This window comes from Mesoplodon densirostris, chromosome 12 (assembly GCF_025265405.1).
Source record: "Mesoplodon densirostris isolate mMesDen1 chromosome 12, mMesDen1 primary haplotype, whole genome shotgun sequence".
Classification (NCBI taxonomy): Eukaryota; Metazoa; Chordata; class Mammalia; order Artiodactyla; family Ziphiidae; genus Mesoplodon; species Mesoplodon densirostris.
This window is the reverse complement of record NC_082672.1, coordinates 19,994,774-20,138,952: the sequence shown is the minus strand read 5'-3', so window position 1 is coordinate 20,138,952 and position 144,179 is coordinate 19,994,774. Positions and strand designations below refer to the sequence as shown.

General features: G+C 38.2%; 1 protein-coding gene across 2 annotated transcripts; it reads right to left on the bottom strand.

The window, feature by feature from the left end:
- Positions 1-42,260: 42,260 nt before the first annotated feature.
- On the bottom strand, positions 42,261-111,905 carry EPM2A (EPM2A glucan phosphatase, laforin). Of its 2 annotated transcripts, XM_060114938.1 has the most exons (4): positions 111,542-111,905; positions 82,050-82,224; positions 50,858-51,099; positions 42,261-43,051 (listed from the first exon to the last, which is right to left on the bottom strand). In XM_060114938.1, exons 1-4 carry the CDS (start codon positions 111,840-111,842, stop codon positions 42,774-42,776), a joined length of 996 nt encoding a protein of 331 aa, XP_059970921.1. In that variant the 5' UTR covers positions 111,843-111,905; the 3' UTR covers positions 42,261-42,773. The 2 variants fall into 2 exon arrangements, with proteins under 2 accessions (XP_059970921.1, XP_059970924.1); XM_060114941.1 differs by lacking the exon at positions 50,858-51,099 and having other exon boundaries at positions 42,767-43,051.
- Positions 111,906-144,179: the final 32,274 nt, after the last annotated feature.

Sequence of the window (144,179 nt, the reverse complement as noted above, 5' to 3'; positions counted from 1 at the left end):
GATAAACCACACAGGAGAGATAATATATGGTCATGATTTGTCCAGTAGACATGTCTGTGAGCAAAGAGCTCCCTGAGGACAGGGAGGTTGTCATTTTTAGAATCCAGAGGCAGGCAGAATGTGTGGTAAAAGGAGGTCATCCTTAAATCCTTGTAGAATATAGAAATGAATTAGTCTCAATCAGTCCCAGTATGAATTAATTTATCTTATTTCTGACAATCAACAACCTATCTGGGGGCTGGTTTGGTGAGAAACAGAGAGGAAGAGTAAATAGGAAATGCCTAGAGCCTAGGGAAATATCAAAAAAGACCAGGATTGAGTGGATGGTCCTGGAAAGCCAATAGACATCCAGAGGCAGAGGATTTGGGAAAAAAAATAAAGCCAGGATTCATCCCAGTTTCTATTTCTTGACTATGTGATCTAGACAAAGTCTCTTAGCTTTCTTAGTCTCAGTTTCTATTATAAAAATAATAGAATTGTGAAAATTAAAGGTAGCATAAGCCTATATACAGCTAATAAATAATGGATGGAGATTAAATTGTAAGAATGTTAAATGATTTATAATAATTATTACAGTTATCTTCAACATCATTAGTGTCAATAAAGAAAATAATCACGTCCAGGAAAGAGAAAGTTTTTTTTAAATGATGGTAGAAGGAAGACAAAGAAATTTACTCTCATAATTTTGTCTGGGGGCAGCCTCTCTTTCCAATGATACTTTATCCCCAAAAAAGACGGTCTTTTAACAAGTAAACACCAAATCAATAAGGTAAATTAGTTGATGCCAATTTCATAAGAAGCAAATCCTTTTGCCACGATTAATCTGAGACTGATTTACATAATCATTACTTTAAGAAGACATTATCTACTCTACTCTCTGTGGTCATAACCCAGACTCCTAAGATGTGTAATTCATAAAACTTTGCAATCCACCTTGTGCTGAAAGAAGGAAGCAGAGGACGAGTAGGAGGAAGAGGCTTGATTCAATTGTCTCAAGGAGACAGCCCTGAGCAACACAAGCCCCTGAAGTTTGAAAGGCAATTGAAGGCCACTCCTGGAGCATTAAAATCCATTTTGTAGGGGGCTTCCCTGGTGGTGCAGTGGTTGAGAGTCCGCCTGCCGATGCAGCGGACACGGGTTCATGCCCCAGTCCGGGAAGGTCCCACATGCCGCGGAGTGGCTGGGCCCGTGAGCTATGGCCGCTGAGCCTGCGCATCCGGAGCCTGTGCTCTGCGACGGGAGAGGCCACAACAGTGAGAGGCCCGCGTACAGAAAAAAAAAAAATAATCCATTTGGTAGGCTTTTGTGCACACTGAGTACTTGTACAACAGGTACACGGTGCTACAGATAGACCTTAGCCTTGGAAATCATCCCAGAAGACAACAGGGAAATTCAGCAGTGAAATTCATCTGGAAAGGACAGTTTGCTTCAATTGTAGCTCTCCTCTCAGTAAATCATTTCTGTTCAGGGTGCATTCTACCAACTTAGAAGCATCTGATGCAATTCACACTTTTCTAGGAACTGAAATCATCAGAGATGTCCCCAAACTTATGAGTCATAGAGCAGTCGTATAATAAACTGGATCGTATTTTTCCAGTTGTTCAAGGGACATTCAGATCAATGTTCTAAAACAGGGTTGGGCAAAGTTTTTCTGTAAAGGGCCAGATAGCAAATATTTTAGGCTTTGCAAGCCATACAGACTCACCTCTCTGCCTCTGTAGCACAAAAGCAGCCATGGACAGTACGTGAGTAAAAGGACATGGCTGTGTGTTTACAAAGACAGGTGGAGGACAGGAGTTGGGCCACAGTCCATAGCTTATCAACCTCTACAAAATCCATGTCAACATCTAAATCATGCCATAAAATTACATACCAATTTATCAGTCTTTTTGGTTGGAAATTTTTTTCAAAAAACCACGTGATTTTTTTACCAGCTTCAAGTAACTTCAGTGATTTAGAGCTAAAACTGTAGTAGGCACTCATCGTAGATGATCAATAACTACTCGTTGGATGAATAAAGAGATGTAAATCTTGTAAATTTTGCCTTTAAAACAATTAGTCTATTTGAGAAATATACTTGTGTCTTTGACCTCACAAGCTTTATGTTCTTGATTGTCTAATTTTATATCTTAAATTTATCCTTAATACCATACTATTTCAGAATTTCTATTCTACAAAAATAAGATGAAGTCAGGCCAAATCAGTATTATTGAATGCCCAACTCTCTTCTGTTGCTATTACCCAGAATCTTTTTTTTTTTTTTTGCTGTTTCAAAACTGTCATGCATTAAGAAATATCTTGACAAATAAACATGTCTTATGTGATATTTTACATTTTGACTTAGCAAATGAATTTTAGACCTAGCGTGTCCCCAGGTTAAGACTTAGAGTGAACAGATACTTATAGAATGTGATTCTGGAGACAAGAAGTTTCTCTCTTCTTGCTGATCACAAAGCTTTACATTTCCATGATCTGGCAGTCAGGGCCTGAATTCAGGGGAGGTAAGAGAAGCTCCTAAGGCACTAAATCTAAGAGACACTCACTCTCAGTGTTGTGTGAGCATCTCCTTGAATTTTGCATCCAAGGCACCCACTTACCTTGCCCTCATCCAGGCCCTGGCAGCAGTCATTTGGGATAAAGCCCAGAAGAATCCAGTTAACATGCAAAGAGTATAACACGGTAAGTCATTAACAACCACCTGATGGAACTAGCTTATTAGATTAGAACCAACCCCACCAAAAGGGTTCTTAGGAAATGGGGCACTGAACAGGTCAGTTTTGAGGAACAGAAAGAATTTGAAAAGGTTTGAAGCCTATGGCACTGCCCAAGGCACAGGAAGTGACCATGACTGAGAAATCATGATGGATGGGGTGGGGCTAAGGAGGCAGCCTGAGAAAGAAGAAGTCAGTCGATCTCTGAAAAGGACACGAGAGTCCTGCAAAACTCAGTTTTGTGTGTGTATAAGTATATATATATATATATATATATATAGTATTTTATGTATATTACCCATGTGTAATATATAAACTATACTGTACATACACATACATATACAAACATGCATATACACACATGTATATATGCACACACATAGGGTATGTGTGCACGTGTGCATATGTGTGTGTGCATTTAGGGGTCAGAGTGGGAAGTCTTGCAGTGGACACAGAGGTAACAAATTCCCATCAAAGCCAGGACTTACATTCACAAGGAAGGTGACCCAGCTAACCGGTAGCCCTTTAAATTTCCCTGAAGCTTATTTCTGGGTTTGTGCCAAAGGAAGGGCTTATATCATCACTGCTACTGTGATATAGGCGTTGAGCAGCTTTCAGCCTCTTCCTCTGTCAGTGGGCACCTCTGTCTTAAGAGAGGGCTCCCTGATGAAGACGGCATTTGGATGCCACACTTTACAGTTCACAGGAGACTTGTGTGCTTTTCTTCCTTCTCTGACTTGTCTGAACTTTGATTTTTCTGTTTACTCTAAGCCTCCTCTCTGCCTGGGTCTCATCTTCAGCCTTGGCCTCCAGCTCACAGCATTCATGGATTGTGTCCCCTCTCTCAGCTTGGCATCCTCAGACTGGCCACCCTTTGTAGTGGAATGCCCATTTTATGATCCCAAAAGGTAAAGCCCATGGTTTTTTTTTGTGGTACACGGGCCTCTCACTGTTGTGGCCTCTCCCGTTGCAGAGCACAGGCTCCGGATGCGCAGGCTCAGAGGCCATGGCTCACGGGCCCAGCCACTCCGCGGCATGTGGGATCCTCCTGGACTGGGGCACGAATCCATGTCCCCTGCATTGGCAGGCGGACTCTCAACCACTGCGCCACCAGGGAAGCCCAAAGCCCATGGTTTTTTGACTCACCTGCTGCTCGATTCTGCTCCCAAAGTGTCTTATTCCCAGCACATGGCACTAACATGTGATGCTCATGGCTACATGGCTTTATGTGGTGACTAGATGCAAACGAGAGGTCACAGCAGGGCCCCCAAACAGCTGTGACCTCTTTGTGAGCTCAGAGGAGGTGGCTATTTATGAAGCAGTGGGGAGGAGATGCCTAGGTAAGGAAAAAAACCAACATGAACTAAACTATAGATTCAAATTGGGACTCCTGGAAAAATATGATCCTAAAACATGTACCTGCCCCCCTGCCCTCACAGTTCCAACCCCCTTCCCAAGCAGGGCGGCTGTCAGAGCCCAGATCAAGAGAGGCTGCATATTTGCTCTCTGAGCCTGACCAAAGCCCAGGGACCCAGGAAAGAAAGTCCAAGGGTGAGCAGGAGAGCACTGCTTTTCCTGGAAAGAGGTTGGCCCCGTGGAATCCACATAGCCCTGAAAGAAGGATGGGTGTCAACCTGTCTGAATGGTCCTGGAAGGACTTTCCATCCTTCTTGTCCCTGACAAGCTCTGGAAAAGCAGAATAGGTGAGCTGAATCCTCTCTGCTCACGAGGCAGAGAGACAGGCATTAACCATAACACTGTAGGAAACAGAAATCAGGAATGGGGGGCACACTGTGGATCACTGCTGCTTAAGACTTGAACCCTGGAAAACACTGACGTGCTTAATAAGGAGAAGAATATGCACATCTGTCCTTTAAGTCAGTGTCAGTGAATTCCATTTCCATGTAAGCATGAAAGCTCCTTGAAATCAGAAACAATGAATGAATGAATGAATGCCATAGAAACTCCACAATCTGAGGCCATCTTTTCTTAGGTGGGTGAGTTTTACCAAAAGTTATCTGCATAGTACATCTCCAAGGAATGTATCAGTGGTATAATACAAAAGGCAATGACTGGAAATTGGGGGGCTTGAGTGTTAGTCCTGGATCACCGTGAACAACGTCTTATCTTTGTCTGCTGATATTCAAGCTCCTGAAAATTGGGGAATTTGAACTAGAAGAGCTCGAAGCTCATTACATTTTATTCCTTTCTGAAAAATTGTTTTGGTTTAAAATAGAAATGCTAAACAACACATTGGACAGTTCCTGGATTGTTGGTGGCCAATTCTCTTATTTAGGTATGTTATGTTTGCACCTGACTGACTTGTTATCTTGAATTTTCTCTACCTCACTGTACAGGTCCCAGTCCAATCTCTCACTCTCTTACTGCCCCTAACACCTCTTTCAAGGTGAGAACCAGAGTCTCAGTTGTCTGCTGAGCGGTGATCTCACCTTGGCTGCCATGTTATCTCCTTTCCTAAGCATAAGCCAGTGAAGGTTATTGAAGGTGAGTTGCCTTTATATGGCCTGAGAGTAAGAAAGCAAAGAGCCATTACCAACACCCTAAACAGCAAAGAACATTCTGCAGGTACCTCAGGCCACCTTTCAAAATGCTAGTCAATCTTTTGCTTTTCACTGGGGTCAAAAGTAACTACTAAACTTTCACTCTTTTACAAGATGAGCTTCTCTGAGGTGTTTTAGAACATGGGCTTTAGGCTGTTGCCTGGAAACAATCCTAAAGGCAAGAGTAGCCCAAGGCCTGAAGAGATCTGGTAAATTAAGAAAGAAAAGTGCCTGCTGCCATGTCAAAGTCATTCTGCTTTAGTAGTCCTAAAAGGCCAGTGAAAATCCAATAAGCCGAGTCTGGAGTCTTTTCTTCCCTAGAAATCACAGAAGAGTGAGTTGACTTTGGTGAAGGGAGACATGCTGGGTACACTTTCCATAAAGCCTCATTAATGAGTTCATGCTGTCCTAGACTCACGTAGCCTTTCACAGGCATCATCTTATCCAGTGTCCTGATGGTCAGGGGACTGGAGCAGCCGGAAGATCTCGGCAGCTACTTAGCAGCATCCTTGCACGCAAGCTCTTCTTAAACGCGGTCCTGACCCAGAGCTTACTGTCTCATTGCATGGGTCGATATTTTTTTTCTTGACCAACCTATTTTTGAAAAGTTCTCTTAGAACACTCTTCCTTAAGAACTGAAATTGTTTCTAGGTAACTTTCAAACACTGGTTCTCACTCTCCCGTAGATTTTACCCTGTTTTAAATGGGACAGTTAACACTAGCTACTGCAACAGACAAGCCCCCAAATTTGGATGACTTAAAACAACAAAGGTTTATTTCTTGCTCAAGTCCAGTTCAGGTTGGAAAGCCAGCTCCATCTTAGAGCTCTACCATCTGGAGCGTGTTGCCAAGGCCGGATAACAGAACTTTGGTGGCAGCAGACTAGCTGTTAGCACTTCAGTCTGTCAGTGCCAACACATCTGCTCCAAATTCATTCCTCAGAACTGCAACTGACAACCCCCAAATCTGGATGCCTTAAAAACTGAGAAAAGAAGAAAAGCACTAAATGTAGGAATTCAGTGGGTGCCAACTGTGTCTGTCACATCCTGTATCCCCAACCAAGCACGCTGATGGGAAGGATGAGGCATGTACCTCGATCTGATCCATCACGGTGATATTGAATCCTGAAACCAGATTGTGTAAGGCATAGCTCATGCTTCTTTGACCAGGCAGCGATGGCCCAGCGGTCATTCCTTCAGAGTCTAACATCTGGCCTTTGTCTCTGTGCCGTGTCCACAATATGTGACTTTCTCCCAGAATAGGCTGGGCGTTTAGAGGGCCTATAGCAGTGCGGATGCCAGCCGTTCACATGTGTTGTTGACTGGAACACTTGAACCTGTATCTCCAGACTCAGAGATTAAGAATTTGACAGCATGAAGCAAGAATGTCATGTAACTGCGTCATTTTAGGTTAATTAAAATTATGTTATCCGTTCTGCATTTCAGATACTTCCAAGGGGCTGAAAGTGAGATGATATCTAGGAAATACACATAAGATTTCTCCAGCAGGCTGAAACTCTTATTGTGTCATCCCACTCTGAAACGGGAAACTGACACTCAGAAAGATTGAGTAAATGATCTGTGTTTACATGACCTATAAATGGCAAAGCCAGAATAGGAGCCCGGGATCTGTGACTTCTAATCCAGCGCCAAGTGCTATGTTAAGGGCATGCCAAGAACTAGATTACAATCACCTCCAAGCTTTCTCTTTTCAAATGTCAGAATACCAAGCTGACACTGCAGGGAAGAAAAAGATAGATAGCCAGGCCCTCTCTGATAATGGCACGCGTGGTGTCAGCATCAGGGAAAGAATAGGCAGTGGCAAATGCCCATTTAAGTCATGCAGAAATTAGTGGCATGATGAGGACAAGAGGCCTCTGATGGAATAATTGCTTCCCCATGGGGTATTCAAGCAGCTCGAGTCTGCCAGTGCCCAGACTATAAATGAGTTTGACCTGGACGTGTCACCGCAGCCAATACAATGGAATATGAAGCGGGAGGGGGCAGCCACAGGCATGGTGTTTTCGAAACCAAATGATATATGAATTGCTGAAATGCTGTTCAGGAAAATTTACGCCTCTTTAAAAGCTTTACACTTGGAGGAAGAAAAGGCAAAATGACACTTCAGCACTGACTCTGCCCTGACTCCTGCAAGGATGGTGTAGTCAACATTCACTTTTGTAATAATAGCCTAGACAGGTAGTTTGAAAAAGCTGTTGTTAAGCAGCCGTAACTTTTGCAAACATGTTTTATTCTTCACTGGTACTAGAATTATTCCATGATAGCACCTGGGAAGTGTATGATGCTGTGGCGCACGACTACTGAAGAGACAGAACATTCATGACAACACGGGACCTTGTAAACCTCCAGCAGGTCATCCTGCAGCAGCAGATTACAGAAGCTTTTGATGAAAATTCGCACAACCTTAGTGGCAATGGCAAATGCATGACAGAAAACAAATGGATTGATTTTCATCTCTGGCATTTTCATAGTATCCTTGCAATCTCAAATAGCTCTTGATCATTCTGGAAGGCAAAGTAGTTTCATTTGTCCCAGTTCAAAAGCATAAATTCAAATGCATTATTTAAAATACCCCTTTGACTTTTGTAGTCCCTATCCTTCTATGCAGAGTAATAATTATTTACATTTGATAGTTTTTGCACGTACACAGCCAGATTTAAAAATTTTTTGAGCCTCATACGGTGCTTTTAAAGTAGATTGGACAGATATTATTATCCCCATATTTAAATATGAGGAAATGTGAGACTCAGAGAATTTAGGTACTTTGCCCATGATTACACAGCTAGCAGGAAATAAAACCAATATTCCTAGCCAAGACTCACTTCCTGCTTCCTTTCAAAAGGATACAAGACTACTAGCCTCATTGTTACAATGTTTACCAGTCAGACTCATTTAAAAAAATTCTCCTGGGAGCATAGATTGTGTCCAGTGCTCCCAATACCCTGAAACAGCCCTGAGGGCATCTGAAAACAAGGTGATTGAAGATACAGGATCTGAGCCTGGAATCCATGAGCACTGGGGGCTGCTTCTGAAGAACCCTTACACGTTTACAAAACATTAAGTCTTGTTCATTTTCCTGAGGAAAGAGCCTCTGACTTTCCAAACTCTTCAAAAACTTAAGAGCCAATACTTCAAAAGTAATAGGAATATCCTAAAACAGTATTTCCCAATCTTTATAAACCTTCCTCTCTTTCATGAATCAAAATAAATTAAGAAGCATAATAAAGAAAAATCATAAATAGGACATAGATCTGCTTTGTTTTTAAACTACATGCATCATCCTACCCTCCAAAGATGTTAATATTTTCTTGCTCTCCATCCCCTCCCCATCTCTCCCACCCCACAATTCCTGCCCTGGAATAAGGTCTCCTCAGATGGATTAAAACTACTGTCCTCAAATTTAGAAGCAACACTAGATGGGGAATGGAAAGAATTAGTAATTATGGATTTCTGGGCAATGCTGCCCTCTTCTGGCTGCACTTTCTTGTCTTTTGTTGTCCGATTAAGGAGAGATTAGCTGGGGAGAGACTAGGGGCCAGATTTAGGCAGCAAGAAATATCCTCATCAAGACAACATAGCAACAGTTTACCCTAATTTATGAAATAGCCAAAGCAAAAATGTAGCAGTTTAAAAGCTAATGCACAGGCATAAATAGCAGTTCTTTTTTTAAAAACAACTTTATTGAGGTACTGACATGTAATGAACTGTACATATTTAAAGTGTACAATTTGATAAGTTTTGATACATGTAAACTCCATGAAACCATCACCACAATCAAGATAGTGAACATATCCTTTATCCCCCAAAGTTTCTTCATCCCCCTTTGTAATCTCTCCCTCCTGTTCCTTCGCAGCCTCAGGCAATCACTCATCTGTTTTTTATTTAGATTTTCTAGAGTTTTGTATAAGTGGAATCAGTCATACACTATGTGCTCTTTTTTTGGTCTGGCCTCATTTGCTGAGCATGATTTATTTTGAGTTGTTGGATATATCAACAGTTTATTCTTTCTAGTGTTGAGTAGTATTCCACTGTATGGATATGCCACAGTTTGTTTATCCATTTACCTATTGATGGATATTTGAGTTATTTTTGATTGGGGGCTATTACAAACAAAGCTGCTGGCAATGTTCCTGTAAAAGTCTTTGTATGGCTTTCATTTCGCTTGGATAAATAATTGGGAGTGGAATGACAGGATCATATGGTGGGCGTATGTTTAAAATTTTAAGGAAGTGCCAAATTGTTTTCAATTTGTTTTCAAAAGTGTTTGCACCATTTATATTCCCAGCAGCCTTATATAAAGTTCCAGATCTTTCACATCCTCTCCAACGTTGGTATGGTTAAATCTTTTTCATTTTAGGCATTCTAATATGTGTGTAGCAGTACTTTATCATAGTTTTGATTTGCATTTCCTTAATGGCAAATTGTATTTAGCATCTTTAGTGCTAATTTGCCACTATCTTTGGATGATCTTCTTTGGTGAAATGTCTGACCCCAAATTTGCCCATTTTTTAGTTGTTTGTTTTCTTATTGATAAGTGTTGTATTCTTTGTATAGTCTAAGTAGAAGTTCTTTATCACATATATCATTTAAAAATATTTCCTCCAGTTTTGTGACTTTTCTTTTCATGCTCTTAATAGTGTCTTTCAAAGAGCAGAAGTTTTAAATTTCATGAAGTCCAATTTCCCTTTTCTCTTTTTTATGCATAGTGAATTTGCTTCCTATCTAAGGGATTTTTGTCTAGCCCAATGTCACAAATATTTTCCTAATATTTTCTCCCAGGAGTTTTATATATTTAGTATTTCTTTGGTCTATTGTCCATTTTGAGTTAATTTCTTATATGGTGTGAGGTATAGATCAATGTTTTTGTTGTTATTCCGGGACTGTTTTTTTTTTTTTTTTTTTTTTTTTTTTGCCTATATACACCCAATTGTTCTAGCACCATTTGTTGCAAAGACCGTACTTTCTCCCCTGAATCCCCTTTGTACCTTGTTGAAAATCAGTTGTCATATATATATGTGAGTCTATTTCTGGACTCACTATTCTGGTTCACTGATTTGATTGTCCTTTTCTATGCCAGTACTACACTGTCTTGATAACTGAAGCTTTATAGTAAGCATTCATGTCAAGTAGTCTTAGTCTTCAAAATTTGTTCTTATTTTCCAAAATTATTTTGCATTTCCTTATGAATTTTAGAATCAACTTATCTATTTCTACCAAAAATAATGCATGTTGGCTTTTGAATAGAATTCCTTGAATCTATAGAGTTCTTACATGGAGAATCAACATTTTAATAATATTGACTTTTCAAGGCCACAAACCCTGTATAACACTCCATTTGTTAAGGTCTGTTTTAATTTTTCTCAATAATTTTGTAGTTTTTAGAATACTAGTTTTATATGTATTTTGTCAGATTTATCCATAAGTACTTCATTTTTAGTGCTATTGTAAATGAAACACTTTTTAAATTTTAGTTTTCGATTGTTCATTGCTTGTACAAAGAAACAATTGATTTTTGTATTTTGATTTTGCTTTCTACAATATTACTAAATTATTAATTAGTTCTTGAAGCTTTTTTGTAGATATCATCAGATATTCAACATAGATGACCACGTTGTCTAGAGATAGCAACAATTTTACTTTTCCCTTTCCAATCTGCAGTATTTTTATCAAGTATTTTTTTTAAATACTATCCTTATTACACTGGCTAAATCCTGCAGTACAATGTTAAATAAAAATAATGAAAGTGAATATACTTGTCTTGTCCCTGACCCTGAGGGGAATGCATTCAGTCTTTCATCATTAAGTTATAATGGTAGCCCAAGTTTTGGTAAATGTCCTTTTTTTATATTAAAGCTTTTATTCCTATTTTTCTGACAGTTTTTATCAGAAATCGATTTTGGATTTTGTTAGATATATTTTTTGCATCTATTGAGATAATCATATAGGTTTACTTTTTGCTTTGTAGTACGTGAATTACCTTAATTGATTTTTGAATGTTGAACCAACTTGAAATTCCTGGAATAAACCTTACTTAGTCATGATGTTATACTCCTTTTATATATGATTAACTCAATTTGCTAAAATTTTGGTTAGAAATTTTGTATCTATGTTCATGGGGGATATTGGTTTATAGTCTAATTTTTCCTGTTAGATCTTTGGTTTCTTATTGGAGTAATGCTGGCTTCATAGAATGAGTTAGGAAGTTATTCCCTCCTTTCCAATTTTCTCAAAGTGTCCCTGTAAAATTAAGAATATGTCCTTAAAATTTTTTGTAGAAAATAACTATGAAGACATCTGGCCCTGGAGTTTCTTTGTGGAAAAAATTTTACTTACAAAAATCAATAATTTAATTAATTAATTCTTAATTAATTAAGATTATTGGTTGTAAATTAATAAATTAAATTATTCTATTTAATTAATTATAATATATTCTATATTATTATTAAATATAATAATAGATTATTCAGCTAATCTATTTCTTCTTGCATGAACTTTGGTAGTTTGTGTCTTTTAAGTAAATTGTCCATTTTATTTAAATTGTCAAATTTATGGGATAGAGTTGTTCATACATTTCCTTTAATGCTTTTAATATCTGTAAGAATTTATAGTGATGTTACCACTTTCATTCCTGATCTGATTCATTTGTTTCTTTGATTTTTCTGATCATTCAGGCTAGAAGTTTATCAGTTTCACTGATCTTCTCAAAGAAACAATTTTGGTTTAATTGATTTTTGTCTGTGGTATCTCTGCTTTCTATTTCATTGATTTCCAATCTAATTCTGTTACTTCTTTTTTTCTGTTTACTTTAGGTTTAATTTTCACTTATGTTTTTAGTTTCCTATAGTGGAAACTGAGGTCATTGATTTAAGATCTGCTTTTCTAATATTGGCATTTGGTGCTATTCATTTTCCCCTAAGTATGATTTTAGAGTCATTCCACAAATTCTGGTGTACTGGTATTAAGTTCAAAATGCTTCACATCTCTCTTTTGATTTCTTCTTTGACCAATAGGTTATTTAGAAGTGTGGTGTTTAGTTTCCAAATATCTGGTAATTTCTCAAGGATTTCTTATTGAGTTCTAATTTAATTCCATTGTGATCAGAGAATATATCAAAATTTTGCACGACCCGAATCTTTTTTAACTTATTGAGATTTGTTTTATGGCCCAGAACACAGTCTACCTTGATAAATGATTCATGTGCACTTGAAAATGAATGTTCTGCTATTGTTGGATGACGTGATCTATAAATGTTAGCTCAAGTTGGTAGTGCTGTTTGTGTTTTCTACATCCTTGCTGATTTTCTGACTACTTATTCTATCAACTATTGAGAGATTGAAATCACCAGCTATCATTGTTTGTTTCTCCTTGCAGTTCTATCAGCCTTCTCCTAATGTATTTGAACCTTTATTTCTAGATCCATAAACACTTAGGATTGTATTGTCTTCTTCAGTAATGTCTTCTTGACCAATTTACCCCATTATTACTATGAAATGATCTTGTTTACCCCTTGTAATATTCCTGGCTCTGAAATATACTTTGCCTGGCAGAAATACAGCTACTACAGCTTTCTTTTGATAGTGTTAGCATAGTGTGTATTTATCTGTATTTTAACTTTTTACCTAGTAGTGTCTTTCTATTTAAAAGCCTTTCTTGTATGCAGCATATAATTGGGTCTGACGATTTTGCCTTTTAATGGGATATTTAGGTCATTTACATTTATTGTGCTTACTGATATACTTAAGTTTAAACCAAGCATCTTGCTGTTTGTTTTTTAATTGCCACATTTGTTTCCCTTGTCTCTCTTTTTCTTCTGTCTTTTGGATTAAATGAATTTTCAATTTGTTTTATCTTTTTTGTTGGCTTATTACCTATTATTCTCTGTATATTTATTTCTGTGGTTGCTTTAGGTTTACAGTAGACATCTCTAACATATAATAGTCTATATTTTAGTGATAGTATACTACTTCATGTAAAATATAATAACCTTACAGAATACTTCCACTTATCTTTTACCTTGGTCTTTAAGACTTTTACATAGGTTATAAACCCTAGACCACATTTTTATTAATTTTTTAGAGTCAATTTTTTTCAAAAATATTTAAATAATAATAAAAAGTTCTTATAGGGGCTTCCCTGGTGGCGCAGTGGTTGGGAGTCCGCCTGCCGATGCAGGGGACGTGGGTTCGTGCCCCGGTCCGGGAGGATCCCACATGCCGCGGAGCGGCTGGGCCTGTGAGCCATGGTCGCTGAGCCTGTGCATCCAGAGCCTGTGCTCTGCAGCGGGAGGGGCCACAGCGGTGAGAGGCCCGCGTACCGCAAAAAAAAAAAAAAAAGTTCTTATAAACTTACCCCGTGTATTTACTATTTTCAGTGCTCTTTATTTTTTTTTTCCATTGTTTTTATTAGTTTCTGCTTTATAACAAAGTGAATCAGTCATACATATACATCTGTTCCCACATCCCTTCCCTCATGCATCTCCCTCCCTCCCACCCTCCCCATCCCTCCCCTCCAGGCAGTCACAAAGCACCGAGCTGATCTCCCTGTGCTCTGCGGCTGCTTCCCACTATCTATCTACCCTACGTTTGGTAGTGTATATATGTCCATGCCTCTCTTTCGCTTTGTCACAGCTTACCCTTCCCCCTCCCCATATCCTCAAGTCCATTCTCAAGTAGGTCTGTGTCTTTATTCCCGTTTTACCCCTAGGTTCTTCATGACATTTTTTTTCTTATATTCCATATATATGTGTTAGCATACGGTATTTGTCTTTCTCTTTCTGACTTACTTCACTCTGTATGACAGACTCTAGGTCTATCCACCTCCTTACAAATAGCTCAGTTTCGTTTCTTTTTATGGCTGAGTAATATTCCATTGTATATATGTGCCACATCTTCTTTATCCATTCATCCGATGATGGACACTTAGGTTGTTTCCAGCTCCGGGCTATTGTGAATAGAGCTGCAATGAACATTTTGGTACATGTCTCTTTTTGAATTATGGTTTTCTCAGGGTATATGCCTAGTAGTGGGATTGCTGGATCATATGGTAGTTCTATTTTTAGTTTTTTAAGGAACCTCCATACTGTTCTCCATAGTGGCTGTACCAATTCACATTCCCACCAGCAGTGCAAGAGTGTTCCCTTTTCTCCACACCCTCTCCAGCATTTATTGTTTCTAGATTTCTTGATGATGGCCATTCTGACTGGTGTGAGATGATATCTCATTGTAGTTTTGATCTGCATTTCTCTAATGATTAATGATGTTGAGCATTCTTTCATGTGTTTGTTGGCAGTCTGTATATCTTCTTTGGAGAAATGCCTATTTAAGTCTTCTGCCCATTTTTGGATTGGGTTGTTTGTTTTTTTGCTATTGAGCTGCATGAGCTGTTTATAAATTTTGGAGATTAATCCTTTGTCAGTCGCTTCATTTGCAAATATTTTCTCCCATTCTGAGGGTTGTCTTTTGGTCTTGTTTATGGTTTCCTTTGCTGTGCAAAAGCTTTGAAGTTTCATTAGGTCCCATGTGTTTATCTTTGTTTTTATTTCCATTTCTCTAGGAGGTGGGTCCAAAAGGATCTTGCTGTGATTTATGTCATAGAGTGTTCTACCTATGTTTCAGTGCTCTTTATTTCTCCAGTTAGAAGCATATTTCCATCTGGTATCGTTGTCCATCTAATGAACTTTATTCATTACTTCACATAGTGTAAGTCTGCTACATTACTATAATATAGGTATCTGTAAATATTTTCAAGGATTTTTTTGGTATAAAATTAAGTTACTTGGAAACAGTTTGATCTTTTGGGGTCTTGTGTTTAAAATATTTCAAGCAGGATAAGAACAACCTTTAGTCTAAGGCTAATTTTGCCTCATTACTGATTGCAAATCTCTTCTATGTACTTACCCAATTTCCCACGAATTATTAGGTTTTCCATTCTGGTTAGTAGGAACAGGCACAATTCCCAATTTTGCATGAATGCTTGAAACTTTCACATCTCTTCTTTTTCTCTTGATCTGGTTCTTACCTCTTCAGTACTCTGTCCTGCAAACTCTAGCTTCTTTAATCAGCCTAAATCCTCAGTCCATCTCCTGAACTCAGGGCGTCTGTTTGGCTTCCTAGATTCCCCCTCCCTGGGCTGCAGCCTGGAAACTCTTTTAAGGCAGTATTCTGGGGCAGTCACTGGGCTCAAGCCACTTATTTCTCATCACTCAGGGTCATTTACCTTCATTACCTGATGTATAGTGTCTTGACTATTTTTTCATGTATTTTATCTAGTGTTTTGCTTCTTTAATGTGGGATGATAAATCTTTTCTGTTATACCATATTCACAGTCCTTTTTTTAAAAAAATCTTTAGTTTTTTTTTTAGAGAGAGCTTATTCTTTCTATATTTTTATATATATTTTTTGGCACTCAGAATGGGGGCTTGCCCTCAGGGAAGAAGCAACAGAATTTAGGTGTAATAGCAAGGGGTTATCAAATACCATAATATCCCTTCAGAACTATTTATGCTTTGAAAATATATTAACTCTCTGTGTCATTAGGCTATAGCCCAGGCATCTATTTTTTGAACAGCGGTGAATGCCACTGTATTTGAAGATAAAGTGATATGGTAAATTATGTACAAGATACACACTCACAGATCTATCCCTTTATTTAGATTTTTGTATGATGTGGAGACAATCCTTTGCCCCCCAAAATGATCTTTCTTATTTATTTAGTAGTAATTTCTAAGCATCCTCCACAGCCCTAACCCAACTTCCAAACAGAAAAGTTTAGAAATTAATATGATAGGAATATTTCCAGATTATTCCCAATCCAAAGAAATGCATACTGCCTACTCTATCTGAAACAAAACTCCAAATGAACTCTGATGGTCTTTAATGCCAATCTCTTTGAAAGACTAATCAGTAATAAATCTCTATCCTTTGTAGTATGGCTCCCAAGTGTACTGAAACATTACCAAAACCTTCCTAATTGCCAAATTTAATTAGAGTTCTTAGGTTAGGTTTTTTTTTTTCCTTTTATATATGACTTCTTTGAAGTATTTGAAACCCTTGCAAATTTTATCTTCTTGAAATTTTCTTATTCCAATCACTTTTCTTCTGGTTCACTCTCATAATATCTCACCTAGACTATTACAACAGCCATGTAATTATGAAAGGCATGAAGTAATTGGTAACAACATAATATAGTAGAGTATAGAAACAGCCAAATCAGGGATGTCCCATTTTGAAAGAAATATTCCCACCTTAACATGATGTTCTTATGATTAATGAGAAAAGTAAACTCAATCCATATTTCTATTTTGTCCCCATTTTATTCAATAAAGAACTGTATTGCACATGGCTCAGAATATATGAATTACTAATATGCCTCAAAGTGTTATTCCTCATGCAGGGAGAGGAAGAGTGATTGCCTGATGTTTACTCTCAAATACACACTTTATAATCCACAACAGAGGACAAAATATTGAGAAACAAGTTGCGCAAGAGTGAAAAATATCCTCTGCACAGGCTGCTGTGTTTACTCGCCTGCTGTGATCCATTAGCAAAGAGCTGTTCCTTGACTTCTGTAGATAAGAATTCTCTCAGTACAGCAAGTTGGGGAGAGAAGGGAGTTATTTTTTTTTTCAAACTGGTGAAGCTATGCCAAAAACATATTTGTAACTCCTTGCAATGTATCACACAAAATGAGTACCCAATTAATATATTCTAATTGTCATTACTGAGCATAATTCTCAATTTGCCCAACTCATACCATTCCCAAGAGGAGAAAAAAACAAGAATTTGAGTAAAGGAACTTTTGATGAGGTATAAAACATAACAAGATATCTAAAACCTTGAGGGGTGTGCCATTTCTCTTAAACAAATCCAGTTTACTCTCTATAATTCAATTTATCAAGAGATTTGAAAATGTTAGTGAAATCTCATAAATAAAGCTTCTGAATTAAATATAAATTATATATGCACAGATCAGATAGTAGCCTGTTTGGAAAACTGCTTACAGATTTAGCTGTCATTCACTCTGTTGCAAAATGTATTGAGGGCATGCTTATCAACTGCTAACAATGAACACCAAAAACCTCAGGGTAAGTTTCTCTGATGAACCATAATGAATTACACAGATGACTGGAATGCCTTAATAATGTGTCTTCATTGCCAAATACAGGATTTTTTAGACTTCATTGAGTATAGTATTGACATGTTTATCTTCTGGGAAAAAAATATAATCTCACAGTTTAACATTCTTTAATATTGGAAAGAACCTAATAAAAAGCATAAGTGCTGTAGTGAAATAAATTAGTTTTACTTTAGAGGCCTATATATTCTTCATTTAACAAGAATGGACAAATCATGCAAATCATGAATTTATTCCTAGAGAACAGAAGCTAAATTCCTCATGTAGGACATGCTTAACTTGGAGAATTGAGTTATTTCTGAGAAAGTGCCTTCAGGAATCTTTATTCAATTTGAAAGTAATTCAAATTTGGGAAAAGTTTGAAGTATGAAAGTTTTAAAATAATCATGTTAACTATCACTTATTGCTCTAAGTTGGTTTTCCTTTTGTATCATAAATGTATATATACATCCCCAGGTTATTGCTAAAAAATAATCATCAGCATTATTCATTTATTTATTCACCAAAAGATTTTTGAACACTTACTGCATGCCAGAAATAGTGCAAGATGTTAAACATTAAAAGATGACCAAAATACAGTCTGTGACTTATGTTTTATAGTCGTTAAACTTAAACTTTTAGTATCATAAAGAAACAGGTAAAAGACTCAGAAACAATGCATTGTGACAAATGGATTGGGTCCATCAGGATACAGAAACCACACTGTTATTTGAACAAGGAAATTGTACTACAAGGAATTATTAATTAGGAGATTAAAGAGAACTCTGAGGGGTCCACAGGTAGCAGATGCAAAAGCTACCACCCCCAGGCTAAGAAAGAGTAGAAAATATGGAAACTAATGACTAGGAGAGGACCTTGCCCCCAACCAAAGCCGAGATCTAGCCCTCTTCGAAAAGGGTATGTCTATGACAGGAACACAAAATCTGCTGCTGACAAAGAAACTTGCCAGAAGGAAAGGGACAGTGCCGTTCCGTAGAAACAGCCCATGTTTTGGAGTATGAGGGCAGCCTGAAGTTGGTTTACAGAAGCAGCCCATCACTGTGAGAAAGTGCGGATGGGTCAGACCTACTTGGAAGTGGCTACTGGTGAGGTAAGAATGGTCAGAAATGGAACTGCACAGAGTATTTCATTATTTCACTTCTCATTTACAAATGTGCCTAGTTCCACAAAATAATATATTTTATGTGTAAAATCCAAATTTTACTAGAGAAATGGAAGCTGAGTCTCATTGCTGGGGAGGGTATGAAGGGTATGAAGGGTATCCAGGGGACCTGGAAATAGGCTATCTGACATAGCAACAAAACAGATTTTATAAGAGATGTATTCAGTGGAGATTTGTCTAGGAGCAGGATGTGTAGTGTTGTGACTGTCATCCTTTTCAGAGCCTCTATAACTCTTAAGTAGAGCTTACAAAAATAAGAAGAAAAAATAAAGAATGATGATGAATGATAAGTGCAATTGGATTTCATCTGAAACTAAGTGAAGGGTCGAATTTCATGTACTGATTGATGTTAGGCCCAAAGAGCATCAACTTGAATGGGTGAGAAGACCGCTAATATCTGGGCTACTCAAGCAATGCGTGGTCACTGTACAATTCAAATTTTTAAAAGAAAGAAGCATGACAAAAGGAAAACAAAACTTTCAAAAAGCAATCCCAACTTCCAGTTTCCATTCTGACATGTAAAGAGCTTAGAAATTGTCACTCCCATCCTTAATATTAAAAAAAAACAAAAACCAAAAAACAAAACTCAAAACCAATGACCTCCATCAGAAACTTGAGGTCATACGGCAAACTGCCGCACTGAAGACTGGAGACACAAGAGAATACAGAAAACCACAAGTTTTCCATAATTTCTTCCAGAAAATAGAAGCAGAGGAAACACTTGCTAACTCGATCTATGATGGCAGCATTACCTTAATACTACAATCAGACAAACATCATAAGAAAGGAAAACTACAGGCCAACATTGCTCATGAACATACATGAAGAATCTTTAACAAGATATTAGCAAATTGAATCCATAAATACATAAAAAAGATTATACACCATGACCAAGTTGGATAAACATCTTTGTATGTTTATTTTTGTGTACTTATTCAATTATTTCCTTAGGATAAATTCCTAGAAATAGAATTGCTAGATTACAGGGTGTGCATATCCTGAAGAATTTTAATGATTATTATTAAAATTACCTTCAAGAGAGCTGACCTAATTTTTATTTCCACAACAATAATCTAAGACAGCTATTTGAGCTTGTATGTATCCTCTCTGGTGATTTTGTTTTATTTCTGTTAGGTTTTCTCCCAAGTTTTAAAATAATAATTTTTATACAGTAAGGATTTATAAGAATTTTTCATATTTTGTACCTGATTTTTCCTGCTTTGTCATTTGCCTTTCAGCTCTATTTTTTATTACATTCTTTTGATATACCTTTCTTCTCTGACGTGAGAACCATCTTGCTTTGGTTATGGAAGTGATATATTACCTTTAAATTTCTTTAATTTTTATAGCTACTCAGATTACTTTATTCTTTCAGATTGAGTGTAAAATCATGTAATAAATTCTCTGAACGTTTTACATTGATTTCAGGAAGGTCCCCACCATGCAGTGGGGCATGGCTGTACCCTCTCCAATGAGGTCTGAATCTCATAGTAGGGAAGAGGAGAGGAAGGTGGAATCTTCCATATTTGTTTCTTCCTTGTGTGCTCTATCTCAGCCCTAAAGGTAGGTATTTCTCCCATGTCCATTACTCTTATATTCCTTAGACTTTTCTTTCAGGAAGCCATTCCTATACCAGGATGGTTATTAATAGTTTAACTTTGCCTAGAAGTGCCTGAAAACTATATAAACACACCCCATTAAATGTAAGTTAAATACCCCAACTCCACTGAATCTCTGGGGCCATTTCAAAACCATCTGACACAGGAAGTGTGATGGAGGGGAAGCTAGAGTAAAAGAAAATAATAGTCTTAATTTGTTGAAATTGAAGTAGTTTACTTTTCCAAATTTTACAAAAATATGTGACCCAAATGAATACATTGTCATACCCAGTGCGTGGCAAGTGAGTGGCCTTGAGCTTAAGCTTCAGTAGCTTCATGGTAATTCTGCCTCTACTCTTAAGACTTCAATTTTGGAAGGCTGCAACATAAAGACGTAAGCTCCTCCTGGATTTCTGTTCAGTAGAGTGGCCAGAGACGTTCTGGTCCAGGGACAGACCAACAGAAGTCTTCCTGGTGGCATACATGTGCCATGTTGGTAGTCCACTGTGCGGTGTCCATACTTGGCCATGAAAACAACAGCATCTCTGCCAAAGCTGCCCAGTGGTGCAACTGGGACATCATTTCTGGCTGTGACTCCCCCAAGCCTGTGAAGCTGCCCAATACGCCTTAGTGAACACCTTTAATGCACAATGAAACTATCTAGAAGAGAATCCTTTATTTCTAAATAAAAGAAAAATTTTAACTTAACTGTTAAAAGTCAGTGAGCCTGACCCCTTCAATTTGTGGGTTATCCCAGAGACTAGATGAGAGGGAAGCCTTTCCTGAACCCCCAAGCTAGTCAGATTCTTTTGTTATGTGTCCTTCTAGAGATGCATTCAAGGCACTAATTTTAGTTTTCATTATACATTTTATGCAATTAGTTTATTGACATCTGTCCCCCAAGAGACTAAGAATCCTGAGATCAGAGACTATGTCTATTTTACTTCACCAGTACTTATCACCTGTAGGTGCCCAATAAATGTTCATTGAAGAGAAATAAAATCACTTATCAAATGAATTCATTCTTCTGCTTTTATGCTTTCATCCTGCACTTGCCTTTTTTTTTTTTTTACCATATTTAACACATTCTGTTGATATTATCTATTTACTGGTCTGCACACCCTATTAGAGTATAAACCCCTAGAAGTTCAACATTATTTCTCAATTATTTTAAAATCCCCAATAATTACTCAATAAATGTTTGTTGAACTGATCTGTGCCCTGAATTGGGAATTAGTATTTCTGCCATGTATATCAGATGGCTTACATAGCCTCTTTGAGATTCAATTTTTTTTTTATCTGTAGAGTGAAGAAGTTAGAATAGAAATAATCTCTTAGGATCCCTTCCAATTAAAAAAGCTTAAAGTTATATGACTCTAAATATAAAATACATTCTCATATCTCAAATCACTAGCAATATCTTAAGCAATTTAAATGAGAAAAAAAAGGCCTTCAGGGTAAATTTGAAGATGTGGGGAGAAATTCCGTAAAAATATAGAGAATAGAATTTTGTCAATTATTTGATTTTTACTCAACAGTAAAAAACAATAAAATGTTTATAAACAATAAAATGTTTATTCACAGAAGCCAAATTGGATAACCATAAAGAGTTTATGCTCTTCTGGGGCCATGCAGAAAAATCCCTAAAATGTGTGTGCGTTTTTTAAAGCTTATCATTTTAGGAAATAAAGTAGTTTGTACTTCTTGGGAATTTGAGAAATGTGATTATGCCTGCTGGGTAGTATTACTGTACACAAAGATTTAAAAGTTTCCTTTAGGAATTTACTATTATACTCAAGGAAAATATAGTAGATATTTGGGCACATTGGACCATTTAACATAACTCTTTTAACAAATGTGATTTCTGGTAAAGACTAAAACATGTATATTTGAATGATTCTGTTTTAGCTTTTACCCTGCTCTTACAAATGTAAATTCTATATTGAATCGACACAATGCAACTACTGGAAAATCTGTTTATCTTCAAAATAAATAATTTATTTAGTGGCATTTGCTCCAGAGCCTGAGAATAATTTTCATAAATCAAATAGTTCATCAAGATGTTTCAAAGAGACAGAAAAGGCATTTTGAGAACTGGGTAAATGAAAGTAGCTGCTTTCTCATATCCTCATTAAAAATACATCCCTTAATCAACAAGATTACTTCCTTTTGTAAGAATAGAATAAAGTATATTACCTCCAACACCTTCCAACTTCTACTTTCAAATGACTGTGTGGATCTAAAATATAAGTATGTAGAAAAAGATCTAAGTCTGAGAAACAGTAATGAGGACCACTGGTCTCTAAAGATGAACTCAGCTAGACTGTCAGAGTATCATACATTTCACTGCTAGGGATTCATTCCTTGGGGATTTTTGCCATGTGGAAGCAGGTCCTTTTTTGGTGTCTAATTTGGGGGGGGGATCACTAAATATATCAAACTTTTACTATTCAATCATATTGCACCTATAACTTAGAATACTGTCAGCCCAACCATGAAAGTAAGTCACAAGCCGGAAGGAATATCAGTTAGATTGGAGAGATGAGGAGAGAGGACCTATAACCAAGTAGGGCAGGCCTAGGGGACCAGAATGAGGCATCTCTGCATTCATATTGTGTCTTATTGGTATCACTAGGGTTGGGGAGAGGGAAGGAAAGAACAGAGAACAGTAATGGATGCTTAAAGGAATAGCAAGATTATGGCAAAAGTTAAATTTACAACTTTGCCAGGGACAGATTTTATGTTTCGTGGTCTACTTATCAGAAAGTGGCTTTGACTGCCAACCTGGAGTTCACCTTCCTTTGAGAGACCATTCAGTATTTCTAGCAAAAATAACAACAGCAGCAGTTATTCACAAGTTATAACAATTATACCAAAATGCCATACATGGTAAGTAAAATACTCTTTGGTTTAGCATGTTCTCACTTGAGTATTTAAAAGTATTTTTTAAATCTTTTATAGAAACATAGAAAAACATACTCTAAACAGTTTGGGCACTACTCTAACTTTTGATATCACCAACCCCCAGTAACTGGCCCTGTACTAGGACATGTGTGCTTCATAAGCTCAGGCTCTTCCATTAGCCTCTTCTCTGAAGCTGGGATGCTAAATAGGAATGCTTCATTCTGAAGTTCAGCCACAGTGGAAGGTAAGAGTACGATTATGCAGACTGCAAGTGTCAAAAAGGAATATATATGGCTCCTATATATGGCTCGGAGGTAAACCAACATCACTGTAATTCAGGAAAACTGACACTCAAAAGAGAGTGTTCTCAGGCAGAGAAAGACACATTGCTTACTAATAATGCTGGCTTTCCAGATACAAAAAGGGAGTGGTAACCTTGGCATCAAATTTCTGTATCGTAATTTACCATTTATGTACATTAAAATTAAAAAGATTTAAAATTAAAAACTCCATGGTCAAAAAGAAACAAAAAATATGCTTTCAGATTCAGAAGAAATAACTCAAAAAGTGATACATCAAACGACAGCATATTTAATATGGTTAAGAAGAAATTGTGAAAAAAATAAACTACAGGAAACTTTCATCACACCTTAGATTCATTGATAACCCTAACTATTCATCATACAGCTTTTTATCCCATGGGATACTTCTCAAACCAGGTGACTAACTATGGAAATTTACTTCTGCCAATTGATTATTCCTTTAGCAATCATCTAAATTCTTATTCAATTTCATAATCACCAAAGAGAAAAAGAAGAAAATTAAAATCAAATCCAGGGACAAAAGTAGAAAAGTTTGACTCTACATGAATAGAAACCCAATTGTTTATGGTTCTTGTGTCCCCTTCTCATCTATTTCTGTGCCCTGCATGAACTTCTGGAGGCAGCACACATGTGTACTTTAATTTTTCATTTCTTAACTGTGTAATTTATTTTATTTTTTAGACATCGTCATTCTTTTTCCTCACTGGTGCACTTCTTATACGTAGAAAAAATCATACTCAATACCTTGGTATAAATAAAAAATATATATGCTTTTTAAAGCATGTGTTTACATTTGATGTTAATTTCTCATGTTTAACTATTTTTATATTATATTAAACTTTTATGCAGAAAGCATTTCTAAATTATGAACCAGAATCCATTTGAGCTATGCCAAGACATAAATATTTGCTTCATAGTTTTTTATTAACGATTTTAAATGCTATTTTTCTATTTAAAAAACCATGTCTACAGTTTGAGTTGTCTTCAATACAAATTTAAAAATTAATCAGCTATAATGGCAATGTGGCATAGTGATTAAGAGTGGGGTTTGTGGTATCACAAAGCCTGATTTTAATTCTGCCTCTAACACTTTGAAAGTGTTTTACCTTACAGAAGGTATTAACCTCTCTGTACCTCAGCTTCCTCATCAGCAAATGAGAACAATTGTAGCAACCACCTCAAAGAATTGTTATGAGCCCTGTTCATTTAAAGCCATTACTGTTACTATTGTGTCTAGTGTCAGCCGAGGAGATATCTTGGTATTGTTTTCACTATCATCCCCAAGAATCAATTCTGCACTTATAGACACATGATGCTTTGCTAGACACTAGGTACATGAGTTCATCAATTGAGTCCTCTCAAAACCTGCAGACCCACACATGTGCACACGTACACACATCCTGCAATAGAACGGCCTGTACCAAACTCTGAAATAACCAATTAAGAACATCATCTACAGATGTGCTCTGCTGACATCAGAAACAGGTCAAAGGTAAATGGGAAGGGGTGTGGAGATGCCCGTGGAAGTCCCTGGGAATTCTCCATTTCACAAAGAAAAGTACAGATCCCCTCTGGTTAATGGCTTCATGGAAGAGCAGTGACAGTGACAGTTTAAGAGAGGAGAGACACAACTGGGTGGATTTGAAAGAAAAGAACCTTATCTAGGCTTGCAAGGCTGTTATCTTAAAGACTTGGCATTTGGACTGGAATGACTGTATCATGGGAGTTTGAGACAATTTTGTCTAACATGATTAAAGACTCACGAACCAAAGAATAGAAACTAAGGAAATGAAGTTCAAGGCTTGTCCCTGACAGGCTGTGAAACACGGTATGTGGATCTTAGAGTTCTGAAGAACATAATCAGCGGCAAGACACTATCAGGCTTTGTGGGGAGATAAGCAAGAGCATTTTAGGAAGAACTTCAAGGGGCTAAGAGATGGATGAAGAAAACAATGCTGACCACAGGATGACAGTGAGAAGTGCAGGGCAGCTGTAGGCAGAGAGTCCGGAAGGAGACTAAAATTGATCAAGATACAAAATTAAAAGTACTCGGGACAGGTGGTAAAAATGTGGGACAGATACGAGGGAAAAGCATGAAGCAGAATAAAGTTTAGTTTAGCAATAAAATGCATGAACAGAATGCAGAGGAGGTGAAATGACACTAGTTTGTGGCTTGAAATGGGAAAGAGATGATGATGACACAGCTGATTTGATTGACAGCAGGGTGGAACAGAGGACTTGAAGGAAAACATAACATTGTCCTTGAATCTTAGCTGACATGGGATCTCCATCACAACTCATCCTATGTTCAGGGAAATATAAATCAAGAGTGTGAGCAGGCAAAAGGAAAATTACATTTGTATTTCAAAGTTCTTGATACCATGTGAGGTCAGCACTTACTATCTAAACTCGCTGCTGCTTCTCCCCTTTTCTTAACCCTTTGTCTCTATCAGTTACCCAGTAGCGGCATCTGGCCTGTACAGGGGGAAGACAGAACCTAGGATTCAAAGGTAGTTTTATGTACACACAGACTGAAGCACGCATGCACATACATACACCTTCCAAAGCTAGAAAACAGTATCAGAATTAAACTTAAGAAGCTATTTCATTAATGCCCTTTCCACGGTGTTTTCTTTGGTAAAATGACTTTTGCTTTCTGCACTTACTCATATAAAAATATCTTTGTTATTCCTTACATTTGTTTCACACGTATCACTTCATAAACAGTTGAATTATGGAAAATAAGAGGAAGTGTTCACAATACCTCCTTAGTTGGTCATCTCTCTTCTCCCGTGGTACTAAAGAAAGTAGTATAAGCAACACATTTTTAAACAGACAGTACAGAAGAAGTGCTGCTCTGAGGGCCCATTTAAGTTTGATGTATTTTCAGAGAGCCATAACACAGTGCTGAAGAAATAGATGCAAGTGGGCCACGAAGAAAATAGCAAAACAAAAAGTTACTCTCAGAATGAGCATCTGAGAGCCAGCTCCCATCCTGAGCTAAGTACCTCCACTTCAGCATAGACAGCAAATAGCTAATTAACATAAATATCTAATTGCTTTAACAGAATAGGCAGTAAATTATATTAAAGGGAAAAAAATAAACAGCAGGGAAAATAGGGAGAAAACTACTCAGGAGATTATTTATTTGAGAAATGTGATTATACTCACAAGTGTTCTCTTTACTTTACTTGGCTAAGACACTGTCTCAGCAAACAGCTCTCATCCTATGAAACAGTAAAAGGAAGCAAGTTCTCCCAGGGAGAGGGAGGGGATGGTGGTTAGCCACAAGACTAGGTAATTAGTAAAATCCTGGCATGTCTAATACAATTGCCTTGAGTAGTGTTCTGAGTCAATTAATTGATCTGATATATTGCTTAGCTCAAAGTTAAAATACCAAATGAATAGGTGAGCAGGACTTGACCAGTCAATATACCTAATATAACATAGCCCATAGAACTGTCAGCCAATAAACTAGAACTGTGTCCAGGAATGATCAAATTTAAATTTGCTTTACTGACACCAGACTGGATTTTTGTCAGAGATGTTTTAAAGTGAAATTTTCATGAATTCCGAATAAAAATTTTACGTGGAAAATGCATGGAGAAGATAATGATGTATATTCAATCAAGACAATTACATGAACTCTAAATGATTTCAGGGGTTTATTCTTGTGGCAAAGATGGCCTCTTCTCTCTTGCAGGCTATGACCCTCTTTTTCCTTTAAAGTTCTTCTCATTGGAGAATCTATCCACAGCTCATTCCATTTGGCCCCAGATATGTTATTCTAGTGTTCCCTACACACATAATGTGGACCCCTGCATAGCTTCAGAAGGTTTACACTTATTTTTTATCTGTACATTCATTCATTCATTCATTCTTCATTCATTCCTTTACCCTATCTTCTACAACATCACTAGGAAGGGGCACGAGCCAGTTGAGTGTTCAGTTTTCTCTCTGAACACTGTAGAACATTTTTACTGTCCTCTCAGGTCCTTTGGTTGCCTTGGTAAGTGACAATTTGTAGCTGTTTAATGTTCAAGGGAAAAGAGGAAATTGAAAGTTGACATAAATCACTAATTAGAAGCACAGATTGTTAACTTTGGAAAGGACCTCAGTAGTCATAGGATCAAGTCCTCCATCCAGGAACGGACCCTCTTTAAAATATTTGTAGAGGGGTTTTTTCAACTTCTGGTTTAAAATCATTTAGTGGCAGGAAGCTCATTATCTCACAAAGCAATCCGTTTTACCATTTTCCAATTCTGTTTAGAAAGTTCTTCCTTAAAGGAAGCCAAAACCTACTACCCTATAACTCCCAGTCATGAATCTTTCTTCTGCCCTCTGGAGCAGCAAGTACAAGGTACTTGCCTTATTTATATGTCAATTCTTCAAATATTTCGAGTGTTACTTCTTTCTACAGTCTTCTTTTCTCCAAGTGAAGTGTCCTAAGCTCTTTTCTATATATTTTGATAGTTACATCCGTTTAACAAAGCCATTGTATTAAGTGAAAGTCCAAAATGGTGCCTGGATTACCAAATTCATTGATTAGCTCTAGTAGTTTTCTGGTAGCATATTTAGGATTCTCTAATTATAGTATCATGTCATCTGCAAACAGTGACAGTTTTACTTCTCCTTTTCCGACTTTGATTCCTTTTATTTCCTTTTCTTCTCTGATTGCTGTGGCTAAAACTTCCAAAACTATGTTGAATAATAGTGGTGAGAGTGGGCAATCTTGTCTTGTTCCTGATCTTAGTGGAAAAGGTTTCAGTTTTTCACCACTGAGAACGATGTTGGCTGTGGGTTTGTCATATACAGCCTTTATTATGTTGAGGTAAGTTCCCTGTATGCCTACTTTCTGGAGGGTTTTTATCATAAATCGGTGTTGAATTCTGTTGAAAGCTTTTTCTGCATCTATTGAGATGACCATATGGTTTTTCTCCTTCAATTTGTTAATATGGTTTATTTCATTGATTGATTTGCATGTACTGAAGAATCCTTGCATTCCTGGGATAAACCCCACTTGATCAGGGAGTATGATCCTTTTAATGTGCTGTTGGATTCTGTTTGCTAGTATTTTGTTGAGGATTTTTGCATCTATGTTCATCAGTGATATTGGCCTATAGTTTTCTTTTTTTGTGTGACATCTTTGTCTGGTTTTGGTATCAGGGTGATGGTGGCCTCGTAGAATGAGTTTGGGAGTGTTCCTCCCTCTACTTTATTTTGGAAGAGTTTGAGAAGGATAGGTGTTAGCTCTTCTCTAAATGTTTGATAGAATTCGCCTGTGAAGCCATCTGGTCCTGGGCTTCTGTTAGTTGGAAAATTTTTAATCACAGTTTCAATTTCAGTGCTTGTGACTGGTCTGTTTATATTTTCTATTTCTCCTGGTTCAGCCTCAGAAGGTTGTGCTTTTCTAAGAATTCATCCATTTCTTCAAGGTTGTCCATTTTACTGGCATAGAGTTGCTTGTAATAATCTCTCACGATCCTTTGTATTTCTTCAGTGTCAGTTGTTACTTCTCCTTTTTCATTTCTAAATCTATTGATTTGAGTCTTCTCCCTTTTTTTCTTGATGAGTCTGGCTAATGGTTTATCATTTTTAGTTATCTTCTCAAAGAACCAGCTTTTGGTTTTACTGATATTTGCTATTGTTTCCTTCATTTCTTTTTCATTTATTTCTGATCTGATCTTTATGATTTCTTTCCTTCTGCTAACTTTGGGGTTTTTCTGTTCTTCTTTCTGTAACTGCTTTAGGTATAAGGTTAGGTTGTTTATTTGAGATTTCTCTTGTTTCTTGAGGTAGGACTGTATTGCTATAACTGTCTGTCTTAGAACTGCTTTTGCTGAATCCCATAGGTTTTGGGTCATCGTGTTTTCATTGTCATATGTTTCTAGGTATTTTTTGATTTCCTCCTGATTTCCTTAGTGATCTCTTGGTTATTTAGTAGTGTATTGTGTTTGTATTTTTTTACAGTTTTTTTCCCTGTAATTGACATCTAGACTTATAGTGTTGTGGTTGGAAAAGATACCTGATACAATTTCAATTTTATTAAATTTACCAAGGCTTGATTGTGACCCAAGATATGATCTATCCTGGAGAATGTTCCATGAGCACTTGAAAAGAAAGTGAATTCTGTTGTTTTTGTATGGAATGTCCTATAAATATCAATTAAGTCCATCTTGTTTAAAGCTTGTGTTTCCTTATTTATTTAAAGCTTGTGTTTCCTTATTTATTTTCATTTTGGATGATCTGTCCATTGGTGAAAGTGGGGTGTTAAAGTCCCCTACAATGATTGTGTTACTGTCAATTTCCCCTTTTATGGCTTTTAGCATTGAGATGCTCCTATGTTGGGTGCATAAATATTTACAATTGTTAGGTCTTCTTCTTGGATTGATCCCTTGATCTTTATGTAGTGCCCTTCTTTGTCTCTTGTAATAGTGTTTATTTTAAAGTCTGTTTTTTCTGATATGAGAATTGCTACTCTAGCTTTCTTTTGATTTCAATTTGCATGGAATATCTTTTTCCAGCCCCTCACTTTCCATCTGTATGTGTCCCTTGGTCTGAAGTGGGTCTCTTGTATACTGCATATATACGGGTCTTGTTTTTGTATCCATTCAGCAAGTCTATGTCTTTTGGTTGGAGAATTTAATCCATTTACATTTAAGGTAATTATTGACATGTATGTTCCTATTACCATTTTCTTAGTTGTAGGCCTTAATTGTTATTGTAGGTCTTTTCCTTCTTTTGTGTTTTCTGCCTAGAGAAGTTCCTTTGGCATTTGTTGTAAAGCTGGTTTGGTGGTGCTGAATTCTCTAAGCTTTTGCTTGTCTGTAAAGGTTTTAATTTCTCCACCAAATCTGAGTGAGATCCTTGCTGGGTAGAGTAATCGTGGTTGTAGGTTTTTCCCTTTCCTCACTTTAAATATGTCCTGCCACTCCCTTCTGGCTTGCAGAGTTTCTGCTGAAAGATCAGCTGTTAATTTCATGGGGATTACCTTGTATGTTATTTTTCTCTTGCTGCTTTTAATATTTTTTCTTTGTAGTTAATTTTTGATAGTTTGATTAATATGTGTCTTGGCATGTTTCTCCTTGGATTTATCCTGTATGGGACTCTCTGTGCTTCCTGGACTTGATCAACTATGTCCTTTCCTATATTAGGGAAGTTTTCTGATATAATCTCTTCAAATATTTTCTCAGTCCCTTTCTTTTTCTGTTCTTATTCTGGGACCCCCTATAATTCGAATGTTGGTGCATTTAATGTTGTTCCAGAGGTCTCTGAGACTGTCCTCAATTCTTTTCATTCTTTTTTCTTTATTCTGCTCTGCAGTAGTTATTTCCACTATTTTATCTTCCAGGTCACTTATTCCTCTTCTGCCTCAGTTATTCTCCTATTGATTCCTTCCAGAGAAGTTTTAATTTCATTTATTGTGTTGTTCATCACTGTTTGTTTGCTCTTTATTTCTTCTATATCCTTGTTAAACATTGCTTGTATTTTCTCCATCCTATTTCCAAGATTTTGGATCATCTTTACTATCATTACTCTGAATTCTTTTTCAAGGAGACTACCTACTTCCTCTTCATTTGTTTTGGTCTGGGGGTTTTTACCTTGCTCCTTCATCTACTGTGTATTTTTCTGACTTCTCATTTTGCTTAACTTAATGTGTTTGGGGTTTCGTTTTTGCAGGCTGCAGTTTTGTAGTTCCTGTTGTTTTTGGTGTGTGCCCCCAGTGGCTAAGTTTGGTTCAGTGGTTTGTGTAGGCTTCCTGGTGGAGGGGACTGGTGCCTGTGTTCTGGTGGATGAGGCTGGATATTTTCTTTCTGGTGGGAAGGACCGTGTCTGGTGGTGTGTTTTGGGGTGTCTGGAAACTTAGTATGATTTTATGCAGCCTCTCTAAGGGGTGGGGTTGTGTTCCCGTCTCGCTAGTTGTTTGGCATAGGGTGTCCAGCACTATAGCTTGTTGGTCGTTGAGTGGAGCTGGGTCTTAGTGAGACGGAGATCTCTGGGAGAGCTCTTGCCGATTGATATAACATGGGGCCAGGAGGTCTCTGGTGGTCCAATGTCCTGAATTCAGCTCTCCCACCTCAGAGGCTCAGGCCTGACAGCTGGCAGAATAACATGACCCTGTCAGCTACATGGCTGGAATAGCTGGGCTCTGAGTTGTGTGTTAGCCACTGCCCTGTTGTAGCTCTGTCTCAACTATCTCCAAAGGTCACCCAGATACATTGGATTATTCCACCATTCCTCAGAACTTGCACATGCCAGTCTGGGATTTGTAGATGTCCTCCTGATACTCTTCCCTGAGATACTAATTATAGGCCCATCAGTCAAAATTATGACCTCCAAAATAGCAGGCTTTTGAAAGTCAGCTGAAGGTACATGTGTCACAGGACAAAGCCTGCATTTATGTTGGTGAGAGATATGCTAACAGTGTTGGTTCTCTTCAGTTCAGAGACTGGGACAGTCTGAGCCTTCATGTAGCCAAGTCAGGAGCAGCTGGCCAACGGTCCCCAAATGATAATATGTTAGATTCCAAGAAGGCTTTCCGCAGCACCTGAGCAGTAGTCCCAAGCAGCCACTCTGCTCAGCTGCAGCACTCTGACCAGGGAACTCGGTGAGACCCTCAAACGAGGATTTCTGCTGGCCCTAGAGCCTGACTTGCCCACCCAGGCAAAGAGCTGAGGAGGGCGTCTCCCGGCTCCATCTCACCAGAGGAGCGGACACCTGGAAGCTGTGCAGCCAACAGCGCTGGAGCTGAGAGGTGGGTAGGCGGGGCTGACAGCCTCCTGAGAAAAGCCCGAACCACATGGAGGGTTCTGGTGCTACTGCCCAGGTAGGGGAATTAATTCAGAGCCGAGGCTGAGAGTCGTTCCCAGCCTACCCTGCCTGGAAAGCCTGGCGTTACCCCATCCGGTCCTGATAAGGCAAGTTGATGCAGCTGTTTTTATGCTCAACAGACTGTATAGAGGAAGAACAGGTGTTCACATCTCCATTGATTATAAATGAAATTATGGAGATGAGGCAATTTGTTGGATTAATCAGAAAAAGAAAAGAAAAACACAAAAACACATCCCTCCCTCTGTAAAGTTTTAGACATACAGGAAACTTATGATGATGACCTGAATTCTAGCTCATCCTTGCTTAATCATAAGAATGCATCTATCAATCAAATCAACACATAGGCAGGAAGACAATCTGTGGGTTTGAGACAATCGTCTGATATTTGTGTCCATGAGGCAAAGTATAAAGGATGATGCTATTTTTAGAGTATCTTCATTTCCAAAATATGTAAATTTATCCTGAGACATATATGACATTTCATGACATTTCACTTTTTGACATTTACACAAATAGTATTCATATTCATTCTTTATTGAGAAAGTGTTTTAACATGGCAACTATTTTATTTGTGTATTTATTTATACCTCTTTCTCCAAAAGGAATTAAATATGACACATTCATTATTGTTTGATAATGAATCAAACAATATAACAAAATGAAAATAAAATTTTAAGTAAGAAAGATGAGGCAATGGAGTAAAAATGGGTAGAAAAACAAGGCAGACCATAGAGTAAATTTAGTTCAAGAAATTTGTACTACATAATCCTAATTGTTACTGAGAAGAGGAAAACAGTTATTTGTAAGCTTCACACTTGCATTAAGTATTTTTTATTGCTCAGGAAAACAAGAACTGTGCCTAATTCCTTGATCAGAAGGAAATTTCTTCCATGAGATCACTCACTGTGAGAATACTGTGCAGTGCAATACAATCAATAATATTCTTAGTACACTTAGCAATGTATTTCATCAGGCTGTTCTTTTTTGATGCCATCAGTATTAGCCTATGATGGCAAACCAAAAGGGGAATGAATGAATGCAATTTTCAGCAAGAGACTAGGTTAAAAATGCAATATAAAATTTTATAGAATCATGGCTTTCTGCTGTTGATATATATTTGTTATGATTTAATACCATTAAATACTAGTGGTATACATAGAAATGGATATTAAGCAAAAAACAACAAAAGGAAGCCTCTGATAGTACTTTTCAATAAATTACTCAATCATTAACTTACATGAAAAAAAGTTATTCTGAAATGTTTTCTTCATATTTCTCTTAGGTTAAAATATACATCAGATCTGAGCACAGGAGCTGAAGAAGTATTTGGCTTAAATGATATCTGAGAATGTGCAAAAGCCTGTGTTGCTAAACACTATTTACAATTCCTACCTAAAGATGTTATAGTGCAGTGTGTTAAGTGCTAGAAGAGCAGCCAACGTGGGTCCTATGAAAATGCTGGGGAGGAGCAACCTTGGGGACCCACGAAGACATCTCAGAGAGGGTGACCTTGGAGAATAAAGGAGGCCAGACATACATGGGAGGGAAGAGGGTTCCAGGCAGAGGAAAGAGTATGTGCAAAAACCAGAGGGTAAAAATGTTCATAGAACATTGAAGTAATTCACTGTGACTGGAGTGTACTCTTGGAGGACAGTTACATGAGTGACAAGAGAGACTGGAGAGAAAGACACGGTCTGGATCATAAGAGGCCTTATATGTCCCAATAAGAACTTTTTAACTTTTTCCCTAGAACGATGAGGAGACATTGAGAAATGCTGAGCAAGGAAGAGACAGTATCATATCTGAATTTTAGAAGGGTTTCTCTGGTAGCCACATAAAGAATGGTCTGGAAAGGGGTAAGAATAACAGTAGGAAGATAACTCAGAATGTTTTAATAATCTATAGCAGAGCTGATAATTGGGAGTGGACATACTTAAGAGATATTTAGGAGGTATAAGTAAAAGAACTTGCTGAGTGATTAGAGGGATGGTGAATGGGAGGAAAACGGCAAAAATGACATTCAATCTTCTGACTTGAGCAACTGGGAGAAATATGTTGTCACTGTTTGCCCAAAGGAGAAAATGTGGGAAGTTCAGCAAAAGAAAGAAGACTTCATTTTGTGGCACGTTGAATTTGAAAGCTATCCTGGGAGATGTCCAAATAAAAACGTTCAGAAAAAAAATTGATATATGGGCCTGGCACTCAAGAAAGAGCTTTAGAATTGAGATTTGGGTGTCACTGGTATAGATGATGATTGAGAAAATTCTGATTTAAAATGGCAAACATGCTATCCCTCCAGATATCTGAATGGAAATTACAACATAAAATTTGAGGATAGAAATCCACCTGCAACAATGAATAGAAAAGTTAAGAAGGATGACCAGCAGATAAGACATTTCATCACTGAATGAGGAGATGCTGTACTGCAGGAAGATGGGCAATAATGTGCTCATTGGAACCTTGAGACTCACTGAGCTTAAAGTTCTCAAATATAATGGAAGTTGGGAGATACAGAAAGGCAAAAATGAGATGGGGTGGTAATTATAAGTCTGGCGATAAAGAGTATGTCCTCACCAACATTTGCTTTGCCCTCCCTAACAATCAAAAAAGAGTTAGGAATATAAAAAGGAAAAAAGAAAGAATATCTAAAACAATTCATAATTATAATTGTAATAATGTCAACAGGAAGGAGGGATAAACACAAATGGCTGTAGGTCAACATTAATGTTCTTTCCTTTAAGGAAGATGAAATAATTAAAGTCAAAACTAAAAGCAAGAAAGGAGAAAATAAGGCATAGAAAAAGCAGAAAGATTTTGAAATAAAAACTAAACAATAGAAACAAGTTCAAATATATCAGTAATCATAATAAACAGAAATGGCTTAAGCCCCCGAAGCATGTGAGGTGCTGGGCAGACATAAGCTTTGTTTGAATACCATTCTAAATGAAATGGAGGATACTTATCTTCTTTGTCCACAGTTGGTACAAAATCTTCACTGCACTTATCTGGACCATGAATCCATCTTTGGATTTGTCGTTTAACTTTAAGAAAGCAACAATAAGGATCTCTATTAAATGAAAAATATATTCCATTTTCTTAAATAATTATATACAGCACACTAAATTTTATTCAGTGAGTTCTGAGTTTTCTCTCACTAGAAATTGATGAAAGCCTTGATAGGTGTGACAATGACAATTATCTGTTCTGTTCTGTGCTAGGTCCAGCTCTTTACTCTTTCACTGTCCTGTTTCTTCTGAATTTCTTTTTTGTAATCCAAACCACTTTGATGCTAGGCCAGACCATTTAATACTAATTATTTATAGTTCGCGTTTTAAATGACAACAATCTTACCCACTGAATGCTAAGTAGTATTTCCTTTAGTAATATTGGTATAATGTCTGATACAACTATAGTACAAGAATTCATCCTGCCTGTTACTTGAATGGCCCAACATTTTCTGTCTGCTTCTGGCTATTCTTTCAGCTCTCTCTGGATTTTCTTCTTGGGTTTCTGTCCTTTGGGCCAAATGATAACTTCCAGATCATATTTGAGCTTAAATCTTTTCCCCCATTAGACATATTCTGAGATATTCTATAGCCTCTAGCTACAGGAGCCCAGAGCTAGTCCATGCCTACTATAATGTAAACTAACTACATATTTTATGTTGACACTAAATTAATGCTAAGGAATCAAAGAAAAACAAACAAGATTAATGGGACATCTTTAGAAGGTAATAAAAGAGCTGCTCAGTAGAAGACTAATAATATGAAACACACAAATACATTTTTAACAAACTCTAAATGATCTCACATAATAATAATAGCTAATAATTCAACCAAAGAAAGTTTTGAATGTGTTTTGTGTTAGGGTTTTGAATATAAGTTTTATTAGATTAAAAACTTGGTCCAGGGCTTCCCTGGTGGGGCAGTGGTTGAGAGTCCGCCTGCCGATGCAGGCGACGTGGGTTCGTGCCCTGGTTCGGGAAGATCCCACATGCTGCAGAGCGGCTGAGCCCGTGAGCCATGGCCGCTGGGCCTGTGCGTCCGCAGCCTGTGCTCCGCAACAGGAGAGGCCACAGCAGTGAGAGGCCCGCCTACAGCAAAAAAAAAAAAACCCAAAAAAAAAAACTTGGTCCAAGTTTACCGTGTAAGTGTTCTAGTACAACTAGAAACACTGAACATTGTCATATGAATCATATTTTAAAGTTTCGCTCATCTAAATTACCTACTTGAAAATTCTACTTTTAAAATGTGAAAACCCAATTCATATGTTAAAGGGCTAATGATTCCATTTGTGAAAGTCCATTATTTTTACTGCTTCGTCCTTTACATGCTACTTTTTTCTTTTGTTTCTTTTCTTCTTTAAAAAAGATAAAAAACTTTATACTCAGTATAATTTATGTCTAAAGGTAGGGAAAAGAAGTCATAAACTTCAAATCAGCCCAGTCCGTTTAATTTTTCACCATCTACTTGGCTAGATATTAAGATTACCTGGCTCACATAAGGTGTGGAGACTATCTGAAGGTGTAATCCTGCGGAGTATATTTATTTATTGCCAAGAGAAATGGTGAGTTTTCAATATCTTTCATTTTGGGTTGGCTTTCAGTTAGCTAGGTAAGAACCACTACTCAAAGGACAATAACTGTAAATCACAAATATAAAAATGTTCTAAGTCTACGAAATTCATCACAAACTACTTTCCTCTGTAACATTTTCAATTGCAGATCATCATTTAAGAGCTTCCATCTCTCTTTTAAGAACTATCCTCTGAAACCCAGTAGTGAAAACACTGCTATTGGGCAATATCCCAGTAGCAGCAAATATAAAACATAAGCTGTTTAAGTGACATCAGAAATCAGAATACATTTTAATGCCACAAGTTATGACAAAAATATTTTTTTCATAAAACTAGAACTTATATATGGGTAATGAACCAAATACAATGCCTTCAGCTGTAAGCAATAGAAAACCCAAATCTCTGGTTTATACACAAATAAGTGGTCACACACAACTGAAGTCAAGAAGTTGGGAGGACTTCAGGTTAACTTATCTAGTAACTCCAGCTTCACCACTTCTCTTTTCTCTCCTTTTGTGTTATTCTCAGGCTGGTAGGAAGATGGTTCCACAAGTCTGGATCACATATCTATACAAAACAACCGCCAAAGGAAGAAAGAGCATCTCTTCCTGTAGTTCTTTCTCAAGAGGGAGAAAACTTTACCCAGAAGCCCCCAGAAATGCTTTATGTATGTCAGGGGCCCGTGTTAAGTCACGTATTTTTCCTGAACTCATCTCTATTACCAGGGAAATACTTAATTTTACTCAACTCTGTGTTCCTGAACCAAGGAGGAAAGTGTTTCCTGTCAAGTGTTTTTACTGTGACTGTGGCCTGACATTAGGCTAAACTGGTAAAAACAGGAAACTCAGTCCATTCTGATCTCTTCTTCCACATTTCCACTCTTCTCCAACCTGCCTGGTTTTTCATTCACCATAGTCTACTGGAAGTTGTTTTCTGTAGTGTTATGGTTTGAGTTGCATCCTCACCAAAATTCATATGTTGAAGCCCTAACCTCCAGCACCTCAGAATATGACCTTATTCAGAAGGAAGGTCTCTGCAGTGTAACTAGTTAAGACAAGGTCATACTGGAGTAGGGTGGGCCCCTAACCCAATGTGGTTATACCAGTCCTCATAAGAAGGGGAAATTTGGACACAGACACACACATAGGGAGAATACCATGGGGAGATGAAAGCAGAGGTTGGGGTGATGCTTCCACAAACCAAGGACTGCCAAAGATTGCTTAGCAAATCACAGAAACCAGGTGAGAGGCCTGGAGCAGATTCTCCCTCAGAAGGAACCAACCCTGCTGATATATTATCTTGGACTTCTAGCCTCCAGAACTGTAAAACAGTACATTTCTGTTGTTTAAGCTACTCAGTTTGTAGTACATTTTTATGAAGGCCCTAACAAACTAATACATGTGGTGTGCCCAGAATTCATATAGGCGCTTCTCCACCAAACCAGGAGTGAAACTGTCCTACTTGCCTTAGAATAAAGTCACATTTTCTTTGTGCTTTCTTATCTGTCAAATAGGGATAATAATAATATTTACCTCGTAGGATTTGCTGGGAAGATTAAATAAGCTCCCAAGTATAGGTAAAGCACTTGGAGAATAGTACAAGGACCATATATGCTCTCAATAGCTACTAGCTATTCTTGGCCTTGACTCATTAAGCTATGTGCCAAGCTCCATTACAGGCACTGTAAGTACATCACCAACAAAACAAATACAAATTTTGGCCTTTATGATTTTTACATTTGTAGTGAGAGGATGTAGAGAATAAAACAAATAAGAAGATTATGTGATACACTGGCCAGTAGTAAGTTCCATGAAGAGAAATGAAGCAGAGAATGAGAAGAGGGAGGGCTGGGATTGGGTGTGGCAGTTTTCAGTAGGGTGGTCCAGAGAGCCATCCCTGGAGGAGGGATGGGAGTGAGGCATGTGCTCACCTGGAAAAAGACCATTCCAGGCAGAGAAAAGAGCAAGTGCGAGTGCCCTGAAATAGGAGCCTTCATGGAATAAGCAAAGAGCAAGAAGGCCAGTGCGGGGAGAGCAGAGTGAGGTGGAAAGCTGTAGGAGGTAAGGTCAGAGACATGACAGGGGACCAGGTTGTGTAGGTCCCTAGAGGTCTTTGGCTTTTATTTTCAGTGACATGGCAAGACTTTGGAGGTTTTGAACATGGGAATGATATGATCTGACATACATTTTTAGAGGACCCTGGCCACTGTATGAGAATGGTAGAGGCAGAGGGAGAGGGAAGGCAAGACACAGGCAGACCAGGTAGGAGGCTGTTTCTGAAGTCCAGTCTAGAGATCATGGTGGCTCTACCTAGGGTGGTTTGGGGGAAGAGGTAAAACATAGTCAGGCTATAGATATTTTAACAGGAGAGGTGACAGGTTTTCCTGATGGATTAAATGTGATGTTTGAAAGAAAGAATGGAGTTTAGAATGTCTCTGAGGTTTGAACCTGAGACTCTGGAAGCATGTTTCCATTAACTGAGTTGGGAAAGAGTGCTGGAGTAATTGGGGAAGGAAAGAACAAAGTTGTTATTGTTGTTCTTCTTCTTCCCTTTATTATTATTGTTGTTGTGATGAGAGGTAGCTTCATCAGTCCTTCCCATTTTATTCTTGGTCCCATCTCCTATCAGATTTTCTCTTTTTCCCAGCAGGTAATAAACCTCTGTGCATCCCTCCCCTCTATTTGGTCAGCACATTACATCAAACTGGTCCCTTTTCCTACTGTGATCTAGTCCCAAAGAGAAGTATTATAGATGGATACTGAGCATGACCCTCTATCCTGGGAACATAAAACTGACCCTAATTGCCTGTTTCTACACACACATCTTCCTTCTCAATTCCCCCAATAGTATCGCTATGAAAGAAACCACCTGCTTTTTCTTCTTGGGGAAATTTCGCTGCCCTTTGCTTTTTCTCATTTTAGCCACTTTTCTTCCACTTACTCTAGTTTCCATTAATCTTCCCACCAACGCTTCCCCACTAACTAATACTGTCTGCTCTCACTCCCATGAACTTTCCTAGGACCCCTCAATACCGCAGTAAATCTCCTGACCTATCTCCCTAGCTCATCCCTTTCCACCGCCCTCAACTAAAGCTTTTTGTGGCAGGAAGAGTCATTTGAGGTCTCTGAAACTTAGTTTGCTCCTCTGGAAAATAAAGCAATTAAACAGATTATCTCCAATGATACTTTCAGTTTTAACTTTTGATCAAACTAACTCTACGTTTAGCTATTCAGTATTCTTTCATGTGTGGAAGTTCTCATTTCCTAGCTAGCTTGTCCTCGATGTTTCCTTTCATTACTTCTTTATAGGTTCCAAAGTCCTAACCACATTCTTTCATCATTATTTCTTAGGCCAAGCCAAGTGGTTTTCACCCACACCTTAATGTTGGTCAAAAGAGTGTTTCTTTTCTTAAATTTTTCCTAACATTAGCACACAAAATAATTGATGGATAATGTTTCAAGTCTAAAAGAAAGTAAACTTATTGGGACATCTCTTTACCCTGAGTGAGATCTTATGTTGTTCTTTGAAAAATCTGTGACTGGAAAGTTTTGTTAACGCCAGTGACAAGCAGCTAACGGCACAATATCTGCTTTGATTTTCTCTGACACACTCCTGAGCTTTCCATCCTCACTTCTTTGTGGTGCCCTCACCTTTGACTTTCTTTTGTCCTGTAACTGCCAATTTTGATCAGCTAATGAGAGTGATAAGGAAAAAAACAATCTAGCTCAGCCGAATGCCTCTTTTAATAAATAAGGAAACACAGTTTGTTCTTCTGGATTTCAGACTAAATTAACAACATTAAAAAAAATCCTGTACACAGAGGTCATTTTTAATGCTTTTATTTAGCAAAAGTTGCAGGTGATTTTGAAATACATTGGACATTCCATTCACTGAGGATGAGAAGTTTTTCCAAAACATTTTCAATAGCCTAAACTGATTTTGTCTATCAAAGCAAAAAAGGGGAAAATCCACCGCAAAAAAGTCTTTCTATGGTGGAGGTTACGTAGCTGGACTTTGTAGACATTAAAGAAATTCTCACACACACATTTATATAATTAGTTAGAAATATTCCATTTTTAAGATTAAATTTTACATAGCACATTATGACTATGGGTTACTCGAATACCATAGTTATTTCTACTTATTTTTAGCAAGAGAACTAGACTTCACATTACCTAATCCTGGCTTATAAATTTAACTTTGTAAAATTGTAGGATACATGTGTCCTGTATAGCCTTCTCTGCCCAAATTAAATGCCATTTCCTTTGAGTCCCAGTTATAAGATGCCTCTCCCTCCTCTGAACTCCACTGGGACTTACCTTTCATCCTTCTTATACCCATGCTTCCTAAATCAGAGTCTCTCATATCTATCAATAAATGTTGATGGAAGAAAAGGAGGAGGAGAAAAATAAATAAGCATTTTAGTTTAACAGAAAAAGTACGGGCTGAGTCAGACAAACTTAGTTTTGTATCTTATTTCATCTATTTATTCACCATGTGATAGAGGACAGTTGATTTAATCTCTCTGAGTCTTAGTTTCCTCATCTATATAATGGAGATAATAAAATCTCCCTCATAAGGTACCATGAAGATTACATTAAATAAGATTTAAAGCATCTAGCACATAAGAAGTACTCAATAAAAGTTACTTCCCCTTCCGTATTCCGGCAAATCATTACTAGTTCAATCCTGCAGTGCACCTGATTGAACATAGGGCTTTTTCTAGGCTATGAGCTTTTTGAAGACAACATCTTACTAATCTTTATATTTCCTATAGAACCCAGGATAGTGAGCTGCATAGTCTGGAGGCACAGTAACTGTGTCTTGTATTAAACTGAGGAATAACGCAGGATCACTCCTAAACTGTGGAACAATTGTCTGTGGACTTTGGCACTTGGGGCTCTTTTGGGAATACAGCTCCTCTTGTGAGCTATGTATGGCTCAGGCCACTCTGGCCTTGAGGCAGCCCCCATGGTTTAAATTAGGAAAACTACTTTCCTGAATTCTATGGTAACTGATCAGAATGCTGTTCCATTTCTTACTGTAAAACTGCTGCAAAAAAATCGACCTTCCTCTGACAGAGACTGAACTTTGTGCTGGCAAAACCACAGGTTGTGTTGAAAAAGCACTGAGTCAAATAAACCTGGGTGATAAACTCCAGCTTGTCCCTCACCAGCCATGAGACCTTGGGCATGCTCCCTCTGCTTCCAGAGCCTCAGCTAAAACAAATAGAGATAATAATGCTTCTGAGGCTGTCACACAGGGTTGTGAGTAGAGATGGAAGGTGAGGCCTTGGAACACATTTTAACAACCATGAAGCAGAATGCAAAAAAAAATCTAGAAAGTCATCGCTTTGGGTCATATGAGGCTCTTACTTTATCATAGCCTAGGCTCCCACCCACCCTTATTCCCTTCTTTGGTCAAATGACCAACTCTCTTACTTTATAATTCCATCTCAGTTCAGCAGAAAAGCTGTGCATGTATGTACGTGTGTGTGTGTGTGTGTGTGTGTGTGTGCATGGACACACACAGTGATGCCATCTACATAACTCCCAACCTTTTCTTCCTCAAGCCAAGTCACAACGCAACAAGCAAGGGCAGTCGTGCATTCACAGTACTGCAAAGCAGCCACCATGCTGCAGGGGCCGAGCCGCCTGCAGGCACAGAACTGCACCCATTCACTTTCTGTCTGATGCCAGAACCACACTGCACAGTCCAGCTGCTTGTGGACTTTTCTTGCGTGCCAGTTACAGCTTCCTTTGTAAAATATTCCAAAGAAGATACAGCTCAACCAAAGCGTAACCAGAAGTCAGTGCCAGACTAAAGAAGGCAGGTCAGCGGAGAAGCCAAGACCCGCCTTTCCAGTTGAGGAAGACTCTTGGTTTCTAGGTCATTTACAAGCATCACTCCAGGCTTCATAAGGGAACCAGAAGGTAGTTGACGCAGATCCATCACCTATACACTGCATATGGAAGACCGAACCTTCCCAAATTTCTGATAAAAGTCTTCCTCTGCCCGGGCCAAGGCGTCTTCATCAATGTACACAGCCGGCCTTTTGGCCACGAGGAAGTACTGCACCTTCCTGCGATTCCAGCCCAGCACGTACTGGAGCCAGCCGCAGATGGCGGCGGTGGAGCGGCCCACCCCGGCGTTGCAGTGCACGTACACGGTGTGTCCGTTCTCGAGCAGCGCGTGGAGGAGACACACCGCCTGTGGCAGCATCTGGACGCGGCCTGGGATTGAGAGAGCACAGCACAGACCAGTGAGAAGTGAAGCCCGTGTTGCCGCTCACAGTCACTCCTCCAGCGCACCGAGGAATCACAGTGTTTTGGCGGAAGGGGCAGGGATGTCGGAGCTTGCTTCACTCCTTTGTTTTGAAAGGAGAGGTGAGACAATATCAAAACCTGCTGATTAGAAAGTGGAAAGAGCAGCCAGAGGCAATAGGTCAGCTCTGAATCTTCACTTGATTTTCCTTTGAATGATGTCTGCATCCGTGCAAATCTCCCTTCAAAGATAATTTTTTCACTACCGCCTATCCTCAGAAGAATGGATTTTTACATCCATCAGAATGGTCTGTACAGATTGGGCAGAGGTTTAAAGGATTTCAAAGAGAAGCTCACAGGTCCTGTCACCTGAATTTCCTTTAATCCAAAAGGATCTTCCAGGTAAATCCAAAACAGTTAGTCCATATTGGTTAAAGGAGTCAATCTGACTCTTTCAACATAGGCTAATTTTAATTTGTCCAGTGAAATGGCTAACTTATTAACTGATACATGTGGGATAGCCAGTCATTCATGTATCCCCTCACGACGTAGTGTGTATTAAAACTGATTCAATTTCTCCTTTACTGTGCAATTATGATTATAGGTGTTGCTGCTCTGTGGCTACTATCTTGATGATTAGAGGATCCAATGTCTTCCCCTCATCACACTGAGACAGGATATACAATGCTCTGCTGAGGCTCGTTGGACTCAGGCCCTTTTCATCATCCTAGTGACAGACAGCCCCCTAAAACCAGCAAAATCCTGTATGCCTGGAGCTTCTCCTGCTCACAGATTCTCAGAGCAAAATGAATTTAGTGGAGTTTTTTGGAGAGTGGAGGATGGTCATTATAAATTACTTCAAGAAGCGATTAAAGCCGGAAACTATACAGAGTCCTGGATGAAAACTCTGTGCTATGACCTCACATACTCCAGCTGCTCTCTGTCCTCAACCACATGGAGACACCACAGTCCTGGGGCGATCTTCTGAGGGCCACAGAGAATGCCCTGTCCAGCCCTCACATTGCCATCCTGTTGGTGGCAGAGGTGGGAGAAACCCCTCCCTCAAATGATTTCATGAGGCCTGGAATTCTCCCATGAGAGCTGCTCAAGTAAGTTTAGACTTTCCTTAGATGTCCTTTTTTTAAATGCCTTGTAGGGACCAACACAACACATTGCAATCAGGCACCACCACCTTAGAAGGAGAGAGTTACCAAAATCCCACTGTGGCCTGAAGTCACCTCCCTGCTGGGGCAGGGGGTGGGAGGGGGCTGGCACTTAGCTTCAGGCTCAGCCTGCTCTGGGATCAGAGCAGGAGATCTATATGGAAGCCAGATAATATTCTAGTTGCTCCTGGTGCTCTGTTACTGCCTCTGACTAAGGGATCTAAAGGCCCCAGGCGGCAGTTTAGAGATGCTTTTAACAGGAATGCTTGAGGCAAAGCACACTTTGAAGTGCCTGAAGCTCCATCTCTTGCCAGTACCTGTTGCCACACTTTCATGTTCCCTGCCTTGTCCCTGAAGGCATCTGAATTGGAGACACACCAGCTCCAAGCCTTGATTGATTTCTGAGAGTCCAAACTGAGCCATAGACTTTAATTGATCTATGCTTCTGTGCTTGGTTGCAGGGTGTTCTGAGGTTACAGCTAGGTGGGCCTGCCATTCGGTCAGTTACTCATGGCCCTCTCCTAGAGGCAGTAAGTATCTCTGGAGATGTAACAAGGCAGAAGACACCATATGTACCAGAGAGGTGTCTCACTGTATGTCTCAGGGAAAGGACTGTTTATTTGGTCCACCATTGGAGTTAAGGGATCAGAGGGGGCAGAACCTCCAAGGTCTGTTTGAGTGGCCCTGCTGATAAGGGTGAGGCCTGTTCAAGGGCACAGCTTTTGTTCCACTGAGGGCATGTTAGAGGTTTACTTTAAGTGATGTTGTCCAGGAAGGGAACTACCAGTGACGGATCTGGGAAGCTTGGGTCACTCCGGCTTCTGCTACAGCTGGCATCACTTTTCAAGTTCCCTGTTAGGGCTGCCTCTACAGTTACCATGTTCATTGCCAGGAAATAAACATAAATATTTTTAATATGGGTTTTCATCAAATGCCAAATACACAAGTAAACCACAGTGGACATTTGCAGGAGGAACTGCTGCAGAGTCCCAGAGTCAATGCTCAGCTTTTGCAGCATCAGTGGAGCCAGCCTGCCCCGGCCACGTCTATACGGACCCATCAGGATCCCTTCCGCTGACCTTCATTATGGCCAGAGGTTCCCCAAGGAAGGGTCCGCACCAAATGGCCAAAATGACCTAGTATCTCCCCCTCTCCTTTTTATCTGTAAAAGATTCTTCAACAGGTATGTACACAGTTTAGAAGTTGAAAAGGGATTTGTGTTAGTTTAAGGTTCAGTGAGCTCAGATGCATAATCCTGGAATGTAAATGTCAGCTGCCACGTGGAAACTCCAGAAGGCTCCCAGTTTAAACACAGGTCTCACCCACCAGTGGTCTTCTCCTAGAATCACGCAGCCATCCCACTTAAGAACTGTCAAACAATTATTTAAATAGCATAAAGAATGAATAAAGAATAAAAAGGAGCACCAGAGAAGCAGTCAATCTACGGGGCCCACCCCTCTCAGCCTGGCTTCAGCTGGAGCCCTCCTTTACTTTGACTCTGTTTTGATTGATGACAGCTAACACGTACTGAGCCTTTTCTACTTGCCAAGCACTGATCTAAGCATTCTGTGTGCAATAGCTCCTTTATAGCTACCTCTCGAGAGCTATGAGGTTGGTACTATTATTATCCTCAGTTGTATCTGAGATTTGCCCAAGGTTACTCCCTAATGGCCACCTCCAACCCAGCCATCCAGATTCTAAAGCCTCTGGTTTTAACCTCTGTACTACTGTCCTTCTCTAACCTACCTGGTCAATGGCACTTGCTGGCCACTATGCTGTCAATCTGAATTTTCAGTCAGTCCCTGCCCCCCCACTTACCTGGTCATGCTGCGGCTCTCACTCCTGTGGGACAGTAACACCCTCCGTGGGATTCAGCACTTCTGCTCCTACCCTAGAGGGGCCATCTGTGCCCTACAGGCGCATGTCCTTCTGCTTGAAAACCCATTCTAGGGAGCTTGAGCTAATACGTAACCCACCAAGGAATCACAAGACGGTCCCCAGGGTCAGGGCTCACACAGTAAAGCCAGTGTCAACCAGATCCCCTAATTTTTATGTTTCATATATTTAGGCTCCATATAGAATTTAATTTGATAAAATGTTTCCATTTTTATAAACAATAACACCCCAAGGCAAAAGAGAACCACTGATTTTTTAAGGTAAAATATTCCAAATTTTAAGTGTTGGCAACTAAGTTGAAATTTTTAAAGCCTGTGCAGGTCCAACAAAACACTCTACCATCTGTGATTCTTACTTTGGAATTTAAAACAGGCCTTGACTCTCCACAGATGCTCAATAAACACTCATTAAATACATGAATTAAAACAATGTAAAAAAACCCATTAATACCGATTTGATCTGAGACAGTCTGAGACCCCTCTTATCTAAATTTCTGGTCCACATCTCCTCCAGGCTAATCCAACTCTGGAATGATTAAAAGCTACCTGAAAACATGTAATGAGCAAGCAAGCACAGGTGAGAAAGGGGACAAGGGCATGGTGGGGCAGCCTGAGGCATGAGGGGGCCTGAAATAAGTGGGAGTGGGGAGTCCTTAAAGATAGCTGAGGTTGACCTAAGTCTGACCCTGAAAGAAATCATTCCTGGCACAACTTCCAGCCTTCCAACACACACACACACACACACACACACACACACACACACACACACACATGTCTTTCCTTTCTTAATCCAGAGGCAGATTTATGGCTGAATATATTACTATTTTATTTGAGCATATTTTCTTTTCCTTAATATTGATAAGGTCTATGTTAACTGAAACGCCCTTTGGTAGAAACTGAAGAACTTGGCACTAATATTATAGTCCCAACTTTGGAATTGTGAAAGCACTTTCATATCAGTTATTTTATTCTATTGTTATAATTGTGTAAGTCTGCAATTATTATTCCCTATTTTCCAAGTGCAGGAACAAGCCTGCCCGTATCACATGATGGCGATAAGGCTCAAGCCCCGGCGGTGAGGCTCCAAGGCCAGTGTCTTCGCCTCATGGCAGCACTGAATTTAGCGTGCTGAGTCAGAGAAAGCACTAAGACTGTGACCACAAGTGGGTGGCTCTGGGGAGCATGTTAACCCATTTGGGAGACAAGGGTAAACCATTTGTTATAAACAGCACTGCACTTACAGAGGTCAAAACCCAATCTGAGTACTTCCCGTGTGAAGGAAAACTGACTTTTAATGAACAGATTTTATGTTTTCAGGTGAGTGCTAGATTTGGGAGCTTTTTGTTCCTCAGGTGAAAGACACAAATCAAAATTAAAAAAAAAAAAAGAAAAGAAAAGGAAAAACCTAAACAACCCCAGTCCCACTGCATATGACAAAAAGTACAAGAGAAAGAATCGATGGCACAATTGACTGTACCAGGTCTGTGACAACCCGTGGTGACAGTCAGGCCTAACAGACTGTCTTCTTTCTCAGACTTTATCTGACAGCATTATGTTGCGGCTCAAAACACTTCCAGATGGATTTTTCTCTAGAGTTCTAAAAATATTCAGCTGAATTAATCTGTGTGTTCATTGTGCTAATGTTGTGACCACAGAGATTGATCTGTTGGTCAGAAATTCCTCGGCGACGCAGGAGTGCTGTTAACTCTTTGATTACTCCCCGAGGTTCTGCTGAACCAAAGAAACCCTTTATTTAGTCTTGGGGTTTGGCCTTTTTCAAGTGGGAGCTTTCATTTTGCTGCCATTTCATGTTTCCAAAGTGCCACAGGGTGGAAGACGCTCCGTTGTATGACTGGTGACTCTGTAACCCTCCTCCCCCACCGACAAAGGTTTTAATACCATTACAGCAGGTCTTTGGAGGTAGAATTTTCCATCAGGCTTCTGTATATTCCCAAACTATCAAGCAAATTGCCTATCAGTCAGCAGGGTTTTGGAGAATCAGTGCATGGGGTGGAGCAGGGCATATTTATCTCAACTTCTCTGAGCTTCATCTCACATCCTACTCCAACAGGATAACAATGCTCCAAGATGACAACCAAAGAAGCGAAAATCAAAACACTCCCAAGAAGCTACAGGCACACTGTCCTAACGACCTTCTCCATTTTGAAACCAGAGAAACAAACTGGACAGGGCAAATATGACCTAGATTCGACCAGTGCTCTTCTGTGCTTATTTGGTGGGTTTTTTTTTTTAATTCCTTGAAAAAAGACAGAGCTCTTGCAGTTGAATCAAGCTCCTCTGGATTAGCATTAATTACCAAGAAGAGAAACCAAACTATCTCCTTCTTCAGGAAGAAAAATTATACATCCCCAGTGACAGTTCAGTTCAGACTGACCCACGAAGGGGTCTAACCCGGCCAGGAGGACCATAAAGATTCATTAAGAGCCAAGATGGCCAAGGTCCTGGGACACTCTGGGGTGACAAGCTACTCCCCTGGAAACTCATGACTTTGTCTAACTCCAGCTGACAATGTACATGACAGACTGAAAGTGCAGGTGGTGGTCTGCAGAAAGTGCATGAAGAGTCCACGTGAGCATGTAGAGAAGCTTCATCATATGGTGCCAGGAGCAATGTTCTGAGCCTGACTGCCTGGGTTGAAATCCAGGCTGTGTCTCTGCTCTATGACATAGGCCAGGTTACTTAACTTTTTTGTACCTCATTCCCTTCCTCTGCAAAATGCAGATAACTACAACATCTGCCTGGACTCTTGTCTTGAGAATTAAATGAGTTAATGTATGAAATTGCTGAGAAGAGTGTTTGATACATAATGTACTTTGCGGGGAAGAGGGCTACTGATAGAGACGCTTCCTCCCTGGCCATCACTGTCTTCCTTCTTTCCCCCAGAATAGCAGTTCACCAAACTCCCTCAGCCTGCACCAGTCCATAGCTCTCTGCTGCCCCCTGCTGACATCTGGTTGATATTATTCGTGTAACTTGTTCTCTTGGCTCCACTCCTTTCTACAAACAAGAACCCTCCTCCACAGCCAGGCTGAAATACAGATCGTTCCTCTAAAATACCATGCCTCTGGGCCTCGGTTGTTTCTTCCACCTGGCATGCTCTTTCTCCCTCTACCTGGACCTTCTACGCCCACCTCAAATCCCAGGATACTCATGTAGCCTCCCTGCGCTCCTCCGTAAAAGAGCACCTCCCACGCTATAACCCTCTTAGTGCGCAGGGCTCATCCCTCTCATCACATTCTTCTTTCTACTATAATTAGTTTTGAACTTGCCTTACTGCCTCGTACCATGAGAACAAAAGTGTGCCTTGGGCTTCCTTGGTGGCGCAGTGGTTAAGAATACGCCTGCCATTGCAGGGAACAAGGGTTCGAGCCCTGGTCCGGGAAGATCCAACATGCCGCGGAGCAGCTAAGCCCGTGCACCACAACTACTGAGCCTGCGCTCTAGAGCCCACGAGCCACAACTACTGAGCCCACGTGCCACAACTACTGAAGCCTGGGAACCTAGAGCCCGTGCTCCACAACAAGAGAAGCCACCGCACTGAGAAGCCCACGCACCGCAACGAAGAGTAGCCCCCGCTCGCTGCAACTAGAGAAAGCCTGCGTGCAGCAACGAAGACCCAACACAGCCAAAAATAAATTAATTAAATAAATAAATTTTAAAAAAAAGTGTGCCTTATTTATCTCTGTTTCCCTGGCAGCATCCATGTCACACCCTACTTCCCTCTTCACAAAGACACGCTCAGCCAGTGTTTGTGCAGTAAATGAAGCATCACTATTGCCACCCTGCCCTGAGCTGCGTTCTCTCTCACCTTACCTACTGCAGTCGCCTCCTAACCGGCGTCCCCAGATCGGCTGGGGCCCACTCCGACATTCTCTACACTGCAAACGAAGGGCACTTTTAGAGGGAAAAAAAAAGTTAACTTGACATCTCTCAGCCTCCCGCCCTTTCAACTGCTTCTCACTGCTTTAGGATACCATCTAAAGTTCTTATTGTGCCCCAAATCCTGCAAGATTCTGTTCCCTCCTTCCCAGCCCTGCAGCCACACTGGCCTTCTTTCAGCTCCTCCAACACTCTGTGCTCTCCTGCAAAGGGGATTCTTCCCAAGCTGCTCCCTCTGCCTGGAAGCCTCTTTCCCACCTCACCCGTGCCAACCCCCGCTTCAGATCTCAGCTCAAACACACCCAAGAAAACCTTCTCTGGCCCTTCTCCCTAGGTCTGATTTGTAGGCCTAGGCTCTCATAGCAACATCTATGTATCTTTCTAACCAAAAACTCATCATAGCTTTACAACTCTATTGGTAGTCATTTGATTAACGCTTGTCTGCCCTATAGAACTAGAAGCTCCATGAGGACAGGAGTTGTGCCTGCTTTTCCTCACCGTTGTATTCCCAACCACCAGCCTAGGGTCCCACACATAGTTGATACACAGTAAATACATGTTTAATGAATAAATAAATCAAAAGACCCATGTTAAACAGAATCTTAGCCAAGGTGTCAAAAGATATATATATTAAATATATTAAACCAAAAACCTTATATTTATTCCATATCTGTCATTTACGTTTAGGTCATTCAATTATAGACAGCAAGGTAGGTAGGTAGATAGGCAGACAGATAGACAGACAGACAGGAGAAAAACCAGCAAGCGCTTCTTTGAAACATTCAACGAGGAGCCAGAAAGCTCCTTCTCATGCTTACCTTCAGTGCTCATATCCGGTGTCGGCATCCAGATATAGGCCAAGCCTTCTTCCTTATACAGCTTAATCATAGTGTCAGGAGTCATGGGTTCTGGGTAGCGGTTACAGCCTGAGGAATTCTGTACAATATCCCATTCCGTCTGGAAATTCATTACAGCCGTAATCCCCAGTTCATGCTTCAGTTTGATGGTTACATGTTCCACTTGGCGAGGGCAACTACCCAGCCAGATATTTGGTAGAATTCTAATAAGAACGCATGGAGTCAACTATTACTATTGTTGGTGTTATAGGAGCTGCATAACACATGTAGTATTAAAACGCAATTAACCTTTAAAGCTGGAACAGGAAAAGCTGTATTAAGAATATGAGAACCAATATTATTATCAAAAGACTGAAATACTGGTGGTGGTGTTTTGGGGGAAACAAATAATTCAATTAACTAGAATGCCAGAAAATAAGCATTAGCAAACCAAATCTATCAATATATTAAAGTAAGTCCACCAAGTTATACCTATTCCAGGAATGTATATGTGGTTCAATATTAAGAAACTCATCAACATATTTCAAATACTAACAAATTAAGTGTAAAACTCCTATGATTAATTCTGGAAAATATGTGTTAAAATTCAGCATTCATTCCTGTTTAAAACTCTATACAAAAATTTCGAATAGTATGAGATTAACAGAAACTAATAATCAATAATATTCTTTTAAATAAAAACAAAGTAAAGTTTATTTCCATTAATAACAACATTGTATGATTCATCTAATGCTACAATGTAAGAAGAGGAAATGTAACTCTGAAAAAGAGATTAAACTACAAAAGCTATGAAAAATATTAAAAGTATTAAGATTAAGATATCTGGATGAAGGAAAATATAAAAAAATCAAGCAACCATTCTCTGTACTACCAATAGCCAGGTAGAAATAGAATGGGAGGAGCAGGGAAAATTTCATTCAAAAATAACAACAAGGGTTTCCCTGGTGGTGCAGTGGTTGAGAGTCCGCCTGCCGATGCAGGGGACGCGGGTTCATGCCCCGGTACAGGAAGCTCTCACATGCCGCGGAGCGGCTGGGCCCGTGATCCATGGCCACTGAGCCTGCGCGTCCGGAGCCTGTGCTCCACAACGGGAGAGGTCACAACAGTGAGAGGCCTGTGTACCGCAAAACAAAACAAAACAAAAAACAAAAACCCCAAAGAAAACAAAATTATAAAACATCTAGGAATACCTTTAACCAGAAAGCACTATAAAATTTTATTAGAGGACATTATGAAAACAACAACAAACAAATAGAGAGACATACTGTGACATTGTGATTTATAATAAGAAATATATATTTGCTCTTCATAACCATTTCTGGCACAGAGCTCCTAAAACCATTGAAATTTCCTAAGTGATGAGAGCTGTAATGGTGTCTTTTGTTAATGAGGTAACTTTTGGAATACACCTAAGCATGGAGGCTGGTTGCCAGGGGATACCAACCTTGTGATTAGAGAGTTGGAATTTTCATCCCACCCCCTGACCTCCTGGGAGGGGAGAGGGGCTGGAAGTTGAATCAGTCACCTTTGGCCAATGATTTTATTAACCATGCCTATGAAATGAAGTCTCCATAAAAACCCAAAAGAACAGGGTTTGTAGAGCCTCCAGGTTGGTGAACACGTGGAACTGAGAAGGCCCTGCCCTTTTCCCCATGCTTCCCCTAGGTGTCTCTTATACCTGACTGTCCCTGAGTTACATCCTTTAATAATAAACTGGTGATCTAGGAAGTAAAATGTTTATCTGAGTTCTGTGAGCTGTTCTAGAAAATTAATCAAACTCAAGTTTAAGGAGAGGTATGGGGAATCTCCAATCCGTAGCCAGTCAATCAGAAACACGGGTAACAACCTGGGTTTGTGACTGGCTTCTGAAGGTAGGTTGGGGGCTGGGTCTTGTGTGACTGAACACTTAACCTGTGGAATCTGATGCTGTCTGTAGGTAGGTAGTGTCAGAATTGAATTGAACTGCAGGACACCAAGCTGGTCTCTGGAGAATTGCTTGGATATGTGAGAACACTCCCTACCCCGTACATTGGAATTAGGTCCCAGAACCCAAAAGATATACCATGCTCTTTAGTTGCAAGACTTAAAATCATAAAATATAAGTATCTTAAAAATGTAAATATTTCCCAAATTAATATATAAATTGAACACGTTATAATCTGTTGCATATGGTATATGTTGTCTTGTTCACTGATTATTTCACATGCATACATTCTCTCCAGAACTAATAGATGAATAATCTATTTCAAACTTTACTTGATTCATGTAACCTAGAACCTTACTAGGTACATTACAGGGCATTCAGACAATAGTCCTTAGATGATGATGGCAGGCATCACGGATGCTCACCAGTGTTCCCACGTATCCCCTTTCAAGTATGGAGGACTAAACTTCCTCTCCGCCTCAAAGTTAGATATGGCCACATGACTTGCTTTTGTCGCTAAAACGTAAGCTGAAGTGACCAGTGTGACTTCAGAGGGACATACTTAAGACCTTATGCATGATCTTCCACTCTCTCTTTCCCTGCTGCAATGAGTATGAAGGCACATGTGGATGCTGAGCTTCTAGGAGCTGAAGTCACCTGGATGGTAACCTAACTCAGGGAGGACAGCAGCCCAGAGAGCTAACAGTTCATTGTGTTAAGCCAATTTTGGCATCGTTTGTTACCACAGCCTAACTTGATTTGTTCTAATACAAAGCCTAAATAAACTAATTGCTTAAAGTCTCTAATATGCAGGGAAGAAACAGAGCAGAGGGACTACACTTTTATTTAGTTACTTTCATTTTAAGTTTAGAGCAGTCATTCTCAATTGGGAACAGTTTTGCTTCCCGAAGGACATTTGACAGTGATTATGGAGACATTTTTGATTGTCACACTGGTTGGTGCTACTGACATCTAGTAGACTGAGACCAGAGATGTTGCTAAGCATCCTGCAATGCACTGGACAGCTCCCCACAACAGAGAATTATCTTCTCCAAAATGTCAATAAAGTGGAGGTTAGGAAACCTTCATTTAGGGGAATAAAAGTGGAATAGAACTCTTTACTTTTTGTAGGAAGAAAAGGAATGTGGAGCTGGAGTAAGACCAACATACCTGACACAGAGTTTGTGGCTCATCAGCTACAATATTCTGATGATAATATGATTCCATGGCATATTTGGAAATATGTAAGTATGTATGTACGTGTGTATATGAAGAGAGATATAGAGAATGAAGCAAACGCCTAATATTAGATAGCTGAACAGCAGGATAACATGTTAAGTGTGGCATAATGGAAAGGGCACTAAACACAAGCTAGAAAAACTGGGTTCAAATACCAATTTTAGAACAGTATTTTTAAAAGCACTTGGTAATAACTGTCTGACCTTAGGCCAACCTATTTATCATCTCTTAGCCTTTGGTGTGCTCATCTTTAAAATGGGTCTCAAAATAACTAATTCACAGGAATTTTGTAAGGAGTAAATACCATTAAGTAATGTATTTGAGTAAGTCTGACACTAGAGGATACACAATAAGTACCAGTGGAGTTTATGTCTAGTTATTATAATGTACCTATTTTAGTAATTTATTTCATATTGAAATGACTATTTATATAATTTTTCATTGTCCTATGTATCCTTCGTTTGAATGCTGCAGAGTGTAGACTATTCACCCTATTTTATAATATGAAACCCAGCTAGTTATTCTCCTTTGGTTGTTGTTGTTGTCATTGTGGATGTTAACATTAAGAAGCCAATTGACTAATCCTCAAATGTGGGTATTATCCATCCTCAATGAAAATATCTTACAAGATCAAGCATCATCTTTCTAAAGCTTGAACCCTACTTACTCTCCAGGAGAGGATAAACCAATTTTTTATTGCCACTTGGGTTCTAAGTATAATGGGTTATTAGGAATTTCCTTGTGGATATTGAGGATTATTATGGAAGCAATAAAAGGATAAAATTTAAAACAAAGAGAAACCCAGGTGCTGTGAAGAAGGGCACAGGATCCAAAGGTTTTTTTTAAACTTTATTTCTGACTCCAGAGAATTCTCAGACACCCCATTGGGTCCAGTGAACTGAGAGAAAGACCACCAGCAGGGACACATTTAGAGTAGCCCAGAGCTATGCTTGGCCAGGACACTGTTAGCTGAGTATTGGTCTTTGCAGGAATGGAAACTTCACATCCCCTGGGTCGTTGCCCCTACACTCCGGCTGTTCAGTGAGAGTAGGAACCTTCCCCTATGTAGATGTTCTATCCTTCCTTCCATTATTCCATAAAGATTTCTCCTGCAGCAACCTGCTGGATGCCTAGTAGGTCATAGTGTTGGGCTGCTTTACCTATACTTTGGGGTTTAACTGAGCATACTTAAGAACACTCAGCTGGAAAAAGAAGGAAGTGGACACCTCAGTTATACAACCTTCTGAACAATAGTGTACTTTTACTGTCCAAATCTTGAAGTGGACTGGTTACATATTAAAATGAATATTCATGACAGGTAAGCTAAATTCCAAATGTTATCCAGAGTTCTCTTGAGTACTGTACTCTTTGAGTGGGAGCATTTAGTATTCAACTAGTAGATAAATGCCAAAACAAAGTGGCTGGCATGCAAGATTTGCATATATACCAAAGAGTAGTTCAAAGAGATATATAAAGGGTAAATCAGGACATTTGACCCTATAAAATAAGAAATCAGAATCCAAAACCAGACTCAATATATAGATCACATTGTGTTGCTAAATAAAAAGGTGTTATTTTATCATCTCATTCAGCCCCGGTCTTCAAATGTATTTAAACTAGCCAGTAACCTTAAGAAACTCAGAACAAATCAAAGATAAATAGGCCCAAAGTTGGTACCCTAACATATATATTTCCCACATCAAGTTTCTAATGGAAATAAGCCCTTGAAATACACACCCACACATACTCACACACAAATAACACCAGTTTCTATACGAGATACTTCCAACTTTTACTTAACATAATTAATTCTTCCTCTAACAATGCTAGAAGTCAGAGTACATATTCAATAAATTAATATAAAATAATTCCTGATTTTTTTAGAGTAAGATGTTCTGAACCTAGGAGGCGGATAACTAAAGATAAATTCTGAAAACAAGTAGTGTAGTGAAGGATAGAGAATTGAAGTTGTAAAGTAAATTATACTGAACCATTACATGAGATATAGAGACAAAATACTGGGCTTGTTGGAAACACACAGATCAATAGATTCTACTTAATCAGACAGCTAAAGTGCCCTTTATATGCATTCTGTTTCAGTTTGTTGTCTCTAATAGTAGGTGATACATTTCTCATTACATGATACACTATGGTAATAAGATGCATCATGTCCTTTCTAAACAGTAATTAAACTTTTACTTCATTCAAAAGAGAATGATTTGACACCATTAAAAATCAATTTTTACTCATCTCATCTTAGTTTTAATCTTCTTTTGGTGTCAATGATACTTTAAATGATTTTTTAAATCAGGATTTTTTTGTAAAGGTGAGAAGAAATTTGTTGAAATATAAGATTTAGGGAATAAAAAATCTTCTGTAAAGGTAGCTTTAATGCAAGACATACCAAACTTCAAAGATACAATAACAGAATAAAAAGCAGAGCTTATAATTATATTGTAAACCACATCATAAAACTTCCAGAGAACTATTTTATGAATAACTCACTATCAATCATGAATTACAACAGAGATTTCTGGCATCTCCACTATAGATTATTTGGAAAGGTCAAAGAGAAACCACTGTACCAAATGGGCATTGACACTCAGTCAATCCAGAACAGAAGTTCCCAGATCTGGCTTTGCATTCAAGTCACATGCAGTGCTTTTATAAAAACTTCTATTACCAGGATCTACGCCAGAGATACTCATAAAGTGGCTCTAAAGGGAGGCCTCAGATTCTGTGAATTGATTTTTACTTTATTTTTTTAGAAATTAACCATATTACATATATTACATATGTAGCTAGATTCCAGAACCACTAGCCTAGCAGATCCCAATAAACGTTCAGGAGGAGCTGAGTATATAGATCTCAATACCTTTTAGTAGCGGTGAAAAATATGGAGATGAGAGGATGTGGACTTGCTCAGCACTACACATGGACATATAAAGTGAAGCCCTTACTTTCTCCAAAAATAGTTTCAAGACTGCATATGATTCCTAGACAGAGAGTGAGGAATGGGAAACTCTGTTATAAGAGAGTAGTTGTGAGAACACGTGTCCTTATGTTTAATGCATATTATCTTCCAAAACATCAAAACTAAATCTCTTTCTGAGTCATGCCAAATACTTAACACACTTATATCCACTAAGAATGTACTATTGTAGAGAAAAATTATTCACTTGGGTTCTGACTATTGCCACTATGATTCAACAAGATTGAATTTAAATAAAATCCATCCTAGTCATATCACAACTTGGCTAAAGACCAGGGGAAAGAAATAGATGGCTGACATTCTGGAACCTTACTTTCTTGGATTGCAAATCAAAATCAGTTTCATTCATTTGAGTGAATCTGGATTTGTGGTTCCAGGTCATCACATTGCAAAACTACACTGATTACTTCATTTGTCAGGCTAGGACCTACGGTACAACAGCTACTGAAGCATACGAATCAGAACTCACTTGCTCCATCTCAGCTGTCAGTCAAAGGAGGCCTCACTGGCAGTAATGAGTACATCAAGTAGAATGAGCACCCAAGCACTTTTCAAAAACATCACAGGGGGGCTTCCCTGGTGGTGCAGTGGTTGGGAGTCCGCCTGCCGATGCAGGGGACACGGGTTCGTGCCCCGGTCTGGGAGGATCCCGCATGCCGCGGGACGGCTGGGCCCGTGAGCCATGGCCACTGAGCCTGCGCGCCCGGAGCCTGTGCTCCGCAACGGGAGAGGCCACAACAGTGAGAGGCCCACGTACTGCAAAAAAAAAAAAAAAAAATCACAGGGTACTGACAGGAGGAGGGAGCGTAGAAAAGACAAGAGATATCTGCAAAGGAGACAGCTGTATAGACTCCACATCGCAGGTTCCATCCTTAATGGCCACAAGAAATGGCAGAATAACCTTTTCCTGAAGGTGAAAATTAGCATTATGTTTTGTCCACAGGAAAAAAAATTAGGAAAACCACAGGAATGGTGGGATCAATGTATGAACATAGGCTTTTGTTTATTTCTTATCACACCAAGAGACCACAACTCGTGAATTGCAGCACCCTCTTCTTATCCATACAAACACAGCACCGTTTCAAAGACAGAGAAAATGGATTTTGCTGAGGTTCTTCACAAAATGCAGCTAAGAATTCAGGAGCAAAAAGAGATTAGCACATTTCTTAAGGTGTATAATTGTGCTGCATTTACCTTATTTATTATTTTATGGACAATTCGATGTGAAATTAAAATGTGATCTGGCTTTTAAATAATAGGTGAAGAAAATAAGTCTATTAGGACTGTAATTTAGATCTCATTAGGGAGAAAGCAAGAGAAATGTTAAAATCAACCTCTAGTAAGCTCCAAGCTTCATTAGCACATATAGGTCCTTCCGCTGAAAATTTGTTCTCTGGTGTCAGGTGTTAGGTTATTAATGCCAAATTTCTACCCCAAAAGGGTGCTTATAACAGACTCCAGTTAAGGCTGAATAACTGCTCAAAGACAAATTCCAATTTTAAAAAATGATGCTAATTAACTTCCTCAATAAAAAAGTTTTGGGTTTTTTTTTTTAAGATTTTTTTATTTTTATCTTTTTGGCTGCATCAGGTCTTAGTTGCGGCATGTGGGATCTTTCATTGTGGCATGCAGGTTCTTCATTGTGGTGCGTGGGCTTCTCTCTAGCTGTGGCATGAGGGTTTTCTCTCTCTAATTGTGATGCACGGGTTCCAGAGCACGTGGGCTCTGTAGTTTGCAGCACGCGGGCTCTCTAGTCGAGGTGTGCGAGCTCAGTAGTTGTGGCATGCGGGCTTAGTTGCCCCGTGGCATGTGGGATATTAGTCCCCAGACCAGGGATCAAACCTGCGTCCCCTGCATTGTAAGGTGGATTCTTTACCACTGGACCACCAGGGAAATTCCAATAAAAAAGTTTTATTATAGTTTGTTTATGGGTCATAGACTATAGTCTATATAGAGCATATGTGAATTTTTATAAGCGCAGTTAGTTTCTTAGATTTTTTGGGATGTGCTGTGTAGTTTTTGGCCACATAAAGCAAATATTTTTGACATGTTCTTTTATTTTCTATATTATAAAATGCCATTTAAGTAAATTAATTATGAAGGTCTGTTATGGGTTGAATTGCATTTCCCAAAAATTCCTGTGTTGAAGTCCTAATCCCTTAAAATGTAACTTTATTCAGAGAAGGTTCTCTACAGAGATAATCAAGTTAAAATGAAGCCACTAGTGTAGGCTAATTCAATAGGAATTGTGTCCTTATAAGAAGGGAAAATATGGACACAGACACATATGGAGAGAAGATGATGTGAAGATAAAAGGAATAAGAGTCAATCTCCAGTGCAAGGGAAGAGGCCTAGGACAGATCCTTTCCTCACAGCCCTCAGAACAAATCAATCCTACAGACACATTGATCCCATACCTCTAGTCTCCAGAACTGTGAGACAATGAATTTCTGCTATTTAAGCCATCTGGTTGGTGGCACTTTTTTACGGCAGCCCCAGGAAATGAATATAAGGTCTAAAATTCAGACTTAAAATATATACAATTATCCAAACTCTTCAAATATCCATACATCAAGTGCACTTAAAGTTAAGCATTTGAATAGATATTTTTCACCTTTCATCCTGATGTTTGGAATTCTAAAAATGCAACTAACATTTGATTGTGGTGCCAAATTGTTCTTTATACACAATACTACCCACACTCCTTCCTTTACTCAGGTCCTTCAATCCATCACCTGAGTACCTCCAATGTAGGGGAAGAGACCATCAGGCCCCTGGCTGGGCTATTTGTCTTTTTTCTTGATCTAATAACTCAGTTCTAAAGTCCTGAGGTATCTATCAATAGTTTTGATAAATACAGTAGAGTCTTGGGTCCCTTTGCTTGGCTTTCAGGGAATGTGCCTCATTGGAGAATTACCTGAAATGTATAAGAGCACAGTCTCTCAGACTCATGATTTCTTCAGACTCTTAGTCCCATAGAGTTTGTTCTTCTTATTTATTTATTTTTTTTGGCGGTACGCGGGCCTCTCACTGTTGTGGCCTCTCCCGTTGCGGAGCACAGGCTCCGGATGCGCAGGCTCAGCAGCCATGGCTCATGGGCCCAGCTGCTCTGCGGTATGTGGGATCTTCCCAGACTGGGACACGAACCCGTGTCCCCTGCATCAGCAGGTGGACTCTCAACCACTGCGCCACCAGGGAAGCCCTGTTCTTCTTAGTTTTGCATATATGTTGGCCTGAAATTTGGTTTATATGCCATATTGACAGATTGTACTGGTAAATACGGCAACTAGCACACTTCACTTTCTTAAAGTCAATCACAAGGTACCACAGACTAAGACAAATAACTAGGCTAGCAGCCTCAATTGGTTCCCTTGATACAAATTTCAACAAAATGTTCCATTAAAATATCCTCTTGGCATGTTAATTTTGTTTCCAATGCCTTGCATTCCTTGAAAGAGTAAAATGTCATGTTTAATATTTCTTCACATAATGAACTTGAAAGGATTTCTTCAAAATTAATTACTTGCATAATGAATTAGGAACCACAGAAGATCAAGGAAGTAATAAAAAATTAAGCATGTGAAAATTTTTATATTTGTTTTACAGTCATCCTTTCTATTCAAGAAAAATGTAATGATGCCTGCTTTTTACCAGGTACTCAACAATCGGTGGTGAGCAAGACAGTAAAGGTATGCCCTTATTGTAGCCTACTTTTTTTGAGGAAAACAGGCAATAAACGAATAAATATCCAAAATGTTTAAAATTTATAAATTAATTTGTAATGTGCTATTGAGGACTTAAACAGGGAGTTAAAATAGAGAACCACAGAGGAATCAGAATTCAAGTAAGACAATCAGGCAGGTCCTTCCTGAAAAGGTGACATTATTTTCTTTTTTAATTGAAGTATAGTTGATTTACAATGTTGTGTTAATTTATGCTGTACAGCAAAGTGATTCAGTTATGCATATCATACATTCTTTTTTATATTCTTTTCCATTATGGTTTATCATTGAATATTGAATATAGTTCCCTGTGCTGTACAGTAGTAGGACCTTATTATTTATCCATTCTATATATACTAGTTTGCATCTGCTAACCCCAAACTCCCCCTCATCCCTCATCCACTCCCCCTCCCCCTTGGCAACCATAAGTCTGTTCTCTATATCTGTGTCATTTCTGTTTTGTAGATAAGTTCATTTGTCTCATATTTTAGATTCCAAATATAAGTGATACAATATGGTATTTGTCTTTCTGTTTCTGACTAACTTCACTTAACATGATAACTCTAGGTCCATCTGTATTGCTGCAAATGTCATTATTTCATTCCTTTCTATGATTGAGTAGTATTCCATTGAATATATGTACCACATCTTCTTTATCCATTCATTCGTCAATGGACATTTAGGTTGTTTCCATGTCTAGGCTATTGTGAATAGTGCTGCTGTGAACATAGGTATGCATGTATCTTTTTGACTTACAGTTCTGTCTGGATATATGCTCAGAAGTGGGATTGATGGATCATATGGTAATTCTATTTTTAGTTTTTTGAGGAATCTCCATACTGTTTTCCATAGTGGCTGCACCAACTTACATTCCTACAGACAGTTTAATGTCCCTTGAAAAGGTGACATTAAAACTGAGACATGATATAGAGGGACTTCCCTGGTGGTCCAGTGGTTAGGACTCTGAGCTTCCACTGCAGGGGGCACAGGTTCTATCCCTGGTCGGGGAACTAAGATCCCACATGCTGCTTGACATGGCCAAAAAACCCCAAACAAACAAACAGAAAAAACCCTGAGACATGATGTAGAAAAAGGAGCAAGACATACAATGTTTTATGGTGAGAAAGAGAGGTATATACTTTAGGAACCAAGAGAAACGTAGAGACAGGAGTGAGGGGAATAAGGAAGAAGTGTGGCATGAGACAGACTGAAAACACGATGCCAGGCCTCATTGATGTACTAAGGAATTTGTATAAGAATATAAAAGCAATGAAATGTCAATGGAGGATATTTAAGTATAGGAGTCACATGGACTTATTTCATAATTTTTATAAGGTGACTCTGGCTGCTATGAGGAAGAGGGAAGACCTTTCGGATAGTGACAGCTTGGAATATAGTTAGTGGTGCAGATAGAGAAGTGGATTAATTCAAGATGTACATTAGCAGTGGAACCAACAGAACTTGCACATTAATTGGATGAAAGGATTGAGAAAAGGGAAGATTATAAAATGACTCTAAGTTTACTCATGTAATATTATAATTTACAATTGCTTAACCAGGTCTGCCCTCAATGAAGCCTATCTCTCTGTTTCCTTACTACATATTTTTACAAGTTTCAGATTAACCAACATTTCATTGACTAGACATCATGCTAATGGCATCCATATGCCCAAAGTCTTGAGAATATCAAACTATTCAAACTTCCTTTCAGTTTTCCACTCAACTCTTTCATTTCTATTATGGAAATGTTAATAAGGTAGGGTTTTGTTTTGTTTTTTTGACGTAAGAACTTTGTACAGAGGATATGTTGCCCATCAATTAGATTTAACTCACATCAAGGAAATATCCATTGTAGGTAAAGTGATACACAATGAAACTGATTGATTGATTTAATCAGTTTTCTAAAGAGTTATTTTTTAAAATTTATTCTTTGCACCTGTGGGTCCTTATTTCAGCTCTGGAACAAAAATGAATTTAGAAAACAAGACAGTTGGAAAATGAAAAAAATGATTTTTTTCTTTTTTATGTTAATTCTTCATCATTGCCAACTAATCATTTGATTTACTGAAATACAAGGAAGTTCTATCATGAAAGGAATTCTATTATGTACTTTGAGCCACAGTAGGCGTTTTCCTTATAATTTTCTTGACCAAAAAAAATCATCTGGGGTATTTGTATGGTTATTATTCATCTAAACCAGTGTTTCTTAAATATTAATGTACAGGGCTTCCCTGGTGGCACAGAGGTTAAGAATCCACTTGACAAAGCAGGGGACACAGGTTTGAGCCGTGGTCGGGGAAGATCCCACATACTGTGGAGCAACTAAGCCCGTGCACCACAACTACTGAGCCCGCATGCCAAAATTACTGAAGCCTGCGCGGCTAGAGCCCGTGCTCCACAACAAGAGAAGCCACTGCAATGAGAAGCCCGCGCACCGCAACGAAGAGTAGCCTCCGCTTGCCGCAACTAGAGGAAGCCCGCGCACAGCAACAAAGACCCAAGTCAGCCAATAAATAAATAAATAAATAAATTTATAAATTAAAAAAAGTATATTAATGTATAGAGGAATCATCTGGGGATTATGATAAGATGCAAATAGTGATTCAGTAAATCTAGGTTAGAGCCTGAGATTCTGCATTTTCACAAGCTCCCCTGTAATATCAATGCTGCTGGCCCTTGGAACACACTTTGAGTAGCAAGGAGTACTCTAATAGTGATATTTAATCTATATGCTATTATGATATCATTATACAATAGATCAATGCAATTCATAATGCTCAGGTGCACTGAGAAGTAAACAAAATAAGGTCCCTCTTGCAAGTAGAAACAAAAAGAGAAGCATTTTATCTCTATTGTTGATACTAATACTAGAGGCCGAATAACTGTGCAGAGAGGCTTGCTATTTTTAAAAATTCTACTAATTACAGAAAAAATTTTAAATCTCTTTAGCCCTCTTTCTTGATTTCTCAGTGAAGAATCTGTAGGAAGCCAAATGGTTGTATTTACATAATGACCTTCCTTGGTTCTAAAACATTCCTCTCTTCTCCTTATTTACAGTGCTCACTGGCCTCTTGATAGGGGGAAAAATTCCCTTTTGTGTTATCTTTTTAAAGTGAAGCTTGAGATTTTTTATATGTGGATGCTGAAAACTGGGGATGATACACACAAGACTTGAAATTTAGGGAACACCAAGGAATTTAGATGGTTGAGAACTCTGATGCAATTAGCAGTGTTGCAGTCAGGGGTGTCAGAAATTAGGTAAGCTTCCAGAAAGACAAACAGAAACACCTCCTCTCCCCTATGAGATGTAAGTAGTTTGGATGACAGGTACAGAAGAGAGATTCATAGCTACAAATACTGTAATATTGGGACTGAGAAAATCCCTGGGAAGTTTTGCTTCTTTCATTCAGCCTGGAATCAGGGCACATATATTTCATGAGGACCAAAACAAAGTCATGACAGTCAATAAACCCACTTAAGGGGGTACAAATCAAAAAGGCCTCTGTTTACTTTATGTTACCCAGATTCTGAGAATCCATAGATAGGGAAAAAAATCCACAGATATGCCAGATATCAGTGATACTTGGTCTACTTACATTATTTTGAACTAGTAAAGGTCTTAAATAAACAGTCGGGCATGTAGTCTAATACAATTCACAAAGAGAATTAAACACCAATAATACCCAAACTAAAACTTTCATATTTAAATTGGTGAATTTCAAATAACCCTAATCATCACGAGAGTGCATTCAGTTATGTGGCGCCCTTATATGCAGTTAATTCATTCTGGCAATACCTTCAAAATACAGATTTATTTCAGATTATCCATTCCACTGAGCATATATTAGCTTACATTCATTGAAGTGCTTAATTGGGAAAAACTGGTCTTACATTTTTTAAGCTAAAATTGCCTCTTCCATGTTTCATGGTCAAGGACATCATCGCCTCCAACTGCTGTGCTTAGATGTTTTCAAGATTTTTCAGGAACGTTATTCTGCATTCACAACTGGGCTTAAGTGTGTGGAGAAATGTTTGGATTTCAAACTTTTGAAACATATCTGATATCTAAAACATCTGTCCCTTAAATAATAAAAATCATCCATAGGCTTCTACTAAGAGAATTCAGTCCAGCAACCAGAGACCCAACACCTATCAAGTCCCATCTGACACAGTTGATAGTTCACAGTTTAATGTACACTTTCTATCTCTGTCTCAAATTACCTCCCTATGGGCTTCCCTGGTGGCGCAGTGGTTGAGAGTCCGCCTGCCGATGCAGATCCCACATGCCACAGAGCGGCTGGGCCCGCGAGCCATGGCCGCTGAGCCTGCGCATCCAGAGCCCGTGCTCCGCAACGGGAGAGGCCACAACAGTGAGAGGCCCGCGGACCACACACACACACACAAAAATTACCTCCCTATTACATCTATCAAATTACCAAATTACATTCCTGTTATATTATCCCAAATTACATCTCTGTCCCAAATTACATGTATCCTATTGATCACTTCCATTATCCCACATACTCCTAGTTTATTCATACTTATGCTCTGTTTCCCTCATAAACTCTGTGTCCTCTACAAGCCTTAAGTGTGAGTGTTTCTCAGGGTTCCAAACTCTGGTCTCTCTTCGATTTATATACTCTTAAGTTATCTCACTAATATACGTTGCCATCTATAACTGCCATCTACATGCTGGTAAATTCCCAATCTACTGCCTCCAGCTCAGACCTCAACACTCTATTGGAATTCTCCACTAATAGTCCCATAAGTATCACCTGAACACATTTTCACCATCTTCCACTCTTTGCTCCCGACCCACAAACCTGATTCTCCCCAGTTGCTCTAGATTTCCATGTATTGTGCCACAAGCTGCCCAGTCACCTAAGCCAGGAAACCTTTCTTCCTTCTTTCTGCTTCCCCTCTCTACAGTCATTAACCCAGTCATACAAGTCAAACTCCTGAAAAGCTGCAGAATCGGTCACCTGTTCTCCATTCCCATTGCTTTCCTTCAGAGGCTCAACACTCAAGAAGTGAATTACACTAACAGCCTCCTAAGTGATCTCCCAGTCGGTCTCCCTTCTACAGTGTAGCTAAAGTGATCTTTCTAAAACACAAATCTGATCACATGACCCTACTGCCGAAAATACTAAGGTGACTACCCATCACTTTCGTATGAAGTCTCAAGTCTTTGGCCTGACCCTTTGGAATCTGACCCCGATGTAGGTCTCATTCTGAAGCCCCATATGAATCCCACCACCCAATTTAGGGGAGATACTTGTACTTCTTCTGAAGCACCATGCACTCTCCCTTCCCTGACATTTATCCTGCTGTTCTTCCTCTTGGAATGCATTTTCACTGCATATCTATCTGATTAAACCTATTCAATCTTCCTTGGTCCTCCACTTAGGTCCTCCTTCTTTGTGTTCCCATAACATATACGCACCTTTATTTCAGTCTCTGACCTCTCTCACTAGAAATTTTGGGTTTTCTGAGCATTTCTCCCACTGTACTCCGTAACCCTTGAGAACAAGCATGACATCTTATTGATCACCTTACTTCCAGAACTTAACATTGTATCCAGCATAATGGTAGCAATTAAAAGCAAACAGGTGGGCTTCCCTGGTGGCGCAGTGGTTGGGAGTCCGCCTGCCGATGCAGGGGACACGGGTTCGTGCCCCGGTCCAGGAAGATCCCACATGCCACGGAGCGGCTGGGCCCGTAAGCCATGGCCGCTGAGCCTGCGCATCAGGAGCCTGTGCTCAGCAGCGGGAGAGGCCACAACAGTGAGAGGCCCACATACCGCAAAAACAAACAAACAAACAAAAAAAGCAAACAGGTGATTGAATAAATGAATGAGTGAATGAACAACTGTGGAAATGTCTTTACTTACTCAAAAGATTTGGTTCATTCAACTACATGATGGTTCTTACAACTATCACCAATTGAACAGCATTTCTATAACTTTTGCAAAACTGTGGTGAAGATATTTTTAATTGTGTTATCCCAAGGATATATGTTAAATTGCTGGTTGAAATTAGTTTAAAAATAACAATTTTCTCTGCAAAGTGAAAGCTGTTTTTAGCCAAAATATAAAACTATATTTATATTCTTTTTTTGCCTTAACTACCAAAAAAGTTAAAGACAAATTTAGTGTTCACTAGTAGTAATTAGACCATCTTAAGTCCCTGATAATTTCTATCCCATTTCCTCTCATAAATGTTCTCTTTCTATCCTAAATTACTTTACTACACATGATTTATTCTCAAAATTCTTCTATTATAAATGATTTTAATATTTGTAAGTAGGTAGAGAATGGTGGCAAAACCTAACCCTTCGGGCTTACCTGGTGGCGCAGTGGTTGAGAGTCCGCCTGCCGATGCAGGGGACACGGGTTCGTGCCCCGGTCTGGGAGGATCCCACATGCCACGGAGCGGCTGGGCCCGTGAGCCGTGGCCGCTGAGCCTGCGCGTCCGGAGCCTGTGCTCCGCAACGGGAGAGGCCACGACAGTGAGAGGCCCGCGTACCGCAAAAAAAAAAAAAAAAAAAACCTAATCCTTCAAAATATGTGTTTCTTCCACCTTAAGTCCCAGGCATTAAAGAGCCACATCAAAGTGAAGAATGAGGGTGGGAGGGGGACGAATTAGGAGTATGGGGTTAACAAACTACTATACACAAAGGAGATAGGCAACAAGAATTTACTGTATATCACAGGGCATTATAGTCAATATCTTGTAATAACCTATAATGGAAGATAATCAGAAAAAAATAACTGAATCACTTTGCTGTACACCTGAAACTAATACAGTATTGTAAATCAACTATACTTCAGTTTTTTAAAAAGTCAAGACCAGCCTCTATCTGAGCCATACAGACTTCTGGCAACCTATCAGAATCTGAGTTTTCTGGTTAGTCTGGTTCTGCTGCTATGCACGTCGATCCAAACGTCCCACTCACATAAAACTGACTGCATATTATAGCCACCAGTCCAATTTATCTGCAATACTAAAGTTCCACTCATGCTTGAAATGTGGTCACATTTTTATTAATTATAACCCATGGACCATAGCCGTAAGTTTCATTTCATGCCATGTAGCATTTTAAATGTTAGCTGTTAATGCAGGTGGACAAATTTAGCAGACGGTAACAAACGTGATTCACAATCCAGCTCCATACAAGAACCTGCTGGGGGTAGCTTTTGAAACACTTACACCAGATCCTCAATTAAAATGTAATTTCTGAAGCAGTAGGGTGGGGCCTACCATCATTTTTTCCAAGTACCCCAAGTGATTCTATTGTACATTGAGACTTGAGAATCAATGGCTCAGCGCCTGGGAAAGAGGTCCAAGTTAGAGATAAATATTTGTCATATTTCTCTTAACAGAAGACTGCCTGTCAGATTTTTTAAAATGAAAATAATTCTACTTTAAAAAAATCAAACTATATTTACCCCATTGAAATGAAGCTGGTTATAAAAGCCTGAATTAAAAAGGGAAAATTAGAGATGATTACTCATTTTTAAAAGGATTTCTGTCTTTATAAAGGATCAATTCGAGCATTTCTTCAAGTACCAGGTGGTGATTTAACTGATTTTTAGACTGGTCTCAGTTACTAATTATACTTGTGACCTTTGCAAAGTCACCTGAATCTCTCTAGACCTTGCTTTTCCAATGTGTGAACTGAGAGAACTGGATGAAAGAAGCACTTTCTTAGCTCACACTGTTTCCCAGAGGTGTCTAGATATTACACAGAGGTGGAAGGGTAGCTGAGGGCACAGACCCTGGAGCCAGACTGCATAAATTTGTATCCAGGTACCACTAATTATGCTACCTTGGGCAGATTAATTAACCTTTCAGTGCCTCACTTTCATCAACTATAAAATGGTATTAACAATACTACATACTTCATAGGGTTTTGAGATTAAATGAACTAATATATGTAAAAGCATTTAGAATAGATCTGGGCACACAGTAAGCACTATTTAAAACATAAGTTATCATTCTTATTACTTATATTCCACCCCTGAAGAAAGTCAGGGCCTTGAGTATTGCTAATGTATTGGTGAGCCTCTAAGAAGGGGGAACAACATGTAGCACTTCAAAGATATATTTGACCAGTTAACCTTTGATTGCAGGGGGACAGCTGTCTATGGATCACACATTGGGGAAAGCTGGACTACATGACTGCCATATCCCTTTAACCACTAGTATTGTATGACTCATCCCCATGTCTTAGAGACCCAGAAAACTATGGCCCATGGGCTAAATCCAGACGACCATCTGTTTTTGTAAACAAAGTTTTCAGGGAACACTGCCATTCTCATTTGTTTACATATTTCTATATCTACTTTCACACTACAACAAAAGAGTTGAATAGCTGCAACAGAAACCATATGGCCCACACAGCCTAAAATATACACTGTCCGACCCTTTGCCAATCCCTGCCTTAGATGTGTAATGTACTGCAAAGCCTACAGCTCTTCTCCATGGTAACTTAATCGAGACAAATTTTATTTTATGAATAGCCATTTCTATTCCATCGACCCAGTTGGCTGGAGAAAGAGAGGAAACAGTCATCAATGTGGGATGTAAAAAGAGACTGGGTATGGGGGGTGGGAGGTTCTCGATTATATGGTCTGGAAAGGATAAAGAGCAAGGATCATAGAGTAGAACTGCTGATGGCGAAAAAACAGAAAGCAATTGGAAAAACAGAAGGTGACCCAAAGACCTTGACATTAGTCAAAGGTGCTGACATAGGATGGGCATCTTCTCCCATAACCTTCCAAAAGTCTACTCATCCTCCCCAAAATATTAGATTTCTTTTATAATTACTATTATTAATCAAGTACAATCCTAGAAAATGCTTTTGTTATGTTGTTTCTTTTTTTATTAATTTTTATTGGAGTATAGTTGCTTTACAATGCTGTGTTAGTTTCTGCTGTACAGCAACGTGAATCAGCTATGCATATACATATATCCCCACTTTTTTTGGATTTCCTTCCCATTTAGATCACCACAGAGCCCTGAGTATAGAGTTCCCTGTGCTATACACTAGGTTCTCATTAGTTATCTATTTTATACATAGTAGTGTATATATGTCAAATGTTATGCTATTTGTTTCATTATATAATTATTATCCTAATTTTATAGAGGAATAAACAGCAAAGTTCAAGTAACTTTCCCATAGCTGATCAACGGTTGAGATCTTAGTCAAAACTAGTTTTACTGATCTCAGATTTTCCATTATGCCTCAGCTGAAGTTATTTGGTTTTAGACATTCTCTTAAATGCAGATAAATGCTAGATATAATTCTGATGACCAGAATTTTTAATGCACTATTCTAAATAATTGTTTACCACTGGGCAAAGCTTTACTATTTCTACCCATACAAACAATCTATCACTCTCCACAAGTTTAGCTCTTGGGTGGGGGTGAGGGAGGAGGGGAATGGATAGGCAAGGTGATATAAGGAGTCTGCATTCTGCATAGATAGGCAACCGTGTTGAAATTTATCTTATCAAGAAAGATAAAGAAAGGAATTCATTCAGGATGAATAGAAACACAGGAAGCTACTGAAGAATAGACAAAAATGCACTGTTTGAAATGGCAGCTGCAAATCTTATCACTTATATTCCACTGCTACAAAGACTAGTCAGCTTTTCTTAGCCAAATGTGAATTAGAAGAAATATAATTTAGTGTTTAGAAAATATGCCTAATTTACCACCAAAGCTATATAGTTTTGTCTTGAAGTAAGGAATTCTACATCAGCTTTTTAAAATGATGGTGATTAAGTAGACTACAATATACTTCCAGTGTTCTGTTCTTTTCATTATTTGTGGCACCCTGATGAAAAGTAATTATGCTTTGGCAAATTTTCCTCTTAGATGTAATTTGGACCACTTATCTGAGATTCTCAGAAGGGAGCTGACTTGACAACTAAAAGAGAACACCTGTTCCTATCAATGTAAAGGAAGCCTTCCTGAGAGCCTTTTCCTCTGCTTAGCAAGGCACAACATTTCTACAACCAGAAATACTGAGTGATGCATTAATGAATTGCCTTCTCTATTTAGCAAACAGAGTCAGGAATTAAATGGTATATCTTTATATTTACATAAGGAAAGAAAGAATGGTCATGAATATAAAATAACAAAAAGAGAAAAGGGAGTGTGGCAGTGATTGAGAGGACTGAGCTACACTGATGTCTGCCCTAGTGACCTGCCCATCTGCAATGAGATCTCTCAGCTACTCAGGTGCTTTAAAAAAAATTCACAATTTGGGATTCTGTTATTTTATTAAATAGGTCAAAGGGGATCTGCAGAAAAGGTTCGTGTATGTTTTATTGTTTCCAATACACATTGTGCATGTGAAAATTCCATCCATCCTCTTTTCACTGATGTTAAAAGCAGGCAGCTGGCACAATACTAACGGTTCATAAAAAGAGGATGGTCTCACTGTTTTATTGAAATACTAAATAATTCCATTTTCTGACTAGGACCACTGAAGCTTCAAATATACTTTTAAGAGGCTTTATTTATTCCTTTTATGATCTATAAAAAGGCTACATGGCTATTACTTTGGCTCTTGCATCCTGTTTTAATGAACATCAAAAAGCACTTTTACAAATACAATCTTTTGGTCTCACTGCATTCTTGAGATGAACATCAACAAGTAAAATAAGTACAGTACCAAAGATCTAAGACACAATTTATGTGGATCTACTGAGAATCAGTTAATGGACTTGAAGGAAATTTGTTTTTCTTTGCCTATACGTTACCATCCCTTTTTGTTTGCCTCTAATGGGAATCTAATTTTCTTATGGAATAGTTTATGGAAACTATTGAAGGGAAATTCTGAAACAAGCTATTTTGGTTATTTATATTTGTAACACATTAAGAGCTTGCACCCTATCAATTTTTCTAAGTATCTGCAAGACTGGGTACATGAACTTTTAAAAACTTTTTATTGAAATGTAATATACATTAAAAATACACATAAGTGTACTACTCAATATTTTTTTTCAAATAATACATTCATATAGCCAGCACCCAAATTCAGAAACAGAACTTCTACCAGGCCCTAGAAGACTCTCTTCACACTCCTTTCTACTCATCATAAAGATAACTACCATCTGAACTTCTCCTAACCCTAAAGATGTCAGTTCCATAGGGTCAAGGGTGGGCACATTAAATCTTACAAATCAGGAATTCCCCAGTGGTCCAGTGGTTAGGACTCCATGCTCTCACTGCCAAGGACCCAGGTTCAACCCCTGGTTAGGGAACTAAGATCCCACAAGCTGCACGGCACAGCCAAAAATAAACAAATAAATAAATGAAATAAAATAAAATAAATCTTACAAATCCTCATTGACGCCCCCAAACATAAGCCTGGCCTCAAAATTGTCCATAGCAATAATCAAGTTAGGAGATTAAAAACAACATCTAAATACATTTGAAAGTAATTCAAAATTCTATATCTAATCAAGTTGCCATCTATGTATAAAGACAATATGAAGACATATTAAATATGTAAAAGATTTAAGAAATAAACTCTCATGAATCCTCTTGAAAAACTACCTTGTGACTTAATCTAACCAACCCAGTGATGACTTTAAAAAGACTCAGAAAAGATAATGCCCTTATATGAAAGATATGATGGTCAAGAAATTTATTTAAATATGTAATTAAATCTAAAGAATTGATTATAGTGACAAAACAATGTATTGTCACTTATAAAAGTAAAGCTATACAATATTAAAAATAAAAATAAATAATTGTAAGGAAAAATCCCACTAATACTAAAAACTGAGGTTGTAGCCAAGGGATAGTGGGTTCTTTATCTATCTATGTAATAATATCTACGGTCTTTCAAAAGGAGGCTTCTCTGGGTGCTTTCAATCGATTAAATTGAATTTGAAGTAACAGTATGTTCACATTCAAAAGATAACCTATAGTAGAACAAGAAACATTCTATATATCTTCTAATTATCAGAAAGATGATCATATATAAAAGACAGAATGACAGGAAATGTTTAAAAAGCATTAAAAACAGGAGACTTGGGCTTCCCTGGTGGCGCAGTGGTTGAGAGTCTGCCTGTCAATGCAGGGGACATGGGTTCATGCCCCAGTCTGGGAAGATCCCACATGCCACGGAGTGGCTGGGCCCATGAGCCATGGCCACTGAGCCTGAGCTTCCGGAGGCTGTGCTCCACAACGGGAGAGGCCACAACAGTGAGAGGCCCACGTACCGCAAAAAAAAAAAAAAAAAAGAAAAAGGAGACTTAAGATAAGATGGTATAATTAAGACTGAGCATTTTATAACACTAAATATTAATGGACTATATTTACCTATTAAAGAAAAACTACTCTCCCACTGATTCAAAAAACAAATGTAACTACATATTAAATATAAAAGGCAAAGTAAAAACAATGTAATTTGGAAATGGGTAAAGTAAATAGATAGACAAAAGTTTATCTTTTTACTATTAATTTATCATTAAATTATTATTTGCAAAAATAAATCAAGGAACAAGATTTTAATAGAAGGCAAGATTGAATTCAAGGCAAGAATATTAAAGGATTTCATTTTATATTAAACTGAAAGATTTGATTATTTCAAAGGAGCCAACCTTCTGAGTAGAAAATTAAGATTGTATTTTATGACTTAAATGAATATAGAGCTTTTATTATCTATAAGTGACCAAAAAAATTATTGACCTCCCCATATTTTTATCCAGGGAGAATTTCTCTACTGAATTCTGGAAGAAAAAATAAACTTGTTGCTTGTTTATAATGCCAGTTATGAGAATAATTAAACACGTTTGGCACTTACTGTGTTAATGTCTTATCTCATTTAATCCTAGCAACAGCCTACTAAGGTTTAAATTTACTATTAATATTCTCTTACAGATGATGCACAGCACTTAAGTAACATACCCAAAGTCCTACTGCTTAGGGAGTAGTAAAGCTGGAATTCAATCCCTGGCAGCCCAACTCAGAGCACATGCTTTTAATGACTACATTAAAATATGGTGGGAAAAAAGAAAACAAAAAAAACCCATTCACACAGAATGGGATGCATGTACCTGGGATTCGCACCAAGATGACCAGATACCAGTCTAAGGCTAAAAGTCTACCTGCACCTCTACCGATTGGTGGTGAAGGGCCTTCTGAGAGCCTGCTGTCCTAGCCAGGACTGGCTCAACACATTAGCTAGGATGAATCCCATAAAGTGAATATGTCAGGGGTCCTCAAGATCACTCCAGGTTTGGTGATTTGCTCGGTGATCTCACAGGACTCAGCATATAGTCATACTCATACTGAGATTTATGACAGTAAAAGGATACAAAGGAAAATCAGCAAAAGGAAAAGGTACATGGGAGAAGTCTAGAGGAACCTAGGTGCACGCTTCCAAGAGTCCCCCAAACACACAGTGTAATTGCATAGGACACGCTTAATTCCTCCAGCATCAAGTTGTTAAAATAAATGGGAAGTATTGTCTACCAGGGAAGCTCATTAGAGACACCACCAATGGTTTTTTGTGGAGGCTGGTATGTAGGTATCCTCTGCCCAGTATATACCAAAATTCTAGATTCCCAAAAGGAAGGCAGGTGTTAAGCACAAACATATTCTTTGCACAGTTTAGGCACAGTGAGCCACAATTAGTATTTAGGGAGAGTTTTATATCAGTGTGTGGGACTGTTTACTAGCCAAACTCCCAGAGACCAGCAAGAGGGCCAACCTTGCAAGCAGGCTTTTCTAAGAATAGGCAATTTCAGACCTGCACTATTCTTTTTCTGCACAGTGAACATGAAGCATTCAACTACCTCGTTCTGAGTTTCCCTCTATGATTTGTGAATTGATGCTATAATATTCTACAGTTCTATATTTTTAATTTTCTTATAATTTAGATTTCTTCACCTTTCTCTACTCCCACCTGCATACTCACTCTATCCACTGAAATGTGTACTCATCATCATTAGTCACTTTTGAAAAACACCCCCTCTGAATTGCTGACATTACACAGTCAGACTCTCTGGCACTCTAGAGATTCAAAGAGGGGAGAAGGCATTGTGCCTGCTGGTGGCCAAGCTATGACTCTGTAGCAATTCAGTTGTCATTTCCTCCACCCCTCACCCCCCCACCCCAGCACTGCACACGACCTACCTATGAATTGCAAAACTTTTGGATAAGTTCCTAGATGGCAAGTAATAGTGAGCCACTGAATGAAGTTCATCATTCAATCTATACATATAACCATCAGTTATGTGCAAGGCATTGTGTTAAAAGCAGTGAATAGATGTGACAATGAATTCAGACATATATCCTACATCGAAGGAGTATATAGTCTTATAGGATGCATCATTAAATAACTTTTATATGAAATAAGAAGTGATGGATTACAAAGTGTAGGCACCGTAACTGGGAATACAACAGTGACTGAAATAGACAAAGTCTTTACTCTTATTACCAGAGACAGAGCAGGTGGCATCAGAGAATGGGCCTGATCAATATCTGGATATGTCAACATGATGATACAATGTCATCATCATGGAAAACAGTTGACACAGGTACAGTGCTGTTGCCAAAAGAGCCATATGAAGCTGGATGGGATAATTTCCTGATCCAGTGTGACTGACTATGTGCTATCTGCAGAATGCCATGCATAGTATTCGAAGTCTCAAAAACATCCCTGCTCTTCAAGGCTCTTTAACACTCCTTTGACAGTGTGGCAGCATGAAATTTGCCCAATCTTGTAGATAAAAATGGGTGCAATTCAATATTGTACTTCTACAGGTAAAATAATCTCCTGAATCTTATGTTTATTAGTTTATTTTTAGGAAATGTTAGAAATTTTTTCAGTGTCCTCTCATAAAACAAGGCAGGATTCACTTTAGAGAATGTTTGTAATAGGTTTAGAATCAACAATAAAATTTGAAGAATGATAAATTACAATAGACAAAAGAATCTGCTCCATCATTATTTCTTATTTGAGAAATTTCATCTTTCTAATTTTTTTTTCCAGACATGTAATTTTTTTTTAATGGAAGCTACGCTTCCTATCTAACAGACGGGATTTATTCTCATCATTAAGTTGTATTTAGGTTTTTCTTTCTGGCCTTTGCTTTTTTTCATTTATATTCTTTATTCCTTTTCTTCCATTTGCTCATGCTCCTTCTGTGCTGGCTTCTCTTAACCACTTGATCCATAATCAGAGATCTGACTTTCAATTTAAGTGGCATTTTTGTAATAATCTGTTTGGTCAGTTGGGGCCTCAAGCTACTACAGGGCAGGTTTTAATTAGAATTTTAGGAACACGAAGCAGCCTTTTGCTAAGATTTTCAAGTTCACTTTAAGGGCCAATTTCATGCTCTAATCAAAAGACTATCATTTCACTCTTAAAATAGCAGAAGATTTATAATCCCTGTCCCCAGAGTCTGCTGAACTCAGAAATACGGTCACTCAGGTGATGTATCTCATGGGACTGCCCTTCAACTTTGTCCTAAACTGATAATACCAAATTCCCATCAGCTTAGTATATCATAAGACTATGTTTGTTCCTTCGACTGTCTGGAATAAAACTTCATTTTCTTAATTTTTCTTAGTACACTAGCTACCTTTATGTGCACTCTATATTTGCTATTTTGATTTTCCCAAAAAAGCTATTTGCATTAGCAAAAGAGCAGCCTAAGACAAACACCTTTAAATAAGCTGAAGAAATTAGCCACTATGTTAAGCCAAAATTGCATAGTAAATACTGTCAGCATTTGTCCAAGCATGCAGTCATACTTTACTGTCTCTTTATTTTGCATTTTAGTTACAGATATGCTCCATTAAATGACTGACCTGTTCTGTACTACCCCACAGCATTTTTTAAATTTATGGGCTTCTTATTTTTACTGAAGATCTGTTAGTTTGGATTCACCATGTACAATACAATAGATGGATTTTGCTCCTAAACTCATTATTTCTTTTTCTCATTACAATTACTAGAAATCTGAAATAGTTTCAGTCAGAGAGTTAGTTGTTCCTTACTTTTACTTCTAAGCCTAGAAGAGGACTTTCCTATTCTTTTTCATTTAAAATACAACCTATTCTGTAATGGCATAGTTCACTGAATTCCAGATGAAAGTTATGTTGTTTTCACTAAAATTCATTTCATAATTAAGCAATAAAAAATCTACTCTGGGATGACACATGCCTTATAAGGCTATTTCAAAAACCCATATATGTAGAAAAATCTACTTTGCCTTTTATAAGTTAATGTAGTGAAAAGCCATAAAGGCTTTCTAAATTCAAAATCTAAAAGTGGCTTTGATTTTTAATTAAATTAATGTTAACTCTTAATCTTCCCAGTGCATTAGGGGCCTTCATATAATTTTTTAATCTCCATTTTCAAATAGTGTTTAGAAATATTTGTTTCTAGGCTTAGATACTTTTCCTTATGCAAATTCTAGGAAGATTTTTCAGACTGTTGCAGGGGAGGAATAAATTCTTTTTCTAATACCCTTCTAGGTTCTCTGACTGGAGCTCTATAAATCAGACTCACAAAAGACAGATTAACATGAGAAAAGCATACAAATTTATTTATATTAATATATACTTATTTAATATAAAATTTACAAGACACAGGAGCCTTCACAGGGACACGAAGACCTGAAGAAGTGGTTAAACCTGAGCATTTTTATACTAGGTTTGATGAAGAGTGGAGAGTAGTGGGAAAATGTAATAGAACAAAAGGATGTGAACTAAGGGTGGTGAACTGGGGGAAACTAGCAAGGTATGTGCATTTGGATTCCTCTCAGTCTTCAGAGATAAGGATGCTCCTTTCCTCCAGGTATAGGGGTATCGGGAGGGCACTATTCACACAAAGGTCTTGATACCTGCTTTAGGAGAAGGTCAGATACATGCTGTTTCTCAAATTCCTTCAGCTTAAAATATTTGATATCCTAAGGTGCCATATTTGGAGTAGCGTATACTAAACCCCATCACTGTGAAACTGGACATACATGAAGATTAAATAACATGAAGTGTAACCAACCAGGATGTTATGAGCTTTCCCGGGACAGGCCACCCACACTCCCACCCTCTACTTTAGCTCCTCTCTGAAGTATGTAGATAACAGTATCAGATGCATATTTCCCGGGTAGTTTTACAGATGCTAAAGCCCCACCAAGTGGAAGAAATTAACACATCCCCTCTGCAGTACGGCGGGAACCAGGAAATATTTGCAACGACTTATCTGGCTTTTTAACTTTACCTCACCATCAACCAATCAGAGGATTGTGCGGGAGCTGATCATACCCTGGGACTTCCTTCCCTTGCCTGGCCTTTAAAAATGCACATATATACACTACCAAACGTAAGGTAGATAGATAATGGGAAGCAGCCGCAGAGCACAGGGACATCAGCTCGGTGCTTTGTGACCGCATGGAGGGGTGGGATGGGGAGGGTGGGAGGGAGGGAGATGCATGAGGGAAGGGATGTGGGAACAGATGTATATGTATGACTGATTCACTTTGTTATAAAGCAGAAACTAATTTAAAAAATAATAATTAAAAAAAATGCACAGGGGGATCAGCTCGGTGCTTTGTGACCGCCTGCAGGGGTGGGATAGGGAGGGTGGGAGGGAGGGAGACGCAAGAGGGAAGAGATATGGGAACATATGTATAACTGATTCACTTTGTTATAAAGCAGAAACTAACACACCATTGTAAAGCAATCATACTCCAATAAAGATGTAAAAAAAAAAAAAATGCTTTGCTAAAACCCATCTGGTAGTTCGGGCTTTTTGAGTACTAGCTATCCCAGACTCCTTATAGGACACCCTGCAGTAAATGCTGCACTTTCTTTCACCACAACCTGCTATCAATAGATTGGCTTTACTGCGTGTGGGCAAGTGGACCCAAGTTTAATTTGGCAACAATAGGCCTTAACTCACTGAGTCCCTTAAGAAATGTGATGGAATATCAGTCAATTGACTTGCAAACTAAATAGTTTAACACAGGTAATTTCTTAGAAGTTATTACATCTGGGTCCAAAACATACTATGAAGTTTTTAAGTGTGTGTCAATCAAAAAAATTATAATGCCCACCACATAGATTTGTGTACTGTCTAAAATTATTACCCAACCAGGACCACCACATGTAGCAAGGCAGGCTTTGCACTGCACAGAGTGAGTGGTAGCAGGGTGGGTGGAGAGGGGATTCACGTAAACTACTATATGAATCATATATTCTGGAGTTGTGCACAGAAAAGGTCCTGGACCCAAGCCTCTATGAAAATATATTTTAAATAGTGATAAAAATCTAAAGCCCAATTTTAAGACAGTGCTGTGGTCTTCCCTGGTGGCGCAGTGGTTGAGAGTCCACCTGCCAATGCAGGGGACACAGGTTCGTGCCCCGGTCTGGGAAGATCCCACATGCCGCACAGCGGCTGGGCCCATGAGCCATGGCCACTGAGCCTGCGCGTCTGGAGCCTGTGCTCCGCAACGGGAGAGGCCACAACAGTGAGTGGCCCGTGTACCGCAAAAAAAAAAAAAAAAAAAGAAGACAGTGCTGTACTTTACCCGGAAGGCTTTTTCTGTACTTCAACAGAATAATTATTTAAAAGATTTTATTAGGGTGAGAAAATAAGAATGCGAGGTAAATAATACTTTTATTAATTTGTGGCATAACTATGTTGGGAGGATTGAACAATAGAAGGATGTCACTGAGGTTTGTGGGGGAAGGGGAAGAAAAAAGAGCTACATTTTCATTTTTCAGGTGTGAAATCAATAAATAATACCAAAAACTAATATTAAGAAGCAGTAATATAATCATCTTATTTATCATTTACCTGAAAGTAATTAGCAAATAATCAGCTTAAAGATGTGAAAGCAGTTGCCTGTGGACAGACCAAATGAGAGGAGGTGTGGAGGCAGGGGGAGTGGCAGACTTCTCTTCCTAGTAAAGCTTGTAGATCTACTAGATTCATCAAACACGCACACGTACACCTTGAGTATGAAAGACTCATTTATATTTGCTAAATTAAATCTAAGTTATATAACCCTTGGAAATGTAAAAGTAATGAAAAACAGGAGTTAATGGGTGGAAGTAGATGTGGAGGAAAATATAGGGGCAGTAAATCTCTTACCTTACACAGTAGGAAATCAAGGGGCACTGTCAAAAATGTACGAGTCAAGAAATAGAATTTTTATGAAGCTAAATAACAAAATAATTTTTTTCATGAGCTTGGTAGGGATTGGAAGTGGGGAGAGAAGATAAGTGAGCTAAATTTCTCTCATGTCATAGAGGGGAATCAAAAGCTATTTTTAAATTGACATATTAACAAACAAAGTATATGCATATTATTTAAGACTTGGATTTAAGCTCTAGAAAAAATAACCATAAAATGGTTAAAAATAATCACTTCTGGTGAGTGGGAATGAAGGAAAGTATATTGAACCTTACTTTTCATTTAGCATCCTCTTTGGTGTTTGAATTTGTATTATGGCACATATTGTTGGTATAATAATTAAATAGACAAATAAAAATAAATCTATTAATAAATACTGGGTGGGTCAAAAGGTTCCTTCGTTTTTTTCCGTAAGATGGCCCTAGTAGTGCTTAGTTGTCTTTAACTTCATTCGAAACAATTTTGTTAGATTGTATGTAACAGCTGTCATATCAGCATGAATTTTTAAAAAAAGACATCAAAATTGGTGAATTTTTGTGTAGCCATTTTAATACTGAAGATGGAAGAAAAAAGGAGTATTTTTGGCATATTATGCTTTATTATTTCAAGAAAGGGGAAAACGCAACTGAAATGCACAAAACGATTTGTGCAGTGTATGGAGAAGTGCTGTGACTGAATGTGTCAAAAGTGGTTTGTGAAGTTTCGTGCTGGAGATTTCTCACTGGACAATGTTCCACGGTCGGGTAGACCAGCTGAAGTTGATAGCGATCAAATTGAAACAATAATTGAGAACAATCAACGCTATACCACACGGCAGATAGCCAACATACTCAAAATATCCAAATCAAGTGTTGAAAATCATTTGCACCAGCTTGGTTATGTGAATCGCTTTGATGTTTGGGTTCCACATATTAAAGTTAAGCGAAAAAAACCTTCTTGACCATATTTCCTCATGCAATTCTCTACTGAAACATAATGAAAACGTTCCGTTTTTAAAACAAATTGTGACGGGCGATGAAAAGTGGATACTGTATAAGAATGTGGAACGGAAGAGGTCGTGGGGCAAGCGAAATGAACCACCACCAACCACACCAAAGGCCGGTCTTCATTCAAAGTAGGTGATGTTGTATATATGGTGGGATTGGAAGGGAGTCCTCTATTATGAGCTCCTTCCAGAAAACCAAACAATTAATTCCAACAAGTACTGCTCCCAATTAGACCAACTGAAAGCAGCACTTGACGAAAAGTGTCCAGAATTAGTCAACAGAAAATGCGTAATCTTCCATCAGGATAATGCAAGACCGTGTGTTTCTTTGATGACCAGGCAAAAACTGTTACAGCTTGGCTGAGAAGTTCTGATTCATCCGCGTATTCACCAGATATTGCACCTTCGGATTTCCATTTAGTTTGGTCTTTACAAAATTCTCTTAATGGAAAAAATTTCAATTCCCTGGAAGACTGTAAAAGGCACCTGGAACTGTTCTTTGCTCAAAAAGATAAAAAGTTTTAGGAAGATGGAATTATGAAGTTGCCTGAAAAATGGCAGAAGGTAGTGGAACAAAAGGGTGAATACGTTGTTCAATACAGTTCTTGGTGAAAATGAAAAATGTTTCCTTTATTTTTACTTAAAAAACCGAAGGCATTTTTTGGCCCTCCCAATAATAGAGCAGATGATCACATCCTATCTAGTTTTATGTCTAGATTTTCACATATGTTTATTTGAATAATATTTTATAAAGAGACAGCATTTTTGTTTTCCAGCTAGTCTGTAGCATAAAAGATACAAATGCTGATTTATGATATTTTAGTCTGGTTTTTATTTTTAATCCACTCTGTAAGTACAAAGATTGGTAAACCACTGTCTGGTCAAAGTATGTTGATGCCAGGGTGTATACTTAATAAAAGAATTCTATAAAAAGGATCCTTCACATCTAGAACCAGAAAATCTCACACAGTAATTCACTGTAATTTACCTACTCAAAGCACTGCAGGCCTATATAACCCTCCAAAGGGAGATACTGCAGTTTTACACACAGTGAATACTTCCATTGTCCTAATGCTACCCTTGTCCTACTTCTATGTTTATAAACATGGCACTATTTTTACCTTGAATAATGCATGGCTTGGTGGCCTGCAATATTAAAATAGAAGTCTGTTGTGTGCTTCATCTCGTTGGTGTGCCCAGTGGCCTCGATCCAGTGTCCTACTGGGAGACAATAAACACCATCCACCAAGTTGTTTTCATTATAAATACAGCAACGGTCATGGTGAGGCCCATTGCCTAGAACAAGAAGAAATGACAAACAAAGCACTTACATCAATGTTTTGCTTAAACAGCCACAGAGTTGCTGATGTAAAATTAATAGTAAGATGGAAATAAATACGAAGCTGCATAATCTACACATTTCAGTATAAACAAAAATAGACTAGAGTAATAGGGAACACAGTAAAAATTTGTAGAGTTACTTATGAATTTCATAGAGTCCTATGCTCCCTTTGAATACATGGTTATTTCCAAAAGCATATTAACTCAGAATTTCTTGCGACCTTTCAGTGCCTAAAAGCCTGTTGTGAGTAATTTTGTAGCCTGATAAGCTGCTGAAAAGGGTTTTTAAAGCCATTAATGTCCCTGCGCCTCATACTTTTATCTTCCTGGTATGCAAATTTATAACTAAAATCAGTAATAAAGTGTTTCAGTATCAGCTCAAGCAATAAATTTTTAAAAACAAATACATTAATAAATAATAAAACAAATATCACATCCAATCCAGTTTGCATGTAAATCAGTGGTTAGTATTATCTTCAAATGGGAAAATTAAGTATCACAGAGATTAACTAGCTTGTCCAAGGTCACAGAACTAATAAGTGCAGAGCTATCAGTAAACTGATACCCCTAGACCCCAACTTTCAGGCACCTGACACCTTCATGCTGTTTTCCACCTACTTCACAAGCACCAAGACACACATCCTCTTTCCAGTGAGTGGAGCAAAAGAGGCAGAGACAGAAGAACATGTCTCTGAACACACTACTTGCCTACATCACAATTCTGCCCAGTATCAACTACACTAGTAAACAGACCTTTTATTTCTATGAAAATTGTAATTTGTACACTATTTTTATTAGCCCTTCTTATGTGACCACCCCATTTCAAATAATTATTTTCTTTAAATTACCTAATTTCCATATATTGTCATTTATAAGAAAAACATGTAAGCAAAATAAAACAGGAAAAGTCACATTTATCATGAATATGAAAATTTGACTCATTTGTTCCTTGCTCTATCTTACAAAACATTTTACCTAAGGTTATTTGGCATAAAATCTATTTAAAAAAATCCTTAAGTCATTGGGCATTTCTTTAGAATGTAACTCCCTTCCATCAGATAGAAGGTACAGGATGGCTTCTTTAATAAATCATCATTGATCTTCCTAGCTCAGACTCCTCTTTTCCTCTTGATGGCTACAAGGCACTACACCTTGTAACTGCCCTATTAACCTTGATATTTAATAGATGAAAATCAAACTATACTAGCAATTTCACTTCTAGAAGTATATCCAACAGAAATATAAGATTAAAGAAAGATATATAGATGCATACATGTGTGTGGCAATACTATCTTAATAGCAATACTGTAAACTACATAAGTTCATCTATACATTTTTCCACAAATATTTATTGAATGTTGACTATATGACAGGCATTATACTAAGTCATGTTAAAAATTTAGGTATTTCCCATAAAAGCAATGAAACATTAAAATATTTTAAGCAGACAGGTGACATGACCACATTTTTATTTTGAAAATATCTCTCTGGTTATAGAGTAAAATATTAATTCAAGCACAATGAGATTAGAAACAGAAAGTCCATTTAGGAAAATACTGCATTAACCCAGGAAAGAGATGGTAAAAGCTTGGATGTAAAACTGGAAAGGAGTGGGAAGGTTCAGCAGGGAAAAGCCACAGGACTTGGTGATTAATTTGATATGGGAGGTGAAGAAAAAAGGAAACCAACAATGACTCCTAGGCTTCTGGCAAATACAACTCAATATATAGTGGTACCAGTCACTGAGATGTGAAATCTGGAAGAGTTGGAAGGAAAGATCATCAGTTTGGTTTTGGCATTTGGGGCTTGAAGTGCTATTTAGATACAAAAGGAGATGTCAAGTAGAGAGTTAGAGTTATTGATTCGACACTCAGACCAGAGATCTAAACTAGAAAAATAAGTTTATGAGTCATCTAAGTATAGATGGTAAATGAGACAAGGATATAGGTGAGTCACAAAGAAAAACAATACTTTATACATTCTTTTTAAAAAATATTTATTTATTTTTGGCTGTGTTGGGTCTTCATTGCTGCGCAACGGCTTTTCTCTAGTTGCAGCAAGCGGGGGCTACTCTTTGCTGCGGTGCATGGGCTTCTCACTGCAGTGGCTTCTCTTGTTGCGGAGCACGGGCTTCAGTAGTTTTGGCTCGCGGGCTCTACAGCGCAGGCTCAGTAGTTGTGGCGCACGGGCTTAGTTGCTCTGTGGCATGTGGGATCTTCCCGGACCAGGGCTCAAACCCATGTCCCCCGCATTGGCAGGTGGATTCTTAACCTCTCCGCCACCAGGGAAGCCCCAAAAAACAATACTGATTGAGAAGAAAAGGTTTCTAGAACCAAGTTTAAAAGCACCTCAACATTTAAAAGCTGGACAGAGAGATGAGCTTACAAAGGAGGCACAGAAAGAGAAGCTGGAGAAGAAAACTAGAAGTGAGTAAATGAGGTGGGGGAGCATGATTGAAACTGTAAACATAGACTAAAAACTTGATGGATGCATGTCTGACTGTTAACAGTAGTTACATCTGAAGAATGTAATTGGGATGGAAGGACTACTTTAAACTATTTTGAATCCATTGGATTTGCTACAAAGGGAAGGTATTACTTTTTAGTAATAAAAGAATAATATCTATGGCTCCTACTGTTCAGTATAAGAGACTTACAACAATTTAAATGTTGTAACTTAAACAAATTTAATTATTGAGGAGCTCAAATATACATAAATTACACTGTTCAAGCAAAATTATGTATGTAACATTGACTTCCTAAGAATTCATCATTCCTAGATTTAGTTTTCTGAATTATTCATTTTTACACATACATGTTTTAGGAGAAGTAACATGACACATCTATCTCTCTCAGCCAGGGAGGTATCAGTGCAGGTGTAGGGGAGAGCAGGAACTCCCACCCCATTCAGTAGTAATAAGGAGTCCAATCCCTTCAGCTGTCAATGCAGATTGGGCGAGGAACCTGGGTAATGAGGTGGTACCGCCACTCTCCTGCTGGAGCAGCATCAGAGGAATCCAGTTAAACCAAAAGGGGTTTGATAACATGCACAGTATTATTATATAATACTCAGAATGTCGAGGTTTCAGTACAAAGTCACTCGTTATATCAAGAATCACAATGATCTCAAACTGAATGAAAAGAGAAAAGCTCAAAAGATGCTAACATCAAGATGACAGAGATGTTAGAACTATCTGACAAAGATTTTAAGCTTCAACAATCCATTGAACACATTTGAAACAAATGAAAAACCACAAAGTCTCAGCAAAGAAATAGAAGATGAAAGTAAGAACTAAATGGAATTTTAGAACTGAAAAATATCAGTATTAACCATTGAAATAATAACTTCAGGGGATAGGCTCAAGAGCAGAATGGAGGGGACAAAGGAAAGAATTAGCAAGCTGCAAGATAGAACAACAGAAATTACCCAATCTAAGCAACAGAGAGAAAACAGATTAAAAAAACAAAAAAAAGAACAGAGACTTAGGGACCTGTGAGACTATAACAAAAGATGTAACATTCCAGTAATTGGAGTCCTAAAAAGAGATGAGAAAGAGGGTATGGTGGGAAAATATTTGAGAAAAATAGTCTCAAAACTTTCCAAATTTGCCAATAAGCATAAATCTACAGGTTCAAGAAGTTGCACAAACTCCAAACAGGGTAAACAAAAAGAAATCCATGCCACAACACATCATAATTAAATTTCTGAAAACTAAACGCAAAAAAAATCTTGAAAATAGCCAGGGAAAAATAACAATTTAGGAAAACAACCATTCTAATGTCAGTAGGCTTCTCAAAAAAAAAAAAGGCTAAACATAAGATCTCTATAAACAGAAAGGAAATTGTTGACCATCAGGAAAGAAGAACATGGTAAGAAAATATGGGTAAATACAATAGACTTTCTTTCTCCTCTTGAGTTTCTAATAAAAATTACAATGCTTTCTGATGTGGCCCTACATGGATGTAGTGGAAATATTTAAGGCAGTTATATGGAGAAGGACAAAGAAATAAAGAGGGAAATAAGATTCCTCCAATTCATTTAAACTGTCAAAATGATGAAACCAGTTAACTGTGACAAGTTATGTGTGTATTATGTAGGTAAATCAAAATGGAATTCTAAAAAATGTTTAAGTATGAACCATATTGCCACAAGAAGGCAGAGAAAGGAAACAGAGAGAAAAAAAACCCTCAGAAACAAAAAATAATATAGCGAACTTAAGTCCTAACATACCAATAATGTCGTTAAATGTAAACTGTCTAAATGCACATTAAAATACAGAGATTGTCAGAATAGATTTTTTTTTTTAGTGAACCAGCTATTTGCTGCCCAGAAGAAACTCACTTCAAATTATACAGGTAAGTGGAAAGTAAAAGTATAGAAAAAAATGCACCATGCTAACATTAATTAAAAGAAAGCAGAAATGGTTATATTATTATCATGTAAAGTAGAACCCCAGAGCAAAGAAAATCAGAGATAGGGAGGGAAACTATATGGTGGCAAAAGTATCAGTCCAACATGGATGGATCTTGAAGGCATTATGCTAAATGAAATAAATAAGACAGAGAAAGACAAGTACTATATGATCTCATTTAAATGTGGAATCTACAAAACAAAAAACAAAACACAGAAAAAGTGTTAAGATGTCTTTCAGTGATTGAATGATTTAACAAACTGTGGTACATCGGATACCATAATTTAGCCAAAAAAAGGAATGGCCTATTGATAATGCAATAACCTAGGTGAATCTCCAAAAACTTATGCTGAGTGAAAAAAATGCCAATTCCACATACTGTATAATGCCATTTATATAACATTCTTGAAATCAAAAATAAAAATTATAGAGATGGAGAACAGTTTAGTGGTTGCCCGGGGTTAGAGGTTGGGGAAGGAAGAAAGCAGGTGAAGCTAGAAAACAGGAACATGGGAGATCCCTGTAGTGATGAAAATGTTACCACTGAGGGAACTGGTAAAAGATACACAGGATCTTTCTGTATTATTTCTTACAATTGCATGTGACTATACAATTACTTCAAAATAAAAAGTTTAATTAAAAAATAAATAAATCTTGGTTTGTCTGTTTTTTCCAAATAGACTGGAGAAATTTTAAGTTTCCAACTCACTTTCTTTTCCATAGGACTGGCCTAAGAGTACAATGTATAACACATTGTTTACTACCACAGTGATCAATTACGCCTAGAAGTTCAGTTGACTTTTCCAGGTCTCTTCTACCTCATAAAGGAGTCAGTTGGCTGTGTTGTAACAAGGTTAAAGGAGTAACTTTGTGGCTTCTTTGGAGGGGGGATGGGGGTGGGGAGGGAGCCTGTAGGAGGTGAATTATCTGTTCCATTGGAGCCGCCCACTGCCAGTCATTCATTAGCATTAATTTAAAATAAATAAACATACAAACAACTCACTAAGGCAGGATAAACTAACGTGTTATTGGCAGAAAAGTAGAAAAGGGTTAGTTTAATTAACAATAAACACCTATTTCCTTAGAGCAGATTTGGCCATAATATTATTTGTTCACTGAAGCAAGTTAGGTAAGTTAAAATAAAGCAAATAAATGTGAAGGAGTAAGAGGCCTGCTTTCTGACACTCCAATTAAAGCCAGAGAAGTAAGAAACTTCAAAAATTTAAAAATCTGGACTAACACCTTATTTTAAATAGTTCTATAAGTTTGAAAGTTCAAGTGAAAGTGACTTTATTTTTTATAAACTCAGAAGGCTTGAAATTATATTGGACAAGCAAAATCTACTGGATAGTGTAGTCTACTTAAAATTAAAATTATTGGGGCTTCCCTGGTGGTGCAGTGGTTGAGAGTCCGCCTGCCGATGCAGGGGACACGGGTTCGTGCCCCAGTCAGGGAAGATCCCACATGCCGCGGAGCGGCTGGGCCCGTGAGCCATGGCCACTGAGCCTGCGCGTCCAGAGCCTGTGCTCCACAATGGGAGAGACCACAACAGTGAGAGGCCCACGTACCGCAAAAAAAATAAATAAATAAATAAAAAATAAAATTATTTTGCATATGTTATTTTATTTGAATCTATCCTCTTTAGAGTTTAATTACCTTGCAGTTTTTATTTCCAGCACACGAACATCAATTTTGAACCTAACACATTAATCTCTAATTTTAGCTAGTAATTCACCCAAATCAGATCTCTCTCATGCCCCATCTGTTACTTACTACTTCAGAAACTATTGGTGCATAAAGTTGTACAAATATGGTATAATCATTACCAACTCTGGTATTTTGATTTTCTGTTCCAATGGCAAAAGCAAAACAAACTAAAATGCAAAAAATCTTTTTGTTCAACCAACTGCCCCTTTGAGAGAGTGGATCCTGTTCCGCTTGAGCACTTTGGTAAATCGCAGTACGCAACGGTAGAAAATAGCTGAGTTTGGGAGTGGCAATGGGAGACAGGTAAACTGCATGACAGAATAGAGGACACAGGTGCAATCAACAAAGGAGAAGATGGGGAAAAAGGGTGTGAAGATTGAGAAGGAGAAGGAAAGGTGAGATGGAGAAAGAGAAGAGAGAAGGCAAGATGCGGCTGGCAAACTACATAAAGTGAAGTAATAAACACATTGGTCATGAGACCACCAGAGAGCAGGTAAAGGCAAACATATTAATTCTTAATTTGAAGTTGTTTGTCTTTCTATAATATTCCTCTCTACTCCTCCCACCCAACCTTCAATACAACCTACTGCATTCACACACAAATTTCTTGCATGGAGAGACAGAGAGGAGAGTCCATTAATGAAAATTTATTTAAAAACTCAATTTCTTGCCTGTGTTGATGATGTAGAACAGGGCAACAAGAAGCTTTATCTGCTAAGCAGAGCAGAAGCAGGAAAGCAAATGTAAATCCTTACAGGAGGATTTAAACCTTCCCTCCTACACAGGCATCTTAGAGAGGGTTCCATCCTCCCCAATCTATAGGAACAGGGACTTAGATAGATATACATAGATATATAGATGTACAGATATTTAGATATGTAATATCATAAGGAGGAAGACCACAGTTAAAATCTAACTTATGTAATTATAGTCTTTACAAGCTTTCAGAATCTGTACACACACAACAAAATAAACTTTTAGGAAAGAAAACAAGGAAAGCTAATAAGAAAATAATAAATAATACAAGATTTAGGATGAATATTTTGATTTACAAGATTTTTATCTCATTTGATTATAGGAATACAAAAACCTTAAATGCAAAGAGTTAAGTAGACAACACTTCATGCTAATGGTAAAAAAATGAAATTTGACTAATGAAAATTAGGAAATCAATGACTACCTGTGGGCATGAAAAAAGTTCTATACTAACTCAGGTAGGTATGTAGACAAAAACTCAGTTTCTGTATAATAATATTGCATTAAAATAATAGGAGGTGTATATAGTCGAGTGCCATGCCAAGAGTTAAAGCTAAAATAACTCCTAGGAAAAATCCAATACAAAACAATCCAACAAATTCAGGAAAGAACTCCAAGAGTTTTGGTTTAAAATAATTATAATGACTACATAGACACTTAGCAATGATGAAAATAGGAACTAGATTTAGAGATAATAAGGTTTTTCTACAATAGATAAGAAAATATTGTTAAGGAGGCTAGAATTTGGAGGACCAGAAAGGAAAACATCAAATGTGACAGGATGATTACGGTAATGATTCAAACATCTGACTCAGGGGTGTGTGTGTGTGTGCATGCGTGCATGCATGCAAATATGTATATGTGTGTGTGACTGTCTTTCAAGGTAAAAAACTGATTATTATTGGTGATTGTTATTTTTATGGCGAATAGTAAGTTGAAATGTGATACATAAGCATCATCCTTTCTGTAAATCTATACACTGTCTAACCCTTTCAGTCAAAATTTAGACAATTATTTGATAGAACCACAAGTCAGGGGTCTCCAACCTTTGTACATAATAGGTCTGGCCTCACCTGCTCTCATTAAAATGATTCACATATTCTTCAAATTCTCAAAGTCCTTGAGACAGTTGTTTAGTAGGCAGGTGTGATGTGTTGGTTCTCTCAAAGGTGAGCTTGAGGTGTGCAGAAAACAGGAACAGCAGGAGTGATTAATAAAGCTTAGCCTTGGGTTCACTCTCTACCAAGTCTCCAGAGGGGATTTTTTAGGTAAAACTCCCCAAAGAGGCTTGATCAGTTCCAGCTATGAATTTTAAAGAAAAACTTAACACCTGCCAAACCATACAGAGCAGAAAACATTAGAAGGGAAAATTTCCATGATTATAAGAAGATATAGGTGAAGTGGAGGCTTAGATCAAGCTAGGTTGAAGAAATATAATTTTAAAATGGTTATGGGAAAAGCAAAATTCAATAGTTCTTTTCTTAAAGATTTACTAATAATTTAATATCTCATTGTTATGAACTAAATTATGTACCCCCAAAATTTATGTGTTGAAGCTCTAATCCCCAGTGTGCCTGTAGCTGGATATAGGGCTGTTAGGGAGGGAATTCAAGTTAAATGAGATCATAAGGGTGGGGCCCTAAACCAATAGGACTGGTGTCCTTATAAGAAGGGGAAGAGAAACCAGAGATCTTTCTCTCCATGCAGGCAAAGAGGAAAGGACACAGTGAGAAGGCAGCCATCTGCAAGCCAGGAAAAGAGTCCTCACTGGAAACCAAATCTGCTGGCCCCCTGACCTGGAACTTCTAACTTTCAGAACTGTGAGAAAATTAATTTCTGTCATTTAAGGCACCCAGTCTATGGTATTTTGTTATAGCAGTCTGAACAGACTAATGCACTCATATATGTGAAATATTCTAGAATTTAATCCAGTTAATATCCAAGTATTATTGAGACCTTGTTGTATATCCAGTCGTGTGGTAACTGAGGTAGACAAATGAAATTTAAAACATGATTGTCACAATGAATTGACTATTGTTGATTAGACAAAGGTTACACAAAGCAATTAGTGAATGAAACAAAACTAAACTAAATGGTGAAAATAATTTTAAAACTACTCAAGACACTGATACATGAGCAGAATGTTCAAGGACTGCAAATAAGCTGCATCTCCAATGACATTTTTCAATGTATGATGACTGGAATGCTATGTTGAGATTTATTTTAAGGAGTAATTGGCTCACTAGGAAAGGAAACCATGATAGATTTGCAGTGTGTACATGGATATAGAAGACTAAAAATAGAGTATCAGTATGAGCTACATCTACTGAGAAAAGTTTTGTGATAAAGGGTATGGGTCTCAAACTGTGATGACAACAGAGTATGCTTTAGACACATAACAAAGAGCACAACAATGTATGAATGAGTATGATTCGAAGAAGAAAATAGATAACAAGAACAAATGTTTCCTTCAGTGGGTAAAGTGACAACATAATATGGTCTCATAGCGGGTTCATATTACTTACCAAATTCTAAAGCAAGCACTGTAAAACAACTGGATTTCATGACTTGGAAAAGCGAAAAAGAGAATTACCACTTTTCTAACCATTATTTAGCAAGTCAGACTTTTTTTTATTGCAGACGATTTGCATTCATTAGTGATTCATGAGGATACACACATCTTAAAATGGGAAGCATCTCAGAGATTGAAGATTCTCTTTAAAGACATCCCCAAAATGTCATTACCAGGCAATTATGCTTCCATTTAAAATTAAATACAATAACAGAGCTCTCCTTTTTATATAATTTTTAGAGAAAATCTGAAACTTAGATTGTTCTTAATAGGCTTACTCAAAGCACCAGGACTGAATTATTAATAATTCATGCAATGTGATGATAATCTAGAGAGAAGCCAAAAGATTTGACCATCTGATTTGAAGTGATCAAATCTTCTGGTAGCTAATAATCCATGACTCAAGGGATTAAACAAGATTGGAATATTAAAATGCTCCATCTCTGCATAATTGGATATATTTCTACATACTGCATTTACTTTCTATAGTCACATGCAGAGATGTTTATTCATGTGTTTAATGCATTTTTATTTGATTTCTCTAATAATTTTTAATGTTGATTTTCCTACTGTCATTTAAACAATTTTTATAATAGTGTCTAGACTTCTGCTGTTAAATTGTCAGGTCAATTTTTCTCTCCATAGCACTCTCAGAATTGACTAGAAATTTCATTGTGTTTCATTGTCTGAACACAAATCCAAGTAACACTATAAAAATAAAGCATCTATATTAATATTAGACTCACTATATGAAGCAAATTCCTCTAACCAAATTTCACTACTTCATTTGACATACTGTGAAGCCCACGACAAAAGTTCTCATGTCACCTATCTTTGTGTACTTTAAGTCAAATAATGCTGAGGCAGAAGGCAATACCTTCCCTAGTAGCCATATCTCAAGTGTCCAACATTTGGATGCAAAGAACATAAAATAATCATATTCATCCCAGGAACTCTGAAGAACATTGAGGATTGTTTTACATTTAACCCCATCCTAACCCAGCTCACCCAGCAGACAGGCATTTTAGTAATTTCATAGTAAGTAAATGCTTTGGCATGAAATCTCTCTTCAATTATGATTTTCTAGAATGTGGACTAAATGGTTTAATGAGACATTCCCTTGAGCTGATCTAGATCTGATGTGAAAACCATCTCTGCTTCATGCTTTGGTTTCTTCCATGGCAAAAATATTTTTTTGATAGTATAGAGATACAGCTGACGTAAACATCATAGAGGCACTGCTCTAGTTACTGAAAAGAAACTAGAAATGACAGCTAATTGAACAAAGTGGTCAAACAGTTTTAAAGACTAAATTGTTTCTGAAATTGATAAGCCAGATTAAAACCTTTTTTAATGAGACATATAGGCTGTAAAAATAAGAGTGTCAATTAGGTAGATTATCTTAAAATTTACCAAAGCCATAAACTATGCATGTATAAGAAAGAGTTGATACAGAATTTTGCTTCTCTGAGTCCTACATCTGACGACAAGCAACAGAAAAACTGACTAACGGTGACTTCAACAAATACACATATATCTCTCATGTAACAAGAGGTACAAAGCCAGGCAGTCCAGAACTGGTGAAATACCAAGTGCCTTCTAAATGTCTGCTTTGCCATCCTTCACACAGTGACTTTGTTGTCATGCTTGTCAACCCATGTTCAAAGGGTGACCTCTAGACATAATGTCTGACACTCCACTAGCCATGAAGAAGAGTGAAGCGCCCTTGTTCCTTTTGATGAGAAATTGAAAGCTTTCCTGGGAGCCTCACCCAAAAGACTTCTCACATTTCATTAGCTAGAACTAGGCAACACGGTCATCCTTAGACCAATTGTTAGTCAAGATGAATAAGAGTACCATAACTGATTAAAGTAATAATGTTTCATCCCACTGCTACCAAAACAAATCAGGATTTCTGCTATCCTGGGAAAGTTAGGGAAAACAAATGCTAATTAGGCCACTGATGGTGATGGTAGTAGTTTGGAACACATCATCTTTCTCCAGCAAATCATTTTGGAAGATAAACCACATTTCTTTAGGTAGCACTTGTCTCTACCTGATTTAATTCAATAGTACCCAATGCATTACATTTTAATTATAAACTATTTTTAAATAAATCAACAGGAAAATAAATCATCTAAAAGCATTTTAAGGTTTTAAAACCTTAAGAATTGCCCACACAGGCTCCCCTCACCACCCCCCCAAAAAGAAGAAAGAGAGAGAGAGAGAGACTACAGGCTCTCTACTTCTTGACTGTGTCTGTCCTGTATAACCTCTTTGCTATCACACAGACTCTCCTCCCTTCTACTCCTCGCCTTAAATCTCTCCACATCCCTCCTCTTCAAGTTTTCCTTTAGTCTCTGCCCCACCGCCATCTCTGATAACCTGATTTTTCTTCTAACTAGGCTGCTCCCCAACAAATGCCCTCATTTCCCTATTCAGTCTTCAGGGGCCTACAATTTAGCACCTGCCCTCATCACCCCACTGGAAAAAAAACTTTAAATGAAGTCATCTCATGTCAGATTCATTTTTCACCTTTCTTTACCTGCCTGCAGCATGTAATGATAGTGGCCACTCTGTTGAAAGTCTCCTCTGTTGGCTGCATAATACTCTTTCCCTGGACGGCAGTATATTATAGCAGCTAAGTGCATGGACTCAAGGTCCAGACTCAGACTCCATCCCATGTTATACCATTTACTGTTTGTAAGTAGTATTAAGAAAGTCATTTAAGCAATCTGTGCCTCTGTTTTCCTGTTTGTGAAAAAGGGACTGTAGCACTATCTATCTCATAGGGTGGTTGTGAGGAAAGTCAATCAGATGATCCTTTTAAGGATTTAACACAGGACCTACCACAGTTGGTGTTCAATAAGAACTTTTTTTTTTTTTTTTTTTACGGTACGCGGGCCTCTCACTGTTGTGGCCTCTCTCGTTGCGGAGCACAGGCTCTGGACGTGCAGGCTCGGCGGCCATGGCTCACGGGACCAGCCGCTCCACGGAATGTGGGATCTTCCTGGACCAGGGCATGAACCCGTGTCCCCTGCATTGGCAGGCGGACTCTCAACCACTGCGCCACCAGGGAAGCCCTCAATAAGAACTCTTGACTAGTCTTTTCTTACAACTCTTCCACTCCTAGTCTGTTTGCAAAACTGTTTACTGATTTACAAAACAGGCATACCTCTAAAATAAGTTCAAATTGTTTTAACAGCTCTGTCCAGACCTACATGTTCCAAAGATAAGATCACCCATTTTTTTCCAGCAACTCACCTAGTTTACAAATTCTGATCAATCTCTTTCCAAACCATGCTAACTTCTCCCTAAAATCAAAACTAATTGAAACTCCCAAATCTTTTCACTTTGAATTGTTCTCAAAGCAAATTCTCTAGTTCTCTATTTTTATAAAATAACTTACTAATGCAAATACAAGACTTGACTTTTATTCATTTCTTCTCACTGGTTTATTCCTACTTTGGGACTTAATATTTTTCAAGACTGCTGCTCTCAAATGAAATAGCAACTCTCTCTCCCAGTTTTCTCTCATCAGCAAGATTGATAAGCATGCTTCCTAAATTACTAATAAAAGGATTTAGCAGGAAAGGACCTAGAATAAAGTGACTTGTGAAATGCCAGTTGCATTCACCCTCAAGTTGCTACTGGTTTACTAATCAGAGCACTTTAGGTTCAGTTGTTCAACTTGCAATCAATCCACCTAACTAATCTATTAGCCAGCCAGTCGCTTCCTAATTTGTAGACAAAGAAATTGATAGGTTTTTCTAAAATCCTTAACTAAGATACACTGCTCCTCTATTTTTTCCCTTTGCACAAATGAGGACTGATATTTGATGAGGTAAAACTTCTAAAACAAATTTTAAACCTACTTTAAAATATGTAATGATGATGAAATACGAGAGGTTTTTTTTTTTAACTACTGTGGGTCGTAAATTCTTTTGATAAGCAGTAAAAAGCTATGGATCATCTTCCACAAAAAATTTTTTTTAAATGTTCATGCACACAGTGCAAACAGCTTAACACTATCCTGCATATTAGAAGAGAGGAAATGTGATTCATAACTATGACCATAAGAGAAAGAAATGAAATTTTCATTAACATATCAATTCATGTTTAGACATCTATCTTTTTAACATTTTTTTCCTCCATGAAAACAGCAACAATTTATTTGGCACAAAACTATTAAAATTTTCTATCAAATGTCAGCCATTTAAAAATAAGATTTCTCTATCCACACCATTTTATAAGCAACTTTTCTACAGCCTAATTTTCAAAGCAGCTACTTTCTCTTGTACAGAATGCAGTGATTACGGCAGTTTAAAACTGCACCGATGGTCTCCTTACAACTAAAAACTAGCAATCCATTATACTGCTAAAGAATCTTTATATTTTTTTCATGCTACAGGGAAAGACTGCTCTAGTAGACCTAGACCATCACTTATATGGAAGCCTTAATATCAACAGAAGTCAGCAAGGAATAACTTACCAAACTTTACAAGTATACTTTTCCTATTTAACTCATCTTGTAGAATTAATTTTCTAAGAAATTCTGATGCAAAGCAAACGGATATGGAACCATGACAACATGTTTCACAAACATGTCATAGACATCAAAAGATTCAGCATAACAACTTTATCATGTAGGATACACAGGATAAAATAAGCATCGGTGGTATTATCAGTCAAAAACGTTTACATGAGTTTATTGAAAAAAACTGTTAAAGCATTCACAAAAAAAGCCAATGGCAAGATATTTGTAGGTGATTTTACTGATTTTAATTACCTACATCAAACTAATTTACCTACATCTGAGCAAAATTTGGCTGTCTAACACTTCTTCCCAAAAGACGCAAAAGTTCTGGGTAAATTGCTAAGTCTTAGTGATTGTCCTCACATATATATCATTAAATCACTTTTAAACAAATGGTAACAGTTTCTCAGAATTGTTTTGGGAGATAGGGAGTGCACAGGATGGGAAAGGGGAAAGATAAGGTTGGGAGAAAATGAGATGGTGATTAAATTCTTTTCTTCGAGATTAATACAAACTATAAAATTATAGTAGGGTACAAGTGAAATACTGCCACCCAGTGGACTTAAAATATAAATAAAATCTTCAAATTTGAAAAGATTGCCAAGAATTTCATATCACTTTTCAACTGGCATAATAAAGTTTAATAATTTTCAAAGTACTTTCAAATATATTATTCCTCAAAAAACTCCAGTGGGACAGATAGCAGACATGTGAGTACATTTTTTCCTGAGTCTGAGATTCTAGCAGATTCCATGACGACTGAGTCCTATGCTTAACCAGCAGCAAAGCAAGCACTGGAGCCCAAAGCTGCTGGCTCTCAGTCCACTGCTGCTTACACCACACAGCTCCTCCTAAAGAGACTCTGGCATCTCTACCCTTGTCCAAACCCTGTATTTCATAGAGGAGGAAAGTGAGACTCAGAGATTATCAGGGTTTCTCAAACATTTCTAATATATAGACTGGCATATATAATCTATAGGAATATAGATTAAAGCAGAACCCTACTGTCATAAAAATTCTTGTATTTTTTCCTTTTAAAATTCCTGTGGAATCTGTGTTCTCTTCCATATCATATGCATGTCTGTTTTAATCTGAAAATAATGAGGTTTTTTCCTCAAAGATCTTTTACACCAAGTGTTGCTTTAAGACAATGATGCATTTCTATCCTGTGCTACAGACTCACTAGTCCAGGACCACATCAAAGGTGGGAAGACAGAGAGTATGAGTGTACTAGTTCGAGACACCGGGAAATTGCCTTGTTCAAGTTCATTCATTCATCAAGTACTTAATGAACACCTGCCAAATGCCCGGCATTGTTTTAGATCCTAGGACATACTGTGATAACAAACAACTCTAAGTTATCAGTGGCATAGAAAAGCACTTCTCTCCCACGCTAGAGCTCATTGTAGATTGACTAAGTAAGGGCTCTTCTTCACATTGCCAATATCTTCATATTGGGACCGTCAGACAGAGCAATCATTTTTAGAACATCAATAGTAATCTCTTGTCAGAGAGAAAAAAGTGAGGCAAAACAACAGGAAATGACACACATCATTTCCTCTTACACTTTATTGACCAAAGCAAGCCACTTGACAAAGGTATACTTCTTTAACAGGGCAAAGAAGAATAATCCTCCCACAGGGAGATGCTGTGGATATTGGTAAACGATAATCATCTACACAGCCCAACTTTTCCAAATATGCTGAGAAAAGGTGGTGCTGGGTAACACAGAGGAAAGAGGTCAAATCCCTCAATATATGGGATGGGAATTCAAGCAATTTTACTTAAATATCAAAAGAAAGGGTTATCACAGAAGCCTAGAGGACTTGGAATATTGATGCTTCAGATATGTGAGATATAAATGAGTAGGTATTAAACAAGTAGACAGAGAAAAGGGATTTAGAATATTTGTAAGTATGAATTACAACTCTTAGTCTTAGTTCTGGACATAGCACTTTATCAGTACAAACTCACAGAAGCTGCCTGTGTTCAGTGAAGGGTACCATATCTCATCAGAAGCAACATGGCAGGGTTACTTAATTTACATAAACACAAAACTATAGCCAAGTGGGTGGGGTATCAGAGCCAGATGTATGCAAATTATATCCAGTGTCAACTCAAATGGATGCTTAACTTACATGTATGTAAAACCCACAACCAGTTAAGTGGGGGCAACAGAGCCAGCAGGTGCCCTAATCACATATATGACCAAAATACGTGAGTTCACTAAACTGCATGTTATTTTTGTAGCTCAAAAACACTTGCTCTAGCAGGAGGGATGCATATTATTCCTTCCCTCTGCCAATGCTGGAAGGTTAAGTCTCTGACCAGAAGCTCTAAAATGAAAACCTTCATACTGAATCTAATCAACACTGATAACCTAGACAGCTGCCAGAGAAAAAGAAAGCAACCTTACCTACAAATGCCACCAATGGACTGTGACAGACACCCCTTAGAGAGTAAGAAACTCACCCCTATATTCCTAATCCCAAGAAGTATATATATGAATGTGTGAGTGTTGTGCATTAGTCATAAGATTTTTTTAGATAGATTCAATAATTTTACATTATACAATCATTTGTTGTACTTAAGAATTATATAATAAATATAAATTATTTCAAGAGGTTACCTCTAACTGGTTTTCATATTATTCCACCAAAGCCAATGGAATAATGTGTCATGGTTTGTTGCAGATCTAAGACTGCCATGGTTTTGACAGAAATCCAAGAAAAGGGTATAGCACTAATAAAGAATTGCATAAAATATTGGGGAAAATTAAGAGTCTAGGTGGCTGAAACTTAGACTTCCTTAGGAAGTGGCAGGAAAAGAACAGGCAAAAGTAATTTTTTTAAAATAAATAATTGCCAGATTATAAGGAAACTGAAAGGTCATACTAAGAAGTTCAGACTTATTTTATGGGTAATAAGAAATCATCAAAGAATTTTTAATCACACACGGGATATTATCCAATCTGTGCTTTAGGAAAATAGCAGCATGGAGGAAGGAATGATAGAGAAGGCATGCAAAGGAATTAGATCTGTAGAAGGCCACTGAAACGCAAAGGAACCAAACTTTGGCAAGAGGCAGGAAGATGAACATAAAAAGGGGTGGAGTGCAGACTGAAATATTTCAACTGCAGAAGCACTTTCAGTGATTTCCCAAGCCACTTGCTTATCAAAAGCACCTGGGGTAATTGTCAAATTCTTATTCCCTGGACAATTCCAGAATTATTAAATCAGGATCTTTAAGGATGTGGCCTAGAAAATGCCCCAGGGGCTCATGATGCAGGCAGCCCAGGCTAAGAAGTACATATGTTTCCATATACTTGAGTGACTAAGCTATATTGTCTTTAAATTGGGAACAAAGAAAAGCAAGCTTTGCAAGGATTGATTATAAGGTGAGGTTTGAATATCTTCAGTTTAAAGTACTTTTTTTTGGTACATCTTTATTGGAGTATAATTGCTCCACAACAGTGTGTTAGTCTCTGCTTCACAAGTGAATCAGCTATACCTATACATATGTTCCCATATCTCCTCCCTCTTGCGTCTCCCTCCCTCCCACCCTCCCTATCCCACCCCTCCAGGTGGTCACAAAGCACCAAGCTGATCTCCCTGTGCTATGCGGCTGCTTCCCACCAGCCATCCACCTTACGTTTGGTAGTGTATATATGTCCATGACACTCTCTCACTTTGTCACAGCTTACCCTTCCCCCTCCCCATATCCCCAAGTCCATTCTCTAGTAGGTCTGTGTCTTTATTCCTGTCCTACCCCCAGGTTCTTAATGACATTTTTTTCCTTAAATTCCATATATATGTGTCAGCACACAGCACTTGTCTTTCTCCTTCTGACTTACTTCACTCTGCACGACAGACTCCAGGTCCATCCACCTCATCACAAACAGCACAACTTCGTTTCCTTTTACGTCTGAGTAATATTCCACTGTATACACGTGCTACATCCAGGTGAAACAGTCTTGTAGACAATAGACTATATAAGCTTGGAATGTAGAAAAGGGATTAGAGAGGACACCTTCAAGATGGCGGAAGAGTAAGACGTGGAGATCACTTTCCTCCCCACAGATACATCAGAAATACATCTACACGTGGAACAACTCCTACAGAACACCTACTGAATGCTGGCAGAAGACCTCAGTCTTCCCAAAAGGCAAGAAACTCCCCACGTACCTGGGTAGAGCAAAAGAAAAAAGAATAAACAGAGACAAAAGAATAGGGACGGGACCTTCACCAGTGGGAGGGAGCCGTGAAGGAGGAAAGGTGTCCACACACTAGGAAGCCCCTTCGCGGGCGGAGACTGCGGGTGGCGGAGGGGGGAAGCTTCAGAGCCGCGGAGGAGAGCGCAGCAACAGGGGAACGGACTGCAAAGCGGAGAGATTCCCGCACAGAGGTGCCGACCGGCACTCACCAGCCCGAGAGGCTTGTCTGCTCAGCCGCCGGAGCGGGCGGGGCTGGGAGCTGAGGCTCGGGTATCGGGTTTCAGTCGGAGCGCGGGGAGAGGACTGGGGTTGGCGGCGTGAACACAGCCTGAAGGGGTTAGTGCACCACGGCTAGCCGGGAGGGAGTCCGGGAAAAGTCTGGAGCTGCAGATGAGGCAAGAGACTTTTTCCAACCTCTTTGTTTCCAGGTGCGCGAGGAGAGGGGATTAAGAGCGCTGCTTAGAGAGAGAGGCATGGACATATATACACTACCAAACGTAAGGTAGATAGCTAGTGGGAAGCAGCCGCGTAGCACAGGGAGATCAGCTCGGTGCTTTGGGACCGCCTGGAGGGGTAGGCTAGGGAGGGTGGGAGGGAGGGAGACGCAAGAGGGAAGGGATATGGGAACAGATGCATATGTATAACTGATTCACTTTATTATAAAGCAGAAACTAAAAAAAAAAAAAAAAAAAAAAAAAAAAAGAGCGCTGCTTAAATGAGCTCCAGAGACGGGTGCGAGCCGCGGCTAACAGCGCGGACCCCAGAGACGGGCATGAGACACTAAGGCTGCTGCTGCCGCTACCAAGAAGCCTGTGTGCAAGCACAGGTCACTCTCCACACCTCCCCTCCCGGGAGCCTGTGCAGCCCGCCACTGCCAGGGTCCCGTGATCCAGGGACAACTTCCACGGGAGAACGCACGGCACCTCAGGCTGGTGCAACGTCACGTCAGCCTCTGCCGCCTCAGGCTCGCCCTGCATCCATACCCCTCCCTCCCCCCGGCCTGAGTGAGCCAGAGCCCCCGAAGCAGCTGCTCCTTTAACCCCGTCCTGTCTGAGCGAAGAACAGACGCCCTCAGGCGACCTACACGCAGAGGCGGGGCCAAATCCAAAGCTGAGACCCAGGAGCTGTGAGAATAAAAAAGAGAAAGGGAAATCTCTCCCAGCAGCCTCGGGAGCAGCGGATTAAATCTCCCCAATCAACTTGATGTACCCTGCATCTGTGGAATACCTGAATAGAAAACAAATCATCCCAAATTGAGGAGATGGACTTTGGGAGCAACGATATATATTTTTTTTACCATTTTCCCTTTTTGAGAGTGTGTATGTGTACGCTTCTTTGTGTGATTTTGTCTGTATAACTTTGCTTTCACCACTTCATTTGTCCTAGGGTACTGTCTGTCCGTTTTGTTTTTTTTTCCTTCTTCTTCTTCTTTTAGTACAGTTTTTAGCACTTGTTATAATTGGTGGATTTGTTTTTTAGTTTGGTTGCTCTCTTCTTCCTTTCTTTCACTTATATTAATTTTTAAATTTTTAGTATTTAATAACTTTATTTTATATTATTTTATTTTTTTCTTCCTTTCTTTCTTTTTTTCTCCCTTTTCTTTAGAGCTATGTGGCTGACAGGTTCTTGGTGTTCTGGCTGGGTGTCAGGCCTGTGTCTATGAGGTGGGAAAGCTGAGTACAGGACACTGGTCCACCAGAGACCTCCAGGCTCCACGTAATATCAAATGGCAAAAGATCTCCCAGACATCTCCATCTCAACACTAAGACCCAGCTCCACTCAACAACCAGCAAGCTAGAGTGCTGGACACCCTAGGCCAAACAACTAGCAAGACAGGAACACAACCCCACTCATTAGCAGAGAGGCTGCCTAAAATCATAATAAGGTCACAGGCACCCCAAAACACAACTGGACATGGTCCTGCCCACCAGAAAGACAAGATCCAGCCTCATCCACCAGAACACAGGCACCAGTCCCCTCCACCAGGAAGCCTACACAAACTACTGAACCAACCTTAGCCACCGGCGGCAGACACCAAAAACAACGGGAACTGAGACCCTGCAGCCTTCAAAGAGGAGACCCCAAATACAGTAAGTGAAGCAAAATGAGAAGACAGAGAAACACACAGCAGATGAAGGAGCAAGGTAAAAATGCACCAGACCAAACAAATGAAGAGGAAATAGGCAGTATACCTGAAAAAGAATTCAGAGTAATGATAATAAAAATATCCAAAATCTTGGAAATAGAATGTAGAAAATACAAGAAATGTTTAACAACGACCTAAAAGAACTAAAGAGCAAGCAATGATGAACAACACAATAAATGAAATTTAAAGTTCTCCAGAAGGAATCAATAGCAGAATAACGGAGGCAGAAGAATAGATAAGTGACCTGGAACATAAAATAGTGGAAATAACTACTGCAGAACAGAATAAAGAAAAAGGAATGAAAAGAATTGAGGACAGCCTCACAGACCTCTGGGACAACATTAAATGCACCAACATTCGAATTATAGGGGTCCCAGAATAAGAACAGAAAAAGAAAGGGACTGAGAAAATATTTGAAGAGATTATAGTAGAAAATTTCCTTAATATAGGAAAGGAAATAGTTGATCAAGTCCAGGAAGCACAGAGAGTTCCATACAGGATAAATCCAAGAAGAAACATGCCAAGACACATATTAATCAACCTATGAAAAATTAAATACAAAGAAAAAATATTAAAAGCAGCAAGAGAAAAACGACAAAGAACATACAAGGTAATTCCCATGAAATTAACAGCTGATCTTTCAGCAGAAACTCTGCAAGCCAGAAGGGAGTGGCAGGACATATTTAAAGTGAGGAAAGGGAAAGACCTACAACCAAGATTACTCTACCCATCAAGGATCTCATTCAGATTTGATGGAGAATTAAAATCTTTACAGACAAGCAAAAGCTTAGAGAATTCAGCACCACCAAACCAGCTTTACAACAAATGCTAAAGGAACTTCTCTAGGCAGGAAACACAAGAGAAGGAAAAGACCTACAATAACAAACCGAAAACAATTAAGAAAATGGTAATAGGAACATACATATCGATAATTACCTTAAATGTAAACGGATTAAATGCTCCCACCAAAAGACATAGACTGGCTGAATGGATACAAAACCAAGACCCATATATATGCTGTCTACAAGAGACCCACTTCACACCTAGGGACACATACAGACTGAAAGTGAGGGGATAGAAAAAGATATTCCACAAAAATGGAAATCAAAAGAAAGCTGGAGTAGCAATTCTCACATCAGATAAAATAGACTTTGAAATCAAGACTATTACAAGAGAGAAAGAAGGAGACTACATAAGGATCAAGAGATCAATCCTAAAAGAAGATATAACAATTGTAAATATTTATGCAGCCAACATAGGAGCACCTCAATACATAAGGCAAATGCTAACAGGCATAAAAGGGGAAATTGACAGTAACAAAATCAGAGTAGGGGACCTTAACACCCCACTTTCACCAATGGACAGATAATCCAAAATGAAAATAAATAAGGAAACACAAGCTTTAAATGATACATTAAATAAGATGGACTTAATTGATATTTATAGGACATTCCATCCAACAACAATAGAATACAGTTTCTTCTTAAGTGCTCATGGAACACTCCCTAGGATACATCATATCTTGGGTCACAAATCAAGCTTGGTAAATTTAAGAAAATTGAAATCGCATCAAGTATCTTTTCCGACCACAACACTGTGAGACTAGATATCAATTACAGGAAAAAATCTGTAAAAAATACAAACACATGGAGGCTAAACAATACACTACTAAATACCCAAGAGATCACTTAAGAACTCAAAGAGGAAATCAAAAAGTACCTAGAGGGGCTTCCCTGGTGGCGCAGTGGTTGGGAGTCCGCCTGCCAATGCAGGGGACACGGGTTCGTGCCCCGGTCCGGGAGGATCCCACATGCCGCGGAGCGGCTGGGTCCGTGGGCCATGGCCGCTGAGCCTGCACTCCACAACGGGAGGGGCCACAACAGTGAGAGACCCGCGTACTGCAAAAAAAAAAAAAAATACCTAGAAACAAATGACAACAAAAACACGATGACCCAAAACCTATGAGATGCAGCAAAAGCAGTTCTAAGAGGGAAGTTTATAGCAATACAATCCTACCTCAAGAAACAAGAAATATCTCAAATAAATAACCTAAACTTACACCTAAAGCAATTAGAGGAAGAAGAACAATAAAACCCCAAGTTAGCAGAAGGAAAGAAGTCATAAAGATCAGAGCAGAAATAAATGAAAAAGAAATGAAGGAAACAATAGCAAAGATCAATAAAATTAGAAGCTGGTTCTTTGAGAAGATAAACAAAATTGATAAACCATTAGCCAGACTCATCAAGAAAAAAGGGAGAAGACTCAAATCAATAAAATTAGAAATGAAAAAGGAGAAATAACAACTGACATAGCAGAAATACAAAGGATCATGAGAGATTACTACAAGCAACTCTATGCCAATAAAATGGACAACCTGGAAGAAATGGACACATTCTTAGAAAAGCACAACCTTCCAAGACTGAACCAGGAAGAAACAGAAAATATAAACAGACCAATCACAAGTACTGAAATTGGGACTGTGATTAAAAATCTTCCAACAAACAAAAGCCCAGGACAGATGGCTTCACAGGCGAATTCTATCAACATTTAGAGAAGAGCTAACACCTATCCTTCTCAAACTCTTCCAAAATATAGCAGATGGAGGAACACTCCCAAACTCATTCTACAAGGCCACCATCACCCTGATACCAAAACCAAAGATGTCACAAACAAAGAAAACTACAGGACAATATCACTAATGAGCATAGATGCAAAAATCCTCAACCAAATACTAACTAACAGAATCCAGCAGCACATTAAAAGGATCATACACCATGATGAAGTGGTGTTTATCCCAGGAATGCAAGGATTCTTCAATATATACAAATCAATCAATGTGATAAACCATATTAACAAATCGAAGGAGAAAAACCATATAATCATCTCAATAGATGCAGAAAAAGCTTTTGACAAAATTCAACACCCATTTATGATAAAAAGCGTCCAGGGAGTAGGCATAAAGCGAGTTTCCCTCAACATAATAGAGGCCACATATGACAAACCCACAGTCAACATTGTTCTCAATGGTAAAAAACTGAAACCATTTCCTCTAAGATTAGGAACAAGACAAGGTTTTCCACTATATTACAATTATTCAACATAGTTTCGGAAGTCTTAGCACAGCAGTCAGAGAAGAAAAAGAAATAAAAGGAATCCAAATCGGAAAAGAAGAACTAAAGCTGTTACTGTTTGCAGATGACATGATACTATACATAGAGAATCCTAAAGGCCCTACCAGAAAACTATTAGAGCTAATCAATGAATCTGGTAAAGTAGCAGGATACAAAATTAATGCATAGAAATCTCTTGCATTACTATACAGTAATGATGAAAAATCTGAAAGAGAAATTAAGAAAACACTCCCATTTACCACTGCAACAAAAAGAATAAAATACCTAGGAATAAACCTACATAAGGAGACAAAAGACTTGTATGCAGAAAACTACAGGACACTGCTGAAAGAAATTAAAGATGATACAAATAGATGGAGAGATATACTATGTTCTTGGATTGGAAGAATCAACATTGTGAAAATGACTCTACTACCCAAAGCAATCTACAGATTCAATGCAATCCCTATCAAACCACCAATGGCATTTTTCACAGAACTAGAACAAAAAATTTCACAATTTGTATGGAAACACAAAAGACCCCAAAAGACCAAAGCAATCTTGAGAAAGAAAAACGGAGCTGGAGGAATCAGGCTCCTGGACTTCGGACAATACTACAAAGCTACAGTAATCAAGACAGTATGGTACTGGCACAAAAACGGAAAAATAGATCAATGGAACAGGATAGAAAGCCCAGAGATAAAGCCATGCACATATGGTCACCTTATTTTTGATAAAGGAGGCAAGAATATACAATGCAGAAAAGACAACCTCTTCAATAAATGGTTCTGGGAAAACTGGACAGCTACATGTAAAAGAATGAAATTAGAACACTCCCTAATACCATACACAAAAATAAACTCAAAATGGATTAAAGACTAAATGTAAGGCCAGACACTATATAAAACTCTTAGAGGAAAACATAGGCAGAACACTCTATGACATAACTCACAGCAAGATGCTTTTTGACCCACCTCCTAGAGAAATGGAAATAAAAACAAAAATAAACAAATGGGACCTAATGAAACTTAAAAGCTTTTGCAAAGGAAAACATAAACAAGATGAAAAGACAACCCTCAGAATGGGAGAAAATATTTGCAAATGAAGTAATGACAAAGTTTACAAAATTTACAAGCAGCTCATGCAGCTCAATATCAAAAAAACAAACAACCCAATCCAAAAATGGGCAGAAGACCTAAATAGACATTTCTCCAAAGAAGATATACAGATTGCTAACAAACAGATGAAAGGATACTCAACACACTAATCATTAGAGAAATGCAAATCAAAACTACAATGAGGTATCACCTTACACCAGTCAGAATGGCCATCATCAAAAAGTCTACAAACAATAAATGCTGGAGAGGGTGCCGAGAAAAGGGAACCCTCATACAATGTTGGTGGCAAGGTAAATTGATACAGCCACTATGGAGAACAGTATGGAGGTTCCTTAAAAAACTAAGAATAGAATTACCATGCTAGCCAGCAATCCTACTACTGGGCATATACACGGAGAAAACTCTTCAGAAAGAGTCATGTACCACAATGTTCGCTGCAGCTCTATTTACAATATCCAGGACAAGGAAGCAACCTACGTTTCCATCGACAGAGGAATGGATAAAGAAGTTGTGGTACATATATACAATAGAATATTACTCAGCCATAAAAAGGAATGAAATTGAGTCATTTGTTGAGACGTGGATGGATCTAGAGACTGTCATACAGAGTGAAGTAAGTCAGAAAGAGAAAAACAAATATATTAACGCATGTATGTGGAACCTAGAAAAATGGTACACATGAACTGGTTTGCAGGGCAGAAGTTGAGACACAGATGTAGAGAACAAACATATGGACGCCAAGGGGGGAAAACCGCGGTGGGGTGGGGATGGTGGTGTGCTGAATTGGGCGATTGGGATTGACATGTATACACTGATGTGTATAAAACTGATGACTAATAAGAACCTGCAGTATAAAAAAACAATAAAAAAGAACAACTAATACTAAACTTTCTTTGGCTTATTTGTATGGAAATATGTTAATATAAATGTTTCAGACATTACATGAAATTTCTAAAAACCTTACATGTTCTGGTATAATGTTATGTCATTATTCTAGTTATTACTTTAAAATATATGTCTCAGAAATAACTAAATTTCCTTGTCAATTGCATTATTATGAACTTTCATCAAATCTTTAACTTTGGTCATTTTTAAGTCTTCCTTAATTTGCAGACAGTTCTGGGTGTACTCTGATGCTTTTGCAAATATATTCCTGTAATAGTGTTTCATCTTCAAGGAATTCATGGAAAGACTCTGACAAGTACAGGTTTCTGGTAACTGACTATACTGCTGAACTGAATGAATAAGCATTTTCAGAACTCTAATGGAAACCTGATGAATTTATAAAAGTGCTAACAAAAGATCAAGATGAAAAAAATTAATTACATGGGACTGAGTGAACTGATGAGGATGATTATAGTTTTTGTGACTTTCTGTTTGAATTAAAAAAAAAATCCCACAAAGACTCAGAGGCAAAAGATATACCAATCAATTTTCATTGCAAAGTAAAGGAGCTGTTACAGTGGAGGATTACTGGACTGAATGTCAATATTATGACATAGTATGAGTGTGTTTCGTGTTTGGTAATTGCAATCATTGTTGCTTTTGTTGTGGTCACCCATTTACAATGCTTGATGTCAGTTTATTTATCTCTTGTAAAAATAAAATACAGGGTGTGTGTGTGAAAAAAAAAGTATAAAAAAATACCAAAAAAATTTATTTGAGGATACAATCCAATGAAATGATTAAGACATTCAAGAAAGTGGAAGATTTGGAATCCTTAACAATGCAACAAACATCGGAGTTCAATTAAAAACAACAAAAATAAAAGTCCCAGATAGCTGTGCTCAGAAAGCTATATATTAGTGAAAATTGGAACAAAAATCCCAATTCTTCAAGGAAAAGAATGTTTTCCAAAAGTGAGGAATTTGCATTCATCCAATACTGCATTTAAGCTAGGAAATTGTGAGGATCAACGTGCTGTTTCTGTTTTTAAAAAGTAACTAGAAAGTTTGAAACAAGGTGTAGAACATGGCCACCCAAATATAAAGTAAAATGAACTCTGGTATCACTTTAAATAAAAATCTGAGCATGATTTACAGTGTAAGAGAAGAGAGCTTTTCCTCCTGGTACACAGGTTTCATGTCACAGAGTTATATTTCCAAACTTTTAGTTTGAGTGCAACTGAACTACTTAGTTCCACACTAATTATTTCCTAATCATAATAGTAAAAATAACAATAACAAACACTTATTTAACACTTAATATATGTCTTATTCTAAGCTCTTTAGATTTATTAGCCAGTTTAGTCCTTTCAACAACAGCACAGTAAAGTGACTTGCCCAAGGTCACACACTGGCTGGTGAAGCCATTCTGGCTCTAGAATCGTTGCTCTTAAAAATGGGCTATGCGGGCTTCCCTGGTGGCGCAGTGGTCGAGAGTCCACCTGCCGATGCAGGGGACGGGTTCGTGCCCCGGTTCGGGAAGATCCCACATGCCGCGGAGCGGCTGGGCCCGTGAGCCATGGCCGCTGAGCCTGCGCGTCCGTCCGGAGCCTGTGCTCCGCAACAGGAGAGGCCGCAGAAGTGAGAGGCCCGTGTACTGAAAACAAACAAACAAACAAACAAACAAACAAAATAGGCTATGCTGCTCCTCGTGATGTTCTTTGTTAACTTACAATTCTTAGAATCAACCTATCCACCTAAAACAAGAAGGCACAGCAACAATTATAAAACAGAATACAAATTATATATTAATAGAACTTAATGTAGAAATGATGATTAACCAAAGTAAGGAGAAGGGGAGGAATGTGTAGGTGAGTTATTTTTCTTATCCTTTTATATAGGAGTAACTTTCTATGTAACAGAAGCATAATACAGAAATTTCTATACAATAGAAAGTCAACAATAAACTACATATATGCAGTATAAAATAATAATATAAAAACCAGCAGGGAGGAGAGAGATAATGAACTTGAGCTAAATTCTTCATATTTCACAGCAAGTATGATGGTTAATTTAATTGGTATACAGCAGCTGTCAATAGATACTGTCTAATTTTAATTTAAATGTAATATATAACTTGTATGGTAACTCAGAAAATCTAAAAACAGAAAAATTCAAGTTGATATATTAAGAAATAGCAATATAAGCAAGTTATTCAGAACTTTGGGAGGAATACCAGAAAAACTAAAAATAGAAAAGGAGAGAGACTGGGTAAAGGGAAGAATCTTTCTTTTTTACCATCCTAATTTTTATAAAAATGATCAGATATTACTTTATTATGAAAAATAATTATAGAATACTATTAAAAATAGTAATATCCTGTAAAGAAGGGCGTAATTGATGAGAGTACCTTTCAGTTCTGGCATGGTAATACAAAAGGACAATAAATGTCACCAGACCATGAAACTCAGTGGGGTACAAAAAGAGGGACAAGGAAAAAATGTATATATAAACATATTACAGAACACTCATGCTCTCTGCAGATTCTTTGATTCCACGTCATTATGGGCTACGTGGCCCATTTTTGTCATATAAACTTCCACAGAGACATTTCATCCGCTTTAGACAACTACTGAGCCACACATACTCCAATCCCCAACTTTGCACATTTCATTTAAAGAAAGGACTGTCTAAATTCACACATCGCGGGCAGGATTCCACACTGGCATAAAGTTTTCAGGGAATAATTTGGTAGTCCTTACTGAAATGTAAAATATGACCACGCTTTGACCTAACAGTTTAACTTCTCAGAATCTACCATACAGGAACATTTCCAAATGCTCAAAGATAACTTTATACACGGATTTCCAATTAAGCTATTACTGTTTATAACAGAGGAAGACAGAAAACAACCTAAATGACATTGGTAGATGCAGACTATTTCGCTGCCATTTAAAAAATGAAATATACATTTATACGAGTGGCACTAAAAGGTATCCGCAACCTTTACAGAGCAAGAAAAAGCAGGATAAAGAATAATATATTAACCAATTTGTGTGTGAGATAGATACATATGTCATATATTGGTCAGTGTGCAGTGGACCTAGGGTGTGTGGAGGACACAAGTTTTTACTTTGTACATTTTTTGCTTTTGTTTTTGATTTTTTACAGCCAGCATGTATTGTTTTTATATTTTAAGAAATCAGAGCATATCTAAACTATCATATATTCAGGGCTTTAAAAAAAATCAAAACGAGAAATGCTCAACGTTTTTCCATTAGTTCACTCTCAAATCGAAAAGAAGAAAAAAAATACACTAGATAGTACGTTGCAGTTTAGGATTAGCGAAAAGACTAGCTTCACTGGTTGGGTCATTTTTTAGTGAATCAGGGCAAGAAAATGAGGGCACAAAAACAGTCAAGACAGAGCTAAGGAGCGAACCCAGGAGCGGCGGGGGACCCGGCAGCCCGGGGACCCGCGCAGGGAGGACGCGGAGGGCGAGGGGGACCGAGGCCCGAACCGGGTCCCGTGTTTGTGGGAAAGAGGTCGGAGGAGCAAAGACCGAAGGGGCGTGGGCCGGGAACCCAGCCTCCATCTAGCGAACCTGTCGGGTGCGGCAGGCGCGGCTGGGGCGACAGCTGGGCGGACAGAGAAGGGTCAGCCCAGGGAGCCCGGGGAGTTCAGACAGCTTGCGAAGCCCGAGAGCCGGGCAAAGCGCCCGGGAAGGCGCAGCGGGGACTGTGGGGCCCGCCCCAGGCCGAGGCCGAGGCCGAGGCCGAGGCCGAGGCCGGGGTGCAGGCCGGCGCAGCTCCCAGTACCTTCCCAGTAGAGCTCTCCTCCCGGCTCGCGCTTTAGGAACTTGTACCAGAACGTGTCCACGCGGCCCGGCTCCGCCCCGTCCTGCGCCGCCTCCTCGGCCGCCAGCTCCACCTCCCCGAGCCACAGGCCCGGCTCCTGCAGCGCCAGCGACCCCGCGCCTGCCGCCGTGCCCGCCGGCCTCAGGCGCACCGCCCCGCGCGGCTCCCAGTGCCCCAGCTCAGGCCGAGACCCCACGACCAGCAGCTCCGGCCCGGCCCCGGCCACCGCGGGCGGCACCACCACTCCGAAGCGGAACCGCATGGCGGCGGGCGGCGCGGCTCCCGGGCTCCAGTCTCCCTGCGACCGGCGGACGCGACCCGAGCGCCAGGCGGCCGCGGCGATTGGGAGGCGGCGCGAGAGGCCTGGACGCGCGAGGCGCGGACGCTGGCGGGGACACGTGCGATGCTGTACCTTTTTTGGGCTGCATCACGCGGCCCAGGAGCCCGAGGATGATCCAGGCTGGGGCCTTTGGCCGTGGGAAGTGGTCAGCTGGGGCCACCACCCGTCTCTCCCGGAGAAGGAGCCTGGCCCCTGCCCGCTGCCTCTTCCAGCGGCTCCGCGGACGGCTGGGGACGCATCGGAAGCAACGAAAAGGGGTTAGGAAAGGAAATAAAACATCTCATAAGCTCCGAGATTTTCCAGTAATCTTTCCAAAAACCTCGAAATTATTTTTGTGAGGATCGTAGGAAGAAGAGAATGGCATATAGAAAGCAGCCTCCACAATAGTGAAGTTGGGGAAAGATCCTGCAGCGGTGTCTAGAGAGCTCCGGACCTTCAACAGGTCACTTACTCTCTTTGGGCCTCAGGTTCTTACCTGTAAACTGAGGGTATACAATAATGATCTTTAAAGACCCTGCCGGCTCTGAAGTTTTTCTGATTAGTGGAAGAAGCGCCATTCAGAGCCTAGAGCTCGTGCAAAAACACTGAATACTTTTCCCTTGCCTAGACCAATTTGATGCCTGAAATGACACATGATCACTTTCTTTTTTCGAAAGAGTGTTATAATACTTTTAGTATGTATAAAAATGGGTTTAAAGTAAATATTTTCAAGCCTTTCCAAGGTAAAACCCCAAAACGGTAATTCTATGACTGTAAATATATGACTGATAATTTTTAAATGGCATAAAATAAAGCTTTTTGCTTTGAATTTGCTCTCAGTAAAAGTCAGCAATATTTTTTCAACTTAAAACATCATTTTGTGTCCAGAAACACAGGCTTATAGTTATTTGATCAAAAGAAAACTGTTAGGGGTAGGGCGGGGAGGAGGGGGGCTTTAATTTTGGTCACTGCCTTAGGAAAACTACCTGTACTGTTTACATAATCTGTTACTTTTTGATTCTTTATTAAAACTGTTCTCGTGGTCTTAACATTTCTATATTCATCAGCACTTATTCATCAGCACTTAGCATAGCAATCTGATGTGAACTAAAGACACACAAAGACACATCTTTACCAGTATTTGAAAGCTTGTGAATAGTGGGGGGAAAGTCAAAAAATTTCAGACATTCAGAATATCATAAGTAGAACAGAAAGAAGTACAAAAATGTAAACCATACAAACTCAGTCTCTCTGTGGAACAGTTAGTAAACTATTAATACATTTCACTTTTAAATATCGATATTCCACTCAGTGTTTGGTTAGTTGCCAAGCTTAAGGATAAACACAAAGAAAAATGTGAAGACAGCAGGGCTGGCCAAATACGGCTGATTCAGTAGCAAAGCAGACATTAAATCACAGTGACAAGTGAGTCCGTTTATTCAAATTGCTGCTACAAGATATTCTTAGAGTAATTTTAGGAAAATAAGAGTCATTTGGCCATGCAAGGACCCTGGAAGCTGACAGTTCAGAACTTTCTTGTGTTCTGCCATGCTGCTGTGTTGTGTACATTCCAAATGGCATTATTCCCATCAGCTCTTCCAAAGGGAATACTGCCCATTCTGTAGATGAAACAATGACAAAAAAGAAAACAATGTATTTTTTCAATAGACATTATTTCCTTTTCTCCTCTCTCCTCGTAAAGAAGTTGAGTAATTTTAACAGTTGGAAGCACCCTTTTAAGCCCGTAAATAAAATTTATAACAGCTTATTTTATGGCATGCATGGATTTAAATATAGTACGAATGTGATGGCTACACTGCACCCCAAGAAAATGCAATTGGAAAGAGAGAAATACCAAAATATAAAAATACATATTTTAAAGTCTCAATCATACTTTGACTGTCAATCATTTTAACTTATTAACTATGATAGTTATAATAGTTATTGAGCCCTTTTTATGTGCCAGATACATGGTTTTCATATTCATATTATCTCATTTAATTCTCTCACCAATCCTATGAGATAACTGCAATTGTTATCCCTATTTTTATATGCGAGAAAACAAGCAAGAACGGTCCAGTAAACAGCCCACAGCAAGGAAGGGGCCGAGACAGATGCTAAAAGACACCCATTCATCTTATAGTTAAAGATAAGATAACATAATATAATATAACATAATATTTGATTTCTGATAAGTAAATCATTTACAGAATGCATTTAAATCCCAGCATATTTAAATGAGTTATTCTCCATTAGTTCTTAATTAAAAAATGAACTTTCTGTAAATATTTCCTGTGACTAAATTCATGCTTAGGAGTGACGGAATAGAAGAATCATAAGTGGCAGTCTAAACTGATCAATGAGATCTGTAAAGACATAAATATCTTGGTATCTAAAGTGGATTTGACCTCAGGTTCTAGAAAATGGTCATTTTTATGCCTTAATATGCCTATCTTGTTGGCAGTAGTAACACAGATTTAAGAAGGCAGGGTGAAAAAATGTACCAATTATTAAGCTGTGTTATTCCCAACTCGTTTTCCTTGTTGAGTTCTCCATGTAAGATTTCTTTTACATTTCAATGACTCAGGATATTTATTAAAAGAGATTAGTTATGAAATCCATTTGGGGTCAGATTTTTGATGCTATAACGACAAGCTGAATTTAGAACAAGAATTAGCCCAACAGAGTAACATAATTCTGATAATAATTTTTAAAAGACCAAACTAATTTGTTGTCATTGAATTTCATTTCTATAGTGCTATCTTATATATAACTACAATATATCTTGGAAGAATGGGTGATAAGTTCAAATTTAGTGTTTCAGGATCCGATTCAAATGCAAATTCTTTCAAAGCCCGCCCAGGGACAGCTCTTACTTGGATCTCTGCTCATTTATGTTTTCTGAAGCAATCTTTCACTAGTCAGTGAGTTATCATAAGTCTTTCCTTATAATATTGTGTATGTATTCACACACTCACTGATGTAAAACATATTCCAACCAAGTAGTTTAGGAACCATTATAAGTATTAGTTTATTACTTGTCAGAACATACTGAGTTAAATGTGTCACATATACTATTTCCAATTTTGTAGCTTAAAAAAAATAATAAAAGCAAAACCAGACAAAACATTCCAGGGAGAATTTGAATACAGCTTAGAGATGTTTGCGTATTGCAACTGACTTTTTTCTGGCTTGGAAAATTGTAGGTTAGGCTACTTGAAATCCCTTTGAGGATCTGGAGCAATAGAAGGATTTGAGCTATACCAAGGCTTTGTTCAAAAATCCCACAACATTTCTCAACTATTTAAGAAATCCATGTCTCTTTTTGGTATATATAAAAATCTTCTATCTCCAGGAGATTCCAGTAATTCGACTTCCCACCCCACACAGTCATAGGGAAGTACTGCATTTTCAGTGCATCACCAGCAGCCAGTTTTGTCATGCATATTTCTCTGTAATTTATACGATCAAAAATGTTAATTGTTAGAAATGCTCCAAGAATAAAATTACAATGAAATGTATGCCTTTTCCAAAGACACTGACTCTGCCCCTCCCCTCAAACATCCCTCCCTCACACATCCCTTCCCACTATCCGCATTGTAAAACACACCGCCCTACACTTCTCAGTTGGAAACCTCTATGCAACAGGTCAGTTGAGCCTGGGTTCTGTTAGGCAATGACCTCAGCTGACTTTTCCTAGGGAAAGTAGTGGGCCAAGCCAGGTGCCCAGACCTTGAGGTTAGAGACACCAGCTTAGAGCATCCTTCAGTGGTAAAAAGATCCTCCTAGGTCTGGGGCAACTTGAATGGCAGGCTCATTAACACCTTTCTCAAGGAGGGTAGAGGGCCTGATAACTCAACCCTTGGGAATAAAAGAGTCATGGCTGGAAGGGACGATCTGAAATTCCCAAGGGAACTTTCAAAGAGTTTGAGAAAAAGGAAGGAGGTTAGCTGGAAGCAGAGCTGACTCATTTATCCTTAAATGGAGAATGGAGACTAAAGTGGAGGAGGTGGGCAATTGTTAGTGGGGAGGCAGGCCAGGAGGCAAACCTGAAAGTACTTTTTAAGAATTTGAGCACATTGTGACCTCCTGGAGGGGTGGGCTAGGGAGTGTGGGAGGGAGGGAGATGCAAGAGGGAAGGGATATGGGAACAGATGTATATGTATAACTGATTCACTTTGTTATAAAGCAGAAACTAATACACCATTGTGAAGCAATTATACTCCAATAAAGTTGTAAAAAAAAAGAATTTGAGCACACTGTAATTTACCCTTTGCTTATTTTTCCTCACCATTGTATGTGTTTGCATTAAGAATAAAAGTACTTTAACCATGAAACCATTTAGGGTGCCTATTTCTAAGATTGGGAGAGGAAGGAAGGCAGAAAGTTGTTTAGAAGACATTCCTTTACTACATCATCAGCTGGACAAAGACCAGGATCCCAGAGAGGAAAGTAAGCATTGGTGAGAACTATAAAGGAGAAGCCTGAGGTGAAACCCCACTGGCCTTCAATAGGAAAGAAAGGATAAAGCAGGATCTGAGTAAATGCTCTGGGCCTTCCCCAAATCTCTAGTTCTTACTAGGACCTCAGGAGCTCCCTGGAAATGCAGAAATAAATTAGAAGGAGGGTGTATCCTCATATTTTAATCAATGGAACGAGCCACTTTCTAAAAGATATATACTTGTCCAAGCATGCATTATGGACATTGTCCAAGTATAATTTTCCAGAATGAATCTCTTGCAAATTAATGAGGGAACCAGCAGGATGGTAAAGATGGTTCAAAAAGAATTCAAGATGCAATGTATATAGACACTGAAAGACTGCTATAAGTTTACTAGGTTAAACACAAAATTGATTAATTTCCCATGAGGCAATAAAAATGTGACCTTTGGGTTTATCTATTCTACCACACAGAAATCACTTGCATCTTTAACAGATAAACATTTACAAAATTCAATATATAACTTTGGGAGTAGGGCCCTAATCAATGGTAAACAGTAACATAAATCAAGACATGAAGGATCTCATAAAAAGCTGAATAATTCCTGAATGCATCTGGTGGACACTGCTCCAGACTTCCCGACATGCAGTCAATCTTGCATCTTACCTCTAAGTTTTGAATACTTTTTCTTAACAATATATAATAATAATAATAACTTCTCATTTATTGAGCGCCTCTCTACCATGAGGTAGGCACTGTGCTGGGTGTCTAACATACCTTATGTAACCCTCTCCACATTTCCATGACATAGTTACGATCTCCATTTTACAGAAGAAGGATGAAAGTTTCTGAAACATTAACTGATTTGCCTCAGGCCATACAGCTAATAAATGACAGAGCCAGGAACTGTACCCAGGAATGTCTCCCTAGCCAGGGACTCAGCATATAGTTGTGCAGCTCAGATACTGCACAGAAGCACTGGGCTGGAGAGATCAGTGGGGGCTGAAACATAGCCCATGGGTGGTTCTTTCTTCCCATAAAATACCTGCTCCTTGGTAAGCCTAGTGCCACAGGGTAAATCTGTAGAAATCCATGGGGACTGAGAGTGCCCAGGGGTGACATATGTCACTATTTCCTTCTCCCAGAGGGAAATACTCCCAGTTCCCACATAGCTATATACAAGGTAAAGCCCTGATGCCAAAAGCATAAAAAAACAAACAGGGCTTCCCTGGTGGCACAGTGGTTGAGAGTCCGCCTGCCGATGCAGGGGACATTGGTTTGTGCCCCCGTCCAGGAAGATCCCACATGCCGTGGAGCGGCTGGGCCCGTGAGTCATGGCTGCTGAGCCTGCACGTCCGGAGCCTGTGCTCCGCAACGGAAGAGGCCACAGCAGTGAGAGGCCCGCGTGCCGCAAAAAAAAACCAAAACCAAAACCAAAAAAACGGGCAGAAGAACTGAACAGTCATTTTTCTAAAGAGGAAATGAAGATGGCCAACAGGCACGTGAAAAGATGCTCAACATTGCTAATCATCAGGGAAATGCAAATTGAAACCACAATGAGATATTACCCCACACCTGTCAGAATGGCTATCATCAAAAAGAACACAAGTACCTTGTATTGGCAAGGGTATGGAGAAAAGGGAACTCTCGTACACTCTTGGTGAGAATGTAAGTTGGAAAACATTATGGTGGTTTCTCAAAAACCTAAAAATAGAGCTACCATATGACCCAGCAATTCCACTCCTGAATATATATCCAAAAAAAAATCCACTAATTTGAAAAGATACATGCACTCCAATGTTCATAGTGGCATTATTTATAATTGTCAAGATATGGAGGCAACCTAAGTGTCCATCAACAGATGAATGGATAAAGAAGATGTTTATACACACACACACACACACACACACACACACACACACAATGGAATACTATTCAGCCATAAAAAAGAATGAGATTTTTGCCATTTGTAGCAACATGAATGGACTTAGAGGGCCTTGTGCTAAGTAAAATAAGTCAGACAGAGAAATACAAATAACATATGATATCACTTATATGTGGAATCTAAAAAATACAACAAACTAGTGAATATAACAAAAAAGAAGCAGACTCACAGATATAGAGAGGAAATTAGTGGTTACCAATGGAGAAAGGGAAGTGGGGGACAAAATAGGGGTAGGGGTTTAAGAGGTACAAACTATTAGGTATAAAGCAAGCTACAAGGATATATTGTACACATGGGAAATATAGCCATATTTTGTAATAACTGTAAATGTAGTATAACCTTTAAAAATTGTGAATCACTATATTGTACACCTGTGACTTATATAATATGTATATCGACTATAACTTTACTTCAATTTTAAAAAGTAGCCAAAAAAATAAGAACAAAAATAAAGGCAGACCAGACAGTCTGCCACATAATATTGTCATAGACACAGTACCACAGTGCAAAGTTTGTGTAAGAAAGAGGGAGGGGAAGGGGACAAGAAAAAAAACTCTTTAAAAAATGTAAAAAAAAATTAATGACAAGAAAAGGGAACCCTCATACAATGTTGGTGGCAATGTAAATTGATACAGCCACTATGGAAAACAGTATGGAGGCTCCTTAAAAAACTAAAAATAGAACTACCATATGACCCAGCAATCCTGCTACTGGGCATATACCCTGAGAAAACCATAATTCATAAAAGCACATGCACCTCAATATTCATAGCAGCACTATTTACAATAGCCTGGTCATGGAAGCAACCTAAGTATCCATCAACAGTGGAATGGATAAAGAAGATGTGGTACATATATACAATGGAATATTACTCAGCCATAAAAAGGAATGAAATTGTGTCATTTGTAGAGACGTGGATGGACTTAGAGAGTGTCATACAGAGTGTTGTAAGTCAGAAACAGAAAAGCAAGTATCGTATAATATAACACATATACGTGGAATCTAGAAAAATGGTTTAGATGATCTTAGTTGCAAAGCAGAAATAGAGACACAGACACAGAGAACAAATGTATGGATACCAAGGGGAAAAGGGGTGGGGTGGGAGGAATTGGGAGACTGGGACTGACACATATACATTATTGATACTATGTATAAAATGGACAACTGATGGGAACATGCTGTGTAACACAGGGGACTCACCTAACGCACTGTGGTAACATAAATGGAAGGGAAGTCCAAAAGGGAGGGGGTATCTGTATGTGTATGGAGGATTTTTTTTTTTTTTTTTTTTTTTTTGCGGTAAGTGGGCCTCTCACTGTTGTGGCCTCTCCCGTTGTGAAGCACAGGCTCCGGACGTGCAGGCTCAGTGGCCATTGCTCACGGGACCAGCCGCTCCGCGGCATGTGGGATCCTCCCAGACCAGGGCATGAACCCGTGTCCCCTGCATGGGCAGGCGGACTCTCAACCACTGCGCCACCAGGGAAGCCCTGGAGGATTCATTTTTTTTGTGCAGTGGAGGCTTACACAACCTTGTAAAGCAACCATACTCCAATAAGAATTAATTAGAAAAAATTAATGACAACTGTTTAGACACAGTTTGGTAAATCTCAATATTTTTACTCATTAGCACAGGTCCTTAGCAAAATTACAGCTATAAGCAGATTATATATAACAGCCTGGACAAATACAGATGTATCTAACTAAATGTAGAACAGTAGCCTAGACTTTATATACATGCGCTGTGATGAGATTGCCTGGCTGTAGGGGTCTGCCATGTGGCGGCTTCCGCTCCCTCTGCTAAGACCTAGTTCTGCAAGAACTTCACAGGAAACTTCACAGCCGTTCTGTCGCTCTGGGAACTCTGAGAGATGAGTGAAACAGGAAACAAAAATTCTACTGCTTCCTTCCTTAAAAGGAGGCCAGAGAAGGCTAGGATGAGGGAAACAGTTTACTGAACCCGACTGAGCACATTTCACTTCAATTTATAAATATTGCCAGATGGAGGGAGATGCTAGTCTCTAGGCCACCGCACAAAAAAGAACTTGCAGAATGTACCAAAAAAAAGCAAGTAAACTATTATACCAGCTTATGTTGCACATTTAAGTCATTTGAGTTTTGAACCCCTTCTTTTCAAAGGAAAACACACAAAAACCTGGTTCCTAAAAATCTAGAAGAGAAGAATTTTTTTCCTTCAGCATACACAAAGGTACTGATTTGCACTTTGCAGTGGTGGATAGGAAAAAAGACCTTTTCAGATTTTTCAAATCCTTCCAAAAGAGGCAACTAATTCACATCAGACAATCAATATACAAATAATGTTGAAGTAGACAGCATTGGATTAGGTGACTTGGACCTCACAAATATAAGGTGTGATCCTTGCCCTCAAGGAGTTTCTGGTGTAGTTGTTAGAGATAAATACACATGAAAAGTTGAATTACATCACAGATATTCATTTTTTTCAATATAAAGATACTAAATTACTTGTCACAGAGCAATGACTGACAACTAGAAACAGGAATCATAAAGGTCAGAACAGGATTGAAGCACCAAGGACCTGGATGGTTTGGTCCTTGGAAGCATAAAGGTCATAAAGGACCTTTGAAGCAGAACGTGGGAGAGACAATATACAAGAGAGGAAGGTGAGGGGACATGGGTATCCCAAGTCAGAGAAATGCATCCACAAAAGCAGAGGCAGAAAACCTCAAGACATGTTTAAGGTAAAGTCATTTTAGAGGAGCAAAGGATAAGGATCCCCAAAATCATTCTTCTCAGATAATTATATAACAAACATGTATTTTGCCTTGGTTACATTTTAGAGAAATCATGCACTTTAACTCATATGTTTCACATTTCACAATTTGTAATAAAAAATAATGGATAAAGAGACAAGCATGTTATAGTAGTTCTATAAGGAAGAAAGGGAAAATAAAAGAGAAAAATATTTTGGGTGTTTCATGTCCATAGAGAGAATATCAAACTTATTAAAATCAAGAGGTGAGGCATTTCATGTACCTCAGTTCAATATGAAGACGAGTTCATTTATGCTATTTCATAACAGCAGAAATGAGTAAATTGCAAACTGTTATAATTTGCTCATTGCCTCCTTCAGTGAGTATGTGAATGCATCACCCACAAGCTTACCAGACTAACAGTATTAATCATGGCAAAGCTAATATACATTTAATAATCTCATTTAGTTATCAAACTTTTTGAAGTATTAGGTTAGGTACACGAGATTGCTTTTTTAAGTAAATATCTTTGGGATGCAGTAACATTCTTTTTAGAGAGTGTGATTTATTATCACTTTGAGGGAAGAATCAATTTTCCAGTCTTTAATTTTCAATAAATGTCCAGCTCTGACATAGTCACTGTCCTGCCACTAAATTCACCAGAAAAAAAAAATTCTGTGGTTTAGTTAAGTTTGTATGTCCCAGGTGGAGTAGCAATTGATTCTATAATTCAATTTAGAAATTCCTCCATAGAATAAATGAAAACATAATTTGTTTCACTAGATTAATGGCTTTAATATTCAGTCAGTTTAATATAGTTAGTTTACCACATTGCCCCTAGTTAGAAAATTTAAAAAACTGTTATATTTGGAACTGCAGATTTTTAAGAGCCGTCTGGACCTCCATATTCCAGCCTCTTTGCTTCATATATGAGCAAACTGAAGCTCTTATAAAACCAATTTTTAAAGTTTCCATTCATTTGTTTTCACCTATAGATCTAGATTCCTAAAACATGAAGGATTATCTGAAAGACACACTTCCTCTTATTTCCATGTTCTTCATTCTCACTCCCTTTCCTGAAGGACTAACTATGTGGTAGCCTCATGTCAATGATACATCTGCCGGAACATACCCAATCAATGATTGATAATAAATAACGTATTCATTATGTTGTGCATGCATCACCAAAATCTTAGTTCCAGAACTTTTCATCAATCCAAAAAGAAACCCCATACATATTCATAATCATTCTCAATTTCCCTCTTCCTCCATCTTCTGGCAATTTCTATTCAACTTCTGTCTCTATGGATTTGCCTATTCTGGAAACTTCATACAACTGGAATCATCTTAAGGGTTCCACTGTTGTCTCTGAGATGTCTTTACAAGCCACTGATATCCAGTCTACAAACTTATCGTCTGTATTGAATCAAAGACTATGGTTTGATCTATACTTCTTTTATATCCTCTCCTCAAATACAGCATGGTGTTGAATACTTACTGGGGACTCGGCGAATACCTGACTGGATTTTATTTAAAAATGGAATTACTGAGAATATTTCTTTTTTTGTGTGTTTCTATATATGTTATATATATTTTTAACATCTTTATTGGAGTATAATTGCTTTACAATGGTGTGTTAGTTTCTGCTTTATAACAAAGTGAATCAGTTATACATATACATATATCACCATATCTCCTCCCTCTTGTGTCTCCCTCCCACCTTCCCTATCCCACCCCTCTAGGTGGTCACAAAGCACCGAGCTGATCTCCCTGTGCTATGTGGCTGCTTCCCACTAGCTATCTGTTTTACATTCGGTAGTGTATATATGTCCATGCCACTCTCTCACTTCGTCCCAGCTTCCCTTTCCCCTCCCCGTGTCCTCAAGTCCACTCTCTACATCTGTGTCTTTATTCCTGTCTTGCCCTTAGGTTCTTCCCATTAGTCTTTAAAACATATTAATGTTTCAGCAGTTTGAGATGCCTAGGAGAAAACTACCTGTGCAAATCCAGACTAGTCTTAGAACTAGTTAAATAACTCCTATCTATTAAAGAACATTGAAAACTCTCATTTTTTGATAATCATTTCCTTATTTCTCTTTATAGTTTTATTTCCTACATACACATCCATAATGTAGTGTGGCAGAGGTTACTAGTATCCCACTCATATCCCCTAGCAATTACTAGGGTTAAGTCTCAAGCCCTATCATTTCATGATAGGAAATGAACTATTCTTCTATGAGAGGAAACCATTTATCAAATGTGCTACATGGCCTAATACATACAGGCAGAAATTGAGAGGATATGCCTGAAAATGAGGGGGTGGAATATAAGCTGGATATAGTATTGGCTTATTAATTTGAAGGCCCTCTCCTGTGACTCAGGATGTACCATCTTTAGCAAGGGCTCAAGAGGTCAGTCCCAATACATTGTTGGAATGGCTCCTTCAAATCTGGGGGAAAAGATGGTACATAGTGAATGATGTGAATGTTGAAATTGCCTTGGCAGAGAGGGTATTGAGGAAGGGATCAGAGAACTTAACGGGGTGAACAGGCTAGACTAAATATTTAGAACATAGGGTAAGAGAAGCCACCAGCTGACCATGCTCCTTGGGGGTGCCCAGAGGATATCCTTTTACTAAAGCAATAAAGAATGTACTACTAAGGGAAGCATCAGTATTTGAGAATTTCTGTGGCAGCTCTTCTTTGAAGCCAGGGCTAATGGTAGAAGACACTGCTTTGGAACTGAGCTCTTCATTGTCAATGAGAAAAATAAGAATCTGGAAGAGAAAATGGCAGGTGGCAGCCCATTGATATCAGAAGGGAAGTGGATATATCATCAACTGAAGGGGAGACATGTCCCCTCAAGGAAGGACTTTTCAGTGCCTCAGCAAGTACTTACATAGTGATTTCCAAATCGTTCCACCAAAGGGCCATACACAAGTACACTGCAGAAAAGAAAATACTTATATCTTTTAAGAGCTCTTAGCTATTGGATCTGACTTGAAACTGTCAGGAAACCAAAATATCGTGGATATCCAGTCAGAAAGGGGGCATTCAGAGATCTGTTGACAATTAGAGTCCTGGTCCATTTCACAATGAGTCCAATGGGTCCATGAAATCATCCATGATCATTTCCCCAGTCCTTGAGTATATAATCGGAAGGGATGTACTTAGTAACTGGTAGAACTGGTGAAACTTAAATTGGCTCCGTAATCCTGGAGTGCCATAGTTAATTTTATGTGTCAACTTGACTAACCATGGGGTGTCCAGATTAAACATTATTTCTGGGTGTGTCTGTGATGGTATTTCCAGATGAGATTAGCATTTGAATTAGTGGAATCAGTAAAGTAGATTGCCCTCCCCAGTAGGCGTGGTATCATCCCGCTGAGGGATAGCCTGAATAGAACAAAAGTGGAGGAAGGAGGAATCTTCTTCTTGCCTGGATGCTTGAGCTGAGACATAAACCTCCTGCCCTCATGCTCCTGGTTCTCAGGTCTTCAAACTCAGGCTAAATCGCACCAGTATCATTCCTGGGTCTCCAGCTTGCAGATGGTAGATTGTGGGACTTCTCAACCTCCATAATTATGTGAGCCAATTCCTTATAATAAATCTCATCCTCTCTATATATATCTCCTATTGCTTCTGTTTCTCTGGAGAAACTTAACAAATAAATGGAGTAAAATCATAATTGTATAAAAGTTCGTAGAAAATTATGTATGTCCTTGAATGCCTTCACTTCAAGCAAGACAGACTCTTATCCTGGATGAATGGCAGAGATTAGTGTCTCCCTCAAAAATGTAAAGGATGCAGGGACATGACTCCATCATATCTCCATTTAATTCACTAATCTGGCCTTTGAAAAAATCATATGGATCATGATGGATGATGGCAGAATACATCACAGCCTTCCCAGAACTATGATAACTCTCCTGATCTCGAGCACAGCATAGTTCAAGGGTACCTCAGTCATCTGGACTTTTCTCAGAACTCCACTATATTTGATAGTAAAATAATTGGAACTGAGGATCAAAAAGCTGTAATATTCTGGATGCCTTTGTAAGGCAAAATGCACACGAGAGGGTTGAGGCAAAATGCACACCAGAGGGTTGTAAATAATTCCTTCAAAGATTCAGTGGTCTGCAATGCCAAAAGAGTGTTTGGAGATTCAGTAGTCTGAGATACGCCAGCATATCCCCTTGGAAGTAAAGAATTGCACCTTGCAACTCCTACAACTAAGGAGGCGGCACGGACTTTGGTAAGCCTCTTTGGATTTTGGAGAATACATACCACACGAGAATGTTGCCTCAACCCATTCACTGGGTAACTTGGAAGATTACCAGTTGCAGTTGAGCCAGAACAAAAAAGGTCTCTGCAGCAGTTCCAGCATATGGTACAAGTGACAATGCCTTTTGTAACATAGGTCCCATCTGATCCCACCAAACTAGAGATGTCTGAGGCAGACAGCAATGCTGTGTGGCATCTCGGCAAACCCTGGAGCAGTTCTCCAACAATAATTAACAGGAAAAGGTGCATAAATATCTTAGCTTTGCCCCTAAAATAAGTTAATTCAGGTGCTTTTTCACTGGCTCCCTTGAGTTCCCTAATGGGACTAAGCTCTAGTCATCCATAGTGGTAGCTGGCTTGAAAAACACCATATATTGTCTGCTTCCATTTCTTGTCTATTTATTTCTCCACTTCTACTGCTATTTTTCTTTCCTTCCCAAATAAACTATTGGATTGACCCATATTTGCCATTTTTGCAGGTCAAAAAATGAATATCACTAGTTTCATACATTTCAACCTAATATTTGAGCTTGAATCTTTGATTTAGGATCTGCTTTTGGGGACACTCATACTAAAAAATTGTTTCACCTATTTTTTGAATTTTGTATAAATGAAACCATACTGCATACACTCTTCTGTAACTTAAGTCTTTTGCTCAACATTATGTTTTTGAAATACATTCATATTGGGGCATGGAAGTTCAATTAATTTTGTTTATGTATAGTATATTTCATTGTTTGAATATCTCACATTTTATACAGTTTATTGTTAATGGAGAGAATCATTATTTTCAGTGTGGTCCAATTATAGACAGTGGAGCTACTAAGAACCTGGTATATACATCCTGATGTACATGGACAAGTTTCTCTGGGGTATACAACTAGAAGTAGAATTGCTAAACCACAGCATATGTTCATATTCTACTTGTTCTTTAAAGAATACTCAAAATAAGAAAAAAATAACCTTTACTAGGGTACAATCCAGTGTGTACAGTATCTTCCTAACCCCTGCTTTCTACACAGCATATCTCCGGTGTGAGAATTTTAATTCTATGCAGCCCTGGGTGGGAAAGAAAACAGAGGCTTTTGTTTCCTTTTAGAGTTATCTCCTTCTATATTTTCTCCTCGAAGAGTGTAATCTCCCTAAGTTTTCTCTTTTCTTACAAATAAATAAACCCAATTCCTTTAGTTATTTCTTCATAGAGACTATTTCCTATGCCTCTAATTATTTCCATTAATCTCTTCTGGACTGCCCTCAAATTTTTCAAATCTAGGGTAACCGTGAAATGAATTGTCCAAAGCAGGTCAATTTTGAGAATGGAAAGAGGTGTTAAAATAATTAACAGTGCTAACAACGGTGTAAACAAGATCCATCTTAGGCAAACCAGAATGTACTTTATTCATATCACACTTTGTGTGTTCTCGAACCAAATAAGGAATGCTTCTGGAGGACTGGCTCATATTAAGTATTAAAGAGTATTAAAGTTGGCTACATGACACATTCCCATTTACAATCCCAGTCTCAGAGACATTACTGTGAATTTATTATGCCTAAGTAACAGCACATAATGGTATTCCTAAACAGCAGGCAAAACATTGGTCTCTTAGCAGCAACGAAAAAATACTAACTAGGTTTCAACTGTGCCCTTTAGGGAAATTGTGACTGCATATTTGATCTTCCATTTAGTAATAGACACAAATCTCATGGTAATTTAGTATTCAAAGGAGATTTTTCAAAAGTATTAGCTGGTTGCTAAGTAACGATAAGAAAGAAGGTAAAATGGGGGAAATTTTGCTAACTTCCCTTGTATTCACTGGCTTCAGAAAACAGTTCTCTTATAGATAGGACCTGTTTGACAATTTGTACCTGGGAAATTGAAAGTGTGACACTTTTCTGCAAGAAGAAATGTGCAAAACGAAACTATTTTAGGCAGAAAGAAATTTCACAGTGTTAGTATTTGTTTATATGGAACAGCCTACAATGCATCTCACTGCTTAAATAAATGAAATATCTGAATAAAAAAGTAAAATATTTGGGGAAAAGTCTAATTGCCTCAGAAATACTTGGATTTTCTCAAATAATTTAGTAATAATAATAGAATTGGCCATTTAATAGGAGCTGCCTTGTGGTGGTCAATAAGCTTCAAACTTCAGTTACATCACCTAATAAAATCTCCTTAATTTTCTTAACTAGAAATTATGATCACATTTTGCTGTTTAAGATACTGAAGCTCAAGTGGTTAAGTAAATTCTAAGTGGCTGAGCCCATATTTGAACCCAAAGCTTTTTGACTCCAAAGGCCTTATGTCTTTTATAAGATATTTGCAAGGCTTTGATTTTATTTGCTACCGCATAAAAGATGCTACAGTTCAGGTGACATTAAGTTAATAGAGACAGAAAACATATTACTGAGACTTGAGGATATTACTTTACCAAAACAATTCAAAATAATTTAAGCAGAGATTTAGGGGCCCACTTTAAAAACCAATCTACACTTTCCTTGAAAGTATATTTCTAAGCTTAAAAAAATCAATTATTAATACTTATACATTAAAGAGGTTGATGTAATCTAGGAAATAGAAAAAATTCTATTTTAAAATAAATATTGAATTTCATATTCTTTGGAAGTCAATTTAAACAATGTCAATTTAGGAAAAAATATGTATTAATTAGTAGAATAATGTAGATAATCAAGTAGGAGGGATTTAACGTCCAAATTTACAGAGGTAAGACACGTTTTTTGGTTGCCTCTCAAGTCTATCCAGTTTTTGTTATGACAAAATTTCACTTTGGTGGATAAACTTTTAGTTCATCTTGTATTTTTGTATTTTAATTTAGTCTAAAACTAAGATAAATAAAAGAAGGTAGGCCAGAGGGTAAGAAGATTAGAGAAAAATGGTGATTCATTTATGGAGATTAGATGGAAAGGATAAAATGAAAGAGAAAAAATTTATTATGCATGATGGGCAATAACATCAAAGTCTCATATTATTCTGAAGCAGAAAACTTGAAATCATTGGAATAATGCCCCTGTATAAACTTTTTCAAGACGAATTGAAGTAGAAACTATTCTTTTTCATTGTTCATCTGCTCATTGCCCATCATGCATAAGAATGTTTTTCTCTTCCATTTTATTCCTTCTATCTAATTTCCACCTAATTTCCATAAATTAATCACCATTTTTCTCTAATCTTATTACCCTCTGGCTTACCTTTGTTTATTTTATTTATCTTACTTTGTAACTTCTAGAAAATTCTTTTGAAATGCCTGAACCACATTAGCTGTCTTTCTTCATAGTAAAGTGATCCATTATTAGAAAAAAAGGTCATACTTTAAAGAAATATATTTATTTTGAACTTTGGCCTTACTGAGGATAAATACAAAATAAATGATTATGGTTTAAGGAAAAAAGTTTTCAGTAGTAAAATTACATATAAGTTCCCAAGTGTAATATATGCCACATCTTCAGTGGAAAAATATTAAAAATGACAAGATAACTTTTCTGCTCACTGTCTAGATATGATTCTTTTATTGCTATCTAAGCTAAAGATAACACATGAAGGAAACTCTAGACAATATTACGAACTTAGTGTCTCAAAATCAAGAATGATAGATTTCTGAGAGACTCATATGATTTTCAAAAGCAATGTTAGGTAGCATTTTTCTCGATTTCTGAAAATTATAAAGTAAACTTAATTGTCTGATTCTGCAAAAGGAATAACATTTCAATCCCTGACCAGTGAAGATTTGATTTTGAATGCCTTAAAGATTTGGTTAAATTATAATATCATACAGTTTGGGATGGGCAAATCCTAAGGAGAATTTGTGAGTCTTTTTCAATAAGATGGTAAAAACACACATCTCTTAGGATGTGTGTCTGCTGATTAATAACTAGAAGAAAAGTAAGCCATTAGAAGAGTAATGAGGTAGAAAATAAATAATGACCTTTCAATGTAGTTTGGCTCTCTGTGTGGTGGGCGGGACGTGTATTTAAGAGCACTAACAGGCCTAGGAATGGAGAAGAGAGATCACTCTCATTGTGGGAAGGAGCAGACATGAGCAGCTCCAAATCACAAGGACATGGATAAGAACAGTGGTTACTAGGAGATCACCTCAGGGGAAAAAAATGACAGGAGGATATTTACTCTACAAATTGTGAACAAACTGACTTTTTACTTAAATATATAAGTGGGAAAAAACTTTAGGTTTATTAGTATTAAACCAGTGGTTATTTATAATCAATATCTGAGGCAATTGTAGACAAGCAGATGGACTGATGACATGCACGTGAATATGCTTTAAAAAATGAAATTATTTAGTAAATGTCAATTGTCAGGAGCTAGCAACGTGACTGTAACTTAAACATTACATTTGTGCTTGATAAGATCAAACTTTTTGATGCTTAATAGCTATCTGTATCTCTAGATAAATAGAAAGATATTTTAAAAGATGCTTTTACATTTTATTATATATGTGGCAAAATGGAATTTTTTCTCTCCTTCTCAAATTTTTTCACTTAATGATGTATACACACACACACACACACACACACACACACACACACACTCTTATCCCACTGATCCCTTCAGGCTCTGGTCCATCCCCAAACAGAATAATCCAAAACGAAATTTTAGGATTTGACAGAGCATAGAAAAGATTCAGAGACCCATATAGGTTATGCTATAAAAAGCAATCTATTAGTAAGAAAAATATTTGTCTCACGAATATTTCTCTTTGAAAACTAAAGGAATCAAAGCACTCTCCCCTCAGGAAGAAACTAAATGGGAAAAGAGGTAAACTGGTCACAGCATCTATGCTGCTAACAACTGATTGATATTCATATAGATATAAAGAAGTGATTTTGAAAGGAAAGATGAGGAAAGCTTTGTCCATGTTGAACTGTGGTACTTGCAGGCCATCCGGGAGATGTTAACTGAAAGGCAATTAGGTCAATCACTATAGAGTTTAAAGGAGGTTTAGATTTGAAAGTCACCAAATCCAGAGTGCCTGAAGGTGAAAACTGAATATAATTATCCAGTTAAATGGTTAGAATGAGTGGAGAAAGGGCCAGCTTCAAGGATGAAGCTCTGGTGTGCCCCGGTATTAGAGAAGAGCCCTGACACTGAGAAAAAAACATTTATTCATTCATTTGACAAATATCTGTGTGTCTGCTCTATGTGATGCAGGAGCTTGGTAGTGGGAAGACAAAGAAGATAGAGTCCATGCCCTTGAGAAGTCCAGTTAAGAGCAGCCAAAATAAATTAAAGGAAAAGTAAGAGGAAGTAGTTAAAGGAAGATATGGGAAACAAGAGTTTCAAGTGTCACAGAGTTCAAGTAAGATAAGGACAGAAAAATACCCTAGTGGAATTGTCAATTAAAAAGTCTTTGCTGATGAGGCGTCCCTGGTGGTCCAGTGGTAAAGAATCAGCCTTCCAGTGCAGGAGCTGTGGGTTAGATCCCTGGTTGAGGAACTAAGATCCCACATGCCACGGGGCAATTAAGCCCGTGTGTGACACAACTACTGAGCTTGTGCGCCTCAACGAGAGAGCCCATGTGCTGCAACTACAGAGCCCACAAACCACAACTACAAATCCCACGCACCTTGGAGCCTGTGTGCCACAACAAAGAGCCTGCATAGCAAAGAAAGATCCCGCATGACCCAGTGAAGATCCCGAGTGCCGCAACTAAGACACGACGCAGCCAAAAAAATTTTAATTAATTCATTCATTTTTTAAAAAGTCTTTGCTGAGAATGGTTTCTTTGCCATTGTTGCAAGGAAAAGTAAATTGCTCAAGATGGCTAGTGAATGACACATGAAGTAATTAATACAAAGTGAGGGTAAACTACTCTTTCAAGGGGCTTGCCATGAAGAGATATGATGAGATAGAGAGAAGGAAGGAGGGCAGTGAAGCACATATGGAAGTTTCTGTTTATTTTAAGATGAAGAACACAATCATATTTACAAGCTGAGAGAATGTTTAGTATGGAGATGGAATGTGAATGTACAGGGCAATAAATGCTGACTGATGGAGCATATTTCCCCTAAGGGGTAGGAGAGGAAGATGGGACCCAGAGCGCTGATATAAGAGATTAACTTTGTAACCAAATAGGAATAGTATTTTAAGAAAAAGCAAGGGGGAAGAGAAATAAAGATAAATACACATGCAGAAAAAAATTAGAATAAATATGGGAAGGAAAATACTGGGTCGTCTTACTGAGTCTTCAGTTTTCTGTGATGTTACAAGCAAGTCTCCTGACTGAGAGTGAAGGAATGGAGATGATCTAGACAGTTAGGGAATGCATAGCGGCTGAGTAGCTCTGCCTGCCCTTTGGTGTTTTGTTTAGAAAATACTTTCTTGACATTGACCCTCAATGAGAGCAGTGAGCTAAAAGTTTCCATGCACCCTTTGATACCAGGAGTTTCTAGGGTTCACAGTATACCTCCTTAAGAAAGCATCGATTAAAGTTGAAAGAAGAGCTGAATAATGGTAGAGAGCAGCAATGCCAATGCCAATACAATAAAGAGTTACTATTTTTAGGAAGTTATTTTAAGAGGTAAATATTTCAGTAACCAAGGCTTGTCCTGTCCTCAAGTTCTCAACTCCAGTGTCTCTTATAATACTAATTTTGCTATGGTATCAGAGATCCAAAGTTTGACAATAATGCACTGTTTAAAGTTCATCACTATGTAAACATCATTTCCACTCACTGGCTTTCCAGAAAAGTTTGGTTGAGTAGGAAAAAAGGAGAGGACATTACAGTCAACATGAAGAGGATGGTAAATAACCTATTTCTGTGCCACACTCATTAATGGATAACTCTCACTGCTGAACCATTTACTATTGCAGGATTATCAATTATTAAGTGCTTATGAGTTGTGATGCTGTAATCAGTTTTTTTTTTTAAATTTTACCCATGGATAATTTTTTTTTTTTTTTTTTTTTTGCGGTACACAGGCCTCTCACTGTTGGGGCCTCTCCCGTTGCAGAGCACAGGCTCCGGATGCGCAGTCTCAGTGGCCATGGCTCATGGGCCTAGCCGCTCCATGGCATGTGGGATCTTCCTGGACTGGGGCATGAACCCGTGTCCCCTGCATCGGCAGGAAGACTCTCAACCACTGCACCACCAGGGAAGCCCCCCATGGATAAATTTTTAATGCAGAAGGAAGCAAAGGTAAATGAAGAAATTATGAGTGTTACATCTACTCTGCAGCACACAAATGAGATTAATATTCTGAACATTTCTGTTTGTAACAACACACAATTTTGATGATCAAATTAAGAGCAGACAGAACAAAGCACACGTGAAAATTTCAAAACCCTATGTAGGTTAATGGTAATAAACTCTGTGAGTGGATATTTTAAATTGAGATAGGGCTTATGCCACAAAATTACCCTTTTTAAGGGTAAAATTCCCTGCTCATTAGTATATTTACAAAATATTTCCACCACCCCAGAAAGAAACCCCATACTCATAAATAGTAACTACTCCTTTTATCTCAGCCCTGGGAAAACACTAATCAACTTCCCTTCTCTATGAGTTGGTCTATTCTGGATATTTCATATAAATGGAATAATGCAATATGTGACCTTTTGTGTCTAGCTTCTTTCACATAGCACAATGTTTCAAGGTTGAACCAAGTCATAGAATGTACCAGTACTTCATTTCTTTTTATTGCCAAATAATATTTCATTGTATGGATATACCACATTTTAAAATCCATTTATCATTGACAGACATTTGTGTTGTTTCCACCTTTTGACAAATAATTATAAAGTTCCTGTGAACATTTCTGTACAAGTTTGTATGTAACCATATGTTTGCAATTCTCTCAGATATATGCTTCAGAGTGGAATTGCTGGGTCATACAGTAATTCTATTTTTAACTTTTTAAAATTAAAAACTTTTAAACATTAAAATATAAACAAAGGATAGTCTCTTCAATAAATGGTGTTGGGAAAACTGGACAGCCACATGCAAAACAATGAAGCTACACCACTGTCTCACACCATACACAAGAATTAATTCAAAATGGATTAAAGACTTGAATGTAAGACCAGATACCATAAAACTCCAAGAAGAGGCAGTGCACTCTTTGACATCAGTCTTAGTGATATCTTTCTAGATATGTCTCCCCAGGCAAGAAAAACAAAAGCAAAAATAGACAAATGGAATGGTATCAAACTAAAAGTCTTCTGCATAGCAAAGGAAACAATCAATAAAACAAAAATACAGCTTACCAAATGGGAGAAGATATTGGCAAATAATAATTCAATAAGGGGTTAATATCCAAAATATATAAAGAACACATACAACTCAATAACTAAAAAACCCAACAACCCAATTAAAAATGGGCAGAGGAACTGAATAGACATTTTTGCAAAGAAGACATAACAGATGGCCAACAAGCACATGAAAAGATGTTCAACGTCACTAGTTGTTAGGGAAACACAAATAAAAACTGAAATGAAATATCACCTCACACCTGTCAGGATGGCTATTATAAAAAAAAAACAAAAAAAACAAGAAATAAGTATTGGTGAGGATGTGGAGGAAAGGGAACCCTCATACACTGCTGGTGAGAATGTAAATTGGTAGAGCCACTATGGAAGAGGTATGGAGATTCCTCAAAAAATTAAGAATAGAACTACCATATGATCCAGCTATCCCACTTCTGGGTATTTATCCAAAGAATATGAAAACACTAATCTGAAAAGATTTATGCACTTCTATGTTCATCGTGGCATTATTTGCAATAACCAAGATATGGAAACAACTTAAGTGTCCATCAAAGGATTAACAAGATGTGGTATATATACACAATGGTCTACTACTTAGCCATGAAAGAGATGAAATCTTGCCATTTGCAACAACATGGATGGACCTTGAGGGTATCAGGCTAGGTGAAATAATTCAGATGGAGAAAGACCAATATTGTATGATTTCACTCACATGTGGAATATAAAAACGGATTAAAAAATGAACAGAAAAACAAACCAAAAAACTGAAATAGATGAACAAACCAAACCAAACAAAAACAAACATGTACATATAGAGAACGTAGTAGTGGTTATCAGAGGGGAAGGGGGGGAGGGTGAAATGGGTAAAGGGGATCAACTGTATGGTGATAGATCAATGGAACTAAATTTTTGGTGTTGCACACTCTATAGGGTATACAGAAGTGGAAATATAATGTTATACACATGAAATATATAATGTTACAAATCAATGTTACTTCAATAAAAATTTTTTTAATTTTCAAAAATACAAAAAATACAAAAAATGAAGCTAAAAACAAAATTTCCAAACTTTTTCCAAAATGGCTACAGCATTTTACATTCTCATCAGCAATGTATGAGGGTTCCAATTTTTCCACATTCTTGCCAATGCTTGTTTTTCCCCCTACTTTCTATGTACAGTTTTTTTGTTATAAACTTATTTATTTATTTTTATTTTATTTTTGGCTGCATTGGGTCTTCGTTGCTGCACTTGGGCTTTCTCTAGTTGCGGCGAGCAGGGGCTACTCTCCGTTGCAGTGTGTGGGCTTCTCATTGTGGTGTCTTCTCTTGTTGCAGGGCATGGACTCTAGGCTGCGTGGGCTTCAGTAATTGCAGCACGTGGGCTCAGTAGTTGTGGCTCACAGGATCCAGAGCGCAGGCTCAGTAGTTGTGGTGCATGGGCTTAGTTGCTCCACAGCAAGTAGGATCTTCCCAGACCAGGGCTCAAACCTGTGTCCCCTGTATTGGCAGGTAGATTCTTAACCACCGTGTCACTGTGCCACCAGGGAAGTCTTTCCCTACTTTTTAATTATAGCAATCTTAATGGGTGTGAAGTGCTCTCATTGTGGTTTCAATTTGCATTTCTCTAATGACTAATGATGTTGAGCATCTTTTCATGTGCTAGTTTTCCATTTGCATATCACCTATGGAGAACTGTCTATTCAAATGCTTCATCCATTTTTTATTTGGGTTATTTATCTTTTTGTTTTGCATTCTTTACATATTCTTGATACTGCATGTATCAGATATACGACTTGCAAATATTTTCTCCTATCCTGTAGATCATCTTTTACTTCTCTTGATAGTGTACTTTGACACAAAAAGTTTTTAATTTTGATGAAGTCCAGTTTATCTGTTTTTAATTTTATTGCTTGTGCTTTTGGTGTCATATACAAGAAAACATCACTTAACCCAAGATCACAAATACTTATGCCTATGTTATTTTTTCTTCGAAAAGTTTTATAGTTTAGCTCTTACATTTAGATTGCTGGTCCATTTTGAGTGAATTCTTGTGTATGTTGTGAGGAAAGGGTCTAACTTCTTTACTGTGTGGATATTAATTGTCCCAAGACTATTTGTTGAAAGTCTTACCCTCATTGAATTATCTTGGCTCCCATGTTGAAAATCCTTAAATGTAAGAGTTGATTTCTGAACTCGCAACTTTATTCTATTGTTCTATAGAACTATAGTTCTAAAGTTCTATAGAACTTTATTCTATTCTATCCTTATGCCAGGACCATACTGTATTGATTACTGTAGCTTTGAACTAAGTTTCAAAATTGGAAAGGGTGAGTCCTCCAGCTTTGTTCTTTTTCAAAATTATTTTGGCTATTCTGGGCCCCTTGTATTTCCATATGAGTTTTAGGATCAGCTTGTCCATTTCTGGAAAAAAAAGGCATTTTGGAGATTTGTTAGGGATTATATTTAATCTGCAGATCAGTTTGGGGAGTACTGCTATCTTAATATTGTGTCCTCACAAGACGTTTTTCTATTTATTTAGATCTTCTTCAATCTGTTTAACAATATTTTGTAGCATTTTAACATACGTTTTGAACTTCTTCAGTTAAATTTATTCCTAAGTATTTTATTATTTTAATGTTACTGTAAATGAAATTGATTTCTTAATTTCAGATTCACATTGTTCATTGCTACTGTATATAGAAATACAGTTGATTTTTAAAAATTTTTTATTCAACATATTTAAACTTGATCTTGTACCCTGCAAACTTGGTGAACCCATTCATTAGTTCTAATAGTTCTGTGGGAAGTTTTTAAATGAGTTTACTTGTTACAGGTCTACTCAGATATACTATTTCTTCTTAAGCCGGTTTTGTTAACTTGTGTCTTTCTAAGAATTTATCCATTTCATTTAGGTTATCTAATTTGTTGATATAAAATTGTTCAGAGTGTTCCCAATATATATTTTTTTTCTGTAAAAGATGCAGTAATGTTCTCTCATTCATTCTTTGTTCTCGTAATTTGAGTCTTCTTTGTTTTTCGCTTGGTCAGTCTAGCTAAAGGTTTGTCAGTTTTGTTGATCTTTCCAAAAAACTAACTTTTGGTTTCATTGATATTTTCTATTCTCTATTCCATTTATTTCTTCTGTAGAGTTTATTATTTCCTCTTTCTATTTGCTTTGAGTTTAGTTTGTTCTTTTTTTTTTCCCCTGAGGTTCTTAAGGTAGAAGATTAGGTTATTGATTAGACATATTTCTTCTTTTTTGATGAGGGTGTTTATAGTTACAAATTTCTTCATAACACTGCTTTAGCTGAGTCCCTTTTGTTTTAGTATTTTGTGTTTTTATTTTCATCCATCTCAAATAATTTTCTAATTTCCCTTGTGATTTCTTATTTGATCCATTGGTTATTTAGGAGTGTGATGCTTAGTTTCCACATAATTGTGAATTTCCCAAATTTCCTTCTATTATTGTTATCTAATTTCATTCCACTGTGATCAGAGAATATATTATGTGTGGTTTTAATCCTTTTAAATATATTGCTTTATGTCTAAATTATGATCTGCATTGGATTATGCTCCATGTGCACTTGAGAAAAATAGGTATTCTGCCATTGTTAGATGAAATATTTCATAGGTGTCTGTTAGGTCTAATTGATTAATAGTGTTTAATCAGGTTTTCTATATCCTTGATGATTTTCTGGAATACTCGTTCTATCCATTATTGAATGTGAATTATTGACGTTTTAACTATGATTGTTCAATTGTCTATTTTTCCTTTTAATTCTGACATGTTTTGCTTCATGTATTTTGTGTTTCCCTTATTAGATGCATGTATGTTTATAGTTGATATATCTTCTTGATGGATTGCTCATTTTATCGTTATAAAATATCTTTCTTTGCTTCTAGTAACACATTTTTATTAAAGTATATTTTGTATGGCAATATAGCCACGCAACTCTCTTTTGGTTACTGTTTGCAGGATGTATCTTTTTGCATTATTTTAATATTTTAATTTTATTTATTTATTTACTAAAAATTTTATTAGGGTATAGTTGATTTACAATGTGTTGTGTTAGTTTCAGGTGTACAGTGAAGTGAATCAGTTATACATATACATATATCCACTCTTTTTTTATATTCTTTTCCCATATAGTCCATTACAGAGTATTGAGCAGAGTTCCCTGTGCTATACAGTAGTTCCTTATTAGTTATCTATTTTATATATAGTAGTGTGTATATCCCAATCCCAATCTCCCAGTTTCACGTTCCTCTGTTTTACCCCTGGTAACCATAAGTTTGTTTTCTACATCTGTGACTCTACTTCTGTTTTGTAAATAAGTTCATTTGTACACTTTTTTTAGATTCCACATATAAGTGATACCATATGATATTTGTCTTTCTCTGATTTACTTTACTCAGTATGACAATCTCTAGGTCTATTCATGTTGCTGCAAATGGCATTATTTCATTCTTTTTTATGGCTGAGTATGTACCACATCTTCTTTATCCATTCCTCCGTTGAGAGACATTTAAATTGCTTCCATGTCCTGGCTATTGTAAACAGTGCTGCAATGAACATTGGGGTGCGTGTATCTTTTCGAATTATGGTTCTCTCCGGGTATATGCCTAGGAGTGGGATTGCTGGGTCATATAGATCAATGGAACAGGATAGAAAGTCCATAGATAAACCCATGTATCTATTGTCACCTAATGTATGACAAAGTAGGCAAGAATATACAATGGAGAAAAGACAATCTCTTCAATAACTGGTGCTGGGAAAACTGGACAGCTACATGTAAAAGAATGAAATTAGAACATTCCTTAACACCATACACAAAGATAAACTCAAAATAGATTAAAGACCTAAATGTAAGGCCAGACACTATAAAACTCTTAGAGGAAAACAGAACACTCTATGACATAAATCGCAGCAAGATCTTTTTTGATCCACCTCCTAGAGTAATGAAAATAAAAACAAAAATTAAAAAAATGGGATCTAATTAAACTTAAAACCTTTTGCACAGCAAAGGAAACTATAAAGAAAACAAAAAGACAACCCTCAGAATCAGAGAAAATATTTGCAAACAAAGCAACCGACAAGGGATTAATCTCCAAAATATACAAACAGCTCATGTAGCTCAGTATCAAAAAAACAACCCAATCAAAAAATGGGCAGAAGATCTAAAGGGACATTTCTCCAAAGAAGATGTACAAATTGCCAAAAGCACATGAAAAGATGCTCAACATCACTAATTATTAGAGAAATGCAAATCAAAACTACAATGAGGTATCACCTCACACTGGTCAGAATGGCCATCATCAAAAAATCTACAAACAGTAAATGCTGGAAAGGGTGTGGAGAAAAGGGAAGTCTCTTACACTGTTGGTGGGAATGTAAATTAGTACAGCCACTATGGAGAACAGTATGGAGGTTCCTTAAAAAACTAAAAATAGAGCTACTACATGACCCTGCATTATTTTATTTTTAACCTATGCATGTCTTTGAATCTAAAAGTGTCTCGTGTATCATTGGATTGCGTTGCTTTTTACAATTTCTTCCTTCTGATTGAAGTGTTTAGACTAAGTCTACTATTTTACTATTTGTTTTCTAAACATCTTTTTATGTTCCTCTATTCCTCCATTGCTGCCTTCGTTTATGTTAAATATTTTCCAGTGTACCACTTTTTCCCATTTTTGTCTCTTTTATTGTATTTTTAGTTATTTCTTTAAAAGATTACCCTGGGGATTACAATTAATATTGGGTTGAATGTCTACCCAGACATTTATGTCTACTAAGAACTTCAGAATGTGACCAAATTTGGAAATAAAGTTTTTGAGATGTAATTAGTTAAGATAATGTCAGACTGGATTAGGATGGGACCTAAATTCAATGACTGGTGTCATGGAAAGGACCCACAGACATAGACACAAAGAAGAAGACCATGTGACTGCAGAGGCAGAGATTGAAGTGATGCAGCTACAAGCCAAGGAATTCCAAGGATTGTCAGAAGGCACCAAAAGCTACGAAGAAGCAAGGAAGCCTTCTTCCCCAGAGTCTTCAGAGGGAGCGTGACCGTCCTGACACCTTGATTTCAAACTTCCAGACTGAAGGACTATGAGAGAATACATTCTTATTGTTTTAAGCCCATCAGCTTATGGTAATTTGATATGAAAGCCCTAGGAAACTAATACAACATTTTAATTTATAACAATCTAGTTCAGAGTAATATCAACTTAATATCAACCATATACAAAAGCTGTGTTCCTATATATCTCCTTTCCTTCCCCTTCCATTGTGCTGTTATTATTATATAAATTACATCTTTATACATTGTATGGCTTTGAATACAGATTTATAATTATTGCTTGATACAGTTGTCTTTTAGGAGGAAAAAAGTTTACAAGCAAGAGTTACATTTTTAATCTCAGTTTCCTACTCGTAAATGGGAATAACAGTTCTATTTCCTCAGCACAAAGGACTTGAAGTCACCCCGATCCCTCTTTTTCTCATATACTTCACTGTTTCCACTGCTAACACCCTGGCCCACAACATCCTGTTCTTCTGCCTGGATGACAACAATAGGTTGCAAACAGGTTTCCTTGTTTTTAGCCCTCATTTCACTACAACCTACTCTCAAATCAGTAGCCAGACAATCCCTTTAACATGAAAGGACATGGAGTAAGCCATACTTAAAGGCTTGTCATGGCTCCCATTTCACTAAAAGTCAGAAGAGTCGCACAAACCACCCCCCAGGCTTTTCATGATCTGGTCTCCCATTACCGCTCTCATTGACTCTCCTACTGTTTTCCCCATCACTCACTCCCCTCCAGTCACTCGGGCTTTCTTGTTACTCCTTGAAAATACTTGGACACTGGTTTCAGGAACTTATACTTGCCACTATCCCTTGTCCAAAGCACTCTTCCCCTAGATAGCCATATTGCTGTTTTCAAGATAAAAACTCCATTTGTCAAGAAGACACAATAATACTTCTACATAAACAAAGAATGAATCATAGGAGAAATCAGAAGATATTTTGAATTATATGATAATGAAATACAACATGTCAACATTGTGGGATGCAACTGAAGCAGTGATTAGAGGGAAATTAGTATCTGTACAAGCCTATATTATAGAAGGAAAAAGGTTTAAAATCAATGATCTAAGTTTCCACAATAAGAAGGTGGTAAACAAAGAGCAAATTAGGGCTTCCTGGTGGCGCAGTGGTTGAGAGTCCGCCTGCCGATGCAGGGGACACGGGTTCGTGCCCTGGTCCAGGAAGATCCCACATGCCGCGGAGCGGCTGGGCCCGTGAGCCATGGCTGCTGAGCCTGTGCGTCTGGAGCCTGTGCTCCACAATGGGAGAGGCCACAACAGTGAGAGGACCGCGTACCGCAAAAAAAAAAAAAAAAAAAAAAGAACAAATTAAACACAAGGTAGAAACAAAGGAAATAATAAAGAAAAGAGGCAAAAATAAATGACAGTAACAGACAAACAAGGGAAAAATTAAGAAAGCCAAAGTTGGTTCTTTGAAAAAATTAATAAATTCATAAACCCCTATCAAAAGTAGTAAAAAAAAAAAAAAGAACTTACAAGTTACTAATATTAGCAATGAAAGGTGGTGGTGACTACAGATGCTGTAAACATTAAAGTTTAAGAAGTCACTTTTCTACCGCAGTGTTCTCCGCCTGCTGCTGTTCTCTGTCCTGTGCAGCTCCTCCCTGCTGTCCTTACAAAACTTGATGCTCTCCTCCATTTTTGAATTGGTTCTTCATTTTTGAATAGTTTTTAATATTTAGGGGATTTTGCTAGAAAACTCTAAAGAGGAAAGGTGGGACTATCAAATTAGAAATTTCCTGGGCATTTATGGTAAATTTAAATGGACAGATTCTCCCCATTCCTATATACACACTCATTTGCAACATGATTTTACTGCTTCTCCCACAGAGAGGTAGAGTCTCTTTCTCCATCCCTTGCATCTGGGCTTAGCCGTGTACCTGCTTTGGGAAATGGGACATTCACAAATGTGACAAGCAGTGGTTTGCACACTGGGGCTTACTCTCTTGCTGTTCTTGCTACTGCCCCGTAAATAAGCCTGGGCTAGCCTAATGGATGATGAGAGACATGTGGCCTAATCATCCCCATCACCCCAGCCAATAGCCTGCCAACTGCCAGACATGTCCGTAAAGCTGTCTTAGATCATCTAAATTCCAGCTGACCATGGATGCATGAGCCAGCCAGACAAAGATCAGCCAAGTCAGACCAGACCAAACTAACCTAGCCAACTAATCATGAGCTAATTAAACTTGTTTCAAGCCATGAAGTTTTGGGGTGGCATGTTATGCAGCAAAAGCTAACTGAAACAGCATTTTAAAATATTCAGTCATTTTTCATGATTAGTTCAACAGACATCTACTGAATGCCTTCTGTGTGTAAGGCCTTTTGCTAGGCACAGAGATCCAAAGCCAAGTGAGACATGGTTTCTGCCTAAAGGGGTCCACAATATATAGCAGTGTACAGATATCAGCAGATAGATAATGGCAGTGCAGTGTGATGAATACTGAAAAAAGGTACGATTTTTTAAAAAGGGGTGGGGACATAGATGAGGGTGACTCATTGGCTTGGGAAGGTCTAGGAAAAAAACAGGTGACATCAGAATTGGATCCTCACCAAGTATCTGAAGTTTACCAAAGAATTTGTGGGAGGCCATTCTAGGCCAAATAAAAAGCATATGTAAAGGCTCAGAGACATGAAAGGATATAAAGTGTTTGGGAAATAGTGCAGAAATGTAGCCTGCAAGAGGACAGAATAAGAGGAGATGACTAAGGAAATCTGGGTCAAATAACCTATTTGATAAAAGTCCTAAGTCTTGTAGAAATACCACAGAATTGCTGAGAAATCACTAAAGTAAAAAATCACAACAAATTGAGAGTAGAATTATCAAAGTTATTTCCCTTCCTCCCACTCCTTGACCTTGGACCTTGTTGCAGTGTCTGAGTAGACCTGTTGTGGTGTAAGTCTCCTCTTGTCTACTCTGTTTATCCTGATAGTTTAGATCATACTATCAGCCTCAACCTGTTCAGCTCATTTAATTATACTTATTGTTGTTCAAGGTGGAGCACACACACACCTTAGTTGGCATATACACCCCCAATCATAGGAGAGGCACCTTAGTTGGCATATACACCCCCAATCATAGGAGAGGCACCTTAGTTGGCATATACACCCCCAATCATAGGAGAGGCACAGTTATTTGCAAAGCAATTTAACTTTTTTTTTTTTTTGCGGTACGCGGGCCTCTCACTGTTGTGGCCTCTCCCGTTGCAGAGCACAGGCCCCGGACGTGCAGGCTCAGCAGCCATGGCTCACGGGCCCAGCCGCTCCGCGGCATGTGGGATTCCCGGACCGGGGCACGAACCCATGTCCCCTGCATCGGCAGGCGGACTCTCAACCACTGCGCCACCAGGGAAGCCCCAATTTAACTTTTTTAAATATTGATTTTAAGCAACAATTTTCTAGTCAGCTCCTTAGAACACAGTGGAAAGTAATTGGCTTAATGTAATCTAAAAATACCTCCTTCCTTAAGTCATGAAAGCAAACTTAATTGTTAATAAATGCATTCCTCAAGTAATAGACTATTTATAATCATGTGTATTTTACTGTACTAAAGAATATGTCTTTAGTGTTTGAGGAAGATACATATGAAGAACCATTTAAAGGGCCTAAAAGCTTTTCCTTCTCTGCAACTTGTCCATTTGTCCGCGTTACCAGATACACAGTAGTCATAGGAGGGGGAAGTAGTAGTAATTCATGAGGCATGTCACAACCTTCCAGAATCAAGCCTACACAGTGCCTGGCATCAGTGCTCAAGAAATTCTTGTTGAATGAACAAACACTGGCGAACTCAGCTTTGATTTCTCCAAATATAAAATGAGAAACTAAATGATCATTAAAGTACCTACCAATGCCAAGATTCAAGTATTTTCCCACAAGAGAATTCAAAAGAATACAAAATGTATACATCAGTTCAATTTATTTAGTCTTATCTAATACATCAGTGTACTTGTTCTTTAAAAGGAACATGAAGTATAAAACCATAAAAAATGATCATGAAAATTATACAAATTTTTTTTCAAAGCATGATTTTAAATACGGATCTTTTAAAAATGTGATTGAGATGTGCCACAAGGAATCATAAGAAAATGTAAAAGGTGAAAAATGAACATTAACATGGAAGCCAATTACTCACTGTTACAGTTGTATTAAATGTAAGAAAATTGTGATGAATTACAACTTTATTTCCGCTGCTGTCAGCAGTACTTCTGTGATGGAATTCATGAATTTCATTAGGACTTTGAATAAATGTGTTACATTACTAATGCTGTAATTTAATTCTAAACCATAGCTTAAGCATTTCACACTTGAGAACACTGTACTTTTTACCTTTAGTAATGACTGCAAATACTCCTCCTTTTTAAAAAAATTGTGGTAAAATACACATAACATAAAATTTACCATTTTACCCATTTTAAAGTGAACAATTCAGTGGCATTTAGTACATTCACAGTGTTGTGCAATCAATACTATTTTTGTCCTAGAATATTTTCACCACCAAAAGGAAACCAGTATCCAGCAGGCAGTCACTTCC

Bases quoted from the DNA above. Each gene is read 5' to 3' on its own strand.
- EPM2A (XM_060114938.1), bottom strand. From the start codon at position 111,842: ATGCGGTTCCGCTTCGGAGTGGTGGTGCCGCCCGCGGTGGCCGGGGCC. The intron at 82,225-111,541 runs GTACTGGGAGCT...TTCTTGTTCTAG, and splicing joins AGGAGAGCTCTACTGGGAAG to GCAATGGGCCTCACCATGAC. The intron at 43,052-50,857 runs GTAAGCATGAGA...TCTCAATCCCAG, and splicing joins ACCGGATATGAGCACTGAAG to GCCGCGTCCAGATGCTGCCA.